The sequence below is a fragment of the Diplotaxodon limnothrissa genome, linkage group LG16 (genome assembly GCF_057381915.1).
Source record: "Diplotaxodon limnothrissa isolate DT_005_m linkage group LG16, D_limnothrissa_male_GT1.1, whole genome shotgun sequence".
Classification (NCBI taxonomy): domain Eukaryota; kingdom Metazoa; phylum Chordata; class Actinopteri; order Cichliformes; family Cichlidae; genus Diplotaxodon; species Diplotaxodon limnothrissa.
In genome coordinates, this window is record NC_140611.1 from 8,645,000 (window position 1) to 8,789,178 (window position 144,179).

General features: G+C 40.0%; 3 protein-coding genes across 5 annotated transcripts; 1 reads left to right on the plus strand and 2 right to left on the minus strand.

The window, feature by feature from the left end:
• Positions 1 to 39,885: 39,885 nt before the first annotated feature.
• Positions 39,886 to 53,404, minus strand: wdr3 (WD repeat domain 3). Its single transcript, XM_085374154.1, has 27 exons — positions 53,353 to 53,404; positions 52,182 to 52,382; positions 51,865 to 52,074; positions 51,516 to 51,634; positions 51,342 to 51,420; positions 50,063 to 50,158; positions 49,604 to 49,705; positions 49,227 to 49,328; positions 48,584 to 48,684; positions 48,129 to 48,233; positions 46,952 to 47,182; positions 46,732 to 46,825; positions 46,415 to 46,516; positions 46,191 to 46,273; positions 44,909 to 45,047; positions 44,748 to 44,804; positions 44,555 to 44,655; positions 44,027 to 44,138; positions 42,658 to 42,792; positions 42,522 to 42,572; positions 42,376 to 42,441; positions 41,925 to 42,017; positions 41,318 to 41,368; positions 41,166 to 41,209; positions 40,928 to 41,056; positions 40,231 to 40,324; positions 39,886 to 40,132 (listed from the first exon to the last, which is right to left on the minus strand). The coding sequence occupies exons 2-27, from the start codon at positions 52,353 to 52,355 to the stop codon at positions 39,977 to 39,979; spliced, it is 2,826 nt and encodes a 941-aa protein (XP_085230280.1). The 5' UTR covers positions 52,356 to 52,382; positions 53,353 to 53,404; the 3' UTR covers positions 39,886 to 39,976.
• Positions 53,405 to 54,910: 1,506 nt separating this feature from the next.
• On the plus strand, positions 54,911 to 89,762 carry gdap2 (ganglioside induced differentiation associated protein 2). Of its 3 annotated transcripts, none has more exons than XM_085374090.1 (14): positions 54,911 to 55,124; positions 56,845 to 57,069; positions 59,918 to 60,057; positions 60,807 to 60,960; positions 62,578 to 62,666; positions 63,252 to 63,328; positions 63,472 to 63,631; positions 65,103 to 65,253; positions 65,721 to 65,797; positions 66,659 to 66,735; positions 67,083 to 67,222; positions 72,594 to 72,648; positions 73,591 to 73,734; positions 87,545 to 89,762. In XM_085374090.1, the coding sequence occupies exons 2-14, from the start codon at positions 56,885 to 56,887 to the stop codon at positions 87,584 to 87,586; spliced, it is 1,491 nt and encodes a 496-aa protein (XP_085230216.1). In that variant the 5' UTR covers positions 54,911 to 55,124; positions 56,845 to 56,884; the 3' UTR covers positions 87,587 to 89,762. The 3 variants fall into 3 exon arrangements, with proteins under 3 accessions (XP_085230216.1, XP_085230215.1, XP_085230217.1); XM_085374089.1 differs by lacking the exon at positions 54,911 to 55,124 and adding an exon at positions 55,148 to 55,250; XM_085374091.1 differs by lacking the exon at positions 54,911 to 55,124 and adding an exon at positions 55,267 to 55,396.
• A 31,972-nt stretch (positions 89,763 to 121,734) lies between these two features.
• tent5c (terminal nucleotidyltransferase 5C) lies at positions 121,735 to 126,213 on the minus strand. Its single transcript, XM_085375243.1, has 2 exons — positions 126,091 to 126,213; positions 121,735 to 125,144 (listed from the first exon to the last, which is right to left on the minus strand). The coding sequence occupies exon 2, from the start codon at positions 125,120 to 125,122 to the stop codon at positions 123,971 to 123,973; it is 1,152 nt and encodes a 383-aa protein (XP_085231369.1). The 5' UTR covers positions 125,123 to 125,144; positions 126,091 to 126,213; the 3' UTR covers positions 121,735 to 123,970.
• Positions 126,214 to 144,179: the final 17,966 nt, after the last annotated feature.

Here is a 144,179-nt window from a genome sequence, read left to right on the forward strand (position 1 = left end):
AATGCAACTAGTGAAAAGTCACACAATGATAAAATGAAGCTGGATTTTCTTAGTTTTAGGCTAACGTTAGCCCAAGCTTTGGCATTTTTGCCTCTGTTAAGGTTCAAAAATTGAGGAAGGAGAGTACAAACAACCAGGTCCAGAAGATCTTGGTCAAACAATTGATTTTAATGAATACACGCGTGGGAAGACCACTCTGTACGCAGATTATTTAACAATAGCAGTAAAATAATTTCCCTGCTCCACACCTCCAGCCGACTACAGTGAAGGTAAATGGAAGTTTATTTCTGGTGTTCACATCATAAATCGATTTAAATTTGAATACAAGGATTTCTTCTTTAACTTCAGTGTGAGCAGTTTTTAACAACCTTCTACTGAGTGTTCATTCAGTCATGCATTCAAATTGTAGAAACGTTAACATTTAGAAGAAGCAGTAATGATCTTTCTAACACTTGCGTAAACATGCTACATTATTCTTAAAAACAATTCTCAAATTGAAAATTCAAACAGTAAACCCATACTGTTCTGTTGTTTTTATTAAATAGCTTTTGTGGTCTTTTTCTCTTTTGCATCAACACACTGCTTTTCCCGCTCCTGTCACATCTTGTTGTAATTTACCGAACTTGCCTCACATGATTGCTAGACTGATTTAAAATCCCAAATGCATTTTCACCGACGCTTAAAAAAGGCCGATTTTCCCACAGCGATGACATTTTGGAGATTGATGGACTTGCAGACAGATAATGACACGTTCCTTTTTGAAAAATACCAGTTTCCACTGATGACTGAAGTAATGTCGTCACTGTGCGGTGACAGTGCCAATAAAAAAAGTCTTTTGCATAGTAAATGAAGCCAGCTAAGTGTGAAGAATTGACAATATTTGTGCCATGTGCAAAGAAGCTGTGACTGTGTGACTACATGTTACTTTTTCAATCGCTTACATATATGCGTTTGCAGGGCGAGTCAGGTTCCTGTCAGCGTCTGCGTCATTCCTCAGATGGACGCTCCAGAGTTGAAACTCTCCCTGGGCAGCACATCTGGACGCCAGCAGTCCATCTCTTTTGTACCGCTCACGCTCTGCTTCTTCTCATCTCACATAATCTAACCTTCACATCAGTGTAGTCAAGCGCTGGGTGTTGAAGTTGCAAGTGTATTGGTGAGTCTCACTCGCAGAATTGTACGTCAGAATTGTCTCCAATGTTTATATTACCATAAACATCTTGTTTTTAAAAAAATCTTTAGTAACCCCTTTTCATGTATCTGTTCTGAGTTTGTTTTGAACTGACTTGAATCAAAGTGCCTTTTAGGACTTCCACAGTTATAGTGTTTGAGGTTCAAACAAGCGAAATGGAAATCATTTTTTATTTATTTTTTGTCTGCTGTATTGTCCGTATTAAGCACATAGTCAAATCTGTAACATTTGCCTTCCACTTCCATTACTTTCGCTCAGTGTTTGGAACTGGCTGATGTAGTTTCCCATCATCATGCTCTTTATCCTGGCTCTATGGGAAAATGAGGCCCACAGCTTCGCCTTGTAATGGGCCTCCAATTCTTGACCTTTGCCCCAGGAAGCATGTTGGGGTGTCGCTGGACATTTAAACTGATAGACTGACAGAAAACAAACGTCAGTGCCAATGAAAATGTAAATCATTTAAACTTGGTGAAAGCTGTCGGTGCCCCTGGGAAATATGGGGATACGCTGCAATAACAGCGTGGAGAAAGCTGCCATTCATGACCATTTTCAACAAAACCCCATAAACTGTCACTTCCTGATTTCCTCTCACTGTGTTATTAATGAGCTTTAGGCGAAGACTAAACTTCTCTTTAATATTGTCCTATTATTGTTTTTAATCTAACCTAAATATGGAAGCATGTTGTATACAATTATAGTTTGGGCTATTATTCTGCTTGCAAGCAAGAAGCAAAAAAGAAAATGAAAAAAAAGAAAGGAATGTCAAGAATGATAAAGATTTTTTAATCAAATTAAATGCACTTATAGCCATAATCTCCTCATTCCTTATTTTCTAAATATACTTTTATTTCCACACTAAAATTGTCCTGCTGTCCACTACAGTGACTATACTGTGAAATAAATGTAGACCATATATTCTTAAATGTTTTGGTTAAGTATGCTGTATGTAAGGATCCTTTAATAACTGCAAAACAATTTATATGTATTTAAAATATATTTTTGCACTTATTTATTAGATAATTACATACAAAATACTTCCATTATACCATATATGACTTTACCTTTTTATTCATGTCAAGTGATTCCCTTATAATGTGACTGTTGTGTCAAATTCTCTATTTTGTGCATTAGTGTGTGTGTGTTAGGGGTCTAGAGTGAACAGATAAGCTTACACAGTGTGTCTGCAGGGTTGGTGGGGGGACTGCTATAAATTGACTCTCCATGCTGACACGCTGCTCACTTTGAGGTCTCCTTTTTACAGCATAAACGCTCTATCAGTCAGCACAGACTGTTCACTGCTGATGGAGCGAATCGCGGTTTAATCTCTCCCCAGGCACAGTGCTAGTTACATCCAGTTCTGTGGATGGAGAAACTGGGGAAGTTGTTGTCCAATTAGCTGAGTGCACATCGTTTTGCCTTAATGTAAATCTCACTAAAGTTTTCCTCAGATCCAGCCGTCATTCATCTGCAAAAGCTGTTTTCTTTGTTGTTGCTGCCAGAAAGAGATTGGGTGGAGAGAATTGTTGAGAGGAATAAGGCCTATAGGTTCTAGTAGCTTAAAAACATGAAAAATCATCCACTGACCTCTTCACCCCCTCCCTTTGTCAGGTGGGTGCTGTGCCCCCACCCTATATTTAGATGGAGTATTTGGGGCAGCCGCTCGTACCCATTCAAACAGGCCTGACTGCCTCTCCACTGGCATTTTGGCTCAATTTGTCTTTGTCAGGGAGGGCCCGGTGATCTCTCTGAGCGCAGACATCTCATGGTGAGACGTAAATGTTCCGATAAGCTGTGAACAATGTTGTTGCACGTTAATGATCCCGCCTGGAAACACGACGTCAAACAGACAAACCAAAATGAGGATACATGTGTGCACTCGTTTCTGTTGTGGAACTAATGCTGAAATAATGAAATACTCACGAAATATTGAAGATATTCCACAGACATATTCTTAGTTTGATGATGTGGCTTTTACCACCAAGTGCTTGTTTTATTTTTTTCTTTACATATTTAGAAGAAGACTAACCTGCCATTAGCAAGAGGGTGCTTATTTTTCTCTGAAGTATTTAATAACTTTTTTACTGTATTTCTATTTTTGATTTTTTTCGATTTTAATTTAAATTCTCTGTTCATGTTGTGCTTCTATAGAATTGTGTTTTCTTTCTTGTTTGTGCACTGGCCTTTTCTGAAGCTCATTTTCACTCTCATTTTCAAAGAACAACAGCTGTTCATCCACTATAAACAGATAATAAATGTGCCATGAGCGCAGCAGTTTGCTTTTTTGTGCCAATGCACTAGAAAACCCCGAAATGTCTAAATCCTAAAAAAGTCACTGCTGACGTGTGACTCACCCACCTAGCTCTGATTCTTGTAATTTCCATGTTTCATATGGAACGTCCATACTGTCATTTTGAAATGTTTGAACCTAATCCTGAACTAATGCATGGTGGTTGCTTTTCTTTCTGCACCTGAAGCATTAACATTTGTGAGATGCAAGAGTGACGAATGCCCATTTATCACTTTCTACAGCCTCCCGGAAACCTTTCACACAGTGTGTGTTATACTAACATAGTTTCTGTGCGGTGACCGGTGAGCATATGCATATATATTACATTCACACATTTTACATTTTGCACACTTTAAGCATGGGTGTTTATGTATATTGCGTATGCTTGAGTCCCCATGTGTGTGTATGTGTCTGGCCAAGCTGGGTTTGTTTGACCAGCTGTTTGGAGGGAAAGCCTGATCCCATGTGACCTTGTGTTTCTCCAGCTGCTCTTGGATCAGCACAACCAGCCCTCTCTGCCAGGAGACACACAGGATGGGCCCAAACCCTTTTTACCCTGCTTTTTCTGGTTTTCTTTTTCAGGATTATTATTGTTGGTAACAGTAGTAGGGGAATCCATAGAAAACGTTAATTCTTTCTAGAAAATAATAAAATCTGTGGTAAGAGGGATAAAATTTATCTTTGTATTAGATAATTGCTGCCCTACAGCCAGTGTTGGGAAGGTTACTTTTAAAATGTATTCCATTACAGAATACAGAATGCATGCCCCAAAATGTATTCTGTAACGTATTCCGTTACGTTACTCAATGACAGTAACGTATTCTGAATACTTTGGATTACTTAATATATTACCATGTTTTTTACAACAACGTGAATGTACTATTGCTGTGTGATTTATTACTGTTACTGAAGGTCCGCGACTCCGAACTGTAGTAAAGGGACCTCTGACTAATACGGCGGGGTCCCTGTCGGCTGGTAGCTGAAAAATAGCTTTACTTTGTTGTGTGGGTCAACTTTTCTTGCGAGAGACAGAGAGAGGCGTTGAAAGGCTGCTCCAACGGAACTTATTGTTTCGGAGGAAAACACGAACACAGCGTACAGTCGAGTCTTAATAGCTTACTTACAACTGGGCTCGTCAGGCACTCTTCTTGGCTGCAGTGGTTATTATTATATTTACATGCTTCCAGCTCCCGTTTTTCCTCGATGACAACTCGTACCTTTCCACTCTCCTTTTTCTCCCTCCTCGCGCTCACAGACCCATAACGTGTATGGCAGTCCATTCTCCCTGCAGCACGGACTACACTGCCCATGATGCTACATTCTTTAGGGCTATGCTTGTAGCATTCTGCCTGTTAGCTTAGCACAACAACAACAACAACAACGAAAAGGCGCTCTCTCACCCAGGAAACACACAGTCGCAGAGAGAGAGAGCGTCGCCCTGTAACCATGGCAACCATAACGCTGCCGCCTGGAACAACAGAACGTAGCTGTCAAACAAAACCCAAACAGTCCTGACCCGCGACAAAATGAAACAGGGAAGTACCGCAGTGTAATCCATTTATTTCAACAAAGTAACTGTATTCTGAATACCACCTTTTTAAACGGTAACTGTAACGGAATACAGTTACTCATATTTTGTATTTTGAATACGTAACGGCGGTACATGTATTCCGTTACTCCCCAACACTGCCTACAGCGCTAAAATAGTCATATAGAAAAAAATACAATCTGATTAAAGTTGCATAGAAATGTATCCTACTGAAGTGTTATTACTGGGATCAACGATGATGTTTTTCACCATTATGCACTGAAGGTAAAGCCAAATTACTGGATTATTTTTGTAAAAAAATATAGTACGCAATTACATGATAAATTAAAAAAAAAAACTTTACTATGCAGTATTGCCAATACAGCTATTGCTTGTTTCTGTAACTACAGAAGAGTATTAAAGACTTCCCTTTAAATATAGTTTAAAGATTTAACGATTTTTGTCCATAGTCCCATTTCCAATATAGAAGAATTTAAGCTTTGCATCTTTTTCAATCCACAGTGTGACTGATATGATCCAGTGATTCTACTTGGGGCGATCGTGGCTCAAGAGTTGGCAGTTTGTCTTGTAATCAGAAGGTTGCTGGTTTGAGCCCCGGCTCGGACAGTCTCGGTCGTTGTGTCCTTGGGCAAAACACTTGCGGATGGCGCGATACGACAGCCTGTCAGTCTGCCCCAGGGCAGCTGTGGCTACAACTGTAGCTGCCTCCACCAGTGTGTGAATGTGAGAGTGAATGAATAGTGGAACTGTAAAGCGCTTTGAGGGTCTCGAAAAGCGCTATATAAACGCAATCCATTATTACTAAAATGAGACAAGATTCGAAGTATAGTTGTCTGTAAATATTGGTTATTGACAAGGCTACAATTAAACTTTTAGACAAGAGACCAGTCACTGATTTATTTTTTACAAACATTCAAACTGTGTAAATCAAACTTTATCAGAATTTGAGTTTTAGACAACATTTCCTTATTTATATGATAAAATACACCGAGCCAAATAAGTTTAACCACTTCTGTCCAAATTGATATATTTCACAAATTTAATGGGCAACGGTTGTGTTAAGTCTTAAAAGCTCCAGTGTAATTTTGTATAGGCAAATAACGCTCGAGTGGGATGAACGGCCTAAATGCGTTTACCATCGTCCACGAGGTGACAGAGTCTCAGGAACTGAAGACCACAAGCTGGATTCTCTAGAGGAGAGACTCAAGCCGAGACCGCGGATGAGCGAGGCGGTGAAACCTGTCGGCTTCACACTCACACTGTCACACAAACACAAGCACAACTTAGCACTCGCAGACTGAGAAACACCTTCACACATAGACACACTTAACACAAACACTCATAGACACTGGTGCTGCATGTTTGGTAGAATTTGGCGCATGAGCGTGACAAACCCAGACGCTGGTCTTACAAGGTAGAAGACGGCGAGCTGTAAGATTCCACGAGCACATCAGTTTGTACTGAGAAAAAGTCGCGATGTCTCCTGAGGGTCAGAGAGACAAATGTGAAGCCATGAGTTTGTGTATGAATGTTAGCTATGTTTCAAAAATGTTGATATAAAATAAAAGATCAAATAAATGCATTATTATTTACTGTTGATATGAGTCAACTAAATGATATGAAGCAGCATTGAGTATTGATATTCATTGTTGCCACATTAAACACCTTTATATTAGCACTAAATGCAAAAATGTAACTGTTTTTAAATGACATATATGCAAATGAAGAGGTTAGAAACTTTCCGTCACAATTATAAAAGGTGCAAAACTGTTTATGTTTGAATGTTCAAATTTAGTTGCTATAGATTTGTATTTACTGTTCTATTTATTCAACAGTGATACTCTGCATTATTTAAAAATGACATATTTAAAGGTAAAGACTGATTTTTACCTCATCTTTAAAGTGTGTAGTGCATTATCAGTGCAAGTGCCTCAACTTAATTTATCACTATTATGAATTGAGCTGTTTAACATTATATTCAATATTCATGTCTGTTTCACAGGTTAAATATATGTTGCTTTTTAAATATACTTAGCAATGCTGCAAAGTTTTATTCATGTTTTGAGTTTTACCAAGTGAAAAATGAAGAAGGAATTACTATTTAATAATTGTACTGACGTTAATAAACAGGTCATTTGTCACGCAGACAGACAGATAGACTGCAAGTCCTCAACATTTCTAGTAATCTCCTGTCTATTCCGGCTCTTGTTTACAGATGTCTTTCTCTTTACTGCTTTAAGTTTGCTGATGTTTAAAAGTGTCCGCACGGCCTTTTCGAAGCTTTCAACTGCAACCGAGGCTTCCAGCTCAGCTGGTCGCGCATGTCTGTCAACACTGCTATTACCATCCTCTGTGTGTTTCTGCGTGTATGTGTGTGTTACCGGGTGGGTGAAAGCTACCCAGGCCTGTGACCTTGAAACTAACACTGAACATTATACTCAACACCTTCCCACATGCACATATATGCATGCACATGTTAGCTAAGTCATATTCTCAGCCAAAGGCTATTGACCTTTTTGCAGGTTTTACATTACAAACACATGTTCAAATCTTTGCATAGCAGTGTACATAAATGAACACTTAAGACCCCAGTATTTCCCCTTTAAGGTTGTTAAAATGATCTTTTTCTCAGTTACAGCTTGTTCAGATTGGTTATTAAGTGTACATGGTGATCAGATTGAGGAGAAGGGTTTGGCTAATGACCAAACTATAAGTAAGACTGCGCTCTTTATATGTTTATATTTGTTCTGTATTCATAAAACTGCTCTTCTGACCTCACAACCTGTGCTACAGTAGAATAGTGCAGAATGGTCGGATGTGAGTCTTTTAATTGTGATTGTATTTATTGACTTTTCTTTAGAGATAAACTGTGATTCTTTTACCAACAGCTTTAGAAACTGTAGCTTTACATGTTGCTAATGAACACAACACACCAGTTGCTTACAGCATGGACCAGATAAGAAAGAGACTTCAGCTCTCACATGCACTACATTTCTCAAAGAAGCCAAACAAGTATGCCTACAGTGTCATGTGGCGTTTGGATGTCCTCTTTTGTATTGGTGACACTTCTTTCCCAAGTCTTTAGTCACTGCCTAAGAGCAAAGGTTTTTGTTGAGAAAAATTAGACTGGAATTTCTGCAAGGCTATATTGTAGCCTTTACACTGAAGTCAAGTAAAACTGCTTCCTTACTTTTGCTAAAAATATTTAAAAGTGCTTTCCCTTAAGGGAAACGTTTGAGCTGAAGTGCCACAGCGCTAAAGTGAAAAGGCTCAGTGACCATGACAATGTGCTAATGCTACAATGGGGCTCTAACGAGTGAGAGCCAGCGCTAATTTCCCTGTTTGACAAAGGGACTCTGTGATCCTTGGCTTCTAGGGGTTAGCCGCACTAGCAGGTGTGTGTGTGTGTGTGTGACAGAGAGAGAGGGTGAGAGAGAGATATTTTGTATCTGCTGTAGTCTCACAGGCATGCTAGAATATACCGATTCTCCTGCCATTGTGTTCAACTGTGTGAGTCTGAGTTAGCTCGTGTTTTGCACTGCATAGAAAGGGTTCCTTTTCGCATGCATATGAGCAATTGTTGAGGTTAAGGGTCAGAGGTGGCCTTCTGAGGGTTATTTGGCGCAGGTCACAGAGTGGACAGGTTGAGCGGCATATCTTTTGCATCTCTCAGCATGCACAGTGAGTTACTGTCACAGGATGTGCCACTGTTGCCAACACTCACAGGAAAAATCCCTGAGGAAGATGAACAGTCCACATCTGCCAATCCCATGCAGAACACCCACAACTGCAATGGACTGGTTAGCAGAAAAAAATCCCAAGATAAAAGACGTGAACAAAATCAAATAATCCAGATGTTTATAATCCGGAAAAGCTAATTACTGCATTTACCATGAAAGGAAAAATATTTATTTTTGAGGCAGCTGACAAATAACCTCTCAGTTATTTAATAATTATTTAACGAAGCCCCATCCTCAATGAGGAATCAATACTGTAAATTTTATTTATATAGTACCAAACCATAGCAACAGTCACCTTAAAGTATGCTATATTGTAAAGTAGAGAAAGCCTCAACAATCAGACCCCCTATCAGCAAGTACTTTGGCAACAGTGGGAAGAAAAAACTCGCTTTTGACAGGAAGAAAGCTCTGACAGAACCAGGCAAGATATAATTTCTCTGCTACTTCAGATTTCGGCAAGGTAAAGTAACCATTCAGAGGAGGACGTGTGTATTGCCCTCATTTTCCCACTCATCTGTTTCTTTGGAAATGTAAAAAAAAAAAAAACATGCTAAAAGCGTACACAGCCATGGTGTGCGCAAGGATCTTGGGTTAAATGTATCCACCAAACAGGACATGTGAGAAGAAACTGCTATGTGAGAAGATGAAGTGGAGATGGAGAAGGTGCTCAGATGGTGATGAAGGACTGGACAAGTGAAAGGGATGAGGAGGCGAAAGAAGAAGAGACAGAGACAAGGGTAGGAGGACGGTGACAGCTCTGACACTACGTCCAGTCTTTCAAATGCTGGGATAAATTTAAAGCTGAGGATTGGATGTGCCTTCCAGACCTGTCACTGAGATAACTCGCATTCTTGTGCATCTGTCCGCATGTTCATCCTTTCTCTATTAGGGCCTGTGGGTTTACGAACATGAACATTAACAAGAACACTGTGAAACCTTTTTTTTTTTTTAACCCGTGTCTAAAACACTGTGACCACAGTATATGAACATGATGCACCTGACCATGAATTGTAGGTTATGTTTCATCAGGTCACCTAATAAGGAAAGAAGCTGTCCTCCCTATTGTTAGCCTTGAACAACCCACGGGTAGACACTTCACTGGCTCACCTCAAACCTGAGATAACTCCAGACTTGTGCACATCAAGCTGCCAAAGGTCATTTTACCTGTCATCATAACAACTCATTGAATTTCACTAAATGTAAACATCACTTCAGTCCTTGTATCGAGTGCTTCAAATTGTTGTTTTTGCAAGCCTGTTATGCAAATGATGCTTTATTCCATTTTCCAGCTGTTGCCTCCAAGATAAAAGTAATCGTGCAACCAGTTTGATGAGAAAACACAGCTAAGGCAGGAATAGGGGGGAAGGTCTTGAGTATTCCAGAGATCCCACACTGGATCGGTAATGATCTTGACTTTCTGTCCCCCTCTACTGTCCACATCTCAAGCAGCACATAAATCATACAGTGTATTCAGACGCACCGACACCCTGGGGTAGCTGGCTGGCATCGCTTTCTATCTATCAACCCTTCTGTCTGTTCTCCATGCTTGTCTGTTTGCATTCCTCCATCTGTGTCTTGCCAGCATTCTCCTCACATGTACACAAATCCTAAGTGGGTGTTTGAGTGACTCTATGAATTTGGATGAGTGCTGAGCCTCTCTTGAGGACTTGTGAGACTAATGACTGAATTGCACACCCTCCTGCCACTCCTAAAGTTCATTCAAGATGAGAAAAAAAGAGCAAAATATAACATTTGCTTTGTTGGATCTTATAAGTATTTCTTATATTTTTAGCATGCGCGCAGTGCTAACACCATCTGTTCTTTCGCGTTATTTCGATCGCAGTCTTTTTGTGAGCCCACAGTGTGCTGAGACGGTAACAGACAGAGATGAGGGGGTAAAGGTTTAACTTGGCACAGGACGGGACAAGCTGATGAAGTGAGACACTTCATACCTCTGGGGAGGGATCATAGCTTCGCTTGCATCGTGTTCTGCTTCCTCTTGTTTCTCAAATTAGTGCCTCCAGTTGCTCTTGGAGGTTGTGCTTTAAATATCTGTCGCACCATATGTGAAAAAGCAGTACAAAGTAGAGATGGCACGATACCACTTTTTTATGTCCGATACCGATACCGATATCATAAATTTGGATATCTGCCGATACCGATATGAATCCGATATAGTGTTTTTTAATCAACAAAACTGTTTTTTTTTTAAATATCTTGCTGAATTTTGTATAAGTTCATACTCAAGTTTAAAACAACAACTACACTAAAGCTATTCTGTTATACCTGTATACAAAAAAAATGTTTCATAGTTCAGCAATACTGATCAATCTAATAAACTTAAACCTACACCATCCTCCCTATTCTGGTATTTTAAAGAGTACTTAGCGTAAATATTAAGCAACCTAACTAATAGGGTTCCAACTCCCAGCAACAACAAAAATAAATAAATAAAAAATAGGGAACCACCCCTCACGCTCCACCTCATGATGCTTAATCGACGTAATCAACCTTAATTTGATGCAGTGTGAAAAAAAATGCACAGAAATCAATTATTTTTCAAGAAATATTAAATAGATTCAACATCTTTCTTCAGCAAAATTGCAGACTGCACAGATGGTACCTTCCCAAAGGAAAAAGTACTATAGCTTACTAGGGTATATATATTACCGTAGACTTAATAGTTACTATATACAGTAATGGACTTCTATTCCTTTTACATCAAATTAAAACTTTGGGTGTAAGATTCGGATAATTATTTATTAAAAGCTAGACATTTTAAATGAGAATAAAGAAAAGTGTGTCTTTGTGCCCCTTTTCCCTGTTCATGCCCTATCGGCCCCCCTGGCTAAACTTTGCTAGATCCACCCCTGCACAGTTACAGCCGTCAGCTACGTAGAAAAAGATCCTGGAGTAGAAAGTAATATTAAATAAATTCTAACAACAGCTTATCAAGCTTAAACGTGCTGCTGTTGTTCAGCCGCTGGTTTCCTCTTTCTGGTGCAAAGTGGGCCAAAAGCAAACTAGAGACACGGACTCGCGACAGAAAAGCCGATCAGCTGATCGTTAAGCAGTTTCATGATTGAAGTAGCAGCCGGAGAGCGAGAGGCAGTCCTCCATATATCGCTTGTTAAGCTTAACGCAGGAATGCTTTACAAACATTCAGAGATGGACTTACACACTTGCTTTACTTCTCTCGGGGATAACTTTGTCGGAGATGAAATGCCGGGTTGCTAGCGAAGCTCCACATGCTATCCAGACCACCGACAGGTCCCGCATGCCACAGCCGCTCTATCACGTGATGCATACTGCTCCGACATGCTAACGTTCTGAGGTGAGTTACGGCGTGTTGCAAGTTTTGTGAGGTGCTTTCGTGATATTTAATGGATCGGATTACATTTTTTATTTTTCTCCGATATCCGATCCAGTAATTTAGGTCAGTATCGGACCGATACCGATACGTAATATCGGATCGGTCCATCTCTAGTACAAAGTATTTTTGAAATAAGCATTCTGAAATGGTTTTTACATTTGGTAAATGTTATTGTGATGATAGCCATAAAAGGTCTCATTTCTATAGTGCATGTTTGTTTCTGACTTCAGAAAGAGCTTTCAGACAAGACATTTACAGAGCTTTTAAATTTCACAGATGGATTAAGTTCGATATTTAGCTGGTTTGTTGCAGTCCGTCTCAGTACTACATGCCTGAATGAATGTTTGTCACAGTCTCATGTTATGATCACTGCTTTTTGTGTATTTACAATCCATCTTTCCTCCTTTCCCACCCTTGTTATTCTCTTGATTAACCTGTGCCCAATTATCCATCCCTAAATGAAGTCTGCGTGTCCACCCAGGTTGTTATCTTAAAGGTAACGTCAGCCTACTCAGTGTACTCAAAAATATATTGATCAGTGTGTAATTACATTATCCAACCAAATGATGCGTTCTCATGAAGCCATTAAAAACACATAATCATGAGTACTGGTTTAAACGTGCATAAACATGTTTATTTATTTCTGATACTGATAGCAGATTAGATATGCAAAGCTCCTGTCTCTGGACAGCAAGCCATCTAAACAACAGCAGCTGGTTATAAGCTAGCATAATGGCAGCTCAAGTTAGGCTTGAGTGTGTTGAATATCACACTTTCCCTCTGATATTCAGTTTGATTAAATCCTTACATCATATGAGAGTTTATTAACTGCCGAATCCAATAATGTTACATCCACTTCAAAGAAAGTTAACTAAAAACAGTTAACAGCAGCTAACGGAGGCTAACAGCAGCAATAACAATAGCAGAACTTACCAAAAGAAAAGTACTAACTAACCTAACTATTGCTGTTACTGGGCAGAAGTCAGCTTCACTGACTCAACCACTTGTACTGGACTTCTTTCTCAAATTGTACAGTGGAAAACGGATGTGGAAACCAGCTAAGGTAAGCAGCAGATTCACACCCTATATTCACTACAGAAAAACGTCAGCTGGGGTTGTCTGTAGGACAGACAACCGTAGCTAAGATTGGTAGAATTGGGAGTGGTAAGAAAACAGAAATCAGTTAACTGCAATCTGCATTCTACTGACATCTAGTGGTGAGATTTTAGAAACTGTATCTTTAACTCCACCCTAAATCCTCACTTTTATTTCCTGCTGCTGGCTGCCTGTTTTGGTGTTTGTTTGTTTTGTTTTTCTTTTTATTTCATTAGTGATCTGTTACAGCGCTTTTGCACAGTCATTCTGTACAGTGCCAGTACTTTTAACTTTAAAAAATACCTCTAGGTGCTTGATTGAAGAGTGGCCATCCATCCAGCCATCTATCCATCCATGGATGGGCACATTGCAATGGCATTTTCTACCTCTTTTGCCAGTCCAGGTTGCAGAGGCAGGAATCTAAGTCGATTAAGGCATTCCCAATACACCCTTACTGGGTCCTTTCTTTGTGGAAAAGCAGTGGCTATACTTCTGGATGACCAACCTCCTCCTCCTCACCCTTCAGAGGAAGCCCAGTTGTATCTGTGATCTCATTCTTTTGGTCCCTACCTAGAACTCGCGATCATAGGTGAGGCTAAGAATATATAGTGGCTGGTAGATCAACAGCTTTACTTTTACACTCAGCCAACTTCAGCGTGCACAACACCCTGTTTGCTTGTTTGATGCTGTCATCCACCATTTATAAAATGAGCTTGTAATATGAGGAAATACAGGACCTAAGATTTTCCATTGACTCCTGGATAACGTTTTAAGAGAGCACAAGCATAATGGATTATTGAAGTTCTCAACATAATCATGAATCATTTGAATTCATAAAAGTGAATTAAAGACATCAGTAAAAACAAATAATGGATGTTTGATACAAAATGTATTTGTTATGTTCAACCAAACTGTCAAGCTTCATAGAAGTAATTAGATACCACTAGCACAAGAAAATTGATTTTTATGTATGTTAAAACATATTCTGTCATTTCCACAGAGCTATCAGATAACTGACTCTGACGGCTAGCGTTGGGTAACGGCTGCTATGGATTTGAGATTAGGCCACAGCTGTCCCGGAGAACCTTATCGTCCTGCCATGTTCGTGTTTCTTGCAGAATAGGATATTCTTTCCTCCCCTTGAGGGAGGGGGGAGGGGGGGCAAGGCTAAAATGCTTGAACTATCTGACACCAGATCAGCCTGGTGGAATTTAGAGAACGGCGCTGTCCCCTTGCCATGCAAATGCCCGCAGAGGCGGTGTCATCTCTGAATTGCGTTTATTCGTTGGCACCCTGTCGTAAAAAACCTCAGCTTCAACTGCATGTTAATCTTGTCAAGTAAAGTCTTTTTATTCTTTACTTTGGATCCAAATACGAATTACTCCTCTTTATTGTTTTCTTCTTCACCCACCCCTTTTCTTCTGGCACTTTTAACTCAAGCACTCCTCTTCTGCACTCTGACATCCCAAATGCAAACACATAAACACGTAGTGGAGCATGGATTTGGTGACATGTGGTAGTGGCGGTGGAGGGCACTAAAAAGGTTCCAGTGATGAAAAACCTCTCAGCCTTCCAGGGAGGTCATCTTCTGTTTCACACCAGGCAAAATTTATGAGCTTGCCACTCAGCATCTCTGCTCTCATGTTGAGACGCAGCGAGATTCAGAGAACGCCATGTAGGAGAGGAAGGAGAACTGAAATGTAGACGTAGAAGAAGCAGGAATTGTTGTTAGCGAGATGGAAAAAAGTGATGACAAGGGGAAAGAAATAACTAACGCTGCTGCGAGATGTGACACAAAACTAAAAATGACAAGCTTTTAGTATGGAAATCAAGACAAGGCTACTTAAATATGTCACATATGAATTTGCACTCATCGGTGAGTCACAGGGGTAATTCAACCTTTTTTATGTTTGAAGATTAAAGGTCAAACACTTAACTGGTCTGGACCAATCATAAATGTGACTTGGTCCATGAAAAGCTTAAATTAAAATCTTCCATTACTAATCGTCAGACAGCTGTTAATTACAAAAAACCTCCACACCAGACGAGACACTATAATATGTAGGGAAATATAACATAAGCACTCTGCAGCCGTGTTGCGGCTGTTACTCAAAAAAAAGTAATGTGGTAAACATTTGTTATATTACTTGTGACCAGAGGTGTATGGAACGCCAGGACTGCCATAATGAATTAATTAAATACACCATTAAATAATTAATTAAATGTGGCAATAATTAATTAAAATTGGAATTAATTAATTAAATAAATAGTTATGACACATGTAATTAATTAATTATTGACACATTTAATTAATTATTTATGTATTTCACATTTTAATTAATTATTGACACATTTAATTAATTAATTATTGACACATTTAATTAATTATTTATGTATTTCACATTTTAATTAATTATTGACACATTTCATTAATTATTGACACATTTAATTAATTATTTAATGATATATTTATTTATTTCATTTTGGCAGTCCTGGCGCCTGGCTCTCATCATGAAATAATTTTATCTGTCAGCCTCACCCATCAAACTCAGGGGGCGGGGTTAACGCTGATCGAGTCAAAACCATTGCTTTGGCCTGGTGGCCATTGTTTCTAGCACACAACAACCGGCATGTGGAAGCTAACAGAACTGAGCTTTGAAAAACCCTGTTTGTGTGTCACCAAATACCGTTTTAATATTTTTTTAGCCGAGAATGTAGTGGTTTAATCTTCATGTGTCTGGTCGGTTTGTCAAGATACAGCCTCTTTGCAAAAGTGTTTCGATGATTTCGGAGATGTCTGCCCAGTCTCACGGCAAAGCGTGGGATAGACCCGCTCGCCTCGCAAGCAATCCCACCGACAAAGCGCAGGCCCCGGTACACAGCTGTAGTAACCCCCGCTGACTTCTTTTACTGAGGTTATATTTATCGGTGTTTTATTTCCTGATGTTCTTATGTGTCCTACGTGTTTCAGTCGCCAATTCTGAATTATAACTAACATTAAAAACATGTTTAAGGAGGAGAGAGAGCAAATAAATCTGTTTAACATCTGATCTTTGGGTTTTTGTTCAGTAATCAGCGTGACCTGTGTATAAACACATAAAAGAGATAACGTTGGTGTTTCCGTCATGTAGTAACTGCTGGCTTTAACTGTACAAAGGTTGTTCGACACTATGAAACACATACAGACTTCATGATGTTCGGCTAATATTTTTATAGTGAATATTAATCATGCTGACCTCGCTCTGTACACCACGCAGCAAGGTCAGCATATCCACGATATCCTCAGCTCCATGAGTTAACACAAAGTTTCCCAGCTGACTATCTAACTGCCAACTATTCCAGAGACGTGAAAATATACAGCATAAAGAAAAGTGTAAGAGACTCAGCAGCAGATTAGAATAACAGTTATACATTTAATAAATCACCAAATGAATCCAAGAAACGAGCAAACCTGTTCCGACAATTTGAATTTGTATTCCCTCAGCTGCAGACTCGCTGCTGTTTAAATGTTTGAAAAGGAAGATTAGATATAAACAAACGTCAAACATAGACTCAGTCTGCCTTCACATTTGATATGAGGCCAGCACGTATAGTGGCCTCAGCAGGCTATTACTGAAATACACGTGCTATATCATAAACTATGATATAAACAGGGAGGTCCTATTAACATGTTTAGTTTTAAAGGACACCTTCCTGCCTTTAGTCTCATTCATGAGCAGTATTAGTTTTCTTCTAACATCCAGAAGTCTGCACAATGTGTTTCATAGTTTGTAACAAGCCTTTGACAGGTAAACATAACATGACCGAAAAAGCAAAAAAAAAAAGAAAAAAAAAAGAGAGAGAGAGTGTTGACATAAGAAGAGAAAATTCTCTCAATTATGGAGACAGACAAATGGTTCATTTATGTTTGATGTGTGTTTATTCCTCCCTAAATATCGTCGGTGAAGTTCGCCATGCATGTCAGATTTTCCTGCGCATTTTTATACCTCTGCCAACAGAGAGAGAAAAAAAATCACATTCTAACAGACAGCTGGTGCTTAGAATACAGTTGAATAACTATTAAAAAACAGATGATATTTAGATGATAGTTCAGTCTAACACATGTGCCAGTGAACCATTAAAGGTCTGTGAAACTATGCAGTTATGAAACGTAACTTTAACCTCAGCCAAACCGATTTGCTCAGTTGTAAATAAAACAGCGAAGTAAACGTGACCCGACAGACAGAACCTGAGTGAATGAAGTCCAGCGTTTAACCACTGAGAGCTAAAACTCAGCTGAGGTTTCAAAGCTGTGTGCCGGTGATTGGACATCAGCCGCTGATAAAGCTGTTCGCCTATAAAGTGCTCTGTAAGGAAACGAGCTCCAGCAGCTCTGCGCTCGGGGAAAACACTATATTTACTTATCTTGTGCAGAAAAATGCGCTGACATTGCGTTATATCGAGCACCGGCTGCCCAGTTAAACTGTGACTATCACCAGGTAACTAGGCGTGTTTCTTGAATTAGCAGCAGGTGTTAAACAGCTGACAGATGAGGAGGAGGATGCATGCAGGTAAACTGAGGGTCTGTTGAGCTGATCGCTGGTTTCGTGAGAAAAATGTCAGCTCGTTCTTTATGTTACAGAAGCACAGAGACACAAGACCAGGCGGAAAGAGACGATCGTTCGGTGAAAATGAGAATCTGCGAATGCAACATGTGGAACACGGAGAGTGGAATATGTAAACAAACCGGTTAACGTAACCCCCTCGGTGCACTCTGCATGCTAACTGTTAGCAGAGCTAGTGAAATCTCTGAAAACATCTGAGCACTTTTGCAAACATGTTCTATGTTGACAACCTGACCAGACATACGGCGCGACATTCGCGGCTAAAACACTGTTAAAAGTGTAGCTGGTGACAGAAAAACGGGGTATTTTAAAACTACACCACCACCATTGCTGCTTGTGATTTGATCTGCATTCTGGGATAACTGGCTGCCCCAAGTCTACACAAGCAATCGATTTTCTAGGATCGACCTGTTTTGACTTACTTTGCACGGCAACCAATCAAATGTTAGAGAAGCTGCATGGGCAGCGTTAACCCCGCCCCCTGAGTTTGATGGGTGAGGCTGACAGATAAAATTATTTCATGACGAGAGCCAGGCGTCAGGACTGCCAAAATGAAATAAATAAATATATCATTAAATAATTAATTAAATGTGTCAATAATTAATTAAATGTGTCAATAATTAATTAAAATGTGAAATACATAAATAATTAATTAAATGTGTCAATAATTAATTAATTACATGTGTCAATAATTAATTAAATGTGTCAATAATTAATTAATTAAATGTGTCAATAATTAATTAAAATGTGAAATACATAAATAATTAATTAAATGTGTCAATAATTAATTAATTACATGTGTCATAACTATTTATTTAATTAATTAATTCCAATTTTAATTAATTATTGCCACATTTAATTAATTATTTAATGGTGTATTTAATTAATTCATTATGGCAGTCCTGGCGTTCCGTAGAGGTGGGACCAAGTCATTGTTTTGCAAGTCTCAAGTCTTTATCCTCAAGTCTCAAGTCAAGTCTCAAGTAATGTCAGGCAAGTCAGAGTCGAGTCTCAAGTCACTGGTGTAAAAGTCCGAGTCAAGTCACAAGTCTGAAACTTTGAATTTCAAGTCCTTTCGAGTCTTTAAAAAAAAAAAAACGAAAAAATAATGTTGCAGTTATGCTAAATGTAAATATTAGACCATGTAATTTTAAAATCTGTGTTTTTCTCAACACATGACAAAATAGTGAACTTAGAAAATATACACAAATTGTGAAATTGCACCTCTTTAAAATGCAGCTCAATTAAAGCTAGCTCCAAGAATAATTTTCACCGACAGTTCTGAGATAAGCTGCATGTTATTCTTGGATGCGGTTGTAGGACCAGCTTTAAAATCGCATGACAAAAATATCATACACATTAAAAAAACTGTATCACCAACGTAGCCTGGACAACATTTGCTAGTTAGATGAAGTCAGCTATCTCATCGTAGCATATTTATATGCATATTTATAATCATACGGTTCTTGGAGTGAGTGCACACACTCATGAAGTTTAGTAACTTCCGGTCACTGCAACAAGCCCAGGTACAGTTTACCGACGGATGGGTGCAGGACCTTGAAATGCACCGTGTAGAACGAAAGACCATCGTACGAACAAAGGTAAGTTTACCAGTCTCACAAATCGTCGTCATAAATACACATTCGTTAACCGTTTATTAATAGGACCTTTGAGCTCAACGGTAATTAATTAGTAGTGGAAATAATTTCTGGTTCATTACAGAAATGTAGCAGTGACAATAATACTGTATGCTGTAATCGTACTGGGCAATTAGTGATACAAAAAACCTGTTTTATCCTGTGAATAAAAGTATATGTTTTTGTCAATGTACCATAATAACAGAAGCAAAACGCAATATTGTGTCAGGACAATTCACTATTTATGCACAATAAATAAAGGAGCATAGCGCGACAATTTCTGTTCAGCGCCAGACTTGCTTGTAACCTATATCACCAATTATGTTATGAAAATGACGTATTAACTACTAAAAAACACTGACCTTCGTGTAAATGCTTGGAGCAGACTAACCTGTGAGCTGGAGTGTTCTGGGACGTTATATTTGGTCTTTGAATGGCTGCAATCCAGGCCATCCGTCGCGTCTTTGTTACTTCGGAAACATGGCTTGAACAATTTCTCTTCAACGACGTAATCCGATAACAACCGATCTCTTTACCCGTCGGCTTCCCGTGGCTGTCATGCGACTGGCTATTGCAGTTAATAATACAACGGCTTCTTGACATTTTTGTGTTTCTTTTTATCGCTGTGTGACTGATTTCAATTGAAAGCCTGCGTGCGCTAGTACCTCTTGCCACGAGTTCCCAGAATCCTTTGCGGTTTACCCCTGAATGACGTCACATTTTCAATCTCTATATAATATGCATGTTAAATTTTATATTTGGGGTGAAATATCAAGTCTTTTCAAGTAAACCGGTTCAAGTCCAATTCAAGTCCCAAGTCATTGGTGTAAAAGTCCAAGTCAAGTCACAAGTCTTAGAACATTTTTTCAAGTCAAGTCTAAAGTCATAAAATTAATGACTCGAGTCTGACTCGAGTCCAAGTCATGTGACTCGAGTCCACACATCTGCTTGTGACATTATTATCATGTTACTCAATAAAATGACTTGAAATGCATTATCAACAATATGACAACAACATGTACAAACAGACTGACAACACAAAGCAAAGATGACAACCAGTCCAAAGGCTTCACTGTGATGATCATCTCAATGATTTCACTGTAGAAACATGAACAGGTCAAAATAGAGCTATAATGCTGCTCATCACAGCCTTTGTTACCTGCTGAAGATCAGGCTCCGGTTGGTAAACGGACTGATTCAATTATAGTGATTTTCTACTCTTCTAGAGTACTCAAAGCGCTTTCTCTAAACTTAGTGGTGTCTAAATTCACACACATTCATACTCCGATACTTGAGGTTAGTACCTTGCCCAAGGATACTTGGCAAGCAGACTGGAGGAGTTCGAACCACCAACCTCCCGATTAGTAGGTGACCTGCTCAACCTCCTGAGCTACAGCCACCCTGCTGTCTGGGGTTGGCATACATTCAGCTTTCAAATCAAAACACAGTCGCCTCAAGGTGTTTTATATTGTAAAGGGAAACCCTCCAATAATAGAGAGAAAACCCCAACAATGAAATGACTCCCTATCAGCAAGAACTTTGGCAACTGTGGGAAGGAAAAACTCCCTTTAACAGGAAGAAACCTACAGAAGACTCAGGCTCAGGGAGGGGCAACCATCTGCTGTGACTGGTTGGGGGTGAGGGCAGTGAGGCGGGACACAAAACACACTATGGAAGAGAACCAGGGCTCTTTTCTAGCATTGTGTTGCTGTCTGTGCAGATGCTCGCAAAGATCTCATACATAAAGCAGATATTTCTGTCTTGGATGCACTATTTCTGTTTCCTGTGTACCATAGCGGTCTTGTCCTTTCAAACAGTAACAGTAAAAAGTCATTTCATATCTCGACTGCCAAAGCTGCAGACTGCCCCACCATTTTCCTCCTTTCCAGACAACTGAAATCAGCTGGTTGTACAACAAGCACGCAGGGAGAAAAAAAGCTGTTAATTTGATGCTTTTGTTGTCTCTCTATCCTGAACCTTTGTAAGGCAAGTAATGGCATAATCATAGCTGCAATGTAAAGTAGAGTAATGCATTACATCACTGTGTTACTGAAAAATGGAATGCAATTACAGTACAATACAGTATACCCAACACTACTCTTGTGTTACCTTATGATTTCAATGCAAAGGTTAAGAAGCTCTTCGGGAATACTTCTTAAACTTAAGATCCCCACATTAGAAGAAACATGCAGTGAAAAAGTATCATATTAAATGATTATTTTAAAAAATACTTTAAAGGATTTACTTACTTTAAACTTGCTTTGAAAAAAAATGAGTGAAGTTGGGTATCAGAGCAGGACAGTCCAGCAGGACCTGGTTCAAAGAGATTCAACATTTGCATGTTGGAAACACGATATTATTCACCAAGATGAGGGAGGGTGTATATAAAGTATACATTCCAGAGCACGAGCCAGCATCAGGATGCGCTTCAGTGGAAAATACTGCATACTGCTCAGCAAATATCTTTCAAAGACATAATATGAAGAAATTACTTTTGTATTTGCTCTAATTTTTTCACTCATTTTCATATACTTTATAAACGTTTATGCCCTGTTCAGAGTAAGATTTATAACTATTTCAATTCCACAAATGGTCAATAAAGCGAGTTACCCTCTAGTACATCCCTGAACCACCCACACACCATTTAATGGAAACACCACTTGCCACAGAGCTGCGACTCATTTGAACCTCATGTTTTTCCTCACATATTTCAAAGACTCAAAGTTGTGTTTTGCCCAATTCTGTCAGACAGCTACCACATGCTGCCTTCAAAGGGAGATGGATTCACACAAAGCAGGGACTCTGGGCAACAGAAAAAATGACCTCTGCCATCCATCATCATGTTTATTTACACGGTGATGAGATCAATATTTTATAGGAGAGGCTGGTGGAAATTTGGATGTCCTGACTCGGTGTGAAGCCACAGTGAACGCTTATGGAAAAAGAGTCACCCAAGCAAATTAAGCTCAGCCAGGGTGTATGACCCACTGTTGTGCTGGAGATGGATGAGGGGGAATGAAAAAAAGAAAAGCTCATGATTCCCATAAGGAAATTTGCACTCTCCTTTTAAACCATCCTAGGGACTAAGAAAAGAGGGCAGCCAGGGCTTCCCAGCTACCACATCTATTTGTAAATCAGTGCCTCAGCCAAAGTTTTTTGGAAACTCCCGCAACCGTTGGGAAAACATGTATGTGTACAGAAAGGTCCTGCTTCTAAGTAAGAATCTTCTTACTTAGAGGCAAGACATTCACAAGGATTACATGAGCATCTTATCAGTCTGATCAAAAACAAGTTCCTCGGTTCCTTACGTCAAAGTGAAACCCACTCCTGCAGATGAGGGTTCATGTTTCAAACAGTTTCTCTCAAGTTAAATAAAATCCCAAATGTCAGCCAAGAGTCCGAGTGACTCCAGTTCAAGCATCCTTCTCCTCTCATTTGCACCTACACTTCTAGCCTGAGACCAGATTTGGTCGAAGAAAGTCAGAGACTATCGAGCTACAGGCTAGCGAGCGAGAAATGCACAGTTTGGAGATGAGGTGGGAGGCAGGCACGCAGCAGGGAGGAGTTCAGAGGGCAAAAATAACAAAGACAGTGATCACGGTCGTAAATTATGCCGCCGACACATCAAGCTGTCCACGCACTCTTTAGGTCGAGTGTCAGCTGGTTTGGAAATGAAAACATTTAACCCCACTGTGGCTTAAAAGGTCATAACTCACAGCTCTCCCCTCTGACATGAGTTACGGCCTCTCGTTAGGACTGGACATCCCTGTCTCCCACCTTCTGTCTCTCTCCTCCCGTCTGTTCTATTTGTGCAGTCGGTAGATTTATCCATTGCCGGTATCTCCGCAGGCGCTGAACAAGATACTCTTACCCAACCTAGCAAAAATGTGCCACAAGTGTGCAGTAAGAGGAAGTGAAAGCAGCGGTGGCGTCACACGCACTTTATTTTTACAGTTTGGACACACAATGCTCTCATGTGATACGGGCGCTTAATCTCCTCCAGTGTAAATTTATATTCAATTCAAGCAGAGAATGAGACCGCTTTAATATGAGGCCCCCTACCAGTCAGTGGCATTCTGCCTGGGAGACCTCTACCACCTCTATCATCAGTGGATAGAGCTCCTTATCCTTCTCAACACCCCATAGAACCAGAATTCAGCAGCAGTCTGATCTGAAATCGCTTTGATTTATCTGAGCGTAAAGCAAGTCTCAACACAGGAGTTACATCATTGGCTGCTGCTGCTTTTTTAGCTAAGGTGAAGGATGAAATGCAGGGGGCTTGAATCAACATGGACTTTCACTGGACTTTAACAACGGCGTGATGATTGAAGGATTTATGCAGCCTCGTAGATATTTTTTAAGACAGTAATTTGGGGATATGAAATAAAATGTACTGCCAAGGTGGTGTAATCGAACCGTGGGAGTCGCTGTGAGCATAAAGGAAGATTTATCACCCTCAAAGCAGCATGTTAGCCAGATAAAATGTTACTTGAGAGAATTTAAAACCCCTGCTGCAGGTGTTTAATAATAAAAGACACTGACTCTGAGTGGCTGGTGTGCGATAGTTAAAATATCAAATGTAGACAGATAAAGCAAGGAAGGGAATAAAGACAGAAAAGCACCATCATAAGAAACCCAGAGCCGTACTTAAGTCTTCTATCACCTTCCTCCACAGATTGATTCTTTTCATTCTTTTGAAAGTCTGATCAAGTGAGGTCTGTAAGGTTTGCCATAATTTGCTGTGGATTGGCGAGATATTTACGGACCCAAACACAGGATGCCGGAGGTAGGAAGTGAAGCTAAAGCGATCTTTAATGTTGATTTCCCAGGTTATAAAGTGCAGAATCCGCGATGTAGTTTACAGAAAACAAGGAGTCCATAGATCAGCAAATGCTAAAAATTATAAATGCATAAACTTACAACTACAAGAGAACCTGGCACTAGATGATCCACAGTTAGAGAGACAACTCCCCAATGGATAAGGGGAAACTGAGAAATACAAAAGGTAATGAGAGAAGTGGAAACAGGTGGAGAACACAGCTGAAACTAATCACAAAACAAGGGAAGTAAAATTAAATACAAAGCACAATAGACAAAATACTATCAAAATAAAGCAGGAAGTGGCTCCACAACTTTATACCTTCCCAAAAAACCTATAGAACGGAAACAAATAAATAACATACTGTTATAACAGACACAATCAAATGAAGAACCAATTGGAACAATAAATAATGAATAAGAATTCAGTCCACAAACCCAAAACCCAGGGTCCAAAACCCAGGACCATGACAGTAGTCCTGTGGACCCATCACATTAATGTCTTGGAAAATTAAACATCGACCATAGTGAATAAACCTAAAGGAACCAAACTAAAATACCAGCTTTCTTTGTTGAATCCAGTTAGACAGCTCATCATTATAGATTAGTGTTTCAAATGCTTTGTCACAGCTGTTTCACAGATATGAATGAGGCGTCGATTGGCGTTTGTGGTTTTGCACGCTGTAGGTCAGGACAATAGTGAGATTCACATGCAGACACTTGGTAGCATCTCATTTTAATTCACTGAGTAAGGATTATTTCCAGCCTGAAGTGTTGTTAATACTTCTGTTTTAAGTCAAATCACCATGCTACTTGTTTCAGAGGACACATCTCTCAGAAACAAGTAGCATCTGCCAGAGCAGCAGTATTTGACACTGGGATAACACCAGGTTGAACTGGACTATATATTAAATTATTCATAAAGTTGGGGAATAAACAGTGTCATTGAGAGATCTGTGCATGTGTTTATTTAGACATTATAGAAATATTTATACATCAGATGTAGTGTCATACTTGGGTAGCATTGTGCAATAGTTGTAGTTGCAGCACTGTCACCGTACAATAAGATGGCTATGAGTTTGAATCCATTGGCTGGCTGGGGCCTTTGTGTGGGGAGTTTGCATGTCCTCTCCTTGGCTGACTGGCTTCTCTACAGACCAAAGAGAGGCATGTTAAGCTAACTGGTGATTCTGAATTGGTTTTTGATGAGAATGATTGTCTGTCTCTCTTTTAGCCCAGCTACAGACGCTAAACCTTTCGCGGCCAGCGTGTACCCCACCTCTTGCCCTATGACAGCTGAGATATGTCAACATGGTTTAAAATCTCTGAGGAATGTTTCCAGCTCCTTGTTGAATCTATGCCATAAAGAATTAAGCCAGTTTCCAAACAGGGGTCCAAATAGGTACTAGCCTGTTTAGTAATAATTATTATGAATTATTAATACTAAAATTCCCTGCAGCGTATCTCATATGGCTTTCCCTCTATTCAGCGCTGCACAAAAACAAGTGCTGAAAGAAGAGGAGATTTCATCTGTTTTTCTATCCCTCCCTGTCATCTGATCGGAAGCACGGCGGCAGGCTCTGGAGACCAGATGTAGGAGGGTTTATTTGGTGCTAAAAAAGTTATCAGCAACTTGTGAAGGTGCTAAGCAGAGATCTGTCACTGTGGAGGAGGAAAGAGATGATGTGTTAGAGCGTGGGAGGGAGTAATGGTGCAGAAAATGGAGAAGTGTTGAACAAGGCAGGAAGACAAGGTGGAAAAACACGGGAGTAAGGAAAGAAGTCAAGCTAAAATGTTTCACTCAAAAAGGTAGTGTGACTGAGATTGTGATTGAATCTCCAACATGTAAAATAAGGGTCCTACATGTGATGTAGGCAGCCAATACTATAATAAACTATATAAAGGTTTTTGGTCGTATACACTGTGGGGTTATTAAACCATCAGAGAGTTTCTGAAGTCATGAAGAATTTAACTTCTGTTTAACATTAACAGAAAATACAGAGCAAACCTTTGACTTTACAGAAGACTTTTTCTGTTATTTAGACATTTCACCCATTTGAAGGTAGGAAAAAGCAACTTTACAACCTCAAATCTGGTCTCTGTGGCTGATGAATATTTCACTTTGGATGAAATACCTTAAACAAAGCAGCTGAGGTAAAGATGCATGTCCACCTTCTCTTATTTATTTCTCCATCCATTTTCTGCCACTTATCCAGATCCAGCTTACAGGGACATAGTCGCAGAGCCTTGCTGTCATAAAGAGTGCAGTCTGGGTTGGACAAACTCAGCATAATGCTTATGTGAGTCAATGCAGGTCCATTAAAACAGTCCTACACTGGTAATTGTTTGAATTACTTGCATTGCATTTTATCTTGAAAATCTTCAAAGAAAAACGACCTCTCGATTTTTTTCTAGCGTCTAAAAAGCCGAAGAGGGTTACAGAAAATAAAATAATCTCCAAACGTTCCCCTGCACATTAGTCTGTGTGGTACTATTTTGACAGTCAGCCTTTAAGATCAGATTTGGAATCAGCTCCCTGCTCCCACCAACATTTTGGTACGCCGTGAAGATAAAAGCACCCGACGTGCTTGTCTTGGCATCGGTGCGGCTGAACCCTTGGCCGGAGGGTAAAATCCGAACCACAGAAAGCGAAGCCTGGACTGCCCGAGAGGAGAGGGCTGAGATGAGAGAGGGCAGGTAGTATGAAAAGAAAACAATAAGTTGGGGCATAGAAAACAAAGCTAGAGAAATGTGTGCTTATAGATGGAGGTCTGCTTAATAATTTCATTGAGTCAATCTCATGTGAGTGAGGCATCAGTGATGGCCAGAGGCAGCTATCAGGGCTGTGACGGTGATGGCACAATCTGTTTTTATGGCCTGTGGTCCCAGGCCGCAGGAACACCATCTCTGAGCCATGAAAGGAAAGACGACTTCAATTGAGTTATTGGATTGCGGAGTGAGAGAGTTGGGGAGAGGTCTTTTAACTTCATTAAACACTAATATGAAGCAGTCGGTGCCTGTCCTCCTTTTTAAAGCAAGCTTTCATGTGTGTGTGCGTCTGGCTTGAAATGAAGGCTTTGACAGAAGTTTGTGAGCTTGGACCCCCTCCCCCCCGCAGTCCCCTATACTGCACAAGCCAGTGGTGTTATTAGGTTAGGTTAGGCAGATTAGCATGTGCATTTTTGTGTGTGAATGCATGTGGCAGTGTGTGAGATTGTATGTTTTGACAGCATTAGTATTATAGGATTAGTCAGAGGCCATAGAGGTAATGTTGGACAAGCACGTGTGTGTGTGTGTGTGTGTGTGTGTGTGTGTGTGTGTGTGTGTGTGTGTGTGTGTGTGTGTGTGTGTGTGTGTGTGTGTGTGTGTGTGTGTGTGTGTGTGTGTAGCTGAGTGGTTTGCTTGTTTTGTGGGGGTTACAGGGGTTTTTAAAAATTAAATCGACTGTAGGTATCAGACCTAGTCCAAACAACCTTTTCACTCTCTAAAAGGAAAAACAATCCTCAGCCCTTTGGAAAATGCAAACAACAACTGAAGCAAGATAACAAACCATCCGCTGGTGATTTAAAAAAAAACCTGACCTCAGAAGCAGACTCTTAATGCTAATAATTCAGTATTGAATACTGTGAGACAAATGGAAGGACAGAAGATGAATCAAAATAAAGTGGATGCATTTCATTAAATAAAGTTCCAGTTTAGCTTATAGTTCAGTTTGTTCAGTGGTTTTGATTTTGGTAAAAATCAAACAAACTAACGTTCATTACAGAAAGCTAAACGAGCCAATTTATTCTGCCATTTTGATTTTATGTATTGTTACACATGACCTCAGAGCGGTGGTCCAATCAGTTGGACCAACTGATTAGTGCTGATTAGTTGCTGAGGGCTTGCCACATGAATATGAACCCACAGAGCTAGCTTCTCGGTCTCTCTCTCCTCCTCCTCCTTCACCTTCATCAGCACCCATAAGTTTCTGTTGCTTTTACAACTTTATTTATTAGGTACAGGCTGAGTTAGGAGTCACCAGCAATTCTGGCTTCAGTTTATTATCCGTTAGCTGAGTTTACAAGAACAATTTCAGTGGAGAAGCATGAATCCGACAGGCCATTATGTGACTGGTTCGAGGTCGTCTTCCTCTTTTGATTGTTTTAGCCGGGGCGCTTCCCTTTTTGTTTCAGTTTTTCAATTGTACGTAAATATTTTGATTATAAAAGTTTGTTTAATAGCAGCAGCATTGTGGCATCTTTTATGTCAGGTTCCTTTGAGCTTTATTTGGGGGCTCTTCCAGGATTGAAACCCAGGACCGCTCACAGTCCAAGCTTGAATTATACCCCTATATGAAGACAACAAAAGAGAATTTCTATAGTGGCCATCTGACAGCAGCCACCTTCAGCTACCACAACCAGATATGTTTCTGTTGTGGTTTAACCACCTTGAAACAGGTACCATCTTGCAAGTGTGTGCTTCTAAAACCAGCCTGCATTAGCAGTATTTCATAGGCACAACTGGCATCCACGGAGGACAATTTTTCCCATGAAATGTTGGCATTTTTGTACATATTGTATTTGCAGTATTTCCAAAAACTAAAGTAAAATGTGATTTTTAACATTTTCATTCATCAGTCAATTTTGTTCCACTTATCCGGGCCTTGGTTGCAGGGGGCCCCCTGAACCAGGAAACCCAGACCTCTCATTCCCCAACTATCTCCTCCAGCTTATCCCAGTCGTCGGGCTGAAAGATGTAATCTCTCCACGGTGTCCTGGGCCTCCCCCAAGGCCTAGGACATCTCACTCAGGAGGCATCCTCATCAGATGGTAGAACCACCTCAACTGGCTCTTTTCAGTGTGGAAGGGTATCAGCTCTACTATGAGCCCCTCTCAAAAGACTGCACTTGAATACAAATGAATTAACCGAGGACTATTTTGTGCATGTTCTGTGTTCGACCCCCACCTGAATTATAGACCATTTCTGTACATATGGGATTGACCAATATGGCTCCCCTAGGTCAGCTCTGTCTATTGCCGCATTCAGCAGATTTTATAAATGCTTTTTCACATTAATACTACACAAAACACTTTTAGACAAAAGCGTGCCTCCAGTTCTGTAGCAGTATTCTCTGTTTCAATATAAACACAACCTCATGCACAAAGTCAGATCCGTGAAAAGAACAGCTTCTCTGGTTTATTAGGGAAGAACTTAACTGGCATGCACAGAACCCCGATTCTAACTCCAGTTCCAACACCTTTGGGATGAACAGGAATGCCAGCAACGGGCCAGGCTTTGCAGCCAAAATCAGTATAAAATTCACTAATCCTCTTGTGGCTGAATGAGAGCAAATGCCTGCAGCAACTTAAAAAAAATCTGTTGGAAAGTATAAAACCAAGAGAACAGACGATCATATAGAATTATTATACACACATTTAATCAATTTGGAGTATGTTTTTTTCACGTTCATGCACATACTGCTTGCTTGTCATGCAGTCTAGTGTTTTTTTTTTACACTTTTAGCATGTTTTAACCCCATTTTTCATTTCTTGCTTTTAGTAGAGTTAAATTGCAGAACTTCAGCAGGAATTTAAAGTTATAAACAACTGACCCATTAGAAGCTGAGTAATAAGGTGACATATAACTGTGAGCAGTATATGCTTGTAAGTCTCAGTCATACTTATTGGATGTTTTCAGTCTTGCAAATCTAATAACTGAACATTTGCGGAGCGGTATGTGCTTTTCTTATCTTCCAGCTTTTGTGCATATCACATTCGACAAACAGCAGTAAAAAGCAGAATGTGTGAAGTCTTTATTCAACAGATGGGTCCTTTAAACTGGACTGGAGGTTGCTTTATCTTTGCTCAACCGAGCCCTTTAATGCAGATGGATCACCCAGCCGCTATTAGACAGACAATGTCTCATGTCAGGTTTACACAGTGCCTGTCTAACAGCTCAATCTCGAGTGGTCCTGGGTGTTTTGTTGTGACAGAATGATATGTAATCTCATATCATTCTGTCAGTCATTACATGAAAGGAGCAGTGTTTCCATCGACTTCTCTTAAATCTCCCTAGATTAGCCAGATGCCAGGAGGCTGTATGGTGGTCTGGACTGAGGCTGCAGGTTATGTTTGGACTGATGTTAGAAGACTCGGTTGGTTTATTGGTTGGTCAGTGGTTGGTGTGTATGTTGCTGGCAGGAGGTCCATTCACTGACAGAGGGATTACGGCAAGCTCGGAGTTCAAGCCTCTGCGCTGACAGACATCTTGCCCCCGAGAGTCAACACACACTCTGGAGACACACTCCACCTGCACCCGCGCCTGACCCCGATGTGTGTGTGCATGTGTGTGGGTTCATCGGGGGAAGGATTAGTGAGTGTTTCACTACGGTCTCTATCGACATAAGTTTTCCTTTATTTTAAGGAAACCTGTCTGCTTTGATGAAACGACATTTATGGATGATTCGCACGTCTTTGAGTTTAATATTGACATTTGCCTGCAGCACAGTCCAAAGGCCGCTGTGTGGGCAAGGAAATGGAATCAGATGAAACAAAATCAGGAACAACCAGAAGTGTGCAGTCACAGACATGGCAGCAGAATACATCAGCAACCATTAAATCAATTAAAGAGAAATATGGAGCGATATCTCGCCAAGAAACCTTATACTGCAGGGTTTACCCCCTAAATGAAATGACTGACAGCTCACTATTCTTTCTGGGTGGTCTTTGGAGGTCGCTCGCAGTGATGGTAGCGGAGGGGTTTTTGACCCTCTCAGCTATTTTTCATTCCTACTTTTTCCCCACATAAATCTTTAATGGAAGTAACCACATAACCCTCGTCACGTGTCTGTTTCTTAGTCCCAAAGGCAATTCTGACATCTTATTCACAGATCCATAGCACCTCCCTTTAAGAGACACTCTGTCCTCTTTAAGGATTTCAAGACTCTTTCCCCCACTTGGGATATTAACACAGCTTTTAAAACAGTTCACTCTGGAGTCACAGAAAACCTTATGTCACTTCTCAAATGAGATGAGAGGCCAGAATCATTTCAAACAAACAGAGAATGCTTGGGTCGCTAAAATCACTCAGGGCTCTAATGTAGTTTAACATCATTTTCATCTGGCTTGGAAGCCGCTTTTGCAGGTTATGCGGGATAGTATAAGAATGTGGCTTTAAAAAAGTTTGATTCTGTCATCCAACAGAAAAAAAACAGTCCCCCAACAATCAATTACTTTTTAAATATGTGTTTGTGACTCCAAAACTGAAACAGGCATGCAGAATAGAATAAAACACACAAAGCTTAAACCCACAAATTCCAAGTGCCAGTGGACTCAGCTGCAGATATCTGATACAGTCCAGCGACTGCCAAACCCATGTTCCTAATGAATGATTAGCTCAAATTAGCTATAGATTCATTTAATAGCACACACATTGTTGCCACATAATTTTCAAATAACTTCATTTTGTTCTTTGTCCATTCCATTACCCTCAATTCTTTAATTGTTTACAGAGCCTCCTGTTTAGACCCTTTCACCTCTTCCAACCTTTTTCTCTGGTTTTTCTAATTCCTCAGCTTTTCCACCTCCCAGCCAGCCCCACACATTTGATCTACCACATCCTCCAGAGCTGTCTCTGCCTCATGTTTATGGGCATTTGTCTTCATTTGTCTTTTGTTCTCTTTACTGAGCTACCACACCCATTTGAACTGATCAACTACTGCAGCGGTCCCCAACCCCCGGGCCTCGGACTGGTACCGGTCCGTGAGTCGTTTGGTACCGGGACACGAGAGTTGAGGCTCAGGTGTGAAATGTGTAGTTTTCAGGGTTTTTATTGGTTTTCAGCGTTATTTTGTTATCGTTTTTATCGTTTACTCGGTGTCCCTGGGTCTTTTCAGGTGTGTTATGAATAAATTTTCTTGTTTTCGGTACTGGTACTAGTTTTATTTTGTTGTATTTATCCGCGACACCTTAAAGGCCGGTCCGTGAAAATATTGTCGGGCATAAAAGGCACAAAAAAGGTTGGGGACCGCTGAACTACTGGACTTTTTTTTTGCATACCTACAGTGCTGTGAAAAAGTATTGGAACCCTTTCTGACTTCTTAGTTTTCTGCATATTTGTCATACTTGCATGTTTCAGATCATCAAACTAATTTTAATATTAGACAAAGATAACATTACTAAGGGGTAAAAGTTATCCAAACCTCCCTGACTCTGTGTAAAGAAGGTAAATGCCCCTAAACCTAATATGTGGTTGTGCAGTCGAGTGTCTGCGGTAAATGGAAATGTATCTTTCACATCACTGTGGAGGAGATTTGCTCCACTTTCTTTGCAGAATGTGTTAAATTCAAACACTTTGGATGATTTTTAAAGCGTGAACGCAGTCTTAGAAAGTCTTAGAAAATGAATTTACACAAAAACAGGTAGGTTTGAATAACTTTTTCTACTTGATTTCAATGTTTTCAATTCAGTTTTATTTATATTGCGCCAAATCACAACAACAGCTGCCTCAAGGTGCTTGACATTGTCATATCGAAATGAAATCCTCATTAAAAAAGCTTTTTTTTTTTAAACTTTTCTCATTTACACTAAAATACAGTGTTTATATTCACAGGAAGTACCTGCAGATCATCAGCCATGTAAGGAGCATCTTCACTTTTTTCATTGTCACTGAAACTTTACACTTGTGCACATTCACCTCATCTGCAGCTGTTCAAAGAGGAGGATATGATGCTTTCTCTTCATATTTTATGACTCCATTGTTGATTTTTAACAAGCTTGCTTCCTGCTCTGGGCTAATTATCATATCCTCACTACAGGCTCCAAGCAGCCATTTGCCCTTTGCCCTTTGAGTGTCATACCTTATCCAGATGTAAGGGCTTTACCACCGACCACACTTCACAGGCATTCTTCAGATTTCTTCTCATTTTGGCCGATTATTCCTCGTTTCCCCCGAGTCTGCCAAAGTTTTGACACCTTGATCCAATGCTAGACCAAACAGAGCTTAAGACACGGCAGCAAGTATGGACCACTGATCGCGTCTGTCTTAATACCTCAGTGGATGTTTGGGTCAGTCATGTGAACAGACTTTATAATTGGCTGTGTGTTTGGGTTTCTGCTGAATTACCAAGGAATACAACATGTGGTCCGCTCAGTGAAACAAAGAGTGATTTTTGTGGACAGGTGGGATTTTTAAAACAGGTGTACCAAGCGCTGAAAGAATGCTTGCACACAACGGCAACAGCGCCGACAGGCCGTTTATCCTCCCCGCCATTAAATCGTTTTTCATTTTGTATTTTTAGCCTCCGGTTGTGTGTATGCACACGCTCAAACTGGTTGTTTGAAATGGATGCACTTCAGTGAGTTGTTCAAACGGCAGATGACTCTTGCTTGTGTTATACAGGAAGCTAAAAAAAGATTTATTGCCAGTTTTCCCTCAGGAAGAATAAGAAAGAAAATGTTGCCCGTGTTTGTTTGCACTCAAAACACCATTGTGGTTTTCTGAGATGCTAATGGCTCAGAGCAGCCGCTCGCATCTTGGCTCATGCGATTTAAACCGTACTGCTTCAAAACTCATAAAGTATTTTGTAAAATGACTTTCTGGAAGAGCTCTGGAAGAGTATTTATGATGTGTGCCACCAGATTTGTGGAATTACATAAATTGAGTGAAGTTTGCGGGCTAATTGTGCTGTTGGTGTTTATGGATTTTTCTCAGGAAATACAGTAAAAGAATATAGTCAGAGTTTTCATAGGAAAATATGAGCTGAAGCTCTTAAGTGCCCAGCGACAGTCCCACACTGTCTCGTCTAGCATTCCCTGCTAGCGGTTTGACTGTTTTTCATGTACAAATAGTTTCTGTCCGTGGCTTTTTTTTTTCTTTTTACCTTATGGATTAAGTTAGTGTTTTCTCACACAGGAAATTGCATGTCTGTCGGGAGGATTGTGGGTCAGCGTCCTCTTCATAAATCATCTCTCTAACAGTGACCACATACTAACTTCATGTTACACAAAATCACTCTGCTGCCCTCAATTTGTACCTAAACTCTCATTTTCGGTAAATGGTGCCATATTTGATTTAAAAACTCTCTGAACTTATTTCCAGCAACATTCACGGTTAGCCCGAGCTGCTTAGCTTAGCTTACCTGCTGTTTATAGGAATAGGACATGTTAGATTTTCACTGGATTTAGGCTTTTCGTGTGAAATTGAACAACAAAATTCCTCTAGGCCTTTCCGATTCAGCAGACAATCTGTGTTGCGCTTTGCTTTATCCACATTCATGCCACCATATACTAAGATAATAACGCAGATTAAGCCTTCTGCAAACACTCTGCTCCGTGTCATTCCATCGATCAGCCAGCACCACCCCGTAAATCCCCCAGCAGAGTGAAAGTATTGTTAAACTACTTTTGGAGCGGAATCGGGGTAGAACGAGTTGGCTGGACCTTTTATTTTTCTTATTATTTATTTTCTGTGTTTAATTGGACAAATGAATAGCATTCCAGCCTAAGAGCATAGTAGCATTATTGTTCTCTGAGAATAAACACAGAGGGGTCCTGTGTGGACTATAAAACTCCAGAATAAACAGCACTCTCAAAGCCCAGTATTGAATGTCTGTTTATGACTTGTAATATGAAGTGCAGAGCTCTAAAATCACTAATTACATCAGCTATGTGGATTTCTGGGGAGAGTTCTTAAAGAGCGGCTATGCACATGTGTGTATGTGTGTGTGTGTGTGTGTGTGTGTGTGTGTGTGTGTGTGTGTGTGTGGAGGAGGCTTTTAAAATTAAGTCCAATGAGTTTTGTGGGCCGATGGCGGCCTCGTGCCTTTAGTGAAAACTCTGGCCTTTTCTAAAAGACATAGATCCGTTTGTTGAGTTTCGGCTCTGTGCCTGTGTGTGCGCTCCAGTATTACGAGCTTGTTACGTGTGTTCTACAGAAGGTTGTGCGTTTGTGTGTGGTTTGGTAAGGGCATTCGGGGGGCTGACCTCGATGCAGGGCGGGAGGGAAAAAACGGTTTCCTTTCCCCTGATCTCTGCAGACTCTGGTTATTAAAACATGTTTCCCCCTTCCGCTGAAATGAAGGAAGGTGAGCTGCCGACCCCATCAACATGTGCAGCACCATTAAAACCTGGAGGCAGTAACGAGAGCACGCTGAAACAGGAATGGATAAAGCCATTTTTTTGATAACTTGATGGATTTATTATTGATCCCACTTCGTGGGTTTGATTAGAAGTAGTTTTTTAAATCCTACAGTTGCATTTTTTCTATTTTTAACTTTCTTGTTATTAATAATAATTATTAACAATATATCAATTACTTAATGCATTTTTTGCTACATATTACAGTTGTGCTGCACATATTAAAAGATCTGCTGCAAGAGAAGAGACACCCAGACATGCAAGCATCAAGGAAAGAAGTGTAGAGAGTCTGAGGACAGCTGAGGGATGAGGGGGAGAGCCGAGAGGATGCAAAGAAAGGAAACATTCATGGCTGTATGTGCACAGCTATGCAGTTAGTGGCCAGTCGGCCCCGTTGGCCGCCTCTGCGTGCACCATCACCTCATCACTCAGCAACCTGCCTGGACGCTCAGCGGCCGCCGCCCAGTCCTCCCCTCCTGCTGCTGCTGCTGAAGCAGCCACATTACAACTGCGTCCCAGCAGAATGAGCCGTCACCTCATATCTCAGTGCAGGTATGGGCTCATTCATGAGTGCTGGACACAGATTTAACACGAGGCCAGTCGCTGGGATGACTGGTGGCCTGGCAGGCTGATGGATGGCCTGTCTGTATGGTTGAAGTTGTGCTGCTGTCTGACTGGACGCCACGATGACTGTGCTGAGGTCATTGCAGACGGATGAACCAAAACAGGCTGCGGGTGAATCGTTTTAGACATCAGATATTATAATAATGAGCTGGCTGCCTTGTTTAATTAGAAACAAAACAAAATGAAATCACATTTGGAGTTGCAAAGTTTGTGTAAACGTTACATGGTCTGCAGGTCAGTAACTGCTCTATACCTCAGTGGTTCCACAAAATGCCTGGAGTGCTTCACACACACACCTAACACAGCAGAGGGCAATGCAATGTGATTAACCTTTAAAGAGGCTTCAGACTGTAAATATTTTTAATAAAACAATAAACTTTTTCCAACCTATGTTATTTTTTTTAATGTTATCTACTCTTGTCAGGTCTCATATCTCCAGAAGTACATTAGTTAGAGACTCAAAAATCTGCTATAAACATGCTCAATAATAATCATCTAAAGGATAAAAAGGCCAGTGAAACAACTATTCAGTTTTATTTATATAGCACCATATCACAACAACAGTCCCCTCAAAGTGCTCAAAATCCTACAATTAGACAATCCTCTATGAGCAAGGACTTGGAGACAGTGGGGAGGAAAAACTTCCTTTTAACAGGAAGAAACCTCGAGCAGAACCTGGAGGTGGATATCTGCTATATCTGTGGAAATCGTTTATGCCAAAAAATAACAAAAATTACTCTAAAAAATATTTGCAAACAGATTACAAATGTAAAAAAATAAATAAATTGAAATCTCAGGAATTTCCTACTGCAGTCTTTGAATTCTAGCTTGTAGTTTGGATTACTTTCAGCAGTGGATCATTATGTACTTGGTACCTTGTGAGTACTTAGAATGAAAAATACACTTCTCCTTTAATATCTATAGAAGACTTTGTAATACATGCAAAATATATTTTAGCAACATCTTGCTGAAAAAGGTCTTTCCTGAAAAAGATGTCATCTGAGTGTCCTTCATACGTCATGCCATCCACACCACATTCACCAGTGTATCATTGTCAGGTTTTTTAATAAGAATGTTAGATTGTGACTGTGTGTTCTGGATGTTGTGTTACTAATTTACCTGTTTAGCTGTCAGTGACGTTGCACCAGGGTTTTGTTTTCAGTGCATTTGTGGCTTAAGATTTGCAAAAATCATACTTTTTTTTTTTAAATGTAGGCACACTTTATTTTTATCTATATTTTAACAATTTATTTTAATTAAATTCAGGGAGAAAATCCTTTGTAAATTATTTGTTCTGCTTTTTTGTTCATTTAAATTTTACAGAGTCACACTCATTTACACTTTACTGTAGCACAGCATGTAATTACACCAGACAAAAATGTCATTTCCTTTGCTGGATATGTTTCACTTTAAAAGCATTAACTGATCAAATTAAATACATTAACAAAGAATGGACACAAAGATATTCAAGTGCCAACATCTCAAGCTTGTTATGCTCTTCTTCAGTCACACTGCTCAAGAGTTGCTGTGTGAACTGTTCAACAGAGGAGCAGCGCTGCTGTAACAGGAGGCCTGTCACTGCCGACAGCACCTATCTCAACTATGGGTCATACACATTTATAGCTCATATCACATTCACTGGCTATAGACAGCAGCAGATCAAGTCAGCATTTGTGAGTAGATCGTATCCTGCTGTACATAATTTCATGCAGAGTATACAATAACAGACTATAGCAATGTAGACCGCATAAAGTAACACAATCTCCTGTCCATCAATTTCTAATGTAAATACAGACTGTTAAAGAACACATAGTGTTAGAGAGCTAATACTCACTGCCTGGAAGAAAGGAAAAATAATAAGTTACAGAGAAGAAACGTTGTTTAGACATCACTTTAGATTACAGAAGAACTAAGTAGAGAAGTGGATCACCTGCGACAACTAAAGCTCAGCATCATCCAACACTAATCCAGAGTTTTTTGTGCTTCTTTCACTAACAGATGGGTGTCGCAAATGTGTACGAGCACCAATGAAGCTGCTTAGCCTGAATATCTCAGATCTGGGGCCACTGCTTTAGTTTTATTCCGCTATCTACTATTATGGCCTGAGCTGCAACAGGAGTTGTGAGATATCCTAACATGGACTAATGCATTAGATCAGACACCAAAACGGGCGCGCTAAAGCCGGTTTAAGCAAAGCCAAGACTGCCATCTAGTGAATGAAACATGTCATTCTGTTCCCTGGGCTTTCATCCATTAAAAAAGGAGTCACTGCTGCCTTTTTAAGGAATATTCAAGGTCGTAAGGCAAAAAGAATACAAAAGTGACATCATAGTGGCAAAAAAGATTGATGTACCTTCTTGTTCCACGCTAATGACAATAAACTTACAGATTATCGTGAGGGCAGGACCCAAATAAATCTTTGGATTAATTTTTTGGATCCTCCTGCAAACACTGAACATGAGCTTTGGAATAATCGGCTTGCAGGTACACGGGGATGCAAGGTGCTGTAATAAAGGCTCTAATAAACAATAAAGCCAGGCTTGCTTGCAGGAACAGTGAGGATGAGTGAAGAAAGAGGGAGAAAGTCAGCAGAACATTCTGTTACTGAGGAAGAAAAAAAGGAAAATACCCTGAAAAATGGTGCTTTGGGGTTTCATATTCTGCACAGACCATTAAAACTCTATTTTATGCTGTTACCTCACTGTAGGTTCAGTGAAATGTCACACACTTTGGCTCAGTTTGAGGCGAAAGATGCTTGTAGATTTAAGGCCTTTGAATTTTTCCCATTTTAATCAGTCTGCGATGATTAATCTAAACCACAGTTGGGTGCTAATGCGCTGCCGGTGTCGTTTGAGTGTGTGTGAGAGTGCAGCCTGGGATTTTCCTGAAGAATTTTTAATTTTGGTAGGTGAGATATTTACAGCTTTGAGACCAAATCCAGACCCATAAAAACACACACACTTTTTTTTTTTACATGCCTCTAAATACAGAGTTAATTTGCTTTTTTTGTCCTCTGTGACATTAGTACATGAACAGTGAGTGTGAGGTGTTTTAAAGGGTTCATTTCATTATTCCAAAAAGCACCCTACCGTCAGGAAATAAACACACTTGTGGAAAATGAAGTGTCTGATGTGGGTGTGAAACTTTTCTAAAGGCCAGAAGATTAGAAAGCATTCAACAAACCTACGCTGTTCACATTTGTGCAGCTCACAGAACTGGAAACCAAGATTTTTCTCCCATGCTATGAATTATACTTACCCCATCTACCAGGCCTTGGGGTAATAAATCAAGGATAGGTTACTGGGGCTATAAAGTCAAGCCACATCTCCCTAATTTCAGTAGTGGCTGGCTGCACTGAGGCCAACTGGAATCAGGGGACTTGCTCTGTGGGGCAGGGTGGTAACACCCAGGTGGTCTGGAGCTCAGGTAGTCTCTGACATCTTTCAAAACGACTGCCACGTCCAGACAATCTTTGGCCTTGTTTTGGCTCCGGGCCTGAATTGCTCCCCTTGGGCTTGTAGATCAGAAACCAGCTTAAATCATACATGTCCTTTTGTGTTTGTGGCGAGCATGAATGGAGTACTAGTGCTACTTTAAACCTGAATCTATTTAAAGTTTAACTATATTTGAATGAATTTTATAGAAACCTGAGGAAACACAAGGAAATGCTGAGAATCCACGCTACGTTTCTCTTTGCCACCAAGGATTTATTTGTTTTGAAAGCCCCCCCGCCCATAAAACTTCCAAGTACTGTGAGAAAACCTCGTAGTTTATTTGGGAAAAGAAGCTTGCCACTGAATAACACTTTGTTACATTAGTTCAGGATTTAATAACATATAAAAAGCAACAGTGTGAGGCATCTAGTCCACTCCTGGAATAAAGCAGAATGGGGTGGAGAGTGGACGTTTATACGAAAACAATCCAAAATGTTCATTATAATTCAAGCAATGGTCAAGACGGCCCTCTCCCTCTTCCTCCTCTTTTTCTTCTTCTCCTCCAGGCGACCTGTAGCGTCGGCAAAGAACATGACGTCCTCTTTGCTCTCGATCTCCCGCTGGAGGAACTGCAGGGCTGCACTGTTAAAACCCATCACATCCTGAAGGAAGGAAAGTGGAGAGAGAATAGAAGCAACAATCGGTTAAACGCCAAAAAGCTTTGCTCGGTCCCGCTCCCTTCCACTCAGATGTCACTTACTCTGATTTCCCGCACTTTTGAGAGTGTATTGGTCCGTAGTTCATCGATGACAGACAGCAGCATCTGGTTACTGGAGATCTGACCAAAATGGATCCTAGAAATAAACAAAACACTTTTATTAGGTGCACCTTGCGAGTGTTATTCATGGTGTGTTATCCTGCTGGAAGCAGCCATCAGAAGATCATCACTTGCAGTTATAAAGTGATGTTAACGGTGAGCAACAATACTCAGGTAGGCTGTGCTTTTAAGTGTGCCATGAAAATATCCTCCATCCACTACCTGCAACCTGAACTGTTGAAAGAAGGACATATGGATCCACGTTTTCATGTCCGTTTCATCCATGTGTCACAGAAGAACCTGATCCTCATCTCATCGGGCGATGTTTTCCAATCTTTAATTATTCATTTTTGTTGAGCCCATTCAAATTTGTAGCCTCGGCTTCCTGTTCTTATAGCGCCTTTGAATAATCTGCATTTTCTCAACATTTTAGTTTCGTTAAAACGTTTGATCATTGAAATGAGCTTCATAACACCTAAAAAACCCACCATTCTTATGTTAATTCGTTTTTTAAATTTATGTTTTAAATCTTTTGTTGTTTAAAATTTTCATGCAGATCCCAGACTCCTGAGTCACCACTCAACTGCCCAAAGATTAAATCTGACTATAAAACAGACAACCATAATAAAGCACGTCTCACTTGAGAAGGAAAAACAGGCAGCGGCAGACCAGCTCCACCTCCAGGCCCTGCTGGATGTAACTGTTGAAGAGTTTCAGGAGCTCGGGGACATAAGGAAAAGGCAGCACCAGCAGAGAAACCTCCAGCTCACTGATGATCACAAAAAAACGTAAAAAAGAAAAAAATCTGAGTGTATTTAAATGCACAGGACAGTGTAGGCAGATGGTAATCAGCTTCACATCATTCGCTTGAATCTTACCTCGATCTGACCTTCTTTATCACATCTAAAACGTAGCGGGAGGGCTTAAAGAGGGGCAGAGACAGATTGAGTTTATAGCTTGAGCTGAAAACAAGGTTTATTTGTGATCTCAGTATGAAGACATTTATTGTTCATAACTCTGTTTCTCTTACCGAAACATTTCCAAAGGCCACGAGGATAGGGTTGGGTTGCGGTGGAGGAAGCTGCAAAAGAGGATGAACTGTTTAATGTGACCTGTGATGCTTTTTAAAAAACAAAAAACCTGATTTAAACTTCTCTGATGTGCCCTTTGATCTTCTCCTGCACATCTGGACCCAAGTCTGTGCTTCTGCCAGTATTTACATGACTCCCTGAAAGTCATTGTGGATCTGCCACAGGTGCCCGGTCACAACTATGTGACTCATCAATTTAAACTACACTCTGGTAAGCGCACAGAGCTAAATTTAGCAAGTAGGGTAGTTTCCATGGTGATTTTTCAAATGCCCTATTGTAAGTGGACAGAGCAGGACTTCCAGTGGAGCCTTCCAAAAACAGCATCACCACTCAGGGTGGTCCAGAAGTGCACAGGAAGATGACCTTGAAGGGAGGAACTTAAAAACTAAGGTAATGGTGTTTGACCTCTTCCTCACATCACTGCATTTGCAGCTGCTGGAAAAATGATTTCTGCTCAGAATCAGCTGAGCATTGATAAAACAAAAAAATGCCTTTTTACTGCACTACCCCACAGCAAAAGTAGAATAACTGAAATCATGACTCAACCTCTTTGCCTGCGCTCTCACAGGCATATCTGTGCTCTTCCATCTTCCTTGTTTCCCCTTTATAAAGCTCCAGAGCCTCCATGATTCGCTCAGCCTGCAAAAAAAATCGCACAAACAGGGAAAAGATCAACAAAGAAGGCTTCTGATTTTTGACCCTCATAAATATGAAGAATAATTCTTAGTAAAAGGCAACTGAAATATAGAAAATCATCAAGGATTTATTCAATTAATTAATTATTAAAGAAAATATGCTTGATAAAAACTGAATGTGTACCAATCAAGTAAATTTCATTTGACCAAAGTCCGTTAAATTGAACACTTTACAATCCTACTTATGGAATACAATTACACAGAAAATTTACATGTAATCAGATTACTTAAAGTTTTCATTTTGGCCATAAATACTTTTTGAGTGCAGATAATAACTCAGCTAATTACTGAAGAGAACTCACAGCTTTGACTGTCTCCACAGTCTTCTTGCCAGCAGGTGCTGCCTCTCCTTGCGTTTCTCCCGGTACCTGAGAAGCAGAACGTATAAATGCATCACTCATCCAACATAACAGCAACTAAGTGTAGAAGCTGAAAACTAAGCACTCACCACAGGTGCATCTCCTTTAGCCAAGCTCTCCTCAAACTCTGCCTCTCGCTCCTATCGACACAAAAAGGAGGCGGTGTTTAGGTGTTTATGTCAACCACTGTAACATCATCTTTGTGGGCCCTGTCCTCCACCTCACCATCTCCCTTTCTTCCTCCAGGATGATGGGCTCCCTCGTCCTCTCCCAGAGACGCAGGGACTTGTCGTGAGATGACGACACGAGGTGGTCTCCGTTTGGGCTGATGGCCAGACACCAAACCTCCCGATGGTGGCCCTGTGATTCAAAGAGGACGTTCAGTGTTACAACGTAGCGTAGTGGCAACGTTCAAAATGTAAAATGATGAAGCTGAGCAGTAAGAAATGTGGGGCAGCTACAAAAACAAAATCAAATAGGAAAGACCAAGTATCAACAGCTACTGGGTGGAGTGCTATAAAAATTAGATTATGAATTAATTCCTGATTTAAGATAAAACCCCTTTGAACCCTACGGCATAACACTCGTTGTCTGGTTATGGCGTAGGGTTATAACCCGTTTCCGGTTACATCGTAGGTTACAAATTAGATTTCCAGCTGAAGTCTATATAAATTTATTTATTTATTTTAATTAATTTATTTATTTTTTGGATGGGTTAATTCATTTTTCTGTAACATTATTGGGAGGGAGTGGGGGGTATTCATGCTATAAAACAGAAAAAAGAAAAGATTATAATTTCTGTGTACCTATGTGTTCTATGACAGTCTGGTATTTGAAAAGTAAAAAATAAATAAATAAGAAGTGTGAACTTAATCTAAGTAGAAAATTGATCACCCAGAATTGATCTGTGTGTTTCTGTGAGGAATAAATCCAATGCCATTCTCTGCGTAGCTCATGAATGAGGTGTAGTTTGGATTAGTTACCCTAGTTACACAGGCACACCTACTTCCAACTCCTACATCAGTTTACAGAATCATCTTCCCAATCAATCCATCTTCCCCAAATTGTATTTCTATCATTCATACAAACCCTCGTTACTCAGCTGCACGACTGAGACATTGTTTTGCTGTCTCCTATTTCACCACCAGATGTCACTGAAACAAAGCTTTGAATGAATTAACCTATTTTTAAAACAGCTGATGAAATGGTTAAACACTGCTTCATTTGCGCATCACAAACGTATTGATGTGGCATCCTGGAGGATCTGATAGGGTCCAGGTATCACCTCATGCTACCGGCAGTGACACTGACAACCAGCCAAATGCAAAACTAGTGAAAAGAAACAGTCAGAAAAGATGAAAAGGGAAAGATGTGAGCGGCCTCCACCTGCCAAACCATTCCTGTTTTGGGGATTGTCTCATTGTTACCCCTCTAGTGCATCTTCTGTCAATTTCATTAACACCAAAGGAGCTGAAACTAATTAACAATTAAATTAACCGACCAGATTAATATCGTAGAAGTTTAACTGACTTCACTCTGAATAAAAAAATGTTCTTTTCATTTTTCGAGCGGTGGGCGTGGGGAAAGCTGTTACCTCAAGTGTCTGGATGTTCTCAAACTTGTCTGCGTCCCACTGTTTGATCTTCTTGTCCTTCCCTGCTGTGAAGAACAAATGAGTCTTGGGAACAAACTGAAGGAACATGACACTGCAAAGAGAAAACAGAGGAAAGAAATTATGAAACAAAGCAGACTTAGATCAATTTCAAACAAGGAGACAGGAAAGAATATTACACAACAACACATTTCAAAGGAAATTAGAAAAGAAGTGAAAGAAAAATCACATTTAGTCAAAAATTAATTAACAAACGAAAAGAAATCATCAAGCACAGAAACTGAGATGGTCCATGAGAAACCAGAGGAGCGTGCAGATGAAAGAGCAGCTGGTGTGAAGTCACGGGTCAGTGTGAAGTTAACAGGACACAGATCAGAGTCTCTAACCACAGAGATGAAGTCACGGTTGGAAGCTAAACTGCCCCGTAGATGACTTCATCACTGAGTAAAAATCTCTTTTATTTCCAGTTGAACCTCTGACTGTTTGGTTTGGGTCTGTGCTGGCCAGTACCTGTCGTCATGAGCAAACATGGAGCGGTGACAGTCGCCAAAATCCAAACCCCAGATCTTCACGTTTCTGTCGGCGGAGCCAGTGGCAATAATTGTGCTATCCTGGTTAAGAGACACACAAGGTCAGAGTCAGGAAGACTCTGGGCTGAAGTGAGTCTTGCAGCTAATAATTTTAATATCTCAACAGTACTCACATGTGAGATGTCCAGACAAAGTACAGGCAGCTTATGTCCATACAGAGACAAGAAGAACTGGAGCAGCAAAAGGAAGAATGTGTAGATATGATGTAAACAGTGACATGAAGCCAGTGTGCGGTAAATATAAATTTAAGTCGAATCTTGTATGTCGAGCCTACCTTAAGTGTGTCTGTGTAGAAGATCTTGACTGTGCAGTCTAACAAAGAGACAGCCAGCAGTCTGTGGTCAGGAGAAAACTTCACACAGAGAACGTCTTCCTCCAACTGCAGAGTGCGTTTGTGCTTCACTGTCAGCCGTCTGAGTCACAAACACACACACACAACAACTCTGCAGGTAAGTCGTGATGCAATAACACAGTTTTCAACATCACTGCTTTCACCATATATAGCAATGTTTCATATTGCACCTACTGCAAATAACAGGAATAGTAAATTAGGCAGTTAGGGCCAGATATTACTGGACACATTCTTATTGTTTTACATGCACACCATCCAAAAGAGCATCTCCAGCATCTCCAGGTTATAGCAGGAGTCTTGAGTTGAAGAAAACTATTGCATTAACTGTGTGTCAGCTATGTTGACACACAATAATGACACACAATACTTTGGGCTCTTCCCTTACTTTCCAAGGGCTCAACGCAGCAGATGGATCTGCGTACTCTAATTGGGACTGATTTAGACAGGACGCCTTTTCTGACACAGTCTCAGGGACCTCCTGAGTCTGCAAAACTACACATTCACTCATCCATCTCCTCTTCAGCATCCAAATGTGGACCTTTCCCCCCCTTTTAAAGGCTGAAAATATTAATTTAATGTACATGAACACAAATCAGAACTGATAAGAGTGGACATGACGAGAAGTCGTGTTCAGAGACAAGAAAAAAATGTAAAACTTGTGTCCAGTAACATTAAGCAGTAGCATGAAGGCTGTGGCTACAAACTGCTGTGAGATTATGTTAAAGAGAAGACTTCATGGAAAAAACCAACAACAAAAAAAAAAACGCACACACAGCAGATTCACTGCAAAGTCTATTTAAATATTAAGATCAACCAGATTGACAATATGGAGAGTTGATTGAAACAGAGGCCATGTAATGTATGGGAATGTCCCGATCAGGTCTGCTCAGACTTGGTCTATTTCTACAAAGATGACTGGAACCACAACCACAGGCAGTTGTGTTAATAGCGCTGACAAAGTATTTAGAGAGGATTTGTTTGGTGAGTTTTGGCCATCAGGCAGTCACTGTCTGCAAACGCTTAAAAAATATTAAAAATAAGCATTTTATTTATTATGTTAATTGATCCTATATATACACATGTAGCTCCTCAGTAGTTTCAAGCTTATGCTGAACCTGACCACTTTATTCCAGGTGTTAAGGGTCCTATGAGATCATTGAAAATCTACCACATCGATCCTGAACATTGAACAAAATAAACTCACTTCTGGCTCGTCTCCTTGTCCTTTACCAGCTCAAACTCCCAGAACTTCACAGTCTTATCTGCACTTCCTGAGATAATCCCCCTCTAAAGGAAACACACACAAATAAAAAACAAATCAAATCAGTCTTCGGACTTCGATTTTTAAAAAAAAAAATCAGTTTATGGAAAGGATAAGTTGGGTGTGAAAAACACTCAGACACACAAGCTGAGTACAGTGAGGTTTACCTGATCTGGGGCCAGGCAAATTGACCACACAGCTCCATCATGGGCATCTACAGTTTCCAGAAGGCTTCCTGAACCCAGCTCAAAGATCTGCAGCTTCCCACTCTAATAAGAACAAAACACAATCTTGACTACAAGAAAGTCTACAACTTTGTAAGGAGCAAATGGTTGCCATTAGATTACAGGATTCAGAAAGAAATACACTCTACACGCTCAAATCCACTAAATCACCGACACATCAATAACTTATAGAGAACAGTGGTTGAAACTGACTGTAAGCCTTGGACAGAGTGTCTGAATGACTCAGTGTGTCCACATACCTTCGTTCCCAGGATTATCTGTCGGTCTCCAGGCACAAAGAGGGAGCAGAGGGCGTATTCGCAGGCCATGGTGCGAATCACCTGCAGAGTGGATCTGTCACAGTGGGCAGGACAGTTAGAAGACAATGACCAATGAAGCAAGAGCTTTTTCACTGAATGCAGCAAAATGAATCTAATTATAAGACCCTTTCAGGACGTGCTGCATCTAAACTGGTGTTACCTGTTCCAAACTTTGACGGTGTCTCCGGAGGCGGAGAGGACAGCCAGGTTGTCTGAGCTGAAGGCCAGTGTGCGCACATCTGTGCGGTGTCCCCCGAGTGTGAGGCGAGCCGTTTTATCGGCTACGGGGGTCTTGTGTGAGGTCTTCAGGCTGTAGGTCTCAACTGTGTTATTCTGGAGCAGCAGAGCCACCTTCAGCTCACCACCTGCACATGACAGGCAGTCCACCCACCTGAGAGGGGACAGAGGACATGGATGGTGTGTACATGTGAACAGACCCCTGATTCCGAAGAGCGTGGCTAGCGAAGATCCCTGACTTGTGACACAAGTACCTGGGAGGGATGCATCAGGTCAAATATGTGGTTCCATTTATTGTGGCGCCCCCTTGTGTAAATAAGAGAGGAGCCAGACACAACCTTTCTAATTCTGGAAAGTGCCATCCTACATAATTCAGGTACTTCAGATATATTTAGATCAACAACTTGTACACAATTTGAGCTATTTACATATAAGGACAAAATTATGTTGATGTTTGAAAAAGCTATGTTAAATACTCTTTGCCCTGTTTAACTTAAAAACTTGCTGTTTTCATAGGGGGGTTAATAATTGTGTCCTGATCTGTACTTACTTGAATAAGAAGTCTAAATGTTTTTTTTTCCACTTTGCAAAATTTATATTTTATATTCATTTCTATTTGTAAATCTTGTGCAGCACCACTATTGTCAGGTGGTAAGAACTTGTGCTTTTAAATGACATGAATCTTCATTTTGTTATTTTTCTACATGAATTAGCCTTGTTTCATCCTATGAAATTATTCAAGGAACTAAAGACTGTTAGTTGTCTGGAATTGTACTGCAATGTAAGGCCGATTAGAGCAGTTTATAATACTTCATTCCTGCATGCTCCGCTTTTACTTCAATGTCCAGCAGGTGGTGGCAATGCACACAACAACCATGATCAGAGGAAATTCATGATCTCCTACAGGTAACTGTGGCTTAATGTTTAGAAATAGGGTCACTGGATCAACACAGATAAAGAGACAAACAGCGGCAGCAAAGTGAATTCAAAATGTTTGAAAAGTTAGATTTGAAACAAGAAAATTCATTTTAACATTTATTCGGATGCTATCTGGACCTAAGTTTCAAAATCTTAGAGAGAGCATAATTCGCTGCACTGACCTGATCTTGGAAGATGCCTTGATGTTTGTTAGTCTGATGATCTCGTCCTTCAGCATCCTCTTCACCACGGGCTCCTCTGTCTCCTCACCTGAAGCTTCCTGAGCTCTGCAGAGAGCAGGGATAATAATCATCAGTTCAAAGGGAGATCAACAATAACAAAAAAGCTGAAACTAATCATTTAGGCAGCAGCACTAGCACTTGTCCTTCCACCTCCACTGACATCAGTGTGTTAGAAGTAGTCAAGATAGGTGGTGTCAGTACTGGAGTTATATTAGCGACATTCATATGAAGCTTTCTCAGAAGAGAGCAGAAATACACGCGTTTAATTGTCTTTGGTAAATTTGTCCACCTCAGTATCTGAATGTCTGGCTAATAAAACTAGCGCTGGTTGTGCGGTGGTAACAGTAACAGTCAATGTGCAAATATTCCAAAGAACAGAATACATGTGCGCTTACTTGGTGGCCTTCTTTTTGGCTTTCTTCAGCTTCTTTGTCATTTTTTTCTGCACTTCTTCCTCTGACAGCACAGTGAAGAGCTCCAGGACTGAGTCGTTGCCCTGAAAGACATAGACGGCATAATGTGTGTCATCAATCGCTTTTAGCTAGAAAATTAGTTTACAAACACAAAGGCATTTAAACTAGTATGTGCAATGTTTAAATTACAGCTGATTGTCAGGCAAATGCTGACGGGCAGTGTGACTGTATAGGAGGAAATAACTCAGCAATCAGTCTGACCAACAAAACAAAACCATTGAAACTATTCTTAATCGCATTTAACCATCAGGTCATGTGATCAGAAAACAAATGAATATACAGACAATTACAGCAGGTTGTGAACTGACATACATTAGTGATGTCAGAATGATCTCTTTCACATTACATTAGCGACACTGACTAAAAGCCACAAGACGACCTTACTACTGATGAGTGCCTAAAAGCTACCAGTGAAAGAAGAAACACATACTACAGCATGACTACAGCAGGTCTCAGTGGGCTCAAACTGCACCGAGCAAGCATTACATTCAACCCACATATAAATACTGTGTATTCCAGACATCATGCAGAGTCACAAGGAGCTGTAAGATGCTTCAGTACTAACGTGGCAGGCGATGACTCTGGCGTGGCGGTCTGCTGTCAGTGAGACGACGCGATCTCTAGCTTCTCTCAGGATGGAGCCGGCCTTTTCACAAGATAGGATGCGCTGCCCAAAAAGAAAAAGAAAGAATAAATGTTAAAGAGAGAATTTGGTTTAATTTACAAAAATACTCTAGTTGAAGATGGTGTTGAATAATTGGAACTATTAACAACTGTGAAACATTAGAAAAAAAAGAATCAACAGCACAAAAATGTGGCAGTGCACTGACTTTATCCTTCTGAGACCTACACTGCTTAATAAAGAATGACGTTCCACTACAAAGTAGATGCATGCAGAGCATTTGAATCATTTTACCCTCACTGTAATGAATGCTACTTTACCTCTTCAAGGCTTTCATCCACGTCTTCTTTATTGTCTTCTTCATCATCATCAACCAACAGAGTTTTTCCCTTCTTCACCGTAGGCTCACCCTCAGCTTTTGCCTGCGCAGGACGCGACCAGACAGAGTTTTACGACCTTACAACAACTCCATTAATATCGTTTTTAGAGCCAAAACCTACAGTTAATAAGGATCTGATTAACTTCAATAACAAATTTAATGTAATTGAAAAAAAAAGTGCCCGTGTTGTGTAAAATTACAGGCAAAATAATACAAAAGGGAAATGAAAGACTACTAAAAGCAAAACATGACATCTTCATAGAAAGTAAAGCATCGCACATTAGGGGAGAGACTCCAGGATCTCAAGAAAAACTGTTTGCTTTCTCTCTGATTGTCTTTTTTCAGTAAAGGGCAGTTGGGGGAGGAAGAGAAAAAAGTGCTCAGCTGAGTCCTTTCTCACCTCCTCCAGGTAGTTGATGTCCCAGGCTCGAAGCTCACTGTCTGCAGAGCCCGTCAACAGCCTACTCTCCTGGCTCAGCAACACCATACCCCAAACCTAACATACACACACACATTTAAAACAAAAACATCGAGTCATCTTAATAATCTAGGAAAAACATTAAAATTCCAGTGGAAAGTCTCTTATAATCCCCATTTCCTTCCAGTGAAAGCAGCTAGTCACAAGAGCTCCACTATATGGACCAAAGTACTGCACAGTACACCTACAGGAACTGCTTGGCCATGGAAAATCCTGCCATGAAGCTCCCAGTTCACAGTTTTTGTCCTGAGGTTAATGCCAGAGCAGGTTTGGAACCACACTGTGCGCTGCAGCTTCAGTGTGGGTGATATTACCTCAAAATGCTATCACAAGATGTCAAGGAAATGTGCAATAATGATATTTCTGACACTAAAGAACAAAAAATACTCAATAAATGCTGTATCAATGAGTGCAGCTTGCAGCCAGCAGTGTTTATTAGTGCAAACAAAAGAAAAGGTATTAAACATGCTGTTCTTGTGATGAGTTACTGTCATTAGAGATAGACTACCCAATTCAAAATGTGAATCTACTGCCAGCAGCAGCCACATTATAGCCCAATAGCAGTGACACAGCATTACATGCAGTGACGCAGCATAAGTCCAATGTAAGCACAAAAGCAGGCCAGCTAGTGTTTTCTCTGGTACTATGTGGTCGACCTTTTTAACCAGTTACTTAAATTCCTCCTTTAGCACCAGGAGATTGCATCAGTAATTTCCATCCACTGTTTGTGCTTCTTGTTATATGGAGTGTAAGTAGCAAGTGCTCCAGTGTTGCTCAGGTGAGTCATTTGTTTAATGTTGGGTTGCACATCATCAGCTGTTAGCATCTCCTCCTTCATAGCCTGGTTGTACTTGATGGTGTGTTTTTGCCTCAAGTTTGTTGTTTCCATCGTCACCAGGAAGCGTTTTCTTGCACATTTCGTAAAGCATCACACTTTGTTAGAGGTTGCTGAAGTAGCTCCCTTTTACAAAATCTTAATCGTGGCAGAAGGCTAGAATATGATTCTGCTGCAACCTTCTTCCTATTAAAAGGGAGTTTTTTTCTTTCCATTCTTGGCAAGTTCAGAGGAGGTTGTCTGATTGTTGGGGTTTTATTGTGAACAATATCTGGCCCAGCCCTAGTCATACATGTGTGGAATATGTAGAAGGGAAGAAATTCCACAAACGGACTTGGACTAAATGCAGAGAAAGAAGCATCTCACCTCACTGCGATGGCCCACCATAGTCTTAAAGCAGTGCTGTGTGTCCAAGTCCCACCACTTGACAAAACTGTCTTTGGAGCTATACGGTGGGCAGAGCACACAATTAGCTTTTCAAACCATTTCAAATATACAATCCAGTAGACGAGACACAATGTAAACATCACGGTGTCCTACCATGTGACGAGGAGGTTCTTGTCTCTCAGGAACAGGGCCTGCGTGATGACATCTTTATGGCCTCTCAGCCTGTACAGCCCACACTCATTGATGATGTCCCACACGATCACATCTGTGTCCTAAGAGAGGAGTAAACAGTTAACTGAGGTGATTCCTTGCAACTCACAGTCCGTCTTGTAAAATAAAAAAGCATTTTTAAAGGCAAAGTAAACCACTCAACAAACAAACCTCCAATTTATCTTCCATTTATATTAACACCTTTATTTTCGTGTAACTGTTGTCACTTTGATGTTGAGTTTAGAAACACGTCAACACTTAACAAAACCAAGGAACAACCTGCCACACTCACCTTTGAGCCAGTAACAAGTCTCGCCCCGAGTGCATCATAGTGTATGACGCTGACTGCAGACTTGTGGCCGTTGAAGGAGACGTTGCTCTCACCGTTCAGCAGGCTGAAGATTCTTACTGCACCATCTTCGTAACCCACGGCAATATGAACTCCATCAGGTGAAGGGCAGAGAAAGGTCACCTCATGTTTCTGACCCTGCAGGATCAGGACCTACACACACAGAGATGACAAGAATAAAGATAAGAACAGATAAAATCTGAAGGGAAGTGTACCTGGATATGAGTTGTCGCATTGCTATAATCACACTTGAACCTCACCTTCTCTCCTTTTCGAACATCCCAGATGAAAACATGTTCACATGCAGCCACAGCCACATAGCGCCCCTTCTCCCCTCCTCGAAGGGTCACATACGTGATGTTGGCTTTTTGGCTGCCAATGACCCCAAAAACGGCGCTGGCAACATAGCGCAGGTACTGCTTGGTCAAACCCATGACCAGCAGCTAAGGTGATGCTGAATCCTGTTTCACACCAGAGCACAGGAGAAAAATTTACTGTGCACACCTTTTACGGAAGAAAAACAGAGACTCAGTGCTTGATTGGCTCCACCTGATTCTACATAATGTCTGAATAAATTTAAGACAAGTTCAGAGTTCAGCATGTTCTGCTAGATATTGAAGTCTACATTTTCATGAAGATAATACAGAAAACTGTTTTATTATCTTTATAACACTGTTTGAAAAGTTGAACATTACACCCACATGTTATTAGTTATCATGTCATCCTAAAGTGGCTTTGACGCCTCCTGTGCTAAATGTTCCAATATAGTGTGGGGAAGATCGTGAATAGTTTTTATATGAAAAACCAGTTTCCAGATACAACAGGAGGCATAAACACATAAACACTGCTGTAAACATGAACCATTTTAAACTTTGGTACTAAACCACATTTGCACAATCAGGGCACCCCTCTCTTTTTTAAGGACCTGGCTTTCTGTTTGTGCAACTGTTGGCAAATGTTGCCACAAAAATGGAAACATCGTTGACAATGCATGCTTTCCATCATGACAACAAAGACGAAATACATTGTATATCAAATGTACCCAAGAGTCCACATATTAATAGATATTTACAGCAATAAAATGACGAATCTTTATCTATATAGCATAGTTTAATTTGTGCTGTAATTTGTCCCTGCTATCTAGAATATATACTCTACCACGTATGCGTATTAAATATATCACAGTTTTCAAAAATAAGGTTTTCTGTTTTATACCAGCATAAGACACTACATACTTAATACATGTCTGATCTTAGTATGCTATTCCGTATTAATGAGGTGTAAAGTATTTTCGTATTGTTTATAATGTGTCGAACTACGGCCTTTATTTCTGCAGTGTCGATTCAGTGTTGTTGGTCTATTCCTTCGTTTTATGTCGTTTCCTCATAATTTGCAAATCCTGCTTTAAAATAATACACCAAAAATACGTACTACTTAGTAAACGTGTAGCAAGGTATAGCACATCAGTCCTCGCAGATACGGGTACGTTCGTTTTAGTACACAAAACTGCAGGCAGAGTTGCCGGTTTACGCTTCTGGCATTTGACTCAACACGACAACGTCAACCTCCGCCCGCCCGGAGACAAATTTGACCCAAATCGAGTGTGCCTAAGCATGATACTCAGTTACTAGACCCACGTGGTAAAACAATTCTTGGATAATTGTACTTAATAAAAGTAACCATAACATAAATGTATATCTCTAAACGTTATATACAACATTTGCGTTTGTTTCGTCAATGTAAAGCGTCTATGTTGGTCCTCTTACCTTTGAAGTGTGACAACTAGCAACTACCTTGAAGTGCCTGACTTCGGCTGCTGTTTCAGACCCAACCAATCTATCACAAATCGTTACTAAAACAATACCATGCAGTGCTAGTTTGCCTATAAAACTATGCACACAGATACAGTCTATTGGAAATATATATATTTTTAAAATATTTAGATAGGATTTTAGCAGTGAACTGCGAGTCAAAGAAACCTTTCTGTTTCTCTGTTTTCTCGATTGCGCTCTTTCTATTGCTTTTGACTGCAATACCAAAAAAAGACATTTTATACATTTTTGAATGTACAGTCCAAAATAAAATAATATATTAGGTCTTTACAGATACTCGTTTTTGTTTGTTTAATTTTTGGACAGAGACGTCTGGCTTAGAGCCAATGATTTTTGCGGTTTACATCAATAAAGTGACTCCACAGTGATCCCTAAGCAACCATACCGGAAGTGTTTTTTTAAGTCAGCTGACTAGCACCGGAAAAATAAAATGATCTCGTGAATAGCACCGGAAAAGTGTTTGTCTAACCTATACAAAACAAAAGCGTGTGCTATTTTAATAGGAGAGTATAGACATGACAGAAAACTATAAAGAACAGAGTAAAAGTACATTAAACATACTCTAAAAAATAGTTGAAAGGTCAGAATAATCATAGTCACATGGCATTGTATTTCGTTTGTAATTCCAACATGTAACACATACATGGGACCGCCACTATAGAGAGAGGGAGAACAGACTTTCACTAACTACTTGATAATGATAAAATTAATGAAACACATAATTAATGGAGTCCTAACTGGCTTTTTCTAAAGGAGGGACTAAAACAGAAGAAATTCTTTAACAAGGTGCATTTGTACACTATTAAAGGAAAGGTATATGTATATGTTTTGGGTGGTTTTTTTTAAATGCAGGAGGTCACTCGATTTGTTTAATCCAAGCACCTAGCAGAAACGTTTTTTAATCATCCACAGCACTTTATTAATGAAACTTGAGAAATAAATGTAATAAGTGAGATCAAAAACATGCAAGCAGACACGTTTATGTTCAGAAATTAACGAATTAGGTCAAAGAAAATGGGAAAATGTAGTTGTCATGCTTATATGAAATGTAGTTTTTGAAATGTAGTTAAATGAAAACATTTCTAGAAGTTTATTTTGAAATGCCTAACGGGATGTTGATTTCTTTTAATACTCCAGACTTTACGCCGCAACAATCAGCTCTTAGCATGGTTGCTAAATGTGCAAATCCTTGTAATTGGCACTTTGAAACTTACTTTTTGACTGCATTTGCAGTATTTGTGCTTGTTAGTATGAGGACCCTGAGGATGAACATCACGTCTTGATTTTATATGGTGTCGTGTCAAGATTTATTAATTGTTCCTTTTATAATTTTGGCGTGACATCACCCCTGTAAAGGAAATACATTGCTAGGTGGGTAACTGTCTGTTTGGTTTCTGAAACACTCTGACCAAAGTGCACTATTTATCGATTTATAAAGAGACTATTGCTTTTCTGGCCTGACATAGAAATGCTTCGGAAGAGAAAGAAGTTTACCTAGTAAGAGACAGACGATTAATTTCTTGTGACGGATGCTTATCACACATGTGTTTGATTATTTTAATGAAATGCAGCTGTTACAGAGCTAATGGAGTAGTAACATGCCAAATGCCATGTCTTCAAACTGCTTATTTAATTTACAAAAAGTAAGTAAAAGTATCCAATTTGCCACAAATTAACAGCAAGAAAAGCAGCCAATTACAAACAAAAACAGCTCGACCAGCTTACTAAAAATAACTTTCTGCGTTACACCGAACTTATTTAAGGCTTACGAGTTTTGTCGTGCTCATGACATGGTTTTATCTCGAGCTGGGGTTTATATGGTGTTACATGTGTGAACAAAGGGACTACTGTCATACGTGTATTCAATGAAGCGCCCAGCTTTTATCCGGTGATAATGTTATTACATGAGGGTTTCTTGTTGAGTTTGCCGCCGTAAATCAGAGACAGTCTGATATGTGTGTCTGGAATCAGACTGGTGGCAGCCGTGCAGGTAGTTTGTAAGGTCCGTCTTTACTCCAGGTCGTTATTAGGAATGGGAATCGACAGCTGGTTTTCTACTCTCTAATCCGTAGACCTGCTTCATGACAAACATCTTGACTTTTCATTGCAGGGAAAGCTTATTTGTAATAATGATTCCTGAGTTCAGTAAGTGTTTCAGTAAGCCAGGTTGAAATGTGTGCTGTTAAAACAGCTGGCCGAGCTCAGCAGTGCTGTCTGTCTGACAGTTGTGTATTGCAAACGGTGAGGTTGAACTCAGAGTCACGTGCATATTTTGTACTGTCTGAAGACCCGGAGATAAGTAAAACCTATGTAGGTCACTGACATAGTAAAAATGTGGCTCCATTACAGACTCCTACAGATCAGTTTATTAGATAGATTAACAGGATGCATGTTACATATGTATTTGCATAGAAAAAAATAACATCTCAGTCTTATAGGTTTGAATTTTTAAACACTTCTTTATTCTAAACAGTTTATTTCAGACCTGAATGTATTTTTCATGTGCTAGGTAACTGCTCTGTTAAGTGATCTTATTAGGTCTTCTTGATGATCTAATGTCCTCCTCATAGCCACCAAACAGGTCTCTGGAGGCCAGAGCCACCTCCAGGAGACTGGAACACCCTTGAACTGGGTTTTGCACAAAGATCCAATACTTGAAAAATGTTTAACAAAATCATAGGTTTTGTTTTTACCCTTCAAGCTTTCAAAGATAATGTCATTTTTGCCAGTTCTCCCTGCCTGCACCTTTCTGTGTTCTCCTTGTGTTTGTGTGGGTGCTCCAGCTTACTCCCCGAGTCATTTATGGGGTTAAGGCCAATCAGTGATCCTAACGTGGCCATAAATGTGAACATAAATGGGTTGTCAGGTTTTCTGTGTTAGCCTTGCAACATACTGGTGACCTGTGGCCCGATCACAGCTAGGATAGACTGATTACCTGTGAAAATAAACCAAAATGCAGATCTTCTCAAAAGCACAGCAAACGAGCACTGTTCATTTCCACAATCATCTAGATTTTTATTTTATTTTTTTGTCTGTCAAAGCCACAGGGAGACACTGGAAATAGGCAAATGACTTTATCTTGTACTTGCAGCCCAGCTAGTTGGTGATCCTCTCGAGGCTTGTAGTGCCAGATGGGGATGGATCCTCTGGGTACTCGCTCCCAGTTTGTGGATATCCAGACTCTTCCCACATGGCAGCAGCAGCTGGACAATGATGGCGAGGAGAAACGGCTGGTCCGGAGCCACAGCATGCTCAGCCAGAGTTTCCCCTCACCCTTCCCCTACAGACCAGATATCAACCGCAAGATCATCCTCTTGTGAGTCACGCTGTTTCTTCACATTGTTGCTGCTCTGTAGAAATCTGTCTTTTTCATAAGAGGTCACAACGTCAGCCACGGTTTCTTCCTACACATTTAGACACAGAATCATATAGTCATTCAAGCAAAAATGTCACAATGAAATAACTAAAGTTTGAAAGTATATTTAACTTGTAGCTTTAACTGGTTTTGGTGGTCTATATGATGTATTTTTTGTAACTATGTCATACTAAATTTCTTATTTTTTTAACATCTGCTCTTTGCAGTAAGATACAGCTGCTGTGTGTGTCATTGCTTTTGTGAAAGTGACCAATCATACCGAAACTATCAGTAAATCAGATCAATGCCCACAAAAGTTTCACTTTTTACCTGTCAGAGTGTGTATTCCCGCCCACCTTAACCAAAGAGAACCCAACTCACAGTGGTTGACTTTGAGCACTTGGCTGCTTAATCTAAACACACTTTTGGATGCATATCTGTGTATTCTGGTAATCGCTATCAATCATCTGTCATTTAAGCAAAGTGTGTGATCCTAGATGCATCCTAAAAAAGGGCAGTAATATTAATGTATTGATATTAGCAGTATCATATAGTAGTAGTAGTAAATGCTGCTTGTGTGTCCATGTGCTCATACAAACCTGTTCAGAGTCCATAACCTCGTAAATCTTCTTTGTAGAGAAACGCATGACTATGTGGAGCCCGACTTGGCAGCAGTTTTTCTTTAGGAGCCTTGTTGTGGTGCCAGCCTTCCCCTGAGCAGTCATCAAGAGCACGCACATTCCTGCCACAATAGCATGACCAGGATTTGAGCGCAATTGACCCTCGAGCAGTGGTGCTTTTAAACCTTCCAGCAGCTAGAATTACAAAGGGGTCTATTTTTGAGCTAATATCAGAGGTTCCATATGACTACAGCTTAGATTTTCATTCTTTCACTACTTTTTCAAACTTACTTTTAAACCCATGGTGGTTAAAAAGTAAAGTCCAAGCAAGGTATCTGAAGGTATTGAAAGTCTTAATAGTGTCTCATTAAATAGATAAAGAGCTGTTGGCTCATTTCTTTTGACAGAAAGTCATTTATAGAGTAATTAAGAAAAAATTATTCTATTTTATTTACTTTATGGTTGTTTTAAATGTCAGAGTCAATGTCATTGGACCTCAAAGCATCATCACACTGAAGTTCTTCACAGAATCTTGTAGCAATGTTACTCTTCCTGTAAGTAATGTTTGTTGATTTATGTGATAGTCATGATATAACTCTGTCAATGTGTTGCTATTTTTATTGTTTTAAAATGAACTTGTGCTTTTCGTGGATACTCTGATAGCGCACACCTGGTACTATATGTTGTTAAATGACTTTGTTCATAAATGGGGAGAGGACGTTTCATTAGTTTGGGATATATCTGCTCTACGACTTAATACAGAAGCTAGCATTTGACAAAACAGGAACAGGGGATTTGCATGAGATCTGTTTCACTGTTGTTTGCAGGCATCCTGCTTGACTTGATTTGGTGACTCATCTGTAATTGAGCTAGGAGGAATGAGCTGAACAAAAAAAAATACACAACTCTTCCTCCGTGGTCCTGGTTGCTGAATATGTCTTGTGATCAAACACTGTCAACACATGCATTTCCTCATTGTTTTTTCCTAACACAACCTGAAGGGCTTCTGAACAAAGAGTTGACTTCAGGTATTAAAATAAGCATTAAAGTTTCGCCAAATGTCTTCAAGGTCTAAATGTTTGCAGTATGTTTGATCCGTCGGTCACTGTTACTGTTAGAGGTAAAGAAAAAGTCTTTGGTTACCACTGTGCTGTGACTGGGGCCTGGTGATGACTGTCAATAAAAGTCACAAAAAGCAACTTGGATAATGAACATCAGTAGAAGTTCAATTGGGTGTTGAAATGTTCGGACAGTGGCACAGTTTTCATAATTTTAACTCTCTGTGTCAACACAATAGTTTTTAAAATGCAACAATAAAGTGCAGATTTTTAGCTTCTATTTCCAAGTGACTGTGCAAAAACATCATTCTCACAGTACTCAAATGGATGAGTTACCCAAATAATACTTTTTAAAAAAACCCAGTGAATTAGTTTTTTCTTTTTGTTCTTTGTAAAAAGTTTCAAACCCACAGACATTACCAAATAGCAGATTTCCTCTTTCTGATCCTTTGATGTTGGCACCTCTGGAGCCTGTAGCGTGAAACACTTTCAACATACCCAGGATATCTTTGTTTCACTTATACTAATTCAGACCAAAAACAACGATAGACTAGCCTTCTGTTTAACCATGTAGCTACAACGGTGTTCCCAAAAGGGGTGATGTTGGAAACGTATGATGACTCAAACATGATTGTCCATACAAAATATTGTTAGAGAGAGATGAGATTAAAAATATAATGCATGCTATAGTCCAGTATACCTGCTCCAGTTAATGTGTATGTGTAGGACATACATACTGTACGGTGCTTTTATCCGATATTCATAAAAGAAACCCTTCAGTGAATGTGGGCACATTAAACACTTTGACTGAAAATGCGTTACGTTATAAAAGTTTTCTTCAGCCGCATGAATTGAAGCTCAAAGTTTGCATTTAGATTGCATCTTTATTGTTTCATTGTAAATCTGCTGTAGCTGCATACAGCATCAAACTATTCAAAAATTGCGTCCTTGTCCAAAACATTTCCACACCTAGAAAATACAGAATAACAAACTCATACAAAACATTGTTTTATGGCAAAAAAAACCTTTACAACATCTTTGGCAAAATGACATCACAACGGTTTTTTTATACGCCATATCATTCGTATTTACTCTGTATAGTTTTAATAGATTGTTTTTCTTTCCCCACAGTGTTGGTGACATTGCTCTGCTGAATTGCACCGCCGTCGTGAACACCAGCAACGAGTCGCTAAACGAAAAGAACCCCACGTCTGACAGCATCCATCAGCTGGCAGGACCCGAGCTCCGAGACGAGCTGCTTAAACTCAAAGGTAGACATGGAAGGTTAAACTGCTGAAATGAGCTTGATTTCACTTTGGTCTTCTCAGAGATATCACTGGGAGTGTTAAATATAACCAGTCACCTGATATCACGCTGGCACTACCGCTGGCACTTTAATACAGAGTAACTTTTATCAAGTCTCTACAGCTGCTGAAAGTACTGATAACACACAAATAAGTATGTTCTGGCTTCTGTTCTGGCAGGAGCCCAGTTTTCACTGGAACTACTTTCTGCAGAATTGCTTCCAGTAATATGCTTTGAACTTTGAGCTCCAATTTCAAGGAACAAATACAGATGTTCTTGAACCCTGCAAAGATGTCTGGGTTTGTTATTCAATCATCTGCATCACTGTGGATGTGTGACAGTGTTTTTGAGATTGGCTTTTCAGACGTCCCAAGTACAAAAAAAGGTCTAGTTACTGGTTTTTACCCCGACACACTGGAAGTGTCTTTTCATCAAAAAACGTCACCTAAAAATATCTACATTATTATATATATATTGATGCTTTAAGATGCAGTATTTGAAGAAGCTGGTGCTCAAAATAAAAACCTCTGTGTGGTTAGCATACCAGAAAATTTAATCCGCAAATTTAATTGTCAAAAGAAAACAGTTTTCCCTTTCATGAACTCAGTTGTCAGCTCTCTGATTCACATGTGTATTTGCTGGATCAACAGTCATGAGAGTTTATTTTTAACATGTAATAATAAATATAATAATCTTTTTGTGTGTTTGTGTCCAGGATGTCGCACCGGGGAGGCAAAGCTGACCAAGGGCTTCAACCTAGCAGCGCGGTTCATCATCCACACCGTGGGGCCAAAGTACAAAGCCAAATACAGGACGGCAGCAGAGAGTTCACTATACAGCTGCTACAGAAACATCATGCAGCTGGCTGCGTAAGAATCAGCAACTTATAATTCAGCCCACGTGCTAAACTTGGCAGTAATCGGACTTTCACAAATTTCATCTGTTTCATTCTCTGTCAGAAAGCACCAGCAAACAGTCACTGAATGAAAGTGACTGAGCTTTCCAGCTTTTCAGATTACAGAAACACTGATTTTAGAAAAGTTGGATCTGTTTTAAAAGTTGATGGAAAAACATTAAATCCATCTGTAAAATATGAACTCATTGGATAAATTAAAATCAACCCCCCCAAAAAACAGTGTTTCAGATTAAAATCCACAATTTCCTAATCAATATTTCACAGACCAGATTGTGCCGTTTCTGTCCTGATCTACTTGGTGATATAGATGTTTGCAGTATATGATGAAGTGGAGAGAGCAGTGATGATGATTTAAGGGAGAAGGCTGAACCCACTAAGACAAAAAAAGAAAGGAAAAAGTCAGACTGGCAAAATTTAAATAGTAGTACTCGAGGTCAAAGGAGCTTGCAAAGTGTGAAACTGGCTGATTGGGACCCACACCCAGTTTCACACCTTGGCTCAGGCGATTAGAGGATCATCAGGGGGTCCTTTTGTCCCTCTGTGGGGGGAAACTCCCACTAGGTTTATATCTGGGACTCTCCACCATTTGACCTTAGAACTGAAGAAGCTTCTCGGATGAGAGGTGAAACGTCTTCAAGTAACTTAAAGAAGTCCAGACGCTTTTCTTTGCAAGCTCCTTTGACTACAATGACCTGGATGACTGAGAACCTTCACAGACGTAGTACTGGAGGTATTTAGTGTTTTGTTTTTACCCCTCAGCTGTAAAAAGGCTGGTCAGAGATTGTTGTCACGCCTCCCTCAGGTGGGCAGGCAGCATGGACACCTGAGTTTGTGAATGCGATAAATCCAGAACATGGCAGGAGTTTTAAATGAATACCATACATGTATGTACTAAGAATCTTGGGGAAATTTGAATCTCAAACTCAAGGTCAGAGGACAAGTTTTCTGAAAATCTTGCAAATGCGATAACTCGCGTAGGTCACCTAGGACTTTCGAATTGATATAATAGGTTTGTCTACTAGAAAACTGAGGGGAAGCACTGACGGCTGCCAGCATTTTCTTTACATGGAATTACATTTTTACCTCCATCAAGGATGTTATGTTTTTGGTAGTGTACGTGTCATTCTGTTTATAAACACAACAGCTCAGTAAGTTCTGGATGAACTCTGAAAACTTTGTAGGTGTGTAGAGTGGGGTCCATAATAATCCCTTCAAATTTGTCTTAAATTTGTCTCCACCAAGATCTTCAAGGTCAACTCAATGACTTATTAGTCAAAAACTGATGAAAAGCCTGAGAACTTCAAAACTACGATTGTTACAAGTTGGTGTGTATTGTCAGCATATAGAAAGTGCCATATGAAGGTTTAAAATATCATGTCACATTTGACCTCTGACCTTTCTTCAAGGTCAATAGAGGGATCTGAAGGTGCTATATTGAACCATTGTTTGTATTGACAACATGTAGACATATTGGGAATGATGTATGTCACATTTGACATTGTATAGTCAGTGTGTACTGTAGATGTGATGTGCAGTATGTGAGACTGTATTTCTTCATTTTTCACCACAGAGAGCAGTCAATGGCATCAGTTGGCTTCTGTGTGGTGACCACAATCAAAAGAGGTTATCCTCCGGAGGATGCAACACACATTGCTTTGAGTAAGACACACAGACACACACAGGTTTTTATTGGAGTGACACTTTAGTCATATTTTCTTATTTTTTTATCTCTCTTTGTAAGTTTATTGGTGCAGCCCTCCACCAAAATCCCGATTTCTCATGTGACCCCTTTGGAAAATTGAACTCCCCAAGCTTGTAATCGGCCCAAATTCAAAACAGTGGAATTTAATCTAAGAGGTTAGATTGCCACCCTGAAATCACTCAGATCCACTCAAACAGAAGTCTTACTCACCTCTGGAGTTAAAGCTACTACTGGCTGTAAAATAACCACAAAACCTGAACTGAATGTAAGACTGGATATACACGGGGCATAGTTGAGTGTATTAGTTCAGTGAACACCCAAAGAGAACCATATGTGGCAAATATTCTGCTTGTTTGCAAAATGTTTGTTCAGGTTTGTTCACTTAAATACACGACTACAGGTCCACACCACAGAAAAGGACGCATCTCAGTTGGTTTCATCCTCTTCTTAGTCTTAGAAAAATTGCAGTTCTCTGTAAACTACAGATTTGCTGTTATTTGTCTGTGTTATCTTGTAACAAACCAAAACAAATGTGTTTGTAGGGACAGTGCGGCGGTTCTTGGAGAATCATGGAAACAGCATAGAAACGGTGGTGTTTGCGGTTTCAGACACAGAGGAGGTTTGTGTGACTTCTTGTCTTTAGTTTAGACCAACAGGAAACACTGAACCTGCATGTTCCTCTTATTTAAAACCAGCTGTATTAAGTTAGCCATGTGCATATTAATCACTAATAGATATATATTCATATTTGTGCTCTTTCAGTCTGTGTTCAAGAAGTTACTCCCTCTGTACTACCCACGCTCTGAGGGAGAAGAAAAGGCTTGCCTACCTCTCATCCCAGCTGACATCGGCAATTCTGAGGGTGAACCAGTGGTTCCAGAAAGACGGATCCGCATCACAGAGAAACCAGGAAGCATTGAAGGTGCAGCCTTCTTCTTTTTTTTCTTTTTTTTTTTCTCAATAATGTGATGAACAATTTCCTGAAATCTGAAAGGGACACACAACATGCTTCACTTTCATTTCAGTCGAAAAGAAACAAAACATTTCTTCCCTGTAGTTTGAATTTGTAGAATAAAAGCTTTTCTTTTCACTTGAAGGACTTAATTGTCAAGTTGAAATAGTCTGACCGAGCAGTCAGCCGTTTGGCTTTTTAGGCTGTCAGCCATTCATGTTGTTTGTCACTCACTCACCAACGGAACCATAAAACATCTGAGCTCAATCATTAAATACAGTGTGAAGATGACACTGGATAATGATTAACTTAGAGCTCAGGTTGTTTTTGTGAGTCAGTCAGACTGCATCTGCCTTCAGGCTCCTGAAGTGTCAGGACATGATTGTTTTATTTGTAGTAAAGCACTGACAGGACATGAGAAGTATCGCAGACAGATTTTAACCAACATAATGCCTCGTCACAATGATTGTCTCAAAGCCCTTGAACAAAAGTGTTCTCCTAAAAGAAAGAGTTTGATGTGATCAGCACACGACTATCAAACAAAGGAAGATTCGAGAAACTTTCAGAATTCTAAATAGGGAAACTGTTTTGAAGCACATCAAAGCTTTTCTAGTCTCCCAACATTTGTATTTGTCCTCTAGCTAAATGCAGACCAAGTAGTCTTTATTGAAAGTAATCGAGGCCCAACAGTTCTGTAGAAATAGCAAAATAATAAAAACACAAAGGACAAACAGAAATTTTGAGTTTTTAAACCCTCCACATAAACTGGATTTTGTATGACCTCTTTAGTTTACCTCAGCTAAGCCTTTGCTTGCACCCTAAATGTTAGGTTTTGGTGAAGAGGCCTGTGAAAGTAACACCAGCCCATGTGTTAGTGAGTGTTTGTGGTTTCCATTTTGAGCCTCTTGCCTCCATTGACCTCAAGTGTGGTGCCTGCTGGCCTGATGCTTCAAAGCATCGACATGTGGCTTTGGGGTGTTGATCCAAAGCAAGCAGGCTGCCTGCAAGTGAAACCCAATAACAACAGGCTGATGTATACACACTGACAGATGCACATGTCCGTTTGGATGTTGATAAAATGCACAGACATGCATGCAGCAGTGCATGTGGTCTTGGAGAAACAAGGAATGAAACAGACTTGAACCCGAGCCTGGAATCTGTCAGCTGAGTTTATGACTTCATAGCAGCGCTTTCACACACGTGTAACGGCATCCTTGCAGATGAATTGGAATCTGTGTAATAAAATAAATACGGACAAACAAGCAAACCCATGAGAATGTTGCTGCATTTATAATTTGCTAAAACTTGTACACAGATAGTGTTTTGAGGGGAAACGATCGTTTAAAAAAGCCAGAGTTAACTGGATTAATTATTTTTTGTAAGTAGTATCGGATACAAGTTCAGCATTTCATTACGATGTCTTATCTGTTGGCTTGTCTAGATGAATGTGAAGAGGACAGCCTGGAGTTGGATCTGGGTCAGGTTGGGACTCACGCCTTCGCCCGGATGGAGGGCGACGTAGACAAACAGCGGAAACTGATTTTACAGGGACAGATGTCTGAGGCAGCCATGCAGAAGCAACACCAGAGAAAGTAAGAGTCCAAGCAAACTGTGAGATAACTCGATGATGCTTTCAAATGTTTTTCTTTAAATAAATGTAATAACATAATACTTCAAGTGTTTTCCACTTGTATTAACATTGACGTTGCCTGTATTAAAGTTTTCACGTGCAAAATCAAGTGCAGTATTTTCTTCAGTTACTAAACTGTAAATAAGTACAATTTGAATTACTCTATTTATGAAGTATTTCTATCTAATGCTGTTTCAGTTTGCACTGTAAGTGTTTGTCACTTAAAATTTTACTGAAACATTTCTGAACGGCTACGTTTTGGCTGCTTTCATGATCACACTTAAAGTTCTTTTTAGTTTTTTTTGGGTTTTTTTTATAGGTTTTTAGTAGATGTTTTGGCAGTAATTTACAGAGGCAGTAGTTATAGCATGTGTGTAACCGCTAATTGTTCCATATATTTAAGATACTCTTTCTGTTTTAATCCTGCAGCTACGGTCGCTGGCTGTGTCGAGCGAGAGCAGAGGACCTGTCAGACATCGCCGCGCTGAAAGCGTTGTACCAGACTGGTAGGTGTTTGAGCATGGGACGTGCATATTAGATCTTTGAAGGAGTCTTTCAACGTCTGAATGTAGATCTGAAACAAAACCAGGAACCAAAAGACAGTTTTCAGACATGTGTATTGTAAGGGTGCTCGCCTGAGAGTTTCTGTTTCGCCTCTGCATGAAGAGCGAAGGCAATTCATCCTCTCTAAGGCACAATTGACTGTCATCACCAGTAGGAGGCAGTGTTGTTGCACACAGTCCAGGACGAGGTTGAGCACCAATTAGCTCAGCCGATGTCAAGTGAGGCAAAGGTTGAACCTATTTGAACTTTCAGGCCGTGTTTTGAGGTGGGTACATTTAAGCTTTAACATTAAATATATAGTTTTAAATTAAAGAATATTTAATTTAAAACTATATATTTAATGTATTTTACTTGTATCACAAGAAAAGTCTTTCCAAAAAAAATGTTCTTTATGTTGTTGACTGTCTTAGGGAAATATGCAAAAGAAACATTTTACATTTTGTAGTGATGCTACACAAGTAGAAGGTCTGTATGCATTCAAGTAAGAAACAAAGGCTGTCATACAGCCACTAATGCACATTACAGTTGGAGTGTTTTATCCAAAAGTCAGCTTTCCAAATCACTGCAGATTACAAGCGAAAAGTCCAGATCATAGTCACAGACACAGAGGCTGAACTGCTGGAAAACTATTACTCAGTGTTGGCCAGATGACCTCTGTAGGCAGAGGGCCAAACACAGACTGTATCTCCACACTTCTCACTTACTACATCTGCAGCTCTGTTTCAATACTGTGATACTATATTTAAATTAATACAAAATTGCAGGGTCTGAGTGTCTTTACACTTTACTGTGTATTTGTCCAGGCGTGGATATATGTGGCAGGACGGTGATGGTCGTGGTTGGACGAAACATCCCCGTGACCCTCATTGACCTTGAAAAGGTAACGTGTGCCAGTATGTCAAAGTGAAGCACTTTTAGTGATCTTAGTCATGTCGGACCTCACCGTAACAGATGGTGCAGATTTATTTTTTTGTGTAGTCGTAATAATGCAATACGTGTGAGCAAGCACAGGTCACATTGATCTGCTTTTAACCTTGTTCACTGCACGTTTGATTTTACTCCTCAGTACCTGTTGCAAAATGCAATATATCTGTTTTTAAATAGGAAAAGCTGCAACTATAAAAGAAAATGTATCAGATGTGGGTGATCTGGTTTTTAACAGAACTGTAAGTAAATAAATACTCACAGTAATCCTGTGTCTTTGTTTCCTCTGCCCGTGTGCTGTAGGCGCTGTTGTACTTCATCCATGTAATGGACCACATCACAGTGAAGGAGTATGTTATGGTTTACTTTCACACGCTGACCGGAGAGCATAACCATCTGGACACCGACTTCCTGAAGAAACTCTACGACATCGTTGACGTCAAGTCAGTCTGACATTTTACTCACCTGATTACACTGAGCCTGTGGCTAATCTAAACCTTGAGCTGAAGGCATGACTGCAATTTTTTTAAGTATTTGCCTTCCATCTTTTAAATTAAAACATGTCAAGTATATTGGAAAACCAACATTAAATCAGATATGAAGTGGAAGAGAACATTGAATAGATAAGGCATTAACTTAGTTCCAGTTTTTGTCTTATTCCTCTGGCATTGAGTCACTGAGTAAGAACAGTCTGCTTCAGCTTTCCATCCACAACTGTTGTCATCTGGGTTTACAATATATGTTTAAAGTAGAATTAGATTTGGCTGACATTGTTGGCCAACTACTTCTCCAGTCTTAACTAACCAAAACTTAAAAAAGAATCAGACAGAGAGAGGTTGTGTAAAAAAGACGGTCTTTGGGAATTCCCCTCTCATTCACTCCTTTTCTCTCTCAAAGGCCATGACGATACTATGATTGAGTCATTATAGTAGCCGCTTTCATATTTTCTTCCATGCAGCATAGTGCTTACTGGATTTTAAATCAATCTAACGGTCATTTTGTATCAACATGACAAAGGGTCCACTTTTCGAACTAAATCAAGGTGTTTAACATTTTGTATATTAGGTCATACAAACATTTAGAGTTGACTTTCATTTGACCTATTTGGTGTTCGTTGGCTCTTGCTCTTAGCCTCTGCAGCTGCATTAAAGTTGAGAAACATTGGTCGTGCCACAGTACGATACCACCAAGGTTACAGTGTTTAGATGATTGGAAAAGCCAAACAAGCTGTGAAACACATTTGTTTCATTGTTGGCGTTGGCGTGAAGTCTCGCGGTGACTTGAGGCCAAGCAACTTGGCTCTGACTTGGCCTCAAAGAGTTCAAACGAGTTCTAAACTGAGACCGGATAAACCTTTCAAAGACAGCGCTCTGAAAAGTTGTTGTCAGACATGACTTTGTGATAACTGAGGTTGCAGAATGGATTTGGACCTGAATCGGTCATTCTGTTGAGCAATGACGTGTCCATTGTGTACCATCACATTGGAACTCGATACACATGGAGGCAGATGCTGTTTGATCTCTTTGAGATCTCCTGAAAAGTTCACCATTTATGAATATTTTCGTCGTGCTTAATCGTAGCCACATCTTCCAAATGGAAACCAGAAAGATCTAGACTTCTATTCAGAGATCAGAGTAGACCTACAGCTTCACTGTTCTGAAGTGACTCCTCTATCCACGCAGACTCCCCTGTTTGTGAATGTTATGTGTCCAAAATTAATAAAGACAGACATGAGTGGTCATACAGTAGATATTATTAGAGTTAGGTTTAAGTGTACGTCTTAATCATCCTACTACTACTGATTTAAAACTAGCACTTGAAACTAGATTAAACAAATTTCTAGTGTCCATAAACATCAACACACACATGAAACCCACACAATATCTAAACGTAACTGGAAAAAAAGAAGGGGTTGAAATTTTGTTAACTGGAAGCCACCAAAGGAAAAACCTAGAGAAACTCAGGTACTCGGTGGGTAGGAGAAGCGTTTATAGTTGTCATCTCTTTTTAGTTTTGGTTACTAGAAACCAAACTTGCTTCCTGTGTCAGTGGGAAACTCCATGCAGTCAAGACGTACCTTTCCACGCTTGTCTTTCTCAGGTTTCATTGCTTTCTTACTGTCTATTCTGTCGGTTTCACAACACCTTTCTTAACCTTCATAAAGAAAACTGAAACTGTAGCACATTCCTGATGTTTATCCTTTATGTTGTGTGATAAATTTACCCTAAGGGTGTCAGATGCAGGTTACGCGATATATTTCAGTGAGGCAGGAAAAGGGAATTTAAAAAAAAGCAAACCTTGCTTTCACAGAGTCTTTAAATGCGAATGAAGACGCCTTCATTCAGCTTCCCCTTTCATCGGAACAGGAAACCCCCATTCAGTCATAAGTGACGAGGGCGAACGTTTGTGTTCTGCTGATTCATCAGTGCAGCCTTAAAATGTTAGGGATGTTTAGGCTCCACCACCTCTGCAAACTTTTAGCTGGACCTAACGAAACCCAGACAACAGTCTGCCCTCTACTAAAGGCTCATTTAATGTGAAACAAAAAACGCTGAGGTTATCTGTTTGCTTGTACACTTTCTGACTTGGATATTGTACTTTGGCTGCAGTAGAAAATGATGACTGCTAACAAGTTTGTCATTTAGCAGGGGCGTGGGTCTGGCAGAGCTCTGTGTTTAAAGTAGAGATGGCACGATACCACTTTTTTATGTCCGATACCGATATCATAAATTTGAATATCTGCCGATACCGATATGAATCCGATATAGTGTTTTTTTTAATCAACAAAACTGTTTTTTAAATATCTTGCTGCATTTTGTATAAGTTCATACTCAAATTTAAAACAACAACTACACTAAAGCTATTCTGTTATACCTGTATGCAAAAAAAAAATATTTCATAGTTCAGCAATACTGATCAATCTAATAAACTTAAACCTACACCATCCTCCCTATTCTGGTATTTTAAAGAGTACTTAGCATAAATATTAAGCAACCTAACTAATAGGGCTCCAACTCCCAGCAACAACAAAAATAAATAAATAAAAAATAGGGAACCACCCCTCACGCGCCACCTCATGATGCTTAATCGACGTAATCAACCTTAATTTGATGCAGTGTGAAAAAAAATGCACAGAAATCAATTATTTTTCAAGAAATATTAAATAGATTCAACATCTTTCTTCAACAAAATTGCAGACTGCACAGATGGTACCTTCCCAAAGGAAAAAGTACTATAGCTTACTAGGGTATATTAGACTTAATAGTTACTATATACAGTAATTGACTTCTATTCATTTTACATCAAATTAAAACTTTGGGTGTCAGATAATTATTTATTAAAAGCTCGACATTTTAAATGAGAATAAGAAAGAAAAGTATGTCTTTGTGCCCCCTTTTCCCTGTTAATGCCCTATCGGCCCCCCTGGCTAAACTTTGCTAGATCCGCCCCTGCACAGTTGCCAGCGTCAGCTACGTAGAAAAAGATCCTCGAGTAGAAAGTAATATTAAATAAATTCTAACAACAGCTGATCAAGCTTAAACGTGCTGCTGTTGTTCAGCCGCTGGTTTCCTCTTTCTGGTGCAAAGTGGGCCAAAAGCAAACTAGAGACACGACTGGCGACAGAAAAGCCGATCAGCTGATCGTTAAGCAGTTTCATGATTGAAGTAGCAGCAAGAAGAGGCAGTCGCTTGTTAAGCTTAACGCAGGAATGCTTTACAAACATTCAGAGATGGACTTACACACTTGCTTTACTTCTCTCGGTGATAACTTTGTCGGAGATGAAATGCCAGGTTGCTAGCGAAGCTCCACATGCTATCCAGACCACCAACAGGTCCCGCATGCCACAGCCGCTCTATCACGTGATGCATACTGCTCCGACGTGCTAACGTTCTGAGGTGAGTTACGGCGTGTTGCAAGTTTTGTGAGGTGCTTTCGTGATATTTAATGGATCGGATTACATTTTTTATTTTTCTCCGATATCCGATCCAGTAATTTAGGTCAGTATCGGACCGATACGATACGTAATATCGGATCGGTCCATCTCTAGTTTAAAGCACAAGAACTGTGCTGCCTGTCAGTCACAGAGACAATCAAAGCCTTTTTTCAGGGAACTTTGTGTCCTCATTCTTCTGCAGGGCGAGGAACACACGCACATCACGTTCAGGGATCACTTTACTTCTAAACAGTTACAGTTTCTGTTCTAGCTGTTTTCATTTAGGAGTATTTTTCTTTCTCTGCAACATTTCTCAAGCAGTTGCTTTGTTTTGGGGTTTTTTGGTTTGGCATCGTGATATTGAACCCTGGTCTGGCTATTTGGCTATTGATTGACTGCAGATGCATGTTAGCTTCAAATTACCTAACCAACAGACTCTCGCCAGATTGAACATATCCACAGTTTTGGAAGCGTATATGTTGTCTGCATTTAGCAGGAGACCGATGGACTCGAGAGTGATTATTTTTAAATATCCTCGGGTCCGGCTCTGGACCAGTGCAGAAGGCCACAAGTCACGGTTTTGTACGTTTGAATTATTTGGATAACTAAAAGTTCCTGTGTGTTCCTCTGATGGACAAATGTTTTGGTTTTTCTTAACACAAGCAAATTTAGTATGGATGGAAGTTCAGGTCGGCACTATTTCCAGAGTTTTCCAGAATGCAAGAACTTTTTGGCAGCATCCAAAGGGGCCGGGGTTAAAGGGAAAGAGCTTACTATTATTATTTAATTTATGTGTTTTATTTTAAGAGTAAAGTGGAAATGTTGAGTGTAAAGTTAAAGTGCATGGACTGTGTGGACAAACGTGTTCTCTCTGGATAAATCTGAACCTGAATCTGAACCTCACCCTGAAGACTCAACATCTGTGTGTGATGGTTGATTCCTACAATATCAAGAAGAACTTCCAGATGCAGCACATTAATTAAAAATATCATCTGAATTAGTGAATATCAGAAATACGAGGAATTTGGCTCTAAACACATGTAACTAGTAACTGACCCACAGTTTTAGTTGGCGCTCTCTTACTCTGGGATATACCCCTGATTTGTTTGTTAGTCTCACAGTCTGTTTGTTTGCTTCTGTCTTGAAAACAGAGATGCGGGAGTTGACTCCAGCAACTTAGGAATGGCAGACATAACAGGCTTATACCGGTTTGGTAACCTCAAGTTTACATGTCATGTTTTTGCCAGTGATGTGGCTCTGTTGCTTCATTGGAGCATGGTCTGTAGTTAAATAATGGTGATTGAAATTGAGTTCCTCCCAAATGTAGATGCCTCTCGGGCCCCTCTTCCATCAGGGAGAGTTGGTTGCATGAGACTGACAGACTGGTGAGCCATCTGTGGTTTTGGCTGCTTTGACTGAGCTTCAGATACGAGTAGATGGAGACAAGTGTCTAAAATTAGCTTCCTTCTGTAGACAGTTTGGCACAGTTTTATGGCTAAAGTTGTCTGATCAAAGCAGCGTAAAGCAGCATTGTAGTATGACAGCTGCTGTAGCTGACACTGTCGATTAATTGTCTAATTACCTGTCTGTTCAATCAAATAAATAACCAAGCATTGGAAAAACATTTGGCACTTCCATGTGGTAAATGTGTCCATGCTAATGTACAGGATGGAGCTGATTGTAAAGTGGTGTTTTTGTGGGACAGTAAATGTGTGGCTTTGGAAACGGCCACAGAAACATTGTGTCTCCTCTTTCAGAACATCAATCATTTTCATTTCATAATACAGGTTTTTTTAATTTTATGTTTGATTTCCAGAATAATGAGTCATAGGGTTGCTGAGAAGTATTATTCCACTAATGTTCTGCTTTATTTCTTGCAGGTATAAAAAAAATTTGATGGCTTTCTACTTTGTACATCCAACATTCCGCTCGAAGGTAAGGGATGGTTTTATTTACAGTTTCTGCAAAGCTTATTTAATATACAGGCCTGTGTAAAACATTTATATTTCAGTTGATAATGTATAAATGTATGAAAACAAACCTTGTCTGTGTTGTTTATTGTATTTCAGATGATTTTGATCAAGTTTTTATCCTTTTTTTGTAAGAAAAAGAGTGAGCACAAGACATTAAAAAGCCATATTTATACATTTAAGATTAAAATGCTGTGCCTTACACCCTTCAGTGGAAACTTATTTCCACTGCTTGCCTCATTCTTTTGTTCACTAGCCGGAGCTCGTGACCACAGGTGATAGTAAGAATCTAGACTGACCTGTAGATTGATAGCGTTGCTTTCATGCTCAGCTCTTTCTTCACTACAGCACACCGACACATACGCACCAGTCTGCCTGTCAGTCTCCTGCTCCCCTCACCCCTCATTCACAAACAACACCATGAGATGCTTAAACTCCTCCACTTGGATCAGCAACTCATCCTGACACAAAGTTGGGACTCCACCGTTTTGCCGTCAAAAAAAACATGGCCTCAGATTTGGAGATTTGTGCTAGTTTTCATCCCAGCTGCAAACCACTAAAGTGCAAGCTCGAGGTCACTGCCTCAGAACCACACATCTGTAAAAGGCAGACAACCAGGAGCGTTTTGCTTTTCTTATTAATCTAAGTCCTTACATTCCTACCACACTGATCCAGAAAATATTTTCCTCTTTAGGTAACGTCTGGTTTATCTGGTTTCTTGATAACTTTTTCTTTATTCATTAAAGTTCAGTCTTGCTCAGTTTTCTGTTTTTGTTGTGTTCAGTTATTCTTTGATTATTGCATGACTGGTGTCCTGGCAATGTAAAATCAAGCTTGAATGTTTTTAAAAACTGATGAACGGTTCTTTACACACATCCATTCTCTTTCTTCACTTGTCTCAATCAAGGTTTCAACATGGTTCTTCACCACTTTCAGTGTATCTGGCATGAAGGAAAAGGTCCGCTACCTCGACAATCTGCAACAGCTCTTCACCTGCATCAAGCCTGAGCAGCTCGATATCCCTCCATTTGTCTTGGAGTACGATGCACGAGTAAGAACACAATAACAGAGAGATCCATAACTCAGTCCTATGTTGTTTGCACATGATCCACGGATATCTTTCAAAGTGATTTGAATCATTTTGGAAAGGTAACTGCTAAAATACATAAAGGATTTGATAAAGCTCTCAAAACTAGCCCAAACGTTTGTTCCAAAAACCCCACACAGGTTGGAACTATTTATTTTAACATAATTAAGCTGACGTCCATCCAATTATTGCTCATCTAATTAGCTCTCCTTCACCAGCAGCAATGCATCTGAAGTATAAAGCAGCAGGTGTTCTGCCTTTGCCACACAGTATGTTATTGCAGATGGATAGAGCTACATTAACCTAGTAGAAATGAATGGTGTAAATCAGCCACTGAGTAATGCTGAAGGTTTTTTGTTTTGTTTTTTCATCCTGCTACCTTGTTGTGGCTAACTGCACGGAAGGTCAACCATTAAATAGACAGGAAATGAAAGCACATCAGATAATGTTGTAGGCTGATTCACTCAGCGGTAGGAGCTCAACGATTTGCAGAGGTTCAGAAGTGACATTCAGTTATTATTTTCCCTAATTATTCTTATTTTTACTACCTGCCTACCTAATGTGATATTAGAACAGAGTGTTTTAATACTGGAAAGTGGTTCAGCTTTTGCCACTTTAAAAACTTTTTAACATTTTATAGTTTAGCCATATGTGGTTATAGTCTGACCATTACTAAAGTACTTTGTAAAACATCTAATTTGGGCCAGTTTTTCTTTTTTTTTAGCTTTCTGACTTTACTGTGACAGGCAAAGTATGTCAGTTGGGTGCAGCTGTGGTAACCCCTCCGCCTTCCTCTGTAAGAGTTAGGGTTCATTTGAAGTAGTGGCTAGAAATTCTAATGTAGACACCAGAAAGTTGGTCCCACTTTCTCTAGATGACTAAAATATAAGATAAGATAAGAGATAAGATAAGATAAGATAGAACTTTATTAATCCCTCGGGTGGGTTCCTCTGGGAAATTCGACTTCCAAAAAAAGCACAGCAACGACCGAAGTTACAGTTACAGAACTGTTATATATATATATATACATACATACATACATACATACATACATACATACAGAGACAAATATAAATAAAATATACAAAGGGGATAAATAGAATAAATAGGAATAAAAAATAAAAATACAAGTGAATTGCACATTTCAAGTATTGAGTCTATTGCACTGTTGACTATTTACAAAAAGTATTGCACAAGGTATTGTACAGTGAGGTGCAGAGGCACTACAGCTTAGTTGTTTCCCCCCTCCTTTGTCCTCCTGTTTCCCCTCCCTCTCCCCTCCAGAGAGGAGTTAAACAGTCTGATGGCGTGTGGGACAAAGGAGTTTTTAAGTCTGTTAGTTCTTGTCTTGGGGAGAAGCAACCTGTCACTGAACAGACTCTTCTGGTTGTTTATGGCCGTGTGCAGAGGATGCCCAGCATTGTCCATAATGTCCATCACTTTCTTTAATGTCCTTTTCTCTGCCACTGTCACCAGAGTGTCCAGCTTCATGCCGACCACAGAGCTAGCCCTCCTGATCAGTTTCTCCAGCCTGGATGAGTATATATAGCTCAGGTGCTGAAGCATGTGGTTTAAAGTTACAAGCGACCTGCCAAAATAATTTGATGTGTCAGAAACATCTGGAAGTTGCAGCAGATTATCCCAGTTAATATATCTTAACTTGGAAAATATGTCACTACATTTGGAGCGCTGATGTTTGGAGCCAGTAACTGACTTCCTTTGATAAATTAGAGTTTGTGTGTCTCCACCTCCCTGTAAGCATCGGTTTTGCATTTTCAGATGCCGAAGGACGGACCGTAACCCTGTTTAGCCTCACGTCAGCTCTCTGGCTGATGGTGTTTTAGTAGAAATATTTAGGTAGGCTATGTTCCTGTTGATGTCTCGAATAAACCTGAAATCACACAAACCTTTGTGTGTTTCTATTCACGTTCTTTTTTCATCAGTTGTATTTGAGGGATCAACAGACGAGACAAATCTCTAGACTTTCCCTTTTCTATTCTCCTCTTCCTGATGTAAACCAGAGATGGTGGAAATGATTTCTGTTGTTCTTTGTGATAGGTTTGTAGCTTGAACCCATCCGCTGGAACGTTAAAGGCAATATAATTACACTGCAAAGCAAGACACAAGTAGGCAAGCTTCTTCATGTTTCTCGTGCACGGGAGAGAACCGGACAGGCACCGTTCCTTCGCTTGACCCCAGTTGCTCTCGTCCGTTCTCCCGTACCACTGTTCTTTTATTGAGGTTACATGAATATGCATAAGTTCATTAACATATGACGTCTACATACACACAAAGAGTACCTTGCCTGTGTGTGTGTGTGTGTGTGTGTGTGGACTGCTGATCAAAGGGTCAAACATCCTTGGTCAGGAAGAGGGTAGCCTCCCCCTCACCCTAGATGGTTCATCCTAGATAACACGGTGAGGAAGTCCAGCAGTTCATCTAAACAAAGAGCACTTAGACTAGAACAGACGCAACTACGTTAATCCTACCATAAAACAATAAGACACGGTATGACCTCTCATGCTCCCAAAGTGCTGTCTAATACACACAAAGTTTGCAGACTATCAAGGATCAAAACCTCTACCAATCTACAACTAATTACAAAACTCTAAGCATATATAAGTAAATATTTCTAAGCATAAATGACAATCAACAATACAAATCTAACATTTCCCCCCTTTTTGACCTTTATGCTTGAAAAGTTCCCAGGTATGAATACCTCATGTCTGACAGTTTCAATGCAAACCTTTTTATACTCAGCATATGTCAAATCACCCTAAATTACTGAAAAGGTACACAGTTTAACAAACGTATTAGCAGTTATCCCATTCCTCATTGATCTCATCTCATGGCAAACTGCATCTTACGAGCAAACAAAGAAATTGTTAATTTAATAGTGAAAATAAAAAAGTAACATTTTCAAAAACATCTCAGCTTGGTAATGCTTCCTCCAGGTGTGCACATCACATGTCTCTCTGCAGAGTGGTTTAAGCTCTGCAGGGCGTCATGAATGTCTCTTCCAGTTGTTTCCATCATTGTCCATAGGACCAGAGTCCAAACGTATGTAGAATAGACATTCAAACATACCAGTTGGTTTTGTTGTTCGTCAACATGGGTCTCAGCTATTTCCAAGCTGCAGACTTCTCAGCACTCTAGTTTTATGGCCTCCCATTACCTCACTTCAGGCCTTCGTCCTGTGAGGGGGATATTTATGACTCCTTCATTGTCCTTCATTGTCCATACTCTGCAGAAAACACCTCTGTGGAAAGGGTGCAGGGTTGTCTTACTGCTATTATGATCCCAGCAGCCTTCAGAGTGTCATCGTATGCACAGTACAGTGGCACATTAGGTGATGTTCATAGTAAACTGCTGTCATCACCACCATAGCTTCTGGTTCCTGTGCTTTCACAGAATCATGATGTCATCCTCGAACTCCTTCTGCACTGTCGATGGAGCTTGGCACGCTCCTCATCCCCTGAGTGTTTATGTTCCAACGCTGCTGAAGGTTTAAGGCAGAGCACGTCGTACACCTTAGTCGTCTTCCTCAGCGTCAATATTGAATCTTTCATTGTATTTAAAATCTTGCTGTGGGAAGTCTCCTCTTGATTTCCTGGAAGCTTAGTAGCACAGCTCTCTGTGTCATGTCTGCTGTGCTGAAGATGATCTCTGATCCTCCTGAAGCCTCTCTCCCATCTTGTGGACGATCCTCTCCTCTATTTTGCAGGCAGTTTCATGGTCCTTGCTGTGGCTCCAAGGTCTGATTTCATGATGGGCCCCAACCAGCTTGATCTTTGACCTCAACCACTGCCTGGGCTATGCCTGGAATGTTTCTCCTCACTGCTGCACCACTGTATTTCAAAAAAACTTCTATTTGGAGAGCATGTCAACAATCATCAAACCACATTCTTTAGTTCAGTGAACTTCACTTATAGGCCATCAAAGCCTCATCTGAACATGGATGCACCACTTGCATAAATTTAATACTTGTAAATAAACGGCTAATCACACAAATCACTGCAACAATAATAGTAAACATTGCTTAATGTTACTCCTTGGACCCCACCTCTTGACGCATGGACACACCCATGCGCCAACACACCAAACCTGGATTCCTGTCTTAAAGAAAAAGATTAGCTAGATCATATCCCAGGCAACATCAGGGCATCTCCTCCCCTGGAGCAGCACCACCCTGGACCTATAATCCTGCAATAAAAATGTTAGTGTGTTTTGCATATTAAGTATGCTTAACACCGGGCTCTCCCAGGAGCCTGCATACACACCATCATGGCCTGGAAAGCAAAATCTGGAAGTAAAATCAAACTTCATACCTGTAAACAATTGTATCATAAGAACAAGAAGCATTCAACATCAGCAAGACAAGTGTCATGTGCAGGTTTTCTCAAATCAGTAAACTACAATTATTTTCATAAGTCGCCTCAGACATGGATCATCCCATGTACTCAGGCAACATTAATGTAATCGGTGACTGCTCTTAAGCAAAGTCACTCCACTTATATATTACTATGGGCTCAAAAGTGGCCAGCTAATGAGCCCATATCAAACTATCCCAGAAACACTGTATCTCTTATTTGTTCTTCTCATGTCACTTGTCCGCTTCTGCCGAATCCTCTACACGCAGTCATAGAAAAACAAACATTAGCAACACAGTGACCATTGGTGGTCAGACGCAGGTCGACAGGTTCCAGAGGTGCCATAAAAAGACCATAAAGTTAGCCATCTATAGCTGTGGAAAGAAGTAACACCAGTTCTCAACACAGGAAATTTCACACATGTTATTCACATTATCAAAGTAACCTTCACATTTTCCCATCAACACAATGCAACAGCATCACCACTCATAACCTGTAAACACAGTTTTCCTCACACATAAACCCAGAAATCCTGTAGTAGGAAAAAACATCAACCAGTTGTCCTGGTATAAATCGCATCATCAATTCACATGAAGAACTGGCATGCTGTAAGAAAAGAAAATGCAAATATTAGCGCTTGCGCAGGCGTATGCATACTTTGTCACAGTTATCTCTGTGAGCAACACAAGCCTATGAATAACACACCTGATAAATGCACAGACACAGAAAATGGCATTTAAAAGGTTAAATCATCATGCAACCTCGAGTGTTGCTGTCATCTTTCTGCTCCTGTAAAAGGAAACACATGGGTTCATCTGCACCTTTGTCAGGTGGGGGTTAACTTCACACAATCATGTTCAGTCAGTCAGTTATTTTAAAATTCTTACTCATTCACTCAGTGGTTCCTTCTTTTGCTAATTGTGGAAATTATCATCGCATTCGTTTCCACGCTCAGCAAAACGACGTTATTTCAAAAAGAAAAATAATTTAGACTGGATTTCCTCGTTGAATCCTTTTTGGGGGGGACTCTCATTTCCTAATTGTCCCAAATAAGTGGCTTTCTCCTGAGCCCATTTTAAATGTGGAGAAACTCACTTGCAACAATTGTCTTGACGACGTGTAACGCTTTTAATTCCCGACTTGCAGATCTGCTCAAAGAAAAGAAATTCACAAGCAAAAATCAGTGCTTGTTCAAAAATGAAAAATAAAAAATAACAGAGATTATCAAACCAAACTTTCAGTGCACTGTGAAAGTATCAAAATAAAAAGGCCTTGTTAAGTCATGACACAAACTCCTCATCAACTTCACAACAGGAGAAGAATCATCAGCTAGATTCACTCCAAACCAACCATCAGCTGCACAACACACCACACCACATAACTATGAGTTTAATCACCAGGTCTGTGCTCTTCACTCATTTAGGCCACAGATCTATTTTATTCAATTTTTCCTTTTTCCCTTCATCATAAAACATGTGACATGCTGTCATGCAGTTCATAAAAAAAGTTTGTTCTGACATATTCAGAGTTGTGTATCTAAATACAAAATTCACTCGCACATCAAACAGGAAACTCAGTGTTTTAGAGTCTCCACTCTAACAAACTCCAACACATCCCATTCACTCGTGCTAGAATTCAGTCACCTTTCATTAATCTAAAACCAATCAAATAATTTGCATATCGGCTATTAACCCACTAAGTTGACAGGACAACAGAAATGCATGTTCAAAATGTTATCACTAAAAGAGAATTTCCCTCATACAGTAAATTACTTGCTGCATCAATCAAGCAGGAAGCTTCTCCCAATTTACCATTTTAACACTAAATTTATTGCCTGATCACTGATTTATCAAACCAGGATTTTTATTTTTATTTTTTTTCCCCACAAAAGTTAAATTGTTGTCCTGCAACTTGGAGAGTCAATTTTTTTTTTTTAGGATAAATTCAGTATTTGATAACAAGTGTCTGCTAAAGTGACACTATTGTAACACTGATGAAAGATAACAAGCTAATTTTCATTGCATGGGTGTTATTAGGCAGGTCTAATGCATGTCTGTGGATCTGCATATTCAGCAGAGCATGTTCTTAAAAGCTGCCTTTCCTACACACTTCTCTGCTATTATTTGCTCATTTCTTAACTTCATGAGTCATTTTGTGTTTGGAATTGTTAGTAGGGTTAATGCATGTTGCGCTTGTGTGTGTGATTTTGTATATGTTTCTATTTTTGCAGTGTTTCAGACTCCTTCACAATTTTCCAACTTAAGCAGTCAGTTTTGTTTTTCCCAGGTTTGCTAACCCAAATTTTGATTTCCCACATTAAATAACAGCATTCCTCTGTGTTCCCACTTACTCTCACTCTGTTGTCATCTCACTCTGTTGTCCTCTCCCACTTGCAACAGTCCCCAGCCGGCAGTTCTCCTTCAGCTTTGTCCTGTGTTCCACTGTCTCTTCTTGCCATTTTACTCCACAGGTGGCAAATGTCAAACTCCAACAGTCTCCTCAGTTCTCCTCAAAAGTTTTCTTCACATGCATAGTGAAGTTGCAGCTTGTTGTAAACACAGTGCCATTCATCCGATCAGTCAGGATGATGGGTTTGCTCTTCTCTGATGCTGTTTGTCCACATTGCTGCTGCTTGCTGAGACTCTTTGCTCAGGACTTGCTGCTGTCTCTTTATCATGTTATTGCTTTGGAGCTGCATTCCTTGTCTTCAGGGAGGGGTGAGAGCTTGCTTGCTTGTGAGGTTGAGAGACACATGGCGCTGTAAATAAGTCAGCCAGAAACTTGGCCTGCATGTTTCCAATGATGTTGAAATATAACTTTCTTCCGACTGCTGCATGTGGAAAATTGATTCAGGTCTGCTTTTCACCTGAAAGTGACAAACTAAGACATTTTCATTATTATCATCGCTGCTTAATCAACACACATCTCTCTCTCTGTTTTTGTGAACAATCCTTTCTTAAAAGCAAAAAATAAAATCGTGGTTGTTTTTGGCTGATCAACACAAAACCTTTTCCCTATGATTTATTTTTCATCTACAATATAAATTCTTCCTCTTTTTCATTTGCATAAATAAATCACATGGCCGATGATACCATGGTGATCCATAAATATAATCACCAGTTTATTAAATTATTTTTAACCCAACAAAACAAATAAACAAAAACATGATGCTGATGCTACACACACACACGAGTCAAGGTGCAGGAAAACTGCTCACGGGAACGCTGCACACTCTCTGTTTCCCCCTCTTTGAGTAGTTCCCAGACAGATCTTGATCTGATAATGTGTAGCTTGCTCATCAGCTCAGAAAAAAAACTGCAACGCAACATCACACAGTAGTTGCATGCTCTGCCCACAGCGGCAAAGTCTTACACTTTCATATTCAATACAGCTTCTCCATCATGTACTTTTAGATGTTTCATACAGGGTCCAGCATATTAGTTGTTTTCACAGGTGTGCTCCATATCTCAACAATGGCTCATAACAAGACGACAGTCTTTCACACAGGTCAAGTGCCTCTATGCACTTCATTAGTTTAAATATTTACCTATATCACTTCACCTCACATGTCATTGTACTGAATTTAAGCAACCACAAGCTTAATGTAGATTACTTTTAACAACTATCCACCTCAATTACGTCTATGGTCTGGCACACAGGCTGTTGTCGATCAGGGCAAGCTAAAGAGTTAACATTTTGTGTCAGCTGCCAGGAGCAAAGTCCAGCACAAACGTCTGTCTCCCTCCAACTCACTCTTGGTTGCTTAGAAACCCATGATAACAACAACAGTCGGTGTCACAGACCACGTGTTCTGCTCCGCACACACTCACACAACAACAACAACAAAAACGACGACGACGACAACAATGACAACAACACAAAATAGGCCTACTCCGGACTCACACCGGACCGCTCGGGACCCTGACCCAGTTGTGGGACGCTCACCCACTCGCGCGACAAAACCCAATGAAGGGACGCTCGGGACACACACCCAGGGCGATTTCAAAACCGGACACTCACCGGACGCTTGGGACCCTTGGGCGATTTAACCAAAACCTCTTTTTCGGGACACAAACCCAGTTATCGCTCCACAAAGCAGCGAACTTCTCAACGCCTCGCAAAATGGCGGAGACTGCACAACGACACGGTTATAGAGTCGGCCTCTTCAAACTTACTTGGCGTTGCTTAGCGTGTAATATCAGCTTCGAATCCCGCCGATCGCCATTCATCGAGGAGAAAGATAGACCGCGAATCCACAGGAACTTCCTGGCTGACGTCAGTCTTTCAGCGTGTCCCTCCTCCCCTCGGTGAATGCGATTCCAGGGCTCCGGCTCTCGAAGGACCAATTAATGATAGGTTTGTAGCTTGAACCCATCCGCTGGAACGTTAAAGGCAATATAATTACACTGCAAAGCAAGACACAAGTAGGCAAGCTTCTTCATGTTTCTCGTGCACTGGAGAGAACCGGACAGGCACCGTTCCTTCGCTTGACCCCAGTTGCTCTCGTCCGTTCTCCCGTACCACTGTTCTTTTATTGAGGTTACATGAATATGCATAAGTTCATTAACATATGACGTCTACATACACACAAAGAGTACCTTGTGTGTGTGTGTGTGTGTGTGTGTGTGTGTGTGTGGACTGCTGATCAAAGGGTCAAACATCCTTGGTCAGGAAGAGGGTAGCCTCCCCCTCACCCTAGATGGTTCATCCTAGATAACACGGTGAGGAAGTCCAGCAGTTCATCTAAACAAAGAGCACTTAGACTAGAACAGACGCAACTACGTTAATCCTACCATAAAACAATAAGACACGGTATGACCTCTCATGCTCCCAAAGTGCTGTCTAATACACACAAAGTTTGCAGACTATCAAGGATCAAAACCTCTACCAATCTACAACTAATTACAAAACTCTAAGCATATATAAGTAAATATTTCTAAGCATAAATGACAATCAACAATACAAATCTAACACTTTGTCTTTTATTTTCATCTCCAGGTTTAATTTCACCTGTTAAACCGTTGACTATAACCTCAATTAAAATGCCCAGGATGCTTTGTGATTACTAAATGGACAAAATAATTATCAATAACTTTGATTAATCAAGATTTTTATCGTTTTAAGAAAAGTTAGCTGATGTATTTTTTTTACTGGCATGTTTGAAGAAAAGCAGGTGAGGAGTTTTTGATTATCCACTGATAACTCTGCTATCACACCTTCCCCTCAGGTTAAGAGTGTAATATCAGTAAATAATATCAGTCGCTCTTCTTGTTTTCATCTTGGTAACGTTACCCGCCTTCGTCCTTCACTTACTCCAAACAGCACTGCCATACAGTGCTCTTGTCACATCTCGTTTAGATTACTGCAGTTCTTTGTGGTCTACCTCATAAATCTCTTCATAAACTGCAGTTAGCTCAAAATCCAGCTGCTTGTATTGTATCCAGAATTGGATCTAATGAACGTATATCACCTGTTATTAACTCCACTGGCTTCCAGTTCACCTACGTGTCAATTTCAGATCCTGCTTCGGGACTACAATCTCTCTCTCTACTTTCAAATCGCGTTTTAAAACCCATCTATTCAGAACTGCATACCCTTCATTTTGACTTGGTCTTGTCGATGTTTACCTTGATTAGCTTTTATAGTTGTTTTTTTATTTGTTTACCTTGTAATAAATAAAAAGTGTTATTAATAATATTTTTATTATTAACTGTGGGTGTCTGTTTATACTCGGAGCTAAAATATGGGGAAACATGACAGATTGATGGCACATGTTTAAGCGTGTTTCCTTTTGGCATTCACTGAGTTGCCATGAAACGACGTAAACATTTGGATGTTCTTTAGTGGCATCAGCTAAAACAGACTGTCAGAGTAGAACGTCAGCGTTGCCCCTATTTTGAGTACTGAGGAAATGTCAAACCCTGAGGAAGCATAGTTAGAATCAAAAACAACGTCTAGTTTGTTAGTTTGATGCAGTTCGAACTTAAAAAAACGTTCTTGCATCCTCCGTTTCTTTGGAATAATTCACTTTTTCTTTGTTTTTTTTGAATAGCTGATATGTTTGTAAACCACTGTGGATATCCACTTATTGATGTTGGATTGCAGCAGTAACAAGCTTGTTTTCATATTTTGTTACTCGGGGTAGTTATGAATAAAGACACGAGGTCACGGAGCTGTAATAATTACTGGTAGATGAGAAAATGCACTTGTACATGAGGTTACCTGTACAATAAAGTATCATCGTTTCAGATTCAGCATTTTGCAGGGAATGTAACTCCAACAGTGTCCTGATGCATCAAGACACAGAATCAATTTTTTGGAACAACAATGTATTTTCCACTTTCAGCACAGCCAACAACCTGGGCAACATTGTTTATATTGACACCTACCCAGAAACACTTGTCCTGCTGAGCTTAATTACAGTGCTGATGGAGTCCAGGAAGTAATTGCTCTGTTTGTTTGCTGAAATTGAACCTAACCAGGAGGTAAATTCTTAAACGGAATCTCTTTGGAATCCTCGGCCAGTTTGATCAGTCGTTAACTCTCACAGCAGACTCAGAACAGAATTGGCATTCGTTTATACCTAAAAGTAGGAACCAGGGCTTTCACTAAAACTCTATTTGCGCTGTTACTAACTACAGAGGTTGTGTCCTTAAACTCATAAGATGATGCCACAGTTTTTTTTCGTAGCAGTCAAATAAACCCCGTATTGCAGGTTTGAAGCTTCTAATGGGGGTTAAAGTGCGCCGTGTTCCAGAGCCTACACCAGAATGGTAAGGATGATATGACGTGTGAAAGAAAGTTGGCTACAGTTACCACTGAGCTTAGATAATTGTAGATTTTCTCAAAAGGGAAATTGAGATGGTATCGCTCATGTAACCACTCACCAGCCGTCCATTTTCCTTTATTAGAAAACAAAAAAGTGAAACTTGCCTCATTCTTTGTTGGTAGACTTATTTCATTTCACAACACCTGCTGGCATTTCACCATTGGCTCTCAAAATGGCCTCGGATCGACTTGTCTTTAGTACTGTTGGCTGTTTTCACATTTCTCACATTTGGCCACATTTATTTTAGCTTTGCTTGTCAGAGTTTGACTAAAGTGGAATCTATTATTTCTTTTTAATGCTCTAATAAGCCTTTTCAAGGCACACTGCCTACAATAGATGAGCTGTTGTGTAAATGTAATTATGTAAATATTCTTCTTGCACAGAACTTGTTTGATTACAAGTTTAAATGGCGTATTTTCACATCCAAAAGGAGTTGGGTTTTTTTCTCTCAAAAATTTTTTATTACTTTTTTTGACAATCTGTGTGGAAATTTGTGGGGTGGGGGTCTTTCCCCCACTGGTCTACAGCTAAAATCCTTCTGAGTAAACATAATCTAACTTCATTAATTTTTGGCCTTTTTATGCCTTTATTTGTTTTCTGGCTCTTGTTGTCATGAGGTGCTGTTAGTTCTTAGACAGCTACTTTGGTAAAAATGGCTCAAATGTGGATATGTGCTCGTTTTATATGCTTGGGATCATTGTCCTGTTGTATGATCCATTTTCAGCCACGCTGTAGCTGTCAGACAGATGGCCTCTATCATATTTCTATATACAGAGGAGTCCATCATCCACTCAGTGACTGTAAGGTGCTCAGGTCCTGAGGGCCGAATCATCATCCAAATCGATACCTGTCTACAACCATCCTTGACAGTTGGTATGAGAGGTTTTGGTTTTTGTCAAATGTTTCGCTGTCCATTATGGCCAAACATCTCCACTTGAGTCTCATCTGTTCTACAGGTGTTTTGCTCTGTTTACATGCAGCTTTGCAAATCTAAGCTGTGCTGCCGTGGTCTTTTTACAGAGAAGAGGCTGTCGCCCAGCATCTCCCCAAACAAGCTATAGTAGTTTTTAGTCTTTTTCTAACTGTACCGTCATCACCAACTTTTACATTATAGAGTCTGAGATGCAGCTCTCTTTGTTATTTCTCTGAGCATTGCACAGTTTGACTTTAGACCGAATGCTGCGATGTTCATTCCTGAGATGCACAACTGAACGCACCGGAACAGCAAACTGCCAGAATGTCTTCATTTATAAAGTGCTCACAGTTACTGCAAATCAACTCATCACAAGCGTCTGATTAGCACCATCTGGCTGCTGCTTACCCTCTAAATTCATATGGAAGCAGTAAAGGTTTCACAGAACCAAATGGTCCTGTGAAAACCTTCTTTTGCACATGAATATCTGCTGACCTCTACTCTGAGCTTGGACTTGAGCTACCTAAATCTAAAGCTGCATGTTTTTTTTTTTTGTTTTTTTTTTTGTTTTTTAAGTGGATCAAAATGTGCCTCAAAACCACTTTTAATTTTCTTTCTCAATATGCTGTCGACATGTAGCCGAGGGATGAACCAACACGTCTACATGGCGTAATTTTCTGGTCAATTGATGAAACAGATGTTTCTCCCTGTTACAACACCCCACGTAGACACAACATCTTGGTCTGACATTCTAGACTCTGAATAAATGTATTATTTTTTTAAATCATCATTAACGTTCAATAACCGTGCTGTCCTTTTTATGTGATGTTTCTAATTAAAGTTTTTGTGAAAAGTTTACAAGCTCAGCATTTAATAATAACACAAATGTAAAAAAATAGAAAACTTAAAAACAGTAGCCAATCAGCTATTTCACTGTCATACATGGAGCCCGAATATAAAATTTCAAAGCAGACACATTCTGAAAAACCAGTATCCTTTACTTAACTCGGCTGCACACTCACACCTTGATTCACACTCATGTTTTTGTGCTTGTATATTCAGTAAGAAGATCTTTTGCTTAACTAAAACTTGAATCTTTCTTAATGTTAGCGTGTTGACATAATCTTTAGCTTATCAGTGTAATTATTCTACCAGCAGAACAAAGCAGTCATGCCACACCCAACACTGCTGCCGTCTCTTCTGACAGTAGAACACTTTGAAGTTGTGAAGGGCTCTGACAGGTGTAGTCAGATTACTGCCCACAAATTTTTTTCTGCATTATTAAAACACGTACAGCAGCTAACAGGACAGCCTGCCCCTCCTGGTACGAGGAATACAGCTTCCTGACACTTTGCTATATCAAGAAAACAGCACAATAGACCTGAATGAAAGCGAGGGTGGGTTGTGATTCATGAATAATTTACTTCCTGTTAGCATGTCCTTTCTGCAGCTGCTCCATCACATTATTGTCTCCCCAAAACACTTCTGTTGTGTTTTGTAAGGCTTTGTTTATTTCTTTGTTGCAGTGCATTTGACGTCTCAGGGCCACCGTAGTATAAGTCAAATTCTCTTTGTGTTGGCAATAATCACTTTAGTGTTACCAGCTTTGGCTCAAGCGATCTGTGCTAACCCAGGTGTTTGTTTTATTCTCATCTATAACAGGTGAACGGACCCTACCATCATTCAGAGGCTTCCGGTCTGTGACACGAGTCCAATCGAATCTTTCTGTCCCAAGTGGCGAAGTGGTGGATGTCTTTTCTGGACATGAAGTTTTCTGTGTGGTCTGACCTCCAACCTCCTCTTTAAGGCTTTGAACCTCAGTTGAGGAAACTCTTCTTTTGTTCTGTTCCTGCCAAAAAAGACCAAATTAAGAGTCGCAGTGCACATATAGCACGGCGCGGTCTGGTGAGCAATCATTGTTACTCACCACAGACTATTTTTGGATCTGGCATGGCTCCTGGATTATGCCTTATACTGAGAGACTTACTCAGCAGTTTTGTCATACTGCCCAAAATATGAAGTATCACATCATAGCTGGCACTTAACTCAAAGGCTTCCCTGTGATGTGGTCGTATCAGACATCCTCGCCCATGTCTCAGAAGATGGCTTTTCAAATGCTGGAGTGATACGGGGAGTGCCTGTTTGGATTTCTACACCACACGGAGCAGCAGAAAGTCTGCAGTAAAGACAAACATTGGGTTTTGCTCAGCCGGAAGTTTTTCTCCACCTGTTTCAGCGTAATATGAGACCGTGAGCGCCAGCAGTCCAAACCGGAAAATTCCAGACAAACATTAATGCCGGGGAGATTTTCTTTGATTAAAAGCACACGTCAGCTGGCTAACATTCAATTTACATCACAAGGTCATCTTCATATTGTGTGAACATGTGAAGTTAGCTTAGCTTGGCACAGAGACTGAAAGAGGAAGCAGAAAGGCTCAGCTTAAGGTGTCAGAGTCACTTCAGCTGTAGCATCATACATTAAGTTAAATTCACAAATATTACAGGGAGATGCCTCTTATCGTCACCATTTCCCAGATATGTAGATCTGTTACTAGAGGCAGTGCTGAAGTACTTCTGCTTAGCATTAACAATGTAAAAAGCCCTGTTTGTTTTCCAGTAGCTTTATGGTGGGCCTGAAAGGAAGCAGGGCATGTGTGCCTCTACCAAACTTGTTAGCACCGTGTCACTGAAACGCATATTTAACCTCACACATTTAACAACATATGCCTAACATTAACTGCTTCCGATCTTTGACAGTTCTAACTTAAATACTATAAAACACGTTAATTTTCCTGTTTCTGGAGATGGAACATTTGTAACTGTTTCTTGAAGCAGTAACTGGAATCATTAAAAGAAATTGGCCACTAAACAGTGATACAGTTCTAATAAGGCAGTGCCTCTGTAACCCACAACAGTGGAAACATGATGTACAAGTGAACCTAAATTACACAAGTCAAGTCATGAGGAGTCCTCACTCTCACAAGCGCCGTGAAGGAAAGTGATTAACTATTTTTTGTGCTTTTGTGTCAAATCGCTCTGTTACTCAGTCACTAACTCCTTTGTTTGCACAGCTCGCTTCACTTTACGTTGTCGTCTGTAGTTTGATTTATCTTGGACTGCCACATGTGTGGGTGTCCAGGTCAAATGGAGTGAAGTAAACTCTGAAAGCATTTCTGATTGTCTGAACCTTCGATCAGTCATGATGTAGCAGGACCCCCGCATGTGTGGTAGCCCAACACTGACACTATCACCATAAATCGGGGGGGGGGGGGGGGTTCACCTGTGTGTAGTTCTACGTTCATCCAGGCCAAACATCAGGAACTCTGCATGATTGCATTTGAACTGTGTTGGCTGCATGGAAACTCTTTAACCTTGAAATGAAAGCGGGGATGTTATTTAACACTAGCACACAGAGTTCAGCTTCTAACTTTTGAGGTTTCAGATAATGTGATGTGCACACTGGTGGGGGGTATATATCTCGTGTCACTTACTCCAGGAGCTTCTGTTTACTGTGTTTGTAGGGCTCCTTCTAAAATCAATAATAAATGCCCTCGTGAGGAAAGCATGCGCAGTCAGATTGAGCTATTTAATGTCTTTTGTTGTTTTCCTCAGTGCTTTGAGTTCCATCCAGTGAAATGAGGTTAGTGTTCCCTCCTTTGACAAAATGAAATGTGCTGTCACTGTTTTACCTTCAGCTGAATCGGTCAGCACAGACTTGCTGTTAGAACTGTGATTATATCAGAATGTGCATCAATGAGCCAAAATATCTGTGTGTAGATGTGTCCTGTTTGGGGGAGTTTTTTATCATTTTAAAGTGATATGTGGAGGGCCTGCTGTTTGACATCCTCTGAGCTTTACAGGAAATGATGTCATTCATGTTTAAATTTCCTGTTCTTTTTTTTTTTTTTAACACTTTGATCACAAGAAGTTTTTTTTCTTGATAATAACGGGCTTAGACTATCCTTTTAGAAAAGAGCTGGTTGTATTGTGGAAAGTATTTAATACCTGATGAAGAATAAAGATTGAAAACATAACAAACGTTTCTACAGCACCAAAATCAAAGTGACTTTTCTGCTTAGTCTCAGTTTTCTTAATAGCGCCTCAAGGTTTTGCTCCAATTTGGAAAAAAGTGTAAAGTTTAATTTCTAACGCAACTCTGAATTCTTACAATCATCATTATTATTATTCAGATGCATCATAATATTCCATTTACCTCGCAGCTAATGGATGAGGAGAGATTTGGTGCTAAGCTTGTGATGTGTGCTCTGCAGCAACTTAGTTCTGTGAAATGAAAATTCCTCACACGGTTTACATGAAGGGTATTTATGCAACTCTTAGCATTTCGGAGAACTCCATGTTGCTTTGAGTTCAAGCAGTTTAAACCCACATTCCAACACATATGGTTTGGCTTGACTAAACAGTGAGGTACGGCTGAACGAAGGACGGCTTTTTAACTTCTTACCTTTCAGACTGAAAAAGTCCATACAGTAAGTATTAATGTTACAACACTGTGATACATTTATTTTTATACATTTTACAAAATTGAAAATTCTTCGTGCTTGTGTTTAACATAAAGCAGAACGTGACACTAAATAAAAGTAAGATAATTCATTCTTTTTGTGGCTCTGCCACAGTTTTTCCTTCCACTGTTGTTTAAACGGGGTCGTGTGATTGTTGGGGTTTTCTCAGGTTTCTCTGTATTATTGTCGGGTCTTAACCTTACAATATAAAGCACTTTGATGCAGCTGTTTTAATTTGACGCTATTTAAATTAAGTTGAATTGAACTGTGAGAAATCGGAGAAAATTGCAAGTCTGTTGACATCTCCACAAACGGAAATTCCCATCCATTATACTTACATTCAGAGTCCAGCCAGAGCTGCGTTGCTTAAAAATAGAAATTCTTTCACAAAATGACGTAAGCGCTCAGCAACCCTGCTTTCATATAGGAATAGAACCACAAATAGAACCAGTTGAGTCGTGTCCCCTATTACAGAGAGACGCACCGCAGGTGATTTGTACTCATCAGCACAGACTGTTAGGCGTCTGTCTCTGTGTATAAATTAGATGGCAATTGTTTGCTAACCTTAGCCAATCTGTGGGCGTTTGCATGGATGTGCAACACCTTCAACCTCTTGCTGGCAAGCTAGTTGCTGTAAACGCTTACAATCAGTCTCCAGCAGCAGAAAAAAAAAACCTATCACCAGTAAACCAACAACTTTTCCTGGTTGCAGAGATTTGATTTGATTTTGGCTCTTATATTCTTGTACTCTTTGTAATAAAGAGATAAATGAGATGTCTGTCTTGTGTTTATTTATTTCAAATTGTCCAGTAAACAACTCTTGAATTTTGAGTTTTAGGTAATCAGCTGAAACGGCTGTTTGCACAAACAAGAAAGAAGTCTCATTTTCAGAGGCTGTTTCCAGATATGTGCGCTAATACAGATTTAGTACTCTAGTGGCAGCCGGAAAATAAACTCTTGTGGGCATGTTTGTGATAATGGAGGAACATGTCCACAAGGCCCACTCTGTGACTGTGTTTTTGGGACAGCACTACAGCCTTGATGACAGAGAGGAATACTGTGCTTAAGTTCTGGTGTAGCAGAAGAACAAAAGACTGCTGGGATCAACGGGGCGTTTTAGAGGCTTGTGAGTCTATCTGCATAAGAAATGTCAGGACACAAAGGGAGTAACAGCCACACAGATGGCACTGTAATTTGGCTCATTTATATTTTAACACAGTGTAAAGATCGTATAGTGTAAAATAATTATCTTAAAATAAAGGGATTCATGATTAAATCCCAGTCCATGGCTTAGATCCTCCAGGGCGACACATTAAAAGGTTTGCTGTGTCTCTCAGCTCGGTCTCAAAAGCATTGAGGAGATTCCAGGAGACAGCAGTTGCTCTAGGAGAGCTGACGAGGACCACAGAAGGTCCTTAAGCAATCAGCAGAACCGGTATCTACTCCTATGTCTGAGGAGGAACAGTGTAAGCACTGCCAGAGTTACAAATTGACCTCCAGCAGGCCACTGGTGTGAATGTCTCTGACCAAACAATCAGAAACAGATTTCATGATGGTGGCCTGAGGGCCCCACATGGGCTTGTGGGTCCTGTACTCACTGCACAGTGCTGTGGAGCCTAACTGGCATTTGTAGTTAGAGAAGTCACATCATCAAAGAAGATGTACTGTTAAAAAGAACTACGCACCTTGGCTAGATAATGAACTTAAGGCTGCAATCTCAGAAAAGGATATAGCAAAAGTAAAAGCACATAAGTCTGTCAGTCCACAAGAGTGGGCAACATATCGTGAGTTAAGAAATCAAGTAACTAAATTGAATAGATGCAAGAAGAAAGGATATTAAGCTAAGGATATACCCTATCACCACCCTGTCACGCCACCTTATACAGGATGTTATCATGAATAATAAGCAATGCCAGTTTAAGTTTGAGACAGTAAATGTTGAGATGGTGGAGCGTTTATTAATATCACTTCCTGATGATACATGCTCCGGCTCTGATAACATAGACAGTAAACTGCTCAAAGTTGCAGCCAAGTTTGTGTCCCTTCCTATATGTCACATATTTAATAGATCTCTGGCATCCAGCTTATTTCCATTGCAGTGGAAAGAATCGAAAATAATTCCTATTCCTAAAAACAAGAATGACATTTTTAATGGTGTCAATAGCAGACCTATTAGTCTACTCCCTGTTCTGAGTAAAATTATGGAGAGGATTGTCTATGAACAAATTCAACATTGCTTAACAGAAAATCATCTACTCACTCAGTTTCAACATGCTTACAAACCGGGTCACTCCACCAGCTACCAGTTATCGGTCATATGAATGAGAGCCATTCATATGACCGATAACTGGTATAAACATCTAGATGATGGGAATTTGGTCGGGGTGGTATTCTTGGACTTTAGTGCTGCATTTGATTTGATAGCTGGATTAGAACAGGTCTGCCAGATTAAATTACTTGGTGTTAGCATAAACCACCACCTTTCATGGTCTCAGCATATCGACTATGTTATTAAGGAAATGGGACAGGACATAGCTATGGCTAGGAAAGGCTCCTATTATATTACTTCTTCAATTATGAAAGGTGTCATTAATGCACTAGTATTATCTCGTCTAGAGTACTGCTCAATCATTTGGTCAGCAGCTAATAAGACAGATCTGGACAGACTTCAGTTAGTCCAGAACAAAGCGGCCAGATTAGTGTTAAGGTGTTCATATTATACAAATATCGATAAAATGCACAATAAACTTTCTTGGCTTTCTGTACAAGCTGGATTATACTATGGCTTACTTGTATTTTTAAAGAAAGCAATACTGTTAAACACACCATATTTTTTTCTGCTCAGTCGCAGCATCCAGATGAAAAACATAATCATGCTACACTGTTTTCAGCAAACCGTAATTTAGTAACTCCTCGAGTTAAAAGCAACTTTTTGAAAAACTCTGTTATATTTAGAGCATCTTTTCAGCGGAATAAGTTGCCTTGTGCAATTACAGAACTGGCTTCTATTCATAATTTTAAAAATCACTTAAAAGCCTATTTAGGCAGCTTTTAATTTATTGTAAATATTGTAAGAGGGCAATGTCATTTGTAGAGATGGCACGATACCACTTTTTTATGTCCGATACCGATACCGATATCATAAATTTGGATATCTGCCGATACCGATATGAATCCGATATAGTGTTTTTTAATCAACAAAACTGTTTTTTTTTAAATATCTTGCTGAATTTTGTATAAGTTCATACTCAAGTTTAAAACAACAACTACACTAAAGCTATTCTGTTATACCTGTATGCAAAAAAAAATGTTTCATAGTTCAGCAATACTGATCAATCTAATAAACTTAAACCTACACCATCCTCCCTATTCTGGTATTTTAAAGAGTACTTAGCGTAAATATTAAGCAACCTAACTAATAGGGTTCCAACTCCCAGCAACAACAAAAATAAATAAATAAAAAATAGGGAACCACCCCTCACGCTCCACCTCATGATGCTTAATCGACGTAATCAACCTTAATTTGATGCAGTGTGAAAAAAAATGCACAGAAATCAATTATTTTTCAAGAAATATTAAATAGATTCAACATCTTTCTTCAACAGAACTGCAGACTGCACAGATGGTACCTTCCCAAAGGAAAAAGTACTATAGCTTACTAGGGTATATATATTACCGTAGACTTAATAGTTACTATATACAGTAATGGACTTCTATTCCTTTTACATCAAATTAAAACTTTGGGTGTAAGATTCGGATAATTATTTATTAAAAGCTAGACATTTTAAATGAGAATAAAGAAAAGTGTGTCTTTGTGCCCCTTTTCCCTGTTCATGCCCTATCGACCCCCCTGGCTAAACTTTGCTAGATCCGCCCCTGCACAGTTACAGCCGTCAGCTACGTAGAAAAAGATCCTTGAGTAGAAAGTAATATTAAATAAATTCTAACAACAGCTTATCAAGCTTAAACGTGCTGCTGTTGTTCAGCCGCTGGTTTCCTCTTTCTGGTGCAAAGTGGGCCAAAAGCAAACAAGAGAGACGGACTCGCGACAGAAAAGCCGATCAGCTGATCGTTAAGCAGTTTCATGATTGAAGTAGCAGCCGGAGAGCGAGAGGCAGTCGCTCCATATATCGCTTGTTAAGCTTAACGCAGGAATGCTTTACAAACATTCAGAGATGGACTTACACACTCGCTTTACTTCTCTCGGGGATAACTTTGTCGGAGATGAAATGCCGGGTTGCTAGCGAAGCTCCACATGCTATCCAGACCACCTACAGGTCCCGCATGCCACAGCCGCTCTATCACGTGATGCATACTGCTCCGAGTGCTAACGTTCTGAGGTGAGTTACGGCGTGTTGCAAGTTTTGTGAGGTGCTTTCGTGATATTTAATGGATCGGATTACATTTTTTATTTTTCTCCGATATCCGATCCAGTAATTTAGGTCAGTATCGGACCGATACCGATACGTAATATCGGATCGGTCCATCTCTAGTCATTTGTAATGGAAATTTGTGTATTTTGTCTTAGTGTTATTGATATTTATATGCTTATATTTTCACAAAATATTGTAAAACCTTACTGTGGATGGAAGAGCCAAATTATGCGGATATTTTGCATCCACTTTATTGTGTAATATTCTATTTGATTGTATTTGATGGTTTGGGCCCCAGGAGGAGCAAGCACTGTTGTGGAAGCTAATGGGGTTCCTTATAAATAAACAAATAAACAAATAAACATTACATCAAACAAAAGTCGTTTTATAGAGAGCTGTCAGCATAAGGCAGACGGGACGAGGCGATGCTTATCATGAGGATATTTTCCCCCTTCCTTTTTTCCGTGTCGTGTAATAACCAGGATACTGTCTTGCACACAGTTCTGTTTTTTTGAGGAATGGAGAAGGAAACTGGACCAACATGTCAGCCATGTGTTTGTATAGTCAAATATATTTTATTATTATTTCGTAGCTCATGTGTACATACTGCTGCGAGTGACTGACCCGCAGGAGATGTCAAAGCCCTCTGGTGTGTTTCTCTTTAAGAAAACAGGAAAGATGGAGACGCATAAGTGGCTGAATAAGATGGATAAACAGCAGGTGTTGCAGTCAGTGTGGCTTTTTCCACCGTCTCATCTTCCCTTTGCAGAAAACAGCATCATTTTCCAGGAAGTGAAGAAGAAGTGGCCCCTTTCCTGATTACCCCCCCCCCCCCCCCCCCCCACACACACACACACACACATACACAACCCCCACCGCACATCCAACCTGCACGTTGCCCTCAGCACCTCCCATCCCCTCACCTGCCAACATCCTGCTGACCACGTTGACCCTCTTTCATCTCTTTTTCAGTTTTTTTTAAAGTCTCTCTATTCGTTCTGGATTAAAGTGCTGGGGGAGGGGGGGGTGGAAGGATGTTGCTGTCTATTCTGTAAATGAAGAGCTGCGGAGAGCACAGGACCAAATCTATCTTTTGTAGGCCTCTCTCCGTGACAGGCTGGGGATTAGCCGGCCAAAACACAGACAAAGAGAAGAGCAGGAAAACACAGGAAAGCATCAGTTGCTTCTCACAGCACACCAACAACTAAAACGTGTTACTTTAACTGCAATTCAAAGAGATATCACAGTTTACCTGGCAATTTAGCCTGTCATTGACACACAGAGTGAATAAAGCACTATTTAAAGGTGCTATTTCACCTCAACTGCTGTGAGACATTAGGCTGCTTTTGATTTCACTAGTTGAGTTTCATGTCATCCTGTCACTGTCAAAGTCTAGTGTTTATAAAGTGTGTGAAAAAAGTGAAGCTCAACAGGTTTGAGCGCTGTTATTACTCATTATAAAAAAATAGTCGTTTTCATTTGAAAATATTTGCTTACTGCTTTCTCATCTAAGTTTTTACTGAGATGAGAAAGCAGTTTGTCACATAGACTTTAACAGCAGCAAGTAATCATATGTGTACCAGCACCTCTGTGGTTTTAACTTGAGTTTCATTCCAGGGAAGACAAAGAGACTTCCTGAGGGGTGTCCAATATGTGATATATGTTTAGCCTAAAGTCAGAGTGTTGATTGTCATGAAGGTGGTTCTCTTGCTCACAGGCTAGATAACTATGTGTAATTTCTGCTCCAACGTATATACACAGTTTGGGTTTAAAGGTGACTTTAACTGCCATATTTTTATTAATTCTAACAATAGAATAACAACAACTTGCTCTACAGAAAATATTTTATTCTCACAACCTGTTGAGCCTTGCTAACCCCACAAATTAAGCTCTTTTATAAAGTCACAGCCAAGCTGTGTGTGTGGGGGGACTTTTGCATTCAGTAGGCAATTCAGAAAATATATAATTGAACACATTTTTATGCTTGGTCATGATTTTGCTGCCAAGTCTGTTTGAAATTGCAAAGAATGAAAAAACATCGCTTTTGCATATTTGTCACATTTCAAGTCATCAAACAAATTTTAATATTGCACAAGTATAAGCAGCGTACATACAAAATGTTTTAAATGATTTCGTTTATTAGGGGGAAAAGTTATACAAGCCTAGCTGGACCTGATGTTTCACCTCTCAACCTCGTGATAGGGTGGGGCTAGGCTTCACAATGAGCTCACCCAAAACCCTGGCTGATTGTGACCCACACCCGTTTTCACACCTTGGCTCATGTGATTAGGTAGAGGATCAACAAGGGGTCCATGACCCTCTTGGGGGCACTCCTATAGGGCTTAAAATCTGGGACTCCACCAATTTCTCTTAGGGTTAGGAGGTGAAACGTCCTCGAGGTAACTCAAAGAAGTCCAGATGCTTTTCTTTCCAAGCTCCATAGACTACGATGACCTGAATGGCTGAGAACCTTCACTCACATTTGCAGTTCTTGCTAAGTTTAGGGGACAATTACTTTTTCACACAGGTCCAGGTAGTTTGGATAAGTTTTTAGATTTAATAGATGAAATCACAATTTCAAAAAAACTGTAACAAAAATTTGTGATGGAATTTGTTTTTCACTGCACGGTGGCTTCCTCCCACAGTCCAAAGACATGCAGTTAGTGGGGTTGGATTAATTGGAGAATGTAATTGCCCATAGGTGCGAGTGGTTGTCTGTCTTCCTTTGTCAGCCCTGTGTTAGGCTGGCGACCTGTCCAGGGTGTGCCCTACCTCTCGCCCCATGGTAGCTGAAATAGGTTCCAGCACCCTGCGACCCTGACAAGCAGAAGAGGATGGATCTTATGTTTTTATGATAATGTCTCTGCACTCAGTCCATTGTATGAGTGCACTTAAAGCAGAACGCCTGTGTTAACAAAGCAAGATGACAAGTTAAGTTGTGACAGCCATTATTTCTGATTGGGGCTATGCTGAACTTTTCTACCCATTTTATTAAAATCTCACCAAGCACGCTTAATGCAGATGCCACCACACAACCTGATGACTCATCTCAGCTTTGAGGCCAACTGTAGCACAGATTGGTGTGAATCTGTTTTACATGACAACAAGTGAAACCCATTATTAAAATCCACTGTTACTTCTCACACCAGGGGAATATGACAGAAAATAAAAAGCTGTGAATCAGAAGGACTTGTCTTCAGGTTTGGAAGATACATGCAGGTACCCAAAAAAGACAAACTATTGACAGACGAGCTAAACCTGCAGAATTAAATGAGGTTTAGACTGTAAGCCTCAGCATTTCCTTTGAAGCAGTGCTGTGTGAATCCTCAATCAATAAAACACAGGACCGATTTCCCGTCTTGTCCATACTAGTAATTGTTAACATTTCACAGAACAAATGGAGGCTTTAAGTGCATGTGGAAGCTGTGCAACGTGTTTATCAAATATGTGTTTGATCAGAATCACAGCCAGACTACCAGAGAGTGTGAAGGCAGTGGAATGCTAAATAGAGAAAACTGAATATTTTAACTCGTTTCCAGTGTTATTACCTCCGGTCATGCTGATAGATTTCCCTGCTTTATGATAAGATTTGATCAAGGAGCATTTTCTTAGATTGTGGATTTTATTTTCTATCCCCAGGCCAGTGTGGTTTGTCCCTTTTAACTACTTACAACCACACTGCAAACATTTCTGACCCCAAGTTGAGTCTGCTTGCTGGAACATGTCTGGTCCTCAGTATAATAAAAGGGAAGAAGAATGCAAAGTTAGAAGAAAAAACAGAAAAAGCACAACATGTTCACAGAGGCATGAAAACCAAAGGAAAATCTGATGCACGGAACGCTGACATGATACCGGAGTGCACGAAAACAAAACAACAAGCCGTCGGGTCTGCAGCCATGTTAGTGGCTCTGTGAGGCAGCGCTAAACAGAACAGATGCTGAATGAGTCAAATGTGAAAAAGGGGTCCTGGATTAGTTACCACACATGTCGTTCAGCTGAAATTACACATTTCAAAATTTTCACTCATCCCATTCAAGGGCTTCGAAAATCTTTGAAAACATTCATAGCATGGTAAAAAAAAAGTAAAATAAAAAAACCCAGTAAAGTAAAATTTTGTCCAGCCTAGGGAGGGGCGGCCATCTGCCCCGACCGATTGGGGGATGATGCGTGTATGTCTAATCAGGACAGGAGATCAAACTCAGTTGTGGTACGTGGATCCATCTTTTTCATTGGACAGTAAACGAGGATGATAGCTGCACATCTAATTTTGCTTTTTCCTTAATGTCCTTAAGGTCTCACAGACTGTATATAAAGATGGATGTAGCCACCGTGTTATCACCGGCTGGCTAATGAGTTTCTTTGTGATCCACTGAGCTGATAGAGCATGCACTGAACCTGTATATCATCCCTTTTTTGATTCTAATGAGTATTAAAGTCCAGAAAATTAGCATCATGTTGTTTCAATAACAACATGATAACACTTTTTTTTCACGCAAGCCTTTGTTAATTAGTGCTAAACACAACGTGGCAGATAAGGATCTTGTTTGATTTTTATATGTTTGATCCCCAAAATAAGAACTGGATGAAAGACCTGTTATTGATGCTGCGAAAGATAATTGACCTTTGAAGAGTTTTCAACAGAAACAAACACGTCCCCATCGTGCACATCGAGGAGTAGAAAAGTCCGGGGATAACCAGAAACAGAAGGATTCTTTCGAGCACATGAATATCTGCATAGAATTTTTAATGTGGATGCATCAAAAAGCTGGTGAGATACAGTACTTCATCCTAAACCACAAAACCACAGACAGACCATAAATGTGTTTGCCAGCTTTTGCGATAATTCATCCACAACTCGTTGAGACGTTTCAGTCTAGACTAAAACAGAGGAGCTGATAAGCTGGCTGCACTTCCATGGCAGGAAAACAGTGACATAGCAGAAACAGCACGTCCAGCGTGCCTTTACATCTCAGTTCAGCCTCCAAAGGCACAATATACTGCACAACTCATATCATCTCATATATCAATCATGGCAAAATAAAGTAAACCAGATGGCTGTTTTTCAGCTGCATTTATCAAAGAAAATAACTTCATTTAGGCATCCCTTTGTGTCAGCGCGCTTCAGTCCATAGAGTTGTCCGGTCTGTCTTATATCACGACCCAGACTTGTGGGTCTGCCTTTCTCAATTCTCTGGGACGAGGGGGCAAGAGGAGGACAGAGTGCAGTGAAGGGATTAGGCCACTAGGGGGGACAAGTCAGGCTGAGGTACTGTGAGAAGGGCTGGTTTGAGCTTCAGATCAGGGAAAAGGATGTTTACTAACCCCTGCTTCATTTTGCCTTGTCTAACTTTGTATATTCCACTAAGTTAGTGTCATTTCTAAGCATTATGCCTACCACTTTAAAGTGTCATTATTAGCCTATTTATTGTGTTTGCTTTGCTTTTATGTAGCATTTGTTGTGTCAGGATACCCAGGCATGCTCTATCAGGATGCAGCACACATACAGTAACAGTATCAGTGGTGCAGATAAGCTCTTGTGTTGGTTATATGAAACTCGGTCCAACATCTGGGGTGTATTGATACTAGCTGGGACACTGAGTTATGTAAACACATTATCCCAGTTAATGCACCCTGGTGTTAAGAAAGTAACTCCTCGCAGTTATATTTGGAACATTTAAATGATGCATTTGTTTAGCGCTTGCATGTGTCTCAGGGAGGAAACACAGCTTGTTCCATCTAACAGGCACAACCTTCACAAACAGAGGTTCAGACTGTAAACAGTCTGTCTGTGGCCCAAAGTCACAGGTCTTCTTAATTGTTGTCGTATTGCAGCCCATGCATTATGGAAGACAAAGAATGTCAAAATTTAAAAAATAAAACACATTTAAAACCAATTTCAAATACAAGAATTACAAATACAACAAGATGCACATTTTTTTTAATTTCTGAATGTATTTTCTTTTTTACATTTATTTATTTATTTTTTATTTTTTATTTTATTCTGTCTCTCCTTTGCATTTTTATCCAAACTGATTTTGGTCATTTCCATTTGATGCTTCTTCATACCTCAGCTTTACAACATTTAAATGGGAAGTATAGTACGTTTTACTACATAACAATCATACTTTTTTTCACTTTACGATTTAGTATGTTTGTGTGAAATACTCTGTACTTTTCACCAGAAGTACAGTCTGTGTGGAGTTTGCATGTTCTTCCCGTGTTTACGTGGGTTATCCCTGGGTACTCCAGCTTCCTCCCAGAAATACACAGTTGCAGGGTTAGGTTAATTGGTAATTCTTATTTGCCCATAGGTGAGAATGTGAGTGTGAATTGCTGTCTGCCTCTCTGTGTTAGCCTGGCGACGTGCATTAGACTGTGGAGACCCTGAGCTCCTTCAGCAGGAGAAGTGCAATGGCAGGTCCTTCATCCCAAGAGCAGTCAAACTCTTGACTGTGCACAGGTTAAATACCTGCTTAAAAAATTTAAATGTCCATGTGTGCCCAGGCGCACCAAGCTTAGGTCCAGTCTTTTTGGGGTCCTTTGCTGTTCCTAGGACTGCGCTCTTCTGAACAGAGCTCTTGTCTGTTGTCCTTGTATCTGCTGGAGCCACTCGCCCACTTTGAGTGCTTCAGCTACCAGGGGGATCATTGTTACTTTCAGCTTCCACGTGTTTTCGAACGCCTCTCTCAGTCATTGGTATTTCTCAAGCTACTTGTGTCGCTTCTTCCTGATGTTGCCGTCACTTGGTATCGCCACACTGATCACTACGGCCATCTTGCTCTGCTTGTCCAACACAACTACGTCCGGTTGGTTAGCTATCAGTGTTGGGAAGGTTATTTTTGAAATGTATTCCACTACAGATTACAGATTACATGCCCCAAAATGTATTCTGTAACATATTCCGTTACGTTACTCAATGACAGTAACGTATTCTGAATACTTTGGATTACTTAATATATTATCAAGCTGTTTACAACTACGTGAATGTACTATTGCTGTGTGATTCATTACTATTACTGAAGGTTACTCACCATATCAATAGCAACTACATTTTTAAATCTTAATATAAAATGAGTAACAGTAGGTGGACATTAGGCAAGGCTGCACTTTTTGCAGTGATCTCGTATAGAAAACTATTCTGCGCGTATATAAAACATGTCCGCGGCTCCGAACCGTAGTAAAGGGACCTCTGGCTAATACGTCGGATTCGTGTCGGGCTCGTAGCTGAAAACTAGCTTTACTTTGTTGTCTGGGTCAAGTTTGCTAGCGAGAGACAGAGAGAGGCGTTGAAAGGCTGCTCCAACGGAACTTATTGTTTCGGAGGAAAACACGAACACGGTGTACAGTCGAGTCTTAATAGCTTACTTACAACTGGGCTCGTCAGGCACTCTTCTTGGCTGCAGTGGTTATTATTATATTTACATGCTTCCAGCTCCCGTTTCTGCTCGATGACAGCTCGTACTTTTCCACTCGCCTTTTTCTCCCTCCTCGCGCTCACAGACACATAACGGGTATGGCAGTCCATTCTCCCTGCAGCACGGACTACACTGCCCATGAGGCTACATTCTTTAGGGCTATGCCTCTAACAATATGCTATTGCCTTCTGTTGCGAAATCGATCAATGTAGAGCAGTGAGACAAACCACGGAGGCCCCAGAAAAGTGCAATCAAACGATGAGTTTATTAACACACAGGAGAAAACATCAGCATATGTCCTCTGACCAAAATACATGTTGTGGACACTTATAAAGCAGTGGGGTACACGCCCCCCCATGGCGTCAATTACAGATTAAAATACGTTCCAGACATTAGTCACAGTTAATGGTACATCTTGTACATTTTTAATGGCTATAAGCAGACATAGAACTTCTCTTTTCTATAACACCTTCCATACAAGGTAATAAACTTCAAGCCCTCAGAGTCTCTGGGGCTAATTATTGGTCATCTGTTGCCAAGTAGAGTAAAACATAGTAAGACACCAAATGAGTTAAGGCCTCAGGCCTGACACATTCCTAGATTATATGTGTTATATGTATTGTAAGCATGCATTGCGGTTATCCTTCTATGTTCTAGTTTCCCTCAGCATGTATCACCTGGACAGTCACGCCAGCGAAGCTTAAGACCCTTAATGAACCGAACATCAACTTGAAATAAGCACAAATATGCAATGTGTATGAAATACTTCTGGCTGTACCTGTAATAAAAGTTAACATAATGGAAGGATCCTCAAATGAACATCTTCAATAGACAACTTTAATGCAATATCAATACTGTGAGAAATATTGTTAGATGGAATAATGCTGTAAAGAATGTTATTAATGCAGTTATAATGATGCAGATTATATGGCAGCAATAAAAGAATTTCTGTATCTCCACACTTCATATTAAATCATTTTTAAAAATATTTCTTCACGTCATTATGAGACGCGAGATTGAGACAGACATTAGAGCCTCTTAGTGCGTGTTTTGTTTTGGCGTGGAATTACCAAAAATAGAGAGGGCATAGCCTAACATGTGAAACAGGAAAAGACCGCCGTGTAATCCGTTTATTTCAACAAAGTAACTGTATTCTAAATACCACCCTTTTAAACAGTAACTGTAATGGAATACAGTTACTCTTTTTTTGTATTTTAAATACGTAACGGCGGTACATGTATTCCGTTACTCCCCAACACTGTTAGCCATCACCAGTTTATCCGTCTGTATCTGGAAGATCCAACAGGATCTCAGCTTGGTTGTTCTCAACCACTCTTGGCGTTGTAGCCCACTTTGACCTTGGGACTTCGGGGCCATACCAAGCCAGCCATTTGGTTATGACACTCCATGTATGCCCTGCCTGCTAGCATCTTGCATCCTGCTTTTTTGTGCTGGATATTACCATTCCCAGTGAACTTTAAAACATAAAGTAATGTGTCTTATATGTATTTGAGTGTATATAGTACAATTATACACAGATTCACGTTTTCATTTTGACCCCTGTGCTCATGTAACAGGTAAATTTCTGGGACCTAATGTGAGATCAAATAAAGTTATGTTAACTTCAATACAGTCTATAGACCTTCGGTTTGCGTGTTACATGTTTGCAGTTATTTGTGTGATTTATAAAATCTGTCGCATAGAATTAAACAGCTTGGGCTAAAAATGTGTCTATATTCAACGCTATGATCGGGTCTAGTCTTTGGTGGGTCCGTTCCTTGTTCCATTCCTGAAACAGATGGTTCTTTAGCTTTAACGCACTCTCAAAATTTAAAGACACATTTAAAACACCACTCGAAATGAATGCCAATAAAAAGAGGTGAGCCTCCAGCAGCGACTTTAAAGTTTCTCGGGTTACAGATGTTCTCATATAAAAGGCAGTGAATCGCTACATTTGTGTGTGGATGTCAGATCAGGACACCCAGCATTTGTTGATTGTAACATGAGAATCTTAAAAAAGGTCACAGACAGACATGCTCTAAATAGCCTCAATAGTTGTTTAAGTCATGGCCAACAAAACAAAACATAAACATGATTTAAAGGACACATTCCTCTAAAATTATAATCTGCATATCTGAAAGATGACAACTGCAATTATAGGAGCACAGGCGCACAGACGCTGTTCCCCTGACGAGCGGACGCTGAGCAGGAGAAACAGGGGCGGCTGGGGAAAGACATTTTGGTGCCGATCCTCATCACTTGCTCAAGTTGTTTGAGCATTGACCTTGGCAGACGACAGCGCCATAGAAGTGCCCTTCTAAAGTCCTGTTTTCATTTCAATCCGTCCTTCCTCAGAAGACCAAAAAGCAGGAACTCAAATCTAGGATTAAAACAGTGTGGCTTTAGCAAGAGAAGGTTTTCAGAACTCCAGTGCCATCACAAAACAACTCAAAGCATGATGAAAATCTGCCATTGGTGCCACATTTCATTATTTGTGTCATATGTCTTTATTGCAGTAACATCAGGAAAGAGTATCTCGTGTTTGAAATGGAAAACATTACATTTTTATGTTTGCAAAAACATTGATTGGAGCAAGCTCTGTTCCCAACTGTTGTTTTATAGGGCTTAAACAGTTGAGACTGGTAGCAGGGACAATGGTGATGCGCTGCTTCTTCCCATAAGTGACTGATCTAGCAGATATTAACAGCACCGGCTGTTGGACAGTGAGTCCTGCTGCGTGCTGAACGACCGAGCAGTTCAAAAAGATCGCAGTTTATGGTGTGATAATTTCTCTGCTAAATGAATGCAGCCTGTTCTTACAATACAGAAAAAGTGCCAAATGGCATGTCACACAGTTACAGACTGTGCTCTTTGTGCATCTCACTTTCAGGCTTGAAACTGAGAAAAATTGCATTCTAATAATCCATATATTTGCACATACTGAGCTCAGTTTGCTCATTTCAGCCCTTGAAAACAAAAAGCTGTACTTATTTTGGGTAATTTAGGTTGAAAAGTTATTGCGAAATCTATTATTTACAGTCTCCAGAGGTGGGGAGTTTAAGGTAATGGTGTGTTTTTGTCAGGCAGTTTGATGGAAAACAGCGGCTAACCTGGGGAATGTGGGAAACTTTGTGTTTCGGGAGCTTGACTGCTCTGTTTTTGCTTCTACTTTGGTCACACATTTCTCACAGCCCTCCTCCCAAATGCTTTAACTGTACTTAAGTTTTGGTCCATGTGGTTTTTGCTCACTTAAGTCATGATATCCCAGGCTGCTTTAAACTCTTACTTTTAAGTCCAAAGTTTTTGCCCTCCAAGTTGTCCAATGAGCCAGATTGGAGTCTTTGTCGGGCCGATTCTGGTCCCCGGGCCTTATGTTTGACACCCCTGGCTTAAGTTTCATTGCTTCATATCCTATGCTTGCATGAATGGTCACTGTGACTTAACTGAGACATAGGTCACAGGGAGAAAAACGGTTTCAGCTTCCTCCTGCTAACATATGACAGGAATTATAAACCATGTTGTGCTGTGGAGGGTGGAATAAAGTGTGTTTACAGTCCACAAAAAACACAGTGGCTCTATTTCAACCCTAGCTTTTCTTTTTAAAAAACAGAAGAAGAAAGAAAGAAAGAAAAAACAAACATCTGAGCTTTGTTAAGACAGTCGTTTTACTTCAGTGGTTTTTCACATGTAACTGTCGACAACCACAAACGAGCAGAGGAAAGATGAAAAGAAACTCCCAAACAGAGAAACATGCCTGTCATTGCAGTTCAGTTTTAAGTTTAGCAACAAGCAACTAATCAGTGACGGACAGAAACTGTGAACAGCAGCTGGCGCGCGAGGTTTCCTGTGTGCCTGGTACTGAACCTGCGCTCGGCAGATGCAGCTGTGAAATCAAGAGGACACAAAGCATCTGGATCTTTAACCAAATAAGAGTTTGGGAAAATGTTTTGCTCAGTTGCCCAGACGCTTATCATCACCAGTGTAGAAAGGATACAGTCACTCAAGTACTGTGCTTAAGTGCAGCTTGGAGTTACTTGCACAAAGGTATTAGCTTTTATTTTTTATGATATATACTTATATTACAAAAAGATTTTTTTTTCTTTTACAGCAGACAACAATTGCAAACAGTTACTTCATAGTTTTACATTTCACATTTTTATAAAAGTTCTCTCCTCACTGTGTTTGACATTAGCTGTTACAAAGTCTCTTCTGAACTTCTCTGTTATCAGCAGCTGTTTGAAAGTTTACTCAGTAGTTAAAACGAATCATGACCAGCTACAACAGTTACACTCAGTTGGTGCATCAGTGCATTAACCATCTAATAATGTCAAGATTTTACTGTTACAAGGCGCCGCTTTACTTTTGAATCTTTCTTTCTCTCTTTTTGAACAATTTAATACTCATTAGCATAAATCAGAACTCAGATATTATTTTACTTAGAATAATTACAATGAAAAGTATAATTACATTTATACTCCTTGGCCTTTGCTTCAACATCAGGCACTGATTGAACAATCATATTGTTGCCATGATGCCAGGTCTCTCTTGGAAATGAGATTTTTAATCTCAATGAGATTTTTTTTACCTGGATAAATAAAGGATTAATAAAAAAAAAAATGTACCGCACTTTATATCTGCTGTGGCTGTTTTTTTTTAGGTGTTTTATAAATAAAGTTGACATTGTATGGTAAGTAAATAGTTATCATCCCATGAAGGTACAGCGGTCTACTTCACTACTAACCCCTGCTTATTTAGTAGGTTTTCAAATCCACTTCTCGGAGTTGACTGACACGAAATTTTAGACGTTTGTTTCAAACACAAGCTCTGACCACTCATTAAAGGCAGTCATCGGCTTGGTTCACATCTGCTCTTCTGTCTTAAGTCTGTGCTCAAAGTTAGAAATATACTGTTAAACAGACTGAAGCTGGAAGAAGAACAGACGCCTTGAAAACACAAAGCTTTAATAAGAACAGTGTGTCAGCGTGCATTAGGGTTCCTAGGAAGGATCCAAATCACCTCACACACGTGGACGCACATTCAGCCTGACGTTCTTCAGGATTTACAGCCGGCCTCATGCTGCACTCTCCTCGCTACGCTGAAAATATGTAGAATTCAAGTGCGCATCTGGTGATTTTATTAGTTGGATTTATCTTCCAACACGGATTAACTGGCACTGCAAACTCATCTTTTTGAATTCATTTGGGGGCGGTGTGGAGGAAGTTGGGGGTTAAGCAGTGCTCACATATGATATGTGAGCTGCCTCATGATGCGAGATCTGCGGGGCTATATTTTACATAGCATGCTGGTGGGGTGTGTGTGGTGAAGGGGTTGATTGTATTTCTGGGAAAGAAACCATCAATGCGTGGAAAGGTACATGAGAACGCTCTGTAGCCTCTGTCTCTTTTTCTGTTTCAGCCACAGGTTGCTCCCCCCCTCTATCACCTGTTTCTCAGGACCTTGACGTCCTCCTATATATGGCGCTCCTCAGGGGCTCTGCGTGATGGGGCAGTGGTTCATGGTGTTTGTGCAGCTTGCATGATTCCTGAAGAATCATGGACAGTTTACACAAGCTGCCAAACTTCACACACTTGTTTTTTTTATGTTCATGTGTTTATTTCACAGGTCCAGAGTCCAGACAGCCACCATACATGGAGAGGAAGTTTAACAGCGTTAATAGACCTGCAGGCTGACAAATAATTATTAGCCGGGGGAGGATTTTAAATCCTTGAAGTTTGCAAAGAAGAAATCAAAGAAGAATATTTCTAGTTGGACACCACTGCAAGAGATTACACAGGTGAACTGGATCTTACAACACAGATCAAAAACTGCAAACCTTGCAATATATATATGTATGTATGTATGTATGTATGTATGTATATATATTTATATACATACATACATACATACATACATATATAGATAGAGAGAGAGAGCAAGGTTTGCAGCTTTGAGTGCAGGACACCACTGTTCAAAGACTATAGGAAACTGTAGGATGTTATAGAGCCTTTTCAACATTAAACACGACAGCCATGGATGCTTGGTTACACTGGGATGTGCAGTGCTTAGAGGGGCTGTTTTGTTACAGTGTTTATGCAACTCTGTGATGCTGTATTTTGATGTGCCACAGAAACTTTTCTTCCTTAACCTTGTAACACCAGATTTATCATAGATTTATCATATATCATTTCATTTAATTGCAACAAGGTTAAATCAGCATGTTTGTTCCAAACAAAATGTGAAAAATTCTGCCATAAATTAAATCTAATAATATTACTAGTATTATTAGATTTAAATGTTCATGATGGGCTTCTTTTCAGCACCATTCCAGCCAAACGAGCAACACTGATGGTGAATAACTTCTTCTTACAGCCTGCAGTAAGAGTAAGAGTTTAAGGTTGATCAGAGTGATGACAGCACCGACAGAGGAGAGCCAGAGCTGGAGGGCATGTCATGTATGAATGCAAATGTGCAATTTGAGTTAACTGCTTGAGCTAGCCTGCAGGCTTTGCTCCATTAAGAGTCATTGCATTCATCTTAGCAGATTATACCCTGGATCATCATTAAATTGCCATAAATGTTGAGGTTAAATAAAAAAAAATTACAGTGAGTATCTGGCTGAGAGAGAATCAGCGTGAGCAAGTGCACTCTGTACTTAATGTGTCTGCTCTACTGGGAGTGAAACAACAAACCATGAGATAATTGTTATAAGGTGAGCTTGGGCAATTTCCGCATCTTGTAGGGGTTTGTGATCTGGGGAAACCAAAAACTGGAGTGGAGCCAAAGATAGTTTTTGTTTTTCAGATTAAAAAAAGGATTAAAATGGTCTGGCACCTTAGCAATAACGTCACTTTTTCAGCAACAGCTGGGTAAACTGAAGCATGATGATATTTTCTGTGCTAAAACAGGATGTCAAGAGTTCAGGTTCACACCATAAATACTTCCACCTGATAATAAAATAAACTAAAACAAGAATAAACATCTACATTTCATCTACAACCATCTGATCATCATCATCATCATCATAGAGCGCACTGAGCTGCAGCCTCAGGGGCTCAAGAATGAACTAAAAACTGCAAAAAACAAAAACAAAGTGCCAAAAACTGCATTTCCCCCATTGGACACCTGAGCACACCAGCCTCTCTGAGCTGCAGTACAACCTAAAAAAGTGAGACACACAGGAAACGGCTCTCCTTCAAACTAAAAGTTCAGTCTCACCAGTTCAGCCAACACATGCCGAAGGCAAAGCTTTTACTTTGGAAGCACATGGTCTTCATTTCTGGTTTGCATCCCACTTATCCGAGTTTCCCTACTGGTTGGTGAGCAGCTGACGAGTGTTTGGGGAGAAATCAGCATATTCCACACAAACAGCTGGTGACCATGGCAACCTAGTAGCTACCAAAACAATTGCAAAGTTGTTTTCGTTGCAGCACTTTAAACCTCTTTGTTGCTTCCAACAACAAGCGATCCCCAACAACCAGTTGCCAACTGTTGGAATATATACATTTACCTAGCAACCACTGGTTGCCAGGGGGTCAGTGATTTGTCTTTAGACCTGCATCAGTGAATTTCACAGTAACTGTCAGCAACCACTTGCAACCAGTTATGGAATTTACATTTTTCCCTTTCAACCAGCGGCTGCCAAATGGTCACTGTCTGGTCTCTAGATCAGTGTTAGTGAGGTCATTTAGACCTTAATGTGGTACTTCCCAAACCAACAGATGGTGTGATCTCTGGTGCATATGGTTCCTTTTCCTACATATCTTGGACTAGAGCGGCCAGTCCAAACGCCAAAGTGGTTTGAACCACTAACTTTCTGATCAGCAGAGAAGCTGCTCCACCTCCCCATATTGAGCAATATGTAAACACCACTATAAATGTGGTCATAAGTAGTCACAATATCACACACAGCTGCCACTACTACTACTCATTTGCTTCACACATTCTATAGGACTGCATAACCAGGCCTGTGTCTACCTGAAAGAAAAAGATCTTGATAAAAAGTGATTAAAAGAGTCGCCTCTAGAAAATGGTAGAAATAAATGTGGTTGTACAAGGTCAACACCACACTCTCGATAAATCCACTCAATAAAAAACTTTATAGGGTTTGAAAGATTCTGTAAGGACTTGATTGCTTACAACACAACAAATATATAAATACACAAGCGAATATGCAGAACAAATGCAGTTACCCTGAACATTGGATTTTTTGAATGGTTCATTGAGAAGAAATATGATCCTATGACCCAATCCAATTAAAAATATGAAGTGAAAAACATCCAGTAAAGGGATATATTTTGTTAAAAAGCTGTTCATACCCCCAGAAAAGCTAAGCCTTCCAGACGCTTTGTGTTGTTTCATGTATATTTAAATATCATGAAGTCATTAGTCGTTGAATAGATCAAAGCTGCCAAAAGCACAAATGGATACCATGGATGTTGTGGGCAGAAACAGCTGTGCTTACCGATCTGAGTGCACGAGCCCGTTCCTGCTAAGCCAAAAGCACGCCTGACATTACAGCAGCTCATCCTACGCCAGCAGAAGCAGACATGAGGAGTCAGGTTTGACAACATTAAGTCTCTCCTGCACTCAAATCCATCACGAACAAGCAAAACACACACAGTAATCAGCAAAACCATCATCCCAGAAAACAGATGCTATCACTTCCACAGCTCATTACTTGCACCTCTTTTGCATGGATGCTGATGAGGTTTCTGATGAGAGATCTACAGCGTGTCAGCCAGGCATTAATTAATCCACGCTGACCCCAAGGACCAAGCACTGAAAACAGGAAGGCACAGAGGGGATGCGAAAACATTTTTAGGATTAATTACCACCAAACGAGCTCTGATGTGCCACAAACGTGCCACATGTGCGGGAAGCAGCTGTAAAACATTTAGACGGTTCAAGTGACTCTAAACAAAGCACCCTGCTGAACTACTCCCCGCCCTTTCTGTCATCTTACAATTGTCTCACAGTCTGATGATTCCTGCAACATTGTTGATTCTGGTAATGACTAATCATGCTAACTTTATTCTGCCCACAGTCAAACAGTGGTGGGCGTTGTGAAAGAACAAAAAAAACCCTCTTCTGTAAATAATGCTGTTTGCCATAGAGTAGCTAAATGTCACTTTTGACCTTTGGGAGATAAAAAAAAGTTGATCTTATTCTTTTAATAAATCTCCGTTAAAAAAATATAATAGATAAGCTTCGTCTGTACATGCACTTGATCCATCGAAGAGCTAAGTTTCTCTAGTAACCAGTTAACACAAAACAGTTTTAGTTAAAGACTTCACAGAAACAGTAAGAATGCCGCTTTGTTCCACAATAAATAAACGAAACCAAGAAAACTAAAATAACAATAATTGCAAGATTACTAAACACAAATTGAAAAGCCACCTAATAAAATGTACTTTACTTAAGCAGTTAAGCAGAGTTAAAAGCCCTATTTGCTCAGGACTTGTATTAACCTGAGAACCTCTAGTAATTTGTAACAACCATGAAGGTCATCTGCCATCATAATCATCCAAATCTACCACGTCTGGAATTTGGAATAAGATGCCACGGTACATCACCTACCGCACTCTGCCAAACACAGAGTTTCTGTGATAATATTAACCATGTGAGACTCTCTTCTTCTATCACATCTCTGTGATGTCAGTCACTTTCTTACCTCTTTCTGTTCTGGAGGACTGCTTTGTGAATCATGAATGAAAGTTCGGACAGCGTTTAAGTTACAAATTCAGGAAGTTTATGTGGCTACACAGTACGGAGGCACACTCATGGAAAGATCGGGAGTGAACTGAAGGCAAAGATCTCAAACAGGGATGAATAACATGCAAAGCAGCACTGAGCAAGAAACATGTTTCTATTTTTCAAGGCTGAGGGTTAAAAGACAGAAAAAAAACATTAATTAGTAGAACGCTTCCAAAAAAAGAGAACACGCCGAGAAGCTAACCATAATTTTGTAAGGTCCTGTTCTCGGTTTCAGCACTTTGGTTTCTTGAAACAGAAGTTGTCAAATTAGCTCAATATAGTGTGGTGGGGGTTTTTGCCCTGTCTCCCTTTCCTCACCCACAGCTGGTCATAACAGATGGCTGCCCCTCCCTGAGCCTGGTTCTGCCAGAGGTTTCATCCAATCAAAAGGGAGTTTTTCCTTCCCACAGTCTCCAAGTGTTTGCTCATAGGGATCGTCTGGTTGTTGTGGTTTTCTCTGTAATATTGTAGTGTCTGTATCTTACAATATAAAGTGTCTTGAGATTTTTATTTGATGCCATATAAATAAAACTACATTGAATTTAGTGACCATTACACAAGTAGCTGCAGTGCTAAGTGACCAGCTAACGCTAGTTAGCTTATTAGCATGAAGCAAGACTATGACATATTGTCTCCATTCTCTTCCTGCTCTCTTGTGCTCTCTCTGCCTTTCTCTGTAGCCTCATGTCTTCTCTGATTAGCTCCAAAAGTTTATTCTCTCTGTCCCTCTTTTACCTTTTCTCTTCCTTGTTCTCCTCCTCTTGATCACCCACTGCTGCACTTGGCCCTGAAGTGTCCTCAGGGATGGAGGTAATTAAAAGAAACAGGCCTAGTTGCAGGCCTCTGTCCTAACACCAAATCAATAAGGGCAAACTAAGGCCAAGTATCTGCAGCAGGCTTCGCACCTATTCCCTCCCGTCCCTGGATTCTTGCATTCCTAAAGGCCAAGGAAATAAAAAATGTCAGTTGACAGAAAGAGAAACAAAGCACATTTTAGGAAATGTAAGTTTATTATCTTGCCCTGCAGGCTTCTCCAATGCTGTCATAATAGAAGACAGAAAATAAGAGAAGAGAGAAACACATGTGCACCATAATGCCTGGATGCAAACTTGGGAAAACTGAATTAGAAAGGTGGTACAGCAGGACACACAATACCCTACAGAATTTATTTACTTGGATGAACTATTTGGTTTTGGAAAGAAGAAAACTTGCAGATAGGAATACTAAAACTACTTCCTGCCTTATCAATATGGGTTCTGTATAGGATGAACTTTATCCATAAATTAAAGATTGCTAAATGTCTATATTACAAACTGCATATAGTTATTGTATCCCCATGCTATGCTGGTGAAATTCATGGCCCCTCCTAGCAGTCTGCACCTTGTTCCCTAAGAAGATGCTTCATAAAAATCTGAGAAAAGTTGTGCATTCAACCAAATGTTTATTAATGATTTTCAACTGTGCAAAAAATACTGAAGCCTAGCACACTTGGCCCCACCCATAAATATGCAAACTTTAAGCCTTAATATAACGTAAACACTATGTTGAGTTACGTTTTTTTAATGAAGGACGATTCATCCTCCTGTTCACTTGCTATGAAGACGGAGATAAACTACAGATACCGAATGTTTTTCTACCAGCCTGTAACCATGTTCATATCTATTGTGGGTCTTGTTGTGTCCTGTCTTCCTTTGCTCTCTTCTTGTCACCCCCAACCAGTCACAGCAGATGGCTGTCCCTCCCTAAGCCTGGTTCTGCTGGAGGTCTCTTCCTGTTAAAAGGGAATTTTTCCCTCCCACTGTTGGCCAAGTGTTTGCTCAAAGAGAGTCGTGTTGTCTGATTGTTGTGGTTTCCTCCCTGATATTGCCTTGGGGCGATTATTGTTAGGATTTGGAAATTTAACATCTATGGAGTCTGTGGAGACTGGCTTACTTTTGGAGCTAGCCTCAAGTGGACATTCAAGAAACTTCAATTGTTGGCAATTCATTTTTCAGCCTTTGAGTTTAGCTACTTAAAATAACAAGGATACTCCAGTCTGGTTTTTTAATGCTTTGGTAAGCTGACATGAAGCATCCAATAGGTGTGGTAAGAACTTGGACTAAAACAGACTGTAGTAAAACAATAAAAACTGGAAAGAAGAACAGTAGCAGCTGGGTGACCCACCATGATCTCATCCTCTCTGCCCTGCTCTGTGGTAACTCTCCATTGTGTCTCTTTCTCCCTCTCCCTGCTTACTTGTATCAGTATTTTTCCAGAAATTGTGCATTGTTTGGCCCGGCCAAACACAGTCAGAGGGGTTTTTTGTGTCAGTGTGTGTAGCGGGGGCACGTGGAGATGTAGCTGCACGTACGGGGGAGGGGTGGAGGCAAAGGCTGAGGTTGTGTGGGTTTTTTTTGTAGGCCTGGAACTCCCTCGTGGAGAGAAGTTGTAACTCACCGTGCATTTCCGCTTCTGCAACAGACACTCTGCTACGAGTAGGAAAAAGGTGACAGCTCCGCAAAAAGAAGAAAGAAAATTAAAAAGTTAAAAAGAAAAGGGTCGTGTTTTTCCAGAGTTGATCTGCATTACTGTTTGTTTATGCGAATTAGAGCAATAGTTTTGTATCGATTGTATTATAATAATAACAACAATGATAATCAGAATGAATATAGAATCATTACTATTAATATATCTCAGAAACCCTAAACATTCGTTTTATGCAGAGGTGTGTTCACAAGGGGGGCATCAGGTGGCACCAGGCACCCCAAAAATATGACCGAAGAAACAAAGTTATTCAATGCTTTAACTCATAGTGCCACTATTCACGTGATACCATCTGTATCTTCCACAGTGTATTAGTCAAGTATTCTTTAAACGTCATGGAAACAGCCATGGCTCTGTAGTTTTATTGTAGATAACCACCAAACTAATTGGTGACTTTCTAAAGAAATAATAAAACAGGAATAAAAACACAAAACAATGTTTGTATTGTTTGGATCTAAATTCATTAGCTTGCACTCTGCACCACGCAGCCCTGCCAGCTGGACTGCTTATTATGTCAACCATGTGTTCACTCACACATGGCGTGCACGTCGACCACGTTGGAGTGCATGTGTTTGGCACACAAACTAAAACTAGCTCATAAATAAACAACTCCACTTCAATTACGGCAGTGTTTTTAGAAGGGACCTTTAATGTAGTCTAAAGCACCTTAAGTGGTAAGTACGATTTGAAAGATGCTATATAAAAACAAGTACATTATGATAATATTCAAACATGTGGGAAAGCGGCGGGTTATTGCCACATACCGGGCATTTTCAGCAGGCAGGGCGTTCAACAAGTCATGGCTGAAACATTCAGCATGTTTGTGGTGGATCATGACTTCGATATATAAGAGTACAACAGTCAAACCCTCAAATAGTCAAACAAATAGTCAAGTCACTGAATTACTTTACTCTTAAGATAGAGTACTTGTGTTTCTTTATTTCCATAAGATCCAGAGTAACCAGAACAGTGCATTTCTCTTCTGAAAGGGCAGTAGAGAGAATAGCAGTGAGTAAGTCAGTACCATCAACAGCACCCTTTACATTGAAAAACAAGAAGCGCTCAGAGAGCACACACCTCTACAGAGGCAGCTCACTCTCTGAGCAGTATTTACTTTTAAAGGAACAGTACTGTGTTTTGAATATTCATCTTCTTTGCTTTTTTAAAGGTACTTTAAGAAGTTTGTAGTGCAGTAAAAATCAGATAAGGGCAGCATACAGTTCTGCTTTGATTACAGAAACGTTATGTAGGACTAGGTAATGGATAATAGATGCTGATCAGTAAATACCTGGACATGAATAATTTTATTTGATTATATAATATTATACTGCAGAATGTATTTGAACTAACTTGGCAGCTAATTCTCTTTCTCTTACTTTAAAGATATAAAACATAATTGGGTCAACTTAAAAGAAAAGCAGATGTGAAATGTAAAAGTGAATGCAGACAATAATGTGATATTTTAAATGCCCATATACCAGAATCATTTCCTAAATGAAATACAGACAATAGCAGCAGAATTTTAATCAAAGTTTTAAAGAAAAAAGTCACATCTGACCTTGAAGAAGAGGTCAAAGTAATGAGATATTTAAAATCCCCATATATCATTCCTCATATACCTATATGATGTCAATACAAACAATGTAAGAAACAGAGCTCTATGTGGCATTATCATGACTTTGACCTTTAGATTAATTTACTGACCTTAAAGAAGAGGTCAGAGGTCAAATGTGACATGTGACATGTTTTTTAAACTCATATGGTACTTTCTAGTTGCTGACATTGCACACCACACTTGTAGGAGTCACAGTGTCTAAGTTATAATGTGTTTTGCCAATTATTGATCAACAAATCATTAAGTTGATCTTGAAGACCTTGGTGGATATAAGCCAGATTTGAATGGATTGTTAACCTGACCTACAAACCCCTACAAAGTTTTATCAGAATTCATTCGAAACTTTTCGTGCTGTCGTGTTTACAGACAGAATGACACGCATGCACGCAAACCCTTCCAAACGCATAACTTCCTTGGCAGAGGCAGCAACTTCACACAGACCAAACTCTCTCGAATGAATGGAATCTGATGGAGAGATGCTCCTGCGAGGGGAAATCCATGCAACAGAGCAAAAGTCAAGTGAAGACATGGCTAGAACAAACAGAACCAGCATGAGTTTGCATGAGTTCAGTATTAGCTGCTTTCCATTTCAGGAGCAAACATATAGATTATGCCAGAGTTCACCAGAGCAGCCAGGAAAAGGACTGTTGCTGTCAGGGGTCTGACCATACAAGAGAAAACATCGCCGCACCGACTCTGAAAACCAGTTTCATAAAAAACAAACTTTGGTTTGTGCGGCACATAAAAAATCTCATCCATGCCAGAGTGCAGGGCAGGTGCTGCTTTGCAAAGCGATATTAATAACTTGTAGTTGGGAAAAAAAAGTGTGATTTCAGCTGTCTGCCACAGCTGCAAGCTGTTAACAAGGCCTTGATGCAGGCTTAGTGAACTGTACTTTAGGATTAAATTCAAATGAGTACACTGGACTTTACAACAGGACGCTCTGAAAGACTGTGTGGGTTTACCAGCGTGATCTTCATTCACGTGAAACCACAAACCACAGTGGAGGAGGAAAAGAAGTCCAAGCTGAATTATCAAAATTAAAGGTTAACAGGGCCTATAAAGCAGCATCAGCGAAAGGACAGAGGGGGAATGGAAAAAGAGGTTAGTTAGGGCAGATAACTGCGTCACCTAAGTCCACACAGTGAGTCACTGCCTGCAGATAAGTCACTGCTTTTATGAATGGCAGTTGGTGAGTGTGGGCTGGGGGTGGCAGGCAGATGGGGGCGTCTGGCCTGAGCGGAAAATAACAGCAGATAGTGAAGCTACACCAGAGGATGTGTGAGCATAGCGGAGAGGACTAAAGAGGAGAAACAGACAAAACACACATGGCAAACCTGCTTCCTTTTCATGTTCCCTTCAAGCACCGATTCTGCTCAGTCCTCCACTAAAGCACACTGTCACAAAAGCAATGTCCAGGCTGTTATTACCCAATAAAACCCCTGGCAGGGGGAGGAGTGCTTTCCACTGCACTCAGATCAGCGACGGAGGGATTTAAAGGTCTGAATGCTGAGCTGACGGATCTTCCCACTAAACCGCTTCCCTCAGTGATGGAGACGGAAAAACATCTCTGGTTAAAGTGAGTAGGACGCCCGCAGGGCTGAAATGAAGGAGTCTATAAAAATCCAAACGGTACAAGATCAGAAATACATCAGTACCACTTTCTTTAAGTGCATTCATCCCTTTTTAAGTAAGAGGCAGCAATTAGGACACTGTTTCGCTGCTTGAGTATTTTGTTTTTTAATTATTTTTTTCATCAAGGAGGTGTCAGATGTCTCTCATAATTATCTGTGCAGCATGACTAAACATAATGTCAGAGAGGCACCTTCACTGTGCAGGGGAACAAAAAGTCTTGTGACAGATGGCACGGTCCCCACAGAGCCCTGATCTCAATATCAGAGAACAGCTGAGACAGCCTAAACCCACAGAGGAACTCTGGAAAGTTGACTGGAATAACCAGTTTGCCAAGTACCCCCCACGCACACATCAGAAAACCCCACACCAAGTATTATTATATGTTAAATGCTGATTCATGTTTACTTTAAATAAAGTTAATGATAAATAACACCTACCAGCAGCACGCAATCAGACCCGAGCACTCGCTGTTTGAAAGTACAGCAGATCCCACTTTGCAAATGCACGTTGGACTGCCGTGCCCAAACAAATACTCACAAAGGATCTACCTTATGTTTTCCTAAATCTCCTTTACATCCTCCTGAGACCCTGCGTCCTCACGGTGGGACACTACGACATTTCTGCTGATTATGCTTCATTCTGCTCAATAACATGTTTTAAACTTTGTTAAACAATTGTAACTTTGTGTCATCCTGTAAAATAAATCCAACGTCCCCATGTGAGGACATACTTTTATTTAAAAAAAAAAACCACATTATTTATTTATATATATATATATATATATATATATATATATATATATATATATATATATATATAAATAACACTCATCCAAATTAAGAATACTTTAGATACTTTAACAGTTGATGGCGCTGATCTAGCACCTGGTTCTAATCTCTGTAATTACCTGACAAAGCGAAGTAAAGTTGGCAGCAATCATTTCACTAGATGGTAGTTATTGATGGCAGCGGTTCAGGTAAAGGTTCAAGGGAAGAACCTTCTAGGAATTTTAAGAGAAGATGGATGTTACCAGAGGATTGGTTAAACACAATGTCATCAGATGTTCGACAGTGGCCCGTTCACCACTGCGCAGCACATGGTTCCTTCTTGTTTTACAGGATGTCGTCTTCTGAGAGAATCTGGACTGAGCTGGCATTGCCGTCACCACAAGCCCAAAGTCTAATCTAATAATCTGCTGAGGAGAACTGGCCCAAATATCACGAAGACCTAAAGTGTGGATCTGCAGCAGGTGTTGAGCCTCAAAATGATCAGAAGTGCTTTCACCACCAGTCTCTGCTAAATGGTGGTGAAAAGGGAAAAAAAAAAAAAAGAGTAAGGGAAAAAAGGCTTCAAGTTGCTAACACTGGAATACTGAAATAACCCATCTCTGATTTAATCAAAATAAATAATTGATAGAAGGATAAAGTTATGGCTCCACAAAGCAGGTGGCTTAAGAGGAACAAAATCAACCAGAACAAGCTGGCAACACACCACAGGTATACATGAGCTTAAGTCATTTGAAGAGAACAGCCTATGTACTGCTTATCCTTTTATCCATGTCAGAATCGCTTGAAATTGTAATTTTTAACAACTTTCTGCATTTTTTTTTTTTTTTTTTTTTTTTTTAAATTTAGGTTATGTAATGATCTCTACTGTAACATGACACAAAAACTCAGGATCATTTACTGTGCTTGTACTTAAAACTTCAGTTTAAATGTCAGTTTCAGGCCAACTTTTGAAACCCCGTCATATTTTCTAGTGTATTCCTGCTGTGAACTCTTAACGTAGCATCACGAACTTTGCTTCACGCCTGCATTTGTTCTAGCTGCTATAATGTGTATTGCCGAGTCATTTTACTCGACCATAATCCTCCCATGATGTGATGCTTTATTGCTATCGTATAAAGAAAGGAAATTTAAAGTTTGCAGAGCACAACAGCAGGTTCACAATAAAGGACCGCCTCGGTTCTTTAGTCAAAGCTCGTATTTCTCCACACTTCTAGTCTTGCTTCCAAATTTTTTTAGTCACATTAAGTAAAATTCTGCTAAACTCCCATTTTCTTAAGTCTAAATCACTTGACTGTCATGCTAAAACATTGTCAGTTTTACATGCAAGCTTTCAAGCAACAAACAAATGAGGCACATATTGCATTGAATACTCTTTATTCATTATTTCTTCTTCAAACACATTTTCCTGATGTACATGTACATTTCCATTCAAAGGAGAAAAAAAAAACTCTAGTGAGGTAAAAGTGCTGAAAAATGAAATAGTTTAATGGTTGTAACCATCAAAGTCACAATCACGAAGCTGACAAAAGCTCTTCTGCATTAACTATTTCCAAAAATATATATATAGTGCGACAAAGTTCATATTTTCCCCACTTTTTCCCCCCCCCCCCCATTCAACTTGTGTTACCACAGGCATCCCTTCACACAGGCGCAAACAAACACGCTCCACCACATGTTAACATAAACACACATCTGTTTCTGCTGCAAACAAAATAAATCATCGTCATACAGAAACTGTAGGACAGCTTCTATCACATTCCTATGGCATAAGACTTGCACTTTATACAAGCATAACCACTAAATATCTCATCTGCATCTCCCCTCTAGCAAAGGATACAGCTACAGGTGTCATAAGGGGGGGGGGGGAAAGAAAAACGCTGTACCAATTAACAGCAGCCCAAACGTGTGAGCCAACTCAAGGTGGTGTGAGAGAAACACTGGCAAGTTTACAGCAGAAAAAAGTGGCCAGAAAATAAATGCAAACTACAATATTCCCTTTCCATTCACAGAGTTCAGACATACGTCAGCCCAGTAAAGGAAAGGGTTAGACACAAGCCCCGCAAAAGCTCGGGCATAGTCATCAGAGAAAGCCACAATAACCGTAAACATGTGAAAGCAGGGTGGGGCAAAGGAGGATTGGGGGGAGAAAAAAAAAAAAAAAAAAAAAAAAAAAAAAAAGGCACTGGACTAGTATTCCAGACTGCTATCAACTTTCTAGGAAAATGCAAATTTGCTCGCAGTCTCTTTGACCTCGCTCTTAACAGCTGTTGGTGAGCGACATCAACAAAAAGCCTAAGAGGCTGGTTTTCACCACAGCAGGCTTCAAACTCCAACTGTGAGCAGCAGCTGGCTCTGCATGTTGCTCCAAGCCTCATCATTACTTCAAAGACCATAATTCACTAGGAAAAAAAGGATTTTAGCCTGAGAGTCAATGTTCTGTCCCCGAGCTTTCAGAGACGACATCTCAGGGTTAGGAGAACACCACTAAAAATACAGCTTTTGGCACAAACCTAGGAGAGCCTCTGAGTAACGATAACATTTTGGAGCGAATGGGTGTAAAGATAAAAAGCAGGGCTGCTGTCGGGGTGTAACGAGCTGAAGTCTGCAGCCTACCTCCACCTTATCTAGGAAGAGCCTGTAGTAAGGGTGAGCAGAGGGAGAGTCAGGATTACAACAAAGGAAAGACGAAAAATGAAGAGAGGTGGGAGGGGGCATCTCAGGATCAAGGGCAGATTAAACCAATTTGCTCTCATAAATTTAAAAGAAAAACAAAATATGAAGGGGACAAAACTGTCTTCAAAAACATGCAGTCCCTGAGGACCAGCACGGCTCACACAGCAACTGACCAAGGCCTCTTTAAAGTGTTCCACCAGTGTGGGAGGGGGTCTTTACTCTGTGACCTCCAGCTACTGTGCCACCGTACAGATCGTCAGTGCACTTTAAGTATTTCGTGCTTCGGATGGGGAACAGAACAGTCAGACAAACTGAATTAGCCCAGCTGTTTTAGAGAATACAGTCCTAGGCAAATGCTGGAAAGATTATTCAGTTGAAAGGTGTAAATATACAGCACCTGTTAGAAAAAAAAAAAATAAAAAAATCTCAAAATGTCAGATTACAGAATGCATTTGGGCAAGACAGAGGTCAACATGACTACAGCGACATGACGGCCCAAACTTATAACAAAAAAAAAAAACAAACAAAAAAAAAAAAACTAAGATGAAGAGGCTCAGATGGCTGTCATGGGAATGACTGCAGATTTTAAAGACAAAATAAGGTTTGGGACAAACTAATGTTAAAGAAAAATAATCTTAATAGGAAAAAAAAAATCCCTCAAATTTTAAAGTCAAAACAAAATTACTTTGCTCCTCAACCAAAAATATGCGCATTCACCTTATAAACTTTTATCTAATACAGACAGTTTTATATCAAAGCTTCACAGGCTGAAAGAAAACTTTTGCTAACCTTTCCCCCTTTATGACCACCATTAAAAAACCTTTTAAAAAGATCAACTCTCCACAAAGTGACAGGCACTTGAGTGCTTCAGTTGCTGGTTGTAAAGCAGACTTTTGGTCCAAGAGCATGTTCTTAAAAGAAGTTTAAAAAAACAAAAAACAAAAACACGCTGCAGCTAAGCTGACACGGCACAACCTGCCCCTCAAATGTGACCTGCAGCCAGACCAAACTGATCTCCCTCAATTGTTCCATCAACCCCGACATTATGAGCCAACCAGATAAGTCTGTGGTTATCTCGTACCAACACAAGCCACAGTGAGATCAGCAGCAGCAATACAGGGAGCCGAACTTCTGAGAAACTCAGTGCATTTGGGGGAACAAATTCATGAGGAAATCCTCTCAAACTTGGCTGCTGTGATGTCAGGAAAACCAACAGGAGCAGTGGTGGCCAGAAATACTTCCAGCTTAGGTCATCAGTGTGTTCAGGTGTTCAGAAATTAACAGCTAATATTAGGCTTGGCTACAAATAGAAATTCATAGGTTTGGAGCGGCGACTTCATCTCTGCTGCCGTTTTGGTCGTAGCTTCCACACTGATGAAATTCCAGGTCTGAAAGGGGGAATGGTATCCCACTAGCAGGCATGTTGTCTGCCCTCCCCATGACCACAAAAGGGGTTCAAAACGCTCCGTGTCCCATCAGGCAACAGATGAGGACAGGAAGTGATTCAGCTGCCACATATGTAAGGTGGTAGGGCTGCTGCAGATCACACAACCAGGCTCCAGCTCCCTGCTTCAAAGGTAGCTAACCCCAGGACAAAAAAAGAGAAGGATGATAATTATAGACTAAGAGTAATTGGAGAGGCACCGAGCTGCGTCAGAGGTGGCTCCCATTTCAGGGCTGCTGTCGAGCATGCAGTAGCTGTGAGGGACAACCCTTCGGGCCCCTCCATGTGCTGCTCCTTTTAAGGGAAGAGACAACTAGCCTGTCAATCCGGGACTCGCAGCCAAGCACATTCTCTAAACCCCCCCCCACCAGGCTCAGTCCTGTCCATTTGCCTCCCACAATAACCCAGGGGCCGTGGCATGCTGAGGTCAATGGCAAGGCTTTTGGACTTAAAAGACAGGGAAAGTAGTGAGGTCATGTATTTGAGGCCTACGCTGTCTGAGAGTTCCACTCGAAGCCAGTCTCGACTGAAAGGTACAAGGCTGAGGAAACAAGGGGGAGGGAGGGGAGCCAATCTTATGTTGAAATTCACAGTGGAAAAATAAAAAAATACTTCTATTTTTTTTTCTCTTTTGCATCATTTACAAATCACAGGCACCGCTGGCACAGATGTCTCAGAAATATTTACATGTCAAAATGAATTAAAACAAATCGACTCCTCGCTTCCCGCTGATTTCTGACAGGATATTAGTGTACCACCTTTTCTCCCTCCACAGTAAACTTTAACACCGGTGATGAGCTTTCTCTCCCCCCCTTTTTTTTTTTGGCAGTCACCCATTGTTACTTTTTCCCCAATAATACAATAATACTATTTTTCAATATTTTATGCATTTTTTATCAACTTTTTTTCCAACCTTTTTCTTTTTAAATCAAGATGAAAACCAAATGTAAGGCTACGGCATTAGCTCCTCTTTCCTTTCTCCAAATCACAGCCCATACTTAAATTACTGATGGGGTAAACCTGGAGGTTAAGGCACAAAATGCAACTCCATTAAGAATGGGATTGATAAACAGTGAAACAACCAAACATGAGAGAAAAAGAAAAAACAAAATCAAAACACTTAAAAATATCACTTTCTATTCAATGACCTAGACACTTCTGTCGGTAAAGGAATGAGAAAACAAAAGCAAAACGCTCGTCCAATTAAATATAATTGTGCCTTGAGAGGAACAAATTATTTATTGCCAAACATTTTTTTATGGTTTTTTTTTTTTTTTTCTTAATTTCATTCCTTCTCTTCTCAAAAGCAGCAGCGACGCCATCTTGCTCATCCCAAGTCGTTTGTCTCGTCAGTTACACGGCAGCCATGTTGGAATGTTCTGGTTGGCCACATAGTAGTTGCTGAAGTTGTGGTCCCGGACATAAGGCGCTGGCTGGTAATAGCAGGTGACGCAGGACGCGTCGGGGATCGCGTTCTGCTCCGCCAGGACTCGGAAGGCCATCAGCGAGATGAGGTGAAGGGTCTGCCGCCGCTCGTGACCCATGAGGCACACCGTGCTCTCGTTAACCACTCGCCGGAGAATCATGAGGTAGTCGTATTTGCTCTTCTCCTCGCCAACAAAGTGGCTCTGGAGGTAGGATTCCACCTTACGCTGCTGCTCTCCTATGTCAGGAAAGTCAATGAAGAAGCGTGAGCACATATATCGCTCCAGGCCCTTGAATTCCTCCTCGCTGGCAGGCTGGAAGTCCCTCACCAGCAGGTTGCAGTACTTCAGCAGGCCACCGCCTCGGATCTCCTCAGGCCGCTTGGTGGCAATGAGCTTGTTTCGCAGGTGGCTCAGCGCAGTGTTGAAGTCTCCATACATGCTTTCCCCGCCAACAGTGGGGTGAAAGGCCTCTGACATGGGTGCCTGCTCCACCTCATAGAAGGAGAGCATGGAGTCCAGCACAATCTGAAAAGAGTCCACACTGAACTCAAACTGCCGACGTATTGAGTCCACAAACTTCAGCTCCACGTTACGGCCATTATTGTTGGAGAGGGAGATGAGGCTCCAGCGGTCCTGCTCTGTGTTCACTTTGACTAGCTTCTGCACGTAGGCCTCTTTGAGGGTCATCGGTGTAATTTTCTCTTTGTTCACACCCTCAGGCAGAAAGTCCAGCAGGGTACTGAGCACAACATCCTTGATGAGCTTGAACTCAGCCTCGCGTGGCAAGTCCACCCTGAAGATGACGTCCAGGTCCTTGTAGCTCCAGCCAATATCTTGCACCAGCACGTGGCTGGCTGTGGAGCCATTAAGCCGTATGTCCTTCACCTTAATGCCGCTGAGCTCAAGGCGGGAGCGCACCCGAGCCACAATATCATTCAGCTGCACCTCCAAAGTAGGAAAGTTCCCCCGTCCATGAACGGGCACGACCTCAGTCAGAACTTCATTGAGCCGGCTCACCTGCTCCCAAGTCAAGACGCTGAAGGGACAACTGTTTGATTCCTCCTTGTTATCCATCTTCTCAAAAAGTTTAGATTGACTAAGGAGGCAGGACAGAAAAAACAAAATGTTAGTGACAGCCCTCAAGTGTGACACATACCAAATAAAGTCTACCATGTGAAAATATTAGCCAATATTCTTTAAAGGAAACAAAATCATTTTCTCTTAATTTTACCAAATTTGGTCTAGCTGTAGTAATGAGTGTCTAAAGGAGGTGGGGGGCGCAGTTAAATGTAATCAAGAACCATTTTCTTGCCGTGAAACAGGAGCAGCAACAGGAGCGTTCAGCACGAGCACAGGAGAACGCGAGCACGAGACAACCTGCACGCTACACACAGTAAAAGGACAGAGCCCGTGAGGTTTCTAGAACAGCTCACTGCGCAAGCCTGCCTTTTATTCCAGAACCGCTGAGAGACAAACACCGAGCTAGCTTCAAGTCCAGTAAAGCCGGGGGTCTCCCGAATAAACAACCGGTACTACTAATAGTTATTCCCCACTACATGGAGCGACAAAAGTCGCCGCGACACACGTTGGGCAAAATTTTAAACAGCAGTTATTTGTTCCAGCTGACTTGTCAATTTAGCCGTGCGGAGGTCAAAATCAAGTTTTACTCTATGTACAGCAAATAAGGCTCAGTGCTAACAGCATTTAAAACGCGTACCAAACTCTGCTCTGAAACTGACGATAAGAATGCTTTATCACTACACTAGCAAGATAGTATTATGGTTAGCTTAGCCATATGGCCATAAAACCCTTTGTGAATTCAGCGGTTATGCAAAGTTAGAATATCCTCAAGCAACACACTTTAGGTATCTACGTCTCACGTTAAAATAGCGCAACCGGCGACACGTTTTTGAATCGTGGCTACAGCACGGCAAACTTTAAATTTAGCAATTCAAACTTAGCGAACGCACCACTTTCCCCAACTACGAAAATAAAACACAGATTTGCGTAAGAAACTGAGGAGGGTTTTAAAAGATACATACATTTCCAAAAGGCTGTTCTGTAAGCATTCAAAGCCCGAAACGTGAGATGTGAAGTTTGCTGTCACGCACACGCCTCCACATAATCCACTGCCCGACAGAGAGACACAGCCACCGTTTAAAAGACAGCGTTAGAACCACAAACCCACTGAAGACACGCCTGTTTTATATAGCCGAAGTACGACCTTTCCGAAACACATGCACCGCCGTGGCACGACACAGTTCCTCGGACTATGTAATGTGCCGTTTACACTTAGAAAGTACAATGTGAGAAATACAGCGAGGATAGTTAAAATAAAATGCTAACTTTAAATATTAACTCCAAACCTCAGTTTTCATCATCTGCAGATCACATAATAATGGTCGCGTCAGACTGTATCAATGCCCTTTGCTAAGTATCTGATTGGCCAATGAGGTTTATGCGTTGCCAAGTAACCAGGAGCGTCTAGTTTAAGAGTAGAATTTAACTGTTGGTAAGCAAAGATTTCATAATTTAATTTAACTTTGCTGATATTTGCTGATATTTTGACTGTTATAATAAAATCTACTAATTCGTGTTACTTCAAAACAAAAAAGATTCATATATACTCCGGATACATATTTATTTAAAACAGGGAAGCTAAAAGTACCATCTATGTTTCAGCGATAGCTACTGTTAATTATTAGCATTTATGTGTTTGTGTGTGTGTTCACAGTAATTCTGACCCAAAATATTTATCCTGTGCATAATATTGCATTGCTAGTACGTAACTGTTTGTTTAAAAAAATAGTAATTATTACCACTGACATTTGATTAAAGTACTAAGAATGCAGCTATTCTCAAAGCCATTGAATGAGCTAGAATATGGATAAGTAGTCGCTGAAGTACAGAGTAAATGTACTTATACTTTACTTTTACAACTTTCTACTTCCACTCCACTGTATTTTATGTGCAATCATTGCACTTTGTAGTCAATACTCTTTAAGCCTCCAGTGACTTATTATTTTTTTATTGTTAATATTATAAAACTACCTATCAGTGTGTAACTAATTAAAATGTCCTTCAGCTGTAAGTATTGTTTGAGCTTAAAACACTTGTTCTATTACTTAAATAAAAGACCTAAATACTCATTTCATCAATTTCACTAAACAGTCATGTAACACCACCTCTATGATGACATAGGGCTCCACTGAAACCAGAAAATTGTGCCCTGTGTTTTTCACAATCCATTTATTCCTCATTAGATATTCCGAGTTCCTGTGGACACCCCACGGCCTTATTCTTCTTCTGCACTTAAATCAATAAATTCATAAATTAATAATCCTGGAAATACCCCTGTATCTGAGTAATAGAATGCAAATCAGAGGTCAAACAAAAGCAGTCTCTTAAATCTCTTTAAAAATGCTTAAATGAAAACTCTTAATCTTGTTCTGAATTAGAGGGTATTTGATTTTTTTCTTCTTTTTTTATTTTTTTGCAATTACTAGTGACCAATCAATTCACAAATTCCATGGGCTTAGTGTGATCATCTTACACCAGGACAAATGTCTGTCTAAATCTGTCAAACAGTAACCAGTGGTCATTTGCAGTGAGTACAGTTAATCTTCTGTATGTCTTGAAGAAAAGTGTGTTGTTTAATAGATAAGTGGGCAAAATACTTGGCCTTCTACTAACTGTTAACAGCAATACAGGAAGTTATACAGGAAGCAATGATGGCCGATACTTTCCCCAGCTGCTGAACCTACCTCATAGATTTCAATGTAAGAAACCTCACTAGAATTTCACTAGAACACAAACTTAAAAATCCTCTTTAGATCACACCCACATTGATAATCACCACATCTGCATGCTAAGTATCCCCAAGAAAGGTTTTCCCTTAACAATGAATTATGGTTAATGATTCTTTAGAAATAAACTGCAGAATCCCCTGACACTGTGAGAGGACTGAAAAGACAACTGTATCCTGAATGAGAACACATAAAAATGAACAGACTTAAAGAACAAAATGAAACAATTACATAATTTCCTTAGGGACTATTAAAGTACTCTGATTTTGATTGAGTCTGAATTTATTAAGGATTTGCAGCAAAATCAATAACAAAAAAAAGTGAAATTATTGCAAACCGAACAAAGTGAAAAGTACAGTATACAAAAGTACAGTACAGACATCCCCATTCAACATCATAAAACTGTTCTAAACTGATGTGGGATTTCAAAAATGAATACCCTCCCACACAGTTACACACACTTCCAAAGAGCTGTTCTGTAAGCATTCAAAGTCCAAAATATGAGATATGAAGTTGGCTGTCACGCACACGCCTCCACATAACCCACTGCTTGGGAGACACACACAGCCACCATTTAAAAGACAGCATTCGAACCACTAACCCCCCTTAACCCTTGTATGGTGTTCGGGTCTGTGAGACCCGTGTTCAGTTTTTGTCAAAAGAAAAATTAAACAATTAATTATTTTTTCACGTGTAAATGTGTTGTGTCTTTCCACTCACTCCACTTGATTATAACTGATTTATTTATAACATTTTATATAAAAGAAAAACGAGAAGCACATTAATTCATAAATGTGATCTAACAAAGGTAAAGGGAAGAAATTAACCATGTTTGCTGTTCATATGTCTTGTAATTGGGATGAAGTAAACATCTGTTGAGTAATTTAACATAAAATTGTTTGATAGTGTTAATTTGGAAAGCCAAAACTCTAGCGGGTCCACCAGACCCATGAACACTGGCTGAGTAACAAAAATACGAACACCACACAAGGGTTAAGACAAGCCTGTTTTATATAGACAAAGTACTATCCACTGAAACACATACACCGCCGTGGCACGACACATTTCCTCGGACTATGTAGTGTCTGGTAGATATTTTCCCCAGCTGCTGAACCTACCTCATGGATTTCTGTGGAAGAATCCTCACAAGAATTTCATGCTAAGTATCCACAAGAAAGCTTTTCGCTCACTCTCAAACATGAATTATTGTTAATGATTCTTTAGAAATAAACTGCAGAATCCCCTGACACTGTGAGAGGACTGAATGAGAACATATAAAAATGAACAGACTTAAAGACAAAAAATAAAGCAATTTATTAAGGAATTGCAGCAAAATCCATAACAAAAAAGGGAGAAAATTGCAAACTGAACAAAGTGAAAAGTACAGTATACAAAACTAATTACATCCCCATTCAACATCATTATATATAAAAAACTGATGTGAGATTTATTTTCCTCGTGTCAAAAACGAATCCCCTTCCACATTGCTCACCCTTACACATAAACACATCAGTGAATGAGTCAGGGAATAGGTGACTTAAGATTCGGTTTCACGAGTAAGAACCATTTCCTTTCCTCTGTGTTGTCCACGACGATAAGACCGGGAGGTGAGATGAAACCACCGATCAGCAGTGTGACGTTTAAGCTGTGTCAGCTGCGTGGTTGTGGATTGTGGGTAGCGTGGAGCCCCTAAGGGAGCCAGGCTGCACACCAGCGTCAGTGAGTCAGCATCAGGAACACTGATAGGAAACTAGCCGATCAGCAGGGGGATTCCCTCCTCCTGTCTGCCTTAGCTTCTCATTTAAGATTTTTTTTAAAAAATTCTAACTTGTGATGACAGAAACTTTGATGTCATTTTCAGATTTCACTTTAATACAGTTTTAAATGATATTTCATTTAAGCGAACAAAGGGAAGATTGTAAGCTGATAAGGATGAGGAGGTTTACTTTCCCCTTTTATGTGATGAAGTAATCACAAAGATCAGATGAAAGAGGAACTTGTTTTGGGGCAATTGGGCAGTAAAACTGACAGGCTGCAGCTATAATGTTGGTTATCAGCGTTTGTAAAAATGAAAATGTTTGAAAAACAACCCTATGAATTTTCCAGAACACAAGATGATGTCTCAGAATCACTTGGCTTTGAATTTAACTACATAAGATAAGATAGGATAAGATAAGACAACCCTTATTGTTATGTAAGCACAAGCATACAAAAAAATTGGAAGCACTGCTGAACCTGGTGTATAGAGACAAACAAACAGTCACACTACTTGAATAAAAGTGTAATAAGAATATGTTCAATACAATAATAAATGAAAGAATAAATAACTACATATTTTGTTGGTAACACTTTATAATACCACTTGCAACTAAGGATGTATTTCTCTGTAATTAAATGGAATTTCTCTCTATTTTATTTAAAGTTACAATGTATTTACCTACACATACTTACAGGTAGTTGTAGTAGAATAGGGAGGTAACAATTTGGGTTTTTACATGAAAAAAAAAACCTGTGTGTAATTTTAAGTAGTGTGAAAGTGAGTAATTCTAAATATTTAACAACTTTGGGTATTTAACTGGAAGATACAATTTATTACATAAGCAATTTCAAGTACTGTAAAAGTCATATTAAGTAGGTCACAAGAAGTTGTATGTCACAGGAAAGAAGAAATAATTAGATTGTAAGTAGTAGTGGAAAAGTAATCGCAAATAGTGCCTGATTTCTGTGTATAGTGCTGGAAAGGAGACAAAAATTAGACTCTATGCAATGTTAAATACTACATAGGTAATTTTAATTAATGGCTAATTTCCTGATAATTTTCCAGAAAAACAAACAATATTTCCATACCTTGTACTTTTTGGGGCACAGGTCCAATTTTGGAGTGGATTATTTTCTTGCCTAACAAATCACGATTTATTACTAAGCATTTAAACTTACTTCCAGTATAACTATTTATTTTTTCCTGTAAAACCTGATGTATTACCCTTACTCTAGTGTACCTACCTCGAAGGATGTTTAAATAAATATAATTAAGTTATAATTTCAAATAAAATTCACTGAAATTCCATTTAATTTCAGGGGGAAGTACACCGGGGGAAGTCACTTATAAAATGCTACCATTTGTGGGTTTTAGACTCAAATTAATCTGATCCCGGAAATTTTTCAGTTAATCAGTAAGATAACATTTTATCATATGCCTTATTGGTAACTGAAGCACCTTTACACTGATTTGGGATACTTTAGAAATAGTTATAAGGCTATGTTTTCAGTTTCTTTCTCATCTTTGAAAATAGTAAAAACAAATACAACAATAATGGACTCCTTATCAAATGATTTGCATATATAGTATATGTCAGTTATCTATGTGTCAGTCAAAGATCTGCTACAGTGTGTCTGCCTGTGGTTTTGGTCCTGACTTCATGCAGAATTGTCTAAGCCTGATGGCAGATGACACCACAAGGCCTCAGGCGGCTGGTGAGTAGTCTGGGTGTGTTCAGAACTTTGACCTTTAAAGCTTAGCTGACATGAGTGAGCCGATAGCTTGGATGCATACACAGCTGCTCATCGCCCAGCTACTGCCAGTGTTTTTTTCAGGTGATCCCTCGTGGTATTGTAACAAAACGTTTGTTCATCTATTGAGGGAAGAATGTTAATGGATGTAAGTGAACTTGTGCACTTCATTAAAAACTGACTTTCTGGCGCTCTCTCAGAGGACTGTACTAAAAAGAAAACACACACCATGTGACTATAAAGGGCCCCTATTATTTTTCCTATCATTTGGTCTATTATACAAGTTTTTATTATATTTTATATTTTTTATTATTTTTATTATACCCTTCATATCCATGTGAAGGGTCTACAGAGTTACAAAAGGGACAGAAACGCACCTGACAGAGTTGTTCTTTCGCACACAAACGACCGCTGCTAGAATGTCTGTAATGCACTATTTGCAGGTCTTTGTATACCTGTTTGCCTACTTGTCTGGTCAGTACACTAATATAATACCTGTCTTGCAGCTACTTAATGTGCTTTCTCAGCAATGAGGAAAGAAAACCAAATGTTGTGTCACTGGGTGCAACCAACCATACTCTTCCTTAAGCTCAAGAACTGAAGACTCTGAACATCAGGTAATCTTAATTTAAACTGCAGTTTCTTATAACTATAAATAGATGGTATGTATATAGCAATTACTAGCACAGTGCTTAGCTGATGTTACCAGTGATTGATTTTCTCTTACATTCACACAAGTGTGAAGAGTCCTTACTGCCCCATACTTGTTATGCCCATCTTTTGTGTACAGTCTGTGCTTCTTAGATTGTAGAAACTTGCTTTTATAGATAAGCATTTTTATAAATAATGATTTATATTCTGGAGAGCACAGAAAAGTTTACCGAAATAAAAAGTAGCCTCTGCTGGTGTCACACCTGAAGAAATACACCTCCAGAATTGTGATGATTAAAATATTGCTATGAAAGCTTGAACCTGACTGGTCTCAGCTTTCTTCAAGCCTGCATGAGCTGGCTGTAGGAATTTTTTCCAGTTCTGTCACAAGATAAGGTAAAGGTCACATCAACACACTCACTTTCAGAGAAATTGGACAGGATTAAACTGCCACATATACATTTACATATACTGTAAATGAACGGTCTCCGGTTAGATTTGAAGGATGCACAAGAATCTGGTAAATGGAAAGTCACAGTCACTGTCATCTACAAAATTACTTTTTATTTAATACAAAAATTGGTTTTTATTGAAGGCTTGTGCAAACTTTCAGCAGCCAACTATACTACACAGTATAGGGCTGACTGGCAGGCTTTAACCAGGGTGGTTGTATGGGGTCAGGCAGGTAGACTGGGGTTTAAAAATGCCTGAATCTGAAACACACTGCTCTTCCACAAAACAATAATGCTTAAAGCGTGGAAATGAACATCTTAAGAGCAGAGAGTCCTTTCATTCAAAAGATAAAAATCACAATTATAGTCTACAGAAGATGGTGCCGACAGGTTTCACTGAGGCTATTTCTTACAACAAAGTAGTTCACGATGAGGCTCGTTATTATCCTGACCTAGAAGAGATGTTGCCGAGTCCTTTAAAAGTCCATTAACCTTAGCCGTACTAGGGTGGAAGCAGACAACACAAATCCTCATCAGGCAACCTACTTGAAGATGAAAACCACCCGGAGGTTTACAGAAATGTTTTTGTTTAATTTGAGGATCTATAATGACAGACAGTGGGAGTCTGGATACAGACGACACAAAGATAACTAGGCACTAAGACTGAAGATGAGCTAGGTGGTTAGCCGCTGCTGACAGGAAAGTACCAACGCAGAAATGACAGCGTGTTGAGCTACTCATTATCTGTCTCTGAAGAAACACTCCTCCAATACTCTGTAACACAAAGACACAGCTATGCAGGAAATAGACCACGCTCTGTGTTATTACCAGGTCGCAGTGAAAGACATCAACAAGGCTGGATTTCCTGTAAGAACTCCTACGCGTCATCTCTCACCTTGCCTAGAATCCAGTGGTCATGTGATCTGATCAGTGTTGTTCGCTTTAACAGCTTGAAGATTCAAAGTGCACACAAACTGGTTTCACTGCAGTGATAAACTTTATGCTTCTATAAAGGATTTAAGCAATTCGACAGGCTATAAACATACAAGTGAGACTCTATGGACTTAGAAAAACAAACATGAAAGCAATAAGTTGTTTCGTAACAGGTTTTGTAAAATGTTGAATGTTATTGTCCAACGATGCTGAAAAAAGGGACATTTAAAGAGCTTTCATGACAAACAGTCACTTGATCCATTGTTAATGTACAATATTGATTAGTGCAGCTGAAATTTAACACACTAGGGTTTTAAAGACCAGGCAGAAACATCTGCTTAAATTAAACAAACGCGTTAATGTTCCGAGTACATCGTGTTTCATGTTCTCTGCACCTCCGGTTTACACGTCCACCAACATATCGTTTACATTTGTTTTAGGAAGGCACAGGTAGTACTGCTATTATTGTGCGAGGTAAGATCTAGAAGATTGAGTTACTTTAATCTCTAAGCTACAAATGGGCCACATGGCACATTCAGTGGTCTTAAGAGGGCCGAATGAGCTGTGTGTTTGGGACCCAGGTAATTTCTCAACCAGATCAACAGCGATTAATTACAGTTGTCCTTCTCAGAGGAGTACTGTAAAAATAACTATATATTGTGAGTTAATTTAATAACATGTACTCAAATAATGAATGTAAAGTAATACATTTCTAACTCCTTTACCTGGTAAGGGGGAACTAAGATATGGTTCTTTACTTCTAGAACTTAATAGCAGACTTTGTTTTGTTAGCTCCCAGTTCCTTGTGGTTGAATCCTGAGCTTCACCCAGTATAAAACAGGTGGGAATAGTAGAGACAAAATATCAACTAAATGGAGCTCCATGCAAGATCTTGCCTCGCCGGGTGAGGATGATCATGAGGTATTTGGTGGATCAGGCCACAACTGGGAGCACAGTCACCAAGAACACCATTGGTATTACATTACACTGTAACTGACTGAAATCTTGGAGTGCCCACAAGGTCCCCCTGCTCAAGAAGGCACATGTACAGGCCTGTTTGCCAAAATCTAAATGACTCAGAGAAGCTTTGAGAGAAAGTGCTGCGGTCAGATGCAACCACAGTCGAGCTCTTTTGCATCAACTTGCATCAACAGCTCTCTTGCATCTGCCAACTTGACCTTTCCAAAAAAAAATGAAATGCTTAACATGACCCAAAGGACACTACGCCTGTCAAGCACGGAGGTGGAAACATTATGCTTTGGATTGTTTGAGTGGCCTATGGACAGAGTCTTAAGTCATACAATAACACCTTGGACAAGGTCATAGATGGGTCTTCCAGTATGACAATGACCCAAAACATATCATCAAGGCAACAAAGGAGTGCCTAAAGAAGAAGCACATGGAGAAGGTCATGGAGTGGTTTAGTCAGTCTCCAGACTTCAGTCCTACAGAAAATCTGTGGAGGGAGCCGAAGCTTCAAGCTGCCAAGCTTCAGCCAAGAAATCTAAAGGATTTAGGGAGTTTCTGTAAAGAGGAGTGGATTAAAATGTCCGCAAGGCTGGTGACCAATTACAAAAAATATCCTTCTGCTGTGATTGCCAACAAGGATTTTCCCACCAAGTACTAAGCCATGTTTGGCTTGGGAATCAAACATGTACTTCACTCCATGAAATACAAGTCAATTCCTCACTTTTGTGCAATGTGTTTTTTTGGGGGGATATTTGGTTGATATTCTGTCTCTTTACATCAAAACTCTCAATTAAAACAAAACTGCCACAAAACATGAGCTTAGGATCAAATAATGATTTCCTCCACTGTATTATTACAGAGCAGCCAAGGTTCATAATATATGATTACAGAGTTCGAGCTGCAGTTTAAATAATTTAAACAACAGGATTTCAACCAATGTCAAAGTCATTTGGTATTTATTTGTGATTATTTCTGGATTCTCAGATCTCGCTTGCTTTTCTAAATAACTCGAGCACTGTAAAAACAGCCCTCCTCTGGACGTTCCTCACCAAGCAGTTTGTGTTTGCTGGTGTGTTTCTGTTGTAAATGCAAAGGCCTGTGCTGACAGAACAAAACATCTGAGCATCACTCCTGTTATTTCAGCTGTTTATGCCAAGCCATCTGCCTCCTAAATATGAAAATATGCAGCATGAATGGAGCTGCATACATAGGCAACTTGAATAGAACATCTCTGAAGGGACAGAGGTCTGCACTTTCTCTGACTAGACTACCTAAGTCACTTATATGTGCATCCTCCTACCCACGAGTGTTAGGTGCTGTGCCATCTGAGAGGTGACTCAGTGTGTCCAGTCCATGGGTGGTTAAGCAGCATTGGCCATTAACACATTAAACACACAAAGGCACAACACAGTTCATTTGCATGTACCTTTGTGCGCACCCGTGCAAGCAAACAAGCTGTCACACGAGAGTGCCATTAAAGGTTCCACGATGTCCGCTGACGTAAACATGCGCTAACCTTTTCTGAATGACTCAGTCTGGCCATAAACGCACTGGGCTTCCTCTGCCCCCCCTATGTGCCCATTATTACAGGATCAGTGTTCATCTTAAAGCCAACATGTTCTCCATGAATGTCTGCTGCACTCAGATATCTTTCCGCAGATGAAAAGAAACAGTGTCCCTTTCTTCCTAATCGCCATGAAATTGATTTATTTTACCCCAAAAAGTTGCTTCCAGATATTTATTGCATGCAAGAGAGAATAATAAAACATATTTTAAGAGTGATACAACTGTGGAAAGACATCTGAATGATCCTTGGCGTCTGAGCACAAAAGAAATTGACTGTTAAATGGAATATGTTAGAGCCAGCTAAGAAACATCTTGGGCAGTTCAGTTGTTTTTGTCCATTTTATAGGACAAAGAAATCTCTTCAGAGTTGTAACATCACTTTCCTGAGGCCAAAGCCCATCTGTGTAAGAGAACATTTGTATATTGAAACAACAGCAGAGCAGAGAGACTGGCTCAGGATGAAATTGGCAAAGAGGACACATGACAAAAAGAAAGGCAGGAGAACTTTTAATGGTCTCAATGCAGTGTTAGCAGCACTTAGAACAATAGTCTGTCTGGATGACAGAGGCAGAGATCTGTTCCCAGAATAGATGCTCAATCTCTCCACGCCAAAGAATGCAGTCCCTCCAGTGGCCACTTGAGGCTGTCTCCAAAGATGGGTTGTTAAAGTGCTTCCCTTAACAACTTAAAAAACAGTATTGGACTTTGTAAATATTTCATGAATTCATCACATTGAATTGGGTTTTTTTTATTGATACAGGCAGCATCAGCCGCTAGCTGTCTGGTAGATCTCAGCAATGCTTCTGTTGTTTAGTCCTTTTTGAGCATTTTATGGCATTAATATGACTCTTTGTGTAGTGACCATCCAAGAAGTTTCTACTTTAGATGTGATGAGTGCAAAACGCAGAGCCCAAAAGCAGTGGGTGATATCACAGTGGCTGTGTCCATCTGTTATATGCCGTTTAAAATTTATGGAGGCTGTCCAACACTCTTTACGGGAAAAAGCAGGTTTATTCACCGTGTACCTGGAAAATATGAGACTAAAAATAACCAAGTGCTAAAGCAAATACACTAAATGGACAGCTGAGTATCGTCAAACTACATAAACAGAAAGTTTTCACATGACTAAGTAAACTAAGTAACCAAACAGAGAACTAAGTAAACTAAGAGCACCATTACTCATCTACAGGAATAGGGTAAGTAGCAGCTAGGTGTTGCTAATTAACTGCACTTAATGAATTAATTGCGAGCAGTGTGAGCAAATCTGTAAAAGCAGAAGTTTGGGCTGTTGGCTGGTGTGCAGCATTCAGGAGTGTGTTAACACAATGCCGCTATCTTCCCAGAATCTTCCAGCCTTCAGGTCTGATTAGCCTCAGTTAGCATGTTAAAAGCTCATGACGGTGCAAACAGAATAAGACTGAACTAAAATGGCTTATTTGGAAGGGTTACCAGGAGGAAGTCTGCTCTCTCTAGAAGAATGTGGCAATACAGCCTAGAAAAACATCCAAAAACGTCATCCCACAGAGCCATAAGGTGGTGGAGGACTGAGGACATAGGATCTGATCACCTTAAAGTCACTGAGTTTACCATTAACTCATTTGTATACCAAAATATTCCAATGTGAGGCCACCTGTCTGATAGCTCAAACTTGACTGAAATCGGTTCATGCAACAGAACAATGATTCCAAGCACAACAGTAAATCTACAACTGAATGACTCAAACAGAAAAGAATCCAAGTGCAGCGATGTCCCAGTCAAAGTCCAGATCTCAGGACTGAATCCTTGGAAAACTTTATTTTTTACATGGCTGTAGTACAAGACCCAAATTATTACATCAGTGGACAGAATTCTGCTTAAAACACAAAAAGACAAAAGAGGATTACAGTCCAAGGTAAGGTAATAGGTAATAAGAGGCAACAAAAAACTTCAAACCAAACGAAGCCAAACACTGAACTCCATCATATGAATAACATATGACATTTTTAATGAATGAAAAAACAAAAGGTCCTTGTTTTGGAAGAATATCTTCCTGCCAGTAATGAGATCATGACCTATTTTTGTTGCCAATTTGATTCAGACTTCTTACAGGTGCTCCTGACTCAGCATCACACAGACACTGACTTCCTTTTCTGTTTTCTTCTTACATTCAGTTCATCCAGGATTATGATCAACGTCTCCCCTTCTGTCATCCGCATTATCTCACTGCCGGAGCATACTAAAGACATTCACTGTAAGCTGCTGCAGGTCCAACATAAATTGCAGATATGTCTGTACATAAACCCGCAGATTAGAAAAGTATTGACCCAAATTAGTCTTGTTTATGTGAAAAGAAAAGAAAAGAAAAGAAAAGAAAAGAAAAGAAAAGAAAAATTTACAGGAAATATAACTCATGGCAGTGAATTTCCTATGAAGGCATGACTACATGGATGTCTGTGGCCGATGCTGTAAGTGTGAAATGTCACATTGTGACACTACAGTACGTGTTGTACTAATATAACATAAGCTTCATGTCAGAGTGCTGCAGATAGCTTTCCCTCAACATAACAAGAAACTACACTCTGAACAGCATCAACACACACACACACACACACACACACACACACACACACACACACACACACACACACACACACAACCTAAAGTATTACTACACAAAGTCTGTATATAAAAGAAGGAATAGATGGACAAGCATTGTTTGTGAAGCTAGCATTTAGCATTTTTTTTTAATTATTAATATTTTATTTATTTATTTATTTAAATTTTTAAGTTCAATTCGATTTTATTTATCTAGCACCAAATCACAACATCAGCCGCCTCAAATCACTTTATATTGTAAGGTAGACCCTACAACAACAGGGTATTGCTTATTTTAGTCTTTACTTGAAGACATTTGACAGCAAAACTGGGCACGTCATTCACTCTGATTGGATCTCGTCTTCTAGAACATTTTCATCTCTTTTTTATCCTCGATGAAAGTCTCAGTCACTTTTTATCATTGTTTTCGTCATCCATGAACTTCTATTTCGTTATTGTCTTGTTTTCGTTAGAAACTAAATTAAGTCATTGTATTGATTTCGAGGGTTTTATTTATATCTTTGTTTTGACTCTTTTCAGTTCTCCTCTCTTGACTGACAGTACACTAAAGTTTGTTCCTGGATTTTACTAATATATTTTTTATTATATTTAATGTTTTCTGGCTTCTTTTCTTTGCCTTTGTTCTCAAAATGACTGCAGCTTGGACACCACTCTCTGTGTGATGAACGATTTTACTCGTTATTACTTTTTCACATAGACCATATTAGTTCAGTGAAACCCCTCCATGCTCTTGAAGTAGCTCCAGTGCAGTCATAAAGGGTGTTTGCTTTGCTTCCCTGCCTTGCAGACCTGCAGTTTCTTGGCCTTCTCCCTTTAGCTGCCATTCCTTAATGACATCTCAGTCAGTAGAAACTGCAAGCTGCGATTGCTGCACTCTGAAATCTTTTTATAGCCTCCTCCTGCTTAGTAGACATCAGGCAGTTGATCAGAGGAACATGTGGTTGCTGAGTGTTTCCTTAACGGCCGAAGGGCCAGAGAATCATCATCAGCAGGAAATTACTGAAAACAATCCTTGACCTGTCTTACGATTCCAAACAAGTCATTTAACCACAATAAATCTGACTGTTTTATAAGAAGAACACAACATTTTGCACGTTCCTGCAAACAGCAAAAAAATGACACCAAATAAAGGCATAATTTATGAATCATGATCCCAGTTTCAACAATAAGATGTATGAAATGTAAATAAAAAAAGAATCCAAAGATTTGCAAAGGCTTGAAGAGTAAGTGTTACTAAGAAGACACAGCTGAAGGAAAATCTTCATTTAAAGTGATGTGAAAGGATGTCTGTATAGGTTTCAGCATTTTTGCTCCTCTAATTTGTAAACGAGAAAAACTACTATATTTGATTTTGTTTTATTTTCTTTTTTGCACAAGTAAAGGACAGTTGGACAAGTAAGTATTATGTAGTGTCTGTAGAACTGTGTGGTGTGATGATGGCTGTGGGGATAATTGGCGACATGAAGACGTCTCTGTGATGACGTACTGCCAGAACGAGCAGAGGCATTTAGAAACTGCATGATGTCTGAGCTGGTCAACAACACTGTTATGCTTTGCTGGCTGATGACACTGCTCACACTTTTGAATCTTTCCAAAACAAATGATATTGTTGGTTATTTTTAGAGAATTTGATCACTATTTATCACTTCATGCCCAGGCTGCACAGCTTCTTCTTTGCCACTTAACACACTGATGACAATTTGTGTTATAGTTTGATAATTTCCTCATTTTTAAGACTGTTCGAGTTATACCTGAACTTTATCTTGTCTGATTTAATGCCAAGGGAGACTGAAGCCTGGGGAACCCGGGCCTGGTTTAGTAATACCTGAGATCACTGACACACTGATGAGGGAAACTTTTGGTTTTCTGTTCCAGAAATGTAACTGATTACTTCTGTGAAGCCAACAATCTCAGTGGCAGATTTCCTTCTACCGGATGAGTTTCTCTGTGACGCCTCATCTCCTGCTGCACCTGAAGCTAAAACTCTGTTTTACTTCCTTATTCATGCAGTTGCTGTGTAAGCTCATGTTTTTACTAACACTGAAGCCACGTTTAACTTTTGACAGAGACAATGATCCCTGGATAATGTAAGTTCAGTCTGTAGTGATCGTCCCCTCACCTGCACTAAAACATTTATTACATCCCTTTTTATGGTTGTACTAATCTGTATGTAGCTTTAGACGCACTAAAACTAATCGCTGGCAATTTAAATGGACTAAATGTGAGTTGCAGAGTGTTTCTGAAATCAGGCTGCAGGTTGATTGCATTCTGGTGGCATTGTGTTGACATATTGAAGGCTGTTGAGCAACATTGTTGAGAACGGTGTGACGGACGTCTAAGCATTTAAAGTTTGGACCCAAGCCTGTAAATCAGTCTTCCTGGCTCTCACTGAGTAAAACATGCCTGATTCTGATTCATATTTTTGTCCTTAAAGATAAAAATCCAGTTTTTTCTTTTAAGGAGTGACCATGTCACTAATTTACGTGACTCTTTTCTTCCCCTCCTGTTTTTCAAGATAAACGTCACTGTCCACATTTTAATCCTCATTCATGTGTGGATTAAAACAGAGGATCTGCTCTCTGTTTACTCATTTCTGTGGTTAATACTTGTGTCAGAGCTCCACTGATGGTGTCTTTCATTGCTCATGCACACACTCGGCGTCAGCTCGCTCACAGTTGACTGAATGAACTCCAGCCTGCCCTGTCTGGAGCAGGGCGTAGGTATTATTAGTATCTGGGTGTGTTTCACTGCTTCAATGCTACAGTGAATGAGGTAGGGCAGAACTGAAATCTGCCACACTGCAATAACCCCATAAAATCAACACCCTAATCACTTCATCAACTGGTTTCCACCTTGAAATTGTTATAAATTATTTAAAATAATCCTAATTAGAATGGGTCACGTTGTGAGGCATCACAAAAGGACTTTTATACTTTACTCATCTCATTCAGTAGAAAACAGTCTGAACATGTGACATAAAAAAATAAAGATGCTCTGATAACTGTTCTCATGCATGTTTGTATAAATGGTAAATGGCCTGTATTTGTATAGTGCTTTTGCTAGTCCCTTCTAGGGCGCTTTACACACCCAGTCATCCACCCATTCACACACACATTCACACACTGGTGGAGGCAGCTACAGTTGTAGCCACAGCTGCCCTGGGGCGCACTGACAGATATAAATCATATCTTTGTTTTAGCACTTTTTACACTCATCATTGTTTTCATCAAGGAGTCTAAAAAAAGAAAAAGCATATTGATAGGTTTGTAGCATAAACCTATTCACTGGAACGTTAAGGACAATCTGCTACGCAGCAAAAAGCAAGACTCAAGGCACCAAAGTTCTCTGGTTACTCATGCATGAGGGAGACCTGGCTGGAGCCAAGCGTCGTTCCACCACTTGACCACTGTCAGACTCTCAGCCAGGTTTCCCCACAGCACTCCTTTTATTGTGGTTACATGAATATGCATAGGGTCATTAACATATAACATCTTACATAGGTATACATGTGAACAAAGAATACTGTGTGTGTGTGTGTGTGTGTGTGTGTGTATGTGTGTGTGTGTGTGTGTGTGTGTGTGTGTGTGTGTGTGTGTGTGTGTGTGTGTGTGTGTGTGTGTCAAAAGGGTCATATAACAACATGAAAGCACGAAGGCAATCATCCTTGGTCAGGAAGAGGGTAGACTAGACCCCCCCGGTAAGGAAGTCCAGCAGTTCATCTAAACAGAAAAGCACTTAGACTAAAACAAATGTAGCTACGTTAATCCTACCATAAAACAATAAAACAAGATGCGACCTCTTCCCATGCCCCCAAGATGCAGGTGTGCATTCCAGTGTGGAATACACACCAAGCCTCTGTAGCCTGTTAAAGATCACACAACTTATCACTACACAATTGATTATACACCTCTAAGCATATATGATTAAATGTTTCCTAATACAAATGACAATAATAAAATCTAAACCCAACACATATTTGTTTGGATCATCAGTGCTGTAAATGACAAAGACTGATGGATTATTGGTTTTTAATGGGATGAAAGTGGCAGAGGCCCATTTTCACCAACCACTCCTCCCACATATGAATGACACATTGTCTCACTTGCTGCCAGTTTAAAGTCTTTTTGGGTTGTTTTTTTTTTCCCCAAGTTGATTCATGCTCACACGGACAGAAAAGCAAACGAGCGCTGCGCTGACATGGTGGCGTGCTCCGGTGTAGTTCCTGCACAAACAACGTCTACAAGGAAGAGACTTCAGAGTGAAATCTAAGACTGCAATGTTTTCATAAAGCGAAACAAGAAGCTAGAGCCATTTCTGGAAAAACAAAAAGCGTTAACACAAACAACAGCTCACCTTTAAGGGAGGCAGCCACTGATACTGAACACCAAAAATCTACAACAGACTGTCAGTCAAGAGAGGCACACTGAAGAAGAGCCACAACAGAACTATCATCCAAAGCAAAGTCAAAATCCAACATGAGCTAGCTACACAAAAAGTAGTAAATGCTAGCTAGACGATAAAAGGGCTAAAGAAAGCTTTTTTACATTTAAGCATCAACTTCTTCCTCCACAAAGACATTAGATGGCCTCCTCTGTACCCCTGATGACAGGTTCTGACACTTTCGCATACATCAGTAAAGATGAGCATTAGAATCATAATTGAATTAGGCATCGAGCTCAAGACTAAAAGGGAACTGACAACTGTTGTTTCTCAAGAGTGCTGATTCCAAAAGCAAGTCAGTCCACATAAACAATGTTTAAAAAAACCTTTCTTCTGTTATTGCTCGGACAATTTACAGCTGTATCGTAAAGATAAATGTGAGAAAGCAAAACAATTCTTTTGCAAAGCATTGAATGTTGTGGCGCTGCCAGCTGAGGAGCTACGGGAAAGTTAAACTGTGCAAATAGCAGCGGTGAGTCATGTTTGTTCATTTTCCATTACAGCAAAATGCCACCAGCAACACTTAACTACATGCTTGTTTACATCACTATCTTGACTTGCCCGTGTTGTTTTATTGCATGTGTCACATCCAGTTAACACAGTACTCCCTGCACTCTGTTTGCATTGTTTGTCATACGTACAGTGCCTGTTTCCTGCTGGTGAATTTAATTAAATGTGCTGCTACAGTGATCTGATTCTTATCTTAAATTTATATGAAAAAATGGAGTTTTGTGAACTACAGCATTAAAAATTACTATTTTAAGAAAGATTTTAATGGCAGCAACAGATCAGGGCCATGTTTGCTACTATGCAGCATCAGCTTCACTCAGGCCATAAAAGTCTGGGATCTGAGGAGACCCGCTGCTGGACCTCAGGGAGAAGAGCACTGTTCCAAGAACTGCTCAACAGTCCTGTGTCTCCTTGTCATAGTCCTCATTTCATGACGTGCCAAATACATGATTTTATTGGGTGAAAACTGTGGACTGCAGGTGAGTTCAGCACCCAGACTTTTCTACTACAAAGTCATGCTACTGTTATAGATGCAGTTATGCACGTCCTTGTTGAAATATGCAAAAAATCTGGATGGGAGCATGTCTGAAAGCTCTATGTATCTGACAGCACTGATACTCCTTTCCAGACATACTGCCAATACTGATGAACCCCCATATCATCAGAGTTGGAGGCTTTTGAACTGAGTGCTTCCTCTCT

What these genes read in the sequence shown, in the direction of transcription:
- wdr3 (XM_085374154.1), bottom strand. Translation starts at nt 52,355, where the DNA reads ATGGGTTTGACCAAGCAGTACCTGCGCTATGTTGCCAGCGCCGTTTTT. An exon ending in ATGTTCGAAAAGGAGAGAAG is followed by an intron (nt 52,075 to 52,181) that starts GTGAGGTTCAAG and finishes CTGTGTGTGTAG; the next exon opens with GTCCTGATCCTGCAGGGTCA. An exon ending in GTGAGAGCGCAGGCAAAGAG is followed by an intron (nt 41,369 to 41,924) that starts GTTGAGTCATGA and finishes CCTCTTTTGCAG; the next exon opens with CTTCCTCCACCGCAACCCAA.
- gdap2 (XM_085374090.1), top strand. Translation starts at nt 56,885, where the DNA reads ATGGGGATGGATCCTCTGGGTACTCGCTCCCAGTTTGTGGATATCCAG. An exon ending in CGAGCTGCTTAAACTCAAAG is followed by an intron (nt 60,058 to 60,806) that starts GTAGACATGGAA and finishes GTTTGTGTCCAG; the next exon opens with GATGTCGCACCGGGGAGGCA. An exon ending in CAGAAGCAACACCAGAGAAA is followed by an intron (nt 65,254 to 65,720) that starts GTAAGAGTCCAA and finishes TTAATCCTGCAG; the next exon opens with CTACGGTCGCTGGCTGTGTC.
- tent5c (XM_085375243.1), bottom strand. Translation starts at nt 125,122, where the DNA reads ATGGATAACAAGGAGGAATCAAACAGTTGTCCCTTCAGCGTCTTGACT.